The 144,179-nt window shown below is 41.0% G+C and overlaps 4 protein-coding genes across 12 annotated transcripts in view; 2 read left to right on the top strand and 2 right to left on the bottom strand.

The window, feature by feature from the left end:
* The window catches only part of PHYH (phytanoyl-CoA 2-hydroxylase), an 11,969-nt gene extending 6,377 nt beyond the window's left edge, over positions 1-5,592 (top strand). The window contains exons 5-7 of the mRNA XM_065919574.1: positions 618-767; positions 2,822-2,953; positions 5,267-5,592. Coding sequence (XP_065775646.1) covers positions 618-767; positions 2,822-2,953; positions 5,267-5,320 — 336 coding nt within the window. The 3' untranslated portion in view covers positions 5,321-5,592. The remainder of the gene's footprint in view (positions 1-617; positions 768-2,821; positions 2,954-5,266) is intronic.
* A 20,359-nt stretch (positions 5,593-25,951) lies between these two features.
* Positions 25,952-32,884, top strand: UCMA (upper zone of growth plate and cartilage matrix associated). Its single transcript, XM_065919573.1, has 5 exons — positions 25,952-26,086; positions 26,382-26,447; positions 26,546-26,638; positions 29,088-29,186; positions 32,462-32,884. Exons 1-5 carry the CDS (start codon positions 26,032-26,034, stop codon positions 32,557-32,559), a joined length of 411 nt encoding a protein of 136 aa, XP_065775645.1. The 5' UTR covers positions 25,952-26,031; the 3' UTR covers positions 32,560-32,884.
* Positions 32,885-36,294: 3,410 nt separating this feature from the next.
* On the bottom strand, positions 36,295-75,475 carry MCM10 (minichromosome maintenance 10 replication initiation factor). Of its 5 annotated transcripts, none has more exons than XM_065921116.1 (21): positions 75,129-75,231; positions 72,902-72,986; positions 69,555-69,896; positions 68,134-68,238; positions 67,858-67,998; positions 66,079-66,250; positions 63,892-64,057; positions 62,042-62,209; positions 60,683-60,799; positions 57,680-57,879; positions 56,079-56,179; positions 55,373-55,483; positions 55,168-55,285; positions 53,135-53,363; positions 52,030-52,171; positions 50,976-51,094; positions 49,628-49,741; positions 47,285-47,430; positions 45,305-45,347; positions 45,119-45,218; positions 36,295-39,549 (listed from the first exon to the last, which is right to left on the bottom strand). In XM_065921116.1, the coding sequence occupies exons 1-20, from the start codon at positions 75,180-75,182 to the stop codon at positions 45,135-45,137; spliced, it is 2,757 nt and encodes a 918-aa protein (XP_065777188.1). In that variant the 5' UTR covers positions 75,183-75,231; the 3' UTR covers positions 36,295-39,549; positions 45,119-45,134. The 5 variants fall into 5 exon arrangements, with proteins under 5 accessions (XP_065777188.1, XP_065777187.1, XP_065777189.1 ...); XM_065921115.1 differs by having other exon boundaries at positions 36,301-39,534; positions 75,129-75,229; XM_065921117.1 differs by having other exon boundaries at positions 36,304-39,534; positions 67,858-67,995; positions 75,129-75,225.
* Positions 75,476-85,691: 10,216 nt separating this feature from the next.
* On the bottom strand, positions 85,692-125,936 carry OPTN (optineurin). Of its 5 annotated transcripts, none has more exons than XM_065921113.1 (15): positions 125,748-125,935; positions 119,120-119,296; positions 118,043-118,245; positions 113,882-114,064; positions 111,560-111,633; positions 109,611-109,745; positions 100,444-100,546; positions 98,873-98,988; positions 97,569-97,718; positions 96,967-97,060; positions 95,998-96,156; positions 92,402-92,532; positions 91,062-91,144; positions 86,771-86,926; positions 85,692-86,272 (listed from the first exon to the last, which is right to left on the bottom strand). In XM_065921113.1, the coding sequence occupies exons 2-14, from the start codon at positions 119,283-119,285 to the stop codon at positions 86,802-86,804; spliced, it is 1,722 nt and encodes a 573-aa protein (XP_065777185.1). In that variant the 5' UTR covers positions 119,286-119,296; positions 125,748-125,935; the 3' UTR covers positions 85,692-86,272; positions 86,771-86,801. The 5 variants fall into 5 exon arrangements, 3 of the variants coding, with proteins under 3 accessions (XP_065777185.1, XP_065777186.1, XP_065777184.1); XR_010661425.1 differs by lacking the exon at positions 85,692-86,272 and adding an exon at positions 89,781-89,863 and having other exon boundaries at positions 86,744-86,926; positions 91,062-91,141; positions 125,748-125,936; XR_010661424.1 differs by lacking the exon at positions 85,692-86,272 and adding an exon at positions 89,781-89,863 and having other exon boundaries at positions 86,744-86,926.
* Positions 125,937-144,179: the final 18,243 nt, after the last annotated feature.

The following is a 144,179-nucleotide window of genomic DNA, read 5'->3' as shown; positions in this document are numbered from 1 at the left end:
CAATAATTAACTTTGAAAATAGTTTGAAAACAAAGTTGTGGGTTTTTTTTTTTTCTTTGTGTGCAGTGAAAACAGGGGTTGAAATAATTTAAAATGTAACATTTTAATTTATTTTCTTTACTCTGGATGTAACATGAGTGGGTTTTGAGCTCAGAAATACTGAGTACTTTCTCTCTCTTACTTGGGGAGAGGAGCCTCTCTCTGAGTTAGCTTCTCAAGAGATACTTCTGAGCAATAGAGGAATGGCTGATGCAAGTTCCAGGTGAGGAGAAGAGTATGCTGGGAAAGAATGAATATGGGCTTACCAGGGAAGGTGATCTCCTACATTTCCACAAAATGCAAAGCTGATCTGGGTCTTCAGTTATCATTCAGTAATGAACAGTAGGTAGAAATTCCAATTTTTCATCCAGTCTAAAATAATCTCTGATTTTAACAACTCATGGCTTTCTAAAACCAGTAAACTGAGAAACTTTGGTGTAAATAATTTTTTAAAAATCTAATTTGTCTCTTTCTCTTGTAAGAACTTAGAGGAGCTTTGTTTTCCGTGATGAATCATTGATAAGAATTTTAATTCCTGGCTTCGTCACTTTTGGACTTAGCTTCTCTCGTGTTTTTAGGGAGGAGTCAACATCATGTTCCACGGGATCCAGGACTATGACAAAAACAACGCCCGGGTGCACTTGGTGATGGAGAAGGGAGACACCGTTTTCTTTCACCCTTTGCTCATCCATGGATCCGGTCGGAACAAAAGTCAAGGATTCCGGAAGGTACACGTTCACATCATAGCACTGTTTGAAGATGAATGCATGAGGAAGAAATGTATCCCAATACATGAAAAGTTACAGGATTTGTAACTTTTAACTCAGCTGCCCTTTAGTCTGGTGCATTTTCCAGGAAATATTTTTGTCTCCCTCGTCCTTTGTTGCTTACAGCAGTAAGAAGCCAGATGACCTTAGGATGCCATCACTAGTGGACATTCTTGGAACTGCTCCAGACAGAGAGCTTAGTAACTTGGCAACTGACAGCATGTTTTCAGAGGAAAAGACAAAGGCAGACATACATACCAAATAATAACATTTGGAAAATATACAGCTCATAGATGGGGAACGTCCGTAATATTATTGCTATTGGTTAAAATATTATTGATTGGAAAGGAAGGTGTGAATTGGCCACCAGGAAATCAGATATGGCCATATTTTTCAGTCCTTAGCCTCAGAGTGTTTTCAGCTTTATGAGATCAGTGCTTACATTAAAAACTGACAGAATTTCTCATAAATTCCCAGATTTCTTGCTTCTCTAAAATTCATCAGCTTGATGATGCACTGGGCTCACATTTCCCTAGGATGACATGGCTGTTGATACTAAATATTAGTGTCTTCTTTGCGGCTGAGTGAAGCTTTCCAGTTTATCGCAACAGCCCTCTTGTCTCCCTGTGGCTGAGGGTTAGTTGTCAGATTTCATCCTCCATTCATTCAGATATCCACCAGGCTCAACAGGACTGACATGAGCGTGAGGCAAGAAGGCAGTTCTCTTGGAGGCTAACAGAAACTCAGAGATCCAATTAAATAATATCTTAATGTCTTATTTAAAATAAAGCAACATTAGTTCCAAAAAGTCCATGGTGAGGCACTTACCTGGTGATCCAGTGGTTACAAATTCACCTTGCAATTTGGGGGAAGTTGGTTCAGTCCCTAGTTGGGGACCTAAGATCTGACATGCCTAAGAACAACTAACCCCTTGTGCTACAACTAGAGAGGCTGGGCACTGCGATGAAGATCCCACGTGCTGCAAATAAGACTCAATGCAGAAAACAAAAAATTTCACAACGAGCATGATCTCAAAATAAACAAGATTAGAACTTCCACTACCATGACACTCAGAACAGTGCAAATGGGGAGGTACAGGCACTATGCTGGAAATAGTGTGTTTTAATATATTAACTTTGTAATTTTTCAATATTTTTAACTGCTTTAAGGTTTGGGAAAATGCTAAGCATTAAAAAATACATAAAAGCCTGCAGGTAGGAGTGTACATTTCTTCCCTTTTGCTTCAGGCTACAAAACAGCTTAGCATAGCACGAGGGTTTCCATAGGAAATAAAGGTCATGACTCAACTGTCTAGAAATTTGTAGGAAGATCTTCTGATGGGTGCAGTCACCCTAAGATAACTAACTTGTGACAAGGAAGGTGAGTTTTAACTATCACCTTGCAAGTTAGATCTGTTTATAAGTCCTTCGAGACTGGGGAGAACCAAATAACTTCCATCTTACCTTCAAAAGGAAACGAGATGAGTATTTTATGTGAATGCTATCAGACTGGAACTGTGCTTTGGACTGGAGAGGGGTGTCTACGTGTTATTTTCCCTTGCAGGGTCTTTTCAGTTTTTCTTGCTCCATTATCTGTGGCCATGGAAATACCTCATTACAACTCATTACAAACTTCACTAACTTCTGTAACTGAGATGGTGAGAAATCCTGCAATACACTCCTTAGTAGCACGTGGCAATATTCACTCATTACAAAAATCAAATGCTAAAAAGTTAGACTTCTTCCTTACATAATTCTGTTCCCTGCCCCGTATATACCTTTGGATAATAAATTACACAGTTAAAAATGTCTTACAATTTCTCAGTTAGCCTTTAGCTGGGGAAAAAAAGCAGCTGAGTTATTGAGAGACTGATTTAAGACACAAGGGAACAGCATTCAATCTAGAAATCAAATGCTCAGTGACAGAACTTTCTGAAAGATGCCTCATTGCTTGACTGATGGTGTTAATGAGGTGTTTTTTTTTTTTTTCTAACATGAGTCATTCACTTTCCACAGATAATTTCATGCCATTTTGCTGATGCCAACTGTCACTACATTGATCTGAAAGGCACCAATCAGGAAAATGTTGGAAAGGAAATGGAAGAGGTAGTCTGTAAAGTCTATGGACAGAAAACCACCAGCCTGAAGGTATGTCTGTATGAAATGACAAGGTAAAGATCTCGTTTTTTTCTTTTCTTCAGATGTTTAATACTTTTCCTACCTGGTTCAGTTTGAAAATATAAAGTGCTTGGGTTTATAGCTTGTTTCAGAAACATCGCTGAGACATCCTGAAACGACAGTGGGGCTTGTTTGTACTACTTGTTTCCTTAGTGTGGGGGACCTGGATTCTGTAAGTCTAAGGGCTGTCCTGTTGTATGCAGGCCATCATGCTCCAAAACAGATAGGTATGAGATGAAATAGCACAATCACAGGTGAGGAAACGGAGGACAAACTGACCTTCTGAATGCACAGATGTTAAAGGTTTGGGTTGCAAATCATTCAGTTCAGTTCAGTTCAGTCGCTCAGTCATGTCTGACTCTTTGCGAACCCATGAATCACAGCACGCCAGGCCTCCCTGTCCATCACAAACTCCCGGAGTTTACTCAAACTCATGCCCATCGAGTCAGTGATGCCATCCAGCCATCTCATCCTCTGTCATCCCCTTCTCCTCCTGCCCCCAATCCCTCCCAGCATCAGGGTCTTTTCCAATGAGTCAACTCTTCGGATGAGGTGGCCAAAGTACTGGAGTTTCAGCTTCAGCAACAGTCCTTCCAATGAACACCCAGGACTGATCTCCTTTAGGATGGACTGGTTGGATCTCCTTGCAGTCCAAGGGACTCTCAAGAGTCTTCTCTAACACCACAGTTCAAAAGCATCAATTTTTCGGCACTCAGCTTTCTTCACAGTCCAACTCTCACATCTATACATGACCACTGGAAAAACCATAGCCTTGACCAGATGGACCTTTGTTGGCAAAGTAATGTCTCTGCTTTTTAATATTTTTTTGTGAAGAAGAGAATATGTATGTGTGTGGAATTCCAGTAAGACTCAAAGAAAGCAATTCTCAAGCAAGTGTTTGGGTCAGTTTGCATTGGGAGTTGAAGGAAAGCCTGCATGTAGTAGAGATGGGAGATCACTGATGGTTCTCATAGTGGTGTAAGAGAGCATTTCATATGCCTGCCTAATTAATACACCTCACTGTAGATTATTTGTTTTTAACTAGTGAACATTCCATGCTGTTGCTGATCAATAACAAGTTAGTAGTCAAGGCAAATAAAACTTATTTGCACTGTAGATGATTATATTTTAGGCCATGAAGCAAGAAGCTGACCCTATTTGGTAAGCGTGCCTTAGATAATCATAAATGCATCATCTATTTTGGGGGTGACATGACGCCCAAGTAGACTGAGTGTAATAATAACTCAGGGCCTCTTAGTACTTTGAAGAGACTCGCACACCAGTGGCAAGGTGTTATCTTCTGAAACAACTTTCCAGCTCAACAGTCTCCATCTTAACCCCTTTACTTTCTAGAATCTCTGAATGTATCCCTGTATCTGAAGATGCTCTGACCTGACATTTGCACCTTCTGGAAGGTCTTGCCTTCTTCCATTGTCCAGCACTTAAATGTCCTACAAAGGCAAGGTATTACGCCAGTTGGGGCTTCCACCCAGCACATAGAATTTTAAGGCAGGAAAAAAAAATGTATAGATTCTGTTTGAGGTCTGTCAGAGTTGTACTAAATCAGTAAGTTCATGACTCTCCTAGCTATGGTTTATGGAGTTTGCTTAGAAGAACAACACTAACTTCTGCTACAGAGTTCTTTGCAGGCACAAAGCGCATTCCTACCCCTTTTCTTCACGAGACTCAATGGAGCCGTCGAGACGGCACCACGCTCTTAATGAGAAAAGGGAAAGTTTAAGAGATAGGCTTCAGTTATGTATGTGACAGGGATTTCCGAGGTCCAATTCTGAAACTGTTCTTCCCATCATACCTTGCTGTTTGCTAAAAAATAAGCAAAAATGTCTGAATTGTCTTATTAGGAACAAAGAAGAAAAAACCAATTCAATAGCCTAGGACATCATTTTCAGGAGAAGATCACCCAGAATGGGGCAGGCAAACATCACCAACGACAGCAGGAGCTTGGGTACTAAACTGTATTGTGACCAAACATAACAGCCATTTCCAACACCTGTAATCAACACAAACACCAAGAAAAGAAAAACTGACAGAGCGAGCACTCACTGTTCCACTGTCCTGGCTTATGAAACATAATTTTAGATGCTGGCAAGTAAATTAATTGGAGTCTCAGAATGTGGTTTTTATTTACTACCTTATGACTACTGTGGAGGGCTCTTTTTCCCCCCCCTATTTAACCATTTGTAGATGCCAGAAATGTTTGTCTTACGGTGAGTAGGTAAATCCAAGTTCCCACAAACTCATTGTGTTTGGTATTATTTGCAGGATGTGTGGGCATTTCGAGGTCGCGTTGTGAAAGGAAAAAGAATCAACCTTTGAAATAGTCCTTCACTCAAACTCTTGTCAAGAAAACCAAGGTGCAACAAGATGTCAGAGGAAAATCTTTTCTCAATGAGATGATCTAATAGTTTCTATCCATGTTAACAAAATCCAAGTGTACAGATGCAGTACTTAATTGAATATGGGTAATAATGCAGTATGGTGGGATGTCTTCGATGGATATAAAGTAGAAAAAGTGAAATATTACTGTTTTAAGGAAAACTTGGGGTTGCAACTAATAAAGGTGATGCATAAAGAAGTGAGTTAGTTCAGTTTCTTTAAATTAGTTAGCTTTTTACCCAAGCAGGGATTAATGCTCTCAAACACAAAACCCATCACCTCCCAATTTTGTGTTGTGTGAGATTTCTTTTCAAATCTGGAACAATGAATATTAGAGGTGCAGTTAGTGAAGGGCCTAAGAATGGCATCAGGGTGTAAAATAAGGGTGGAAACTCACATTCTGACAGGATTCCTTCCATGGCCTCTCTAGACCAACCACTCTCCTTAAAAAAACACACTGGATCTTTCCAAGTCTTTTTCTCTAAAGAAAGAAGACCAGGGTAACTTTCTATGCCAATTCATATTTGGCACAGCAGCTGAAAAAATTCAGCATTTATGAATGAAACCTAACCTCTTTCCAGATCCAGGAAAATTTTTAGATAACTTTTGATTTGGATTTCAAGTGGTATAGACGGGAAATTTAATTAGGACTATTTCTCCACCAGTGGAGAGCAGCAAGGAGACACAGTTCTTATTTTTTAAAAATTCTAGTTGAAGCTTTAATAAGAAAAAAAATAGTAAGCAAAGTCTTTTTTTTTTTTTTTTGTCATTCTGCTAAGCATATGTTTATCTAAATCTAGTGTCACCATTTTTGTCTGTTTCTCTTTAAGGACACCCAATTTAAGTTCAGGTCTACCTTGAAACTGGGAACTTCAACACAGGAAAACCATACAGCAGAATTTTTCATTTCTCTGGTGTATTTTTGAGTGAACTGCAATTAGTCAAACGTTTCCCACCTTATCTCTGTTCCTTTTGTGTACTAGTTCATCTAACAAATATCCAAACATCTGTTACTGAACCAGGTTCGTTCCTGCACACAGCTCAGCACTGATTCCAGGGGTTTTGTGACTAGGCCCTGTGGTCTGGCCACTGGCTCACCTCTGAGGAAACACAGTTTTCTCCTCCAGGTACCTTGGAGCATCTCCTCCTGGTCTCAAACCTACATTTCCTGGTCTGCGGGCATTTCCCGGACTAATGTGAGAGCTGAAGAAACAAAACTAAAAGCAAAATGGTCCCCAGCTCTCCTCAGAGACTCCCCGTGTGGCCCTCTCTCTGACAGGCTGGAGGTGAAATCCCAGCTCTGTTATTCCCCACTGTGACAGTCACTTAACATCTCTAGACCCCAGTTTCTTTATTTGTAGGATGGGACTTCATGGGGTGGTCTTGAAGAATAAAGAGGAGTGCTGGGTTTGCTTCTTTTCTGCTCTTATTCAGACTTCACTTGGTACATAAGTTCTGAAAAATGAGGTCCATGTTACCCATAAAAACAAAAAAACTACCCCCAGAATGGAAGAGGGGTTCCCCAGACCAGCTTCAGTGAGGGTGATCCCTTGGGTCCCTAATCTGTGTTGGTCCCTTGTTGCTCTGATGGGACCAAGCATCTTCCTCCAAGACAAAACCAACAAAAGCAAAAGCACCCACAATTTAAAATCATCATCTTAGATCACCTGATCTTAAATCATCCAGTGGTTGGAGGTCCTCAAGATGGGTCCCATTCACTCCTCATACATTTTTTTAAGCACTGGGGTTATACCTATAATAAGTGATAATCTGCTTGCTATTAAGAATATTTTTCCCCATTAAATTCAGGTTCCTTGAAAAGGATGTGGAAAACTTGGTCAGGGTGAGTGGAAATGAAAAAATTAGAGGGCTGGAAACTAGGACTTAACAGATGGCAAAGACAGCTGGGGGAAAAGATCTGAGCCTGACCAAAATTTTGAGTGATCTGAAAAATTTACATATGTTCCTTCCATACTTCTGATTCAGCTCTCAGAATTCCACTCCAAAGAGTCTCACAGACTGCTCAGTCACACAGACAAACTCCCTTTCCCCTTACACAGAAGACTTCACTCACACAAGCCCACCTGTTTACACTTGTACCTTCACACAGATACCTTTTCATGGGATCCCTCAACAGAGAAACCCAGACAGCAGCCAGTATGTGTGCATGCACACACACTCACACCGCACACCACCATTCCAGTCTCTAGCCTCTCAGATTTGCCTGGATATCGTTCCTGCTTCTCTCAGCTTTCATCCAAGTTACCTCACATAAATCACTTTCAACGGGTATTTATTGACTATGATGTGCCAGGCACTGTCATGAACTCCTGTGAGCAAGAGAACTGAATAAGATGTGGTCTTTGCTCTCAAGGAGCTCAGAGCTAACTAGAGAAGGCGGCTGAGGAGGGAGGGAAACCATGTAAAAATCTCAGTGCATGGGGTGAGACTGGTCCTGAAACTGAGGTGAGGCATAAGGAAAAGCAGGCAAAGGGGAGAGAAAGAGAGGAGGGGTCATGAGGAAGAGAAGGTCTGTCCTACCTGGAGAGGGAGGCATGGAAAAGAAGGGGAGCTTGAGAATAATCTTGAAGAATTAGAAAGACTTTGCCAGGTGGACAAGGAGACGCTTGTCCACCAGAGAGAATGTGAAGAAATGGAGCATCTGCGCAGCATGGCAAGGGTGTGACACGCCAGACAAAGGGAGAGGGGGTTGGACAGGTAAACAGGGACAGATGAAGAAAATCCTTTTATGTTATGCAAAGTAATTTGAAATTTATTCACTATTCAGTGTGAGTCACTCAAGATGCTTTTGGTGGCAAGTGACAGAAAAAGTCGCTTCTGGAGGTTTAACCACTAAACAAAATGCATTAACTCATACAACTGGAAGCCCAGAGAAAGGGCACAACATAGTGTCATCAGAGGCTCAGTTATTCTCACCTGTTTCCTGTCCTATCCTCATCATATTGCTCACTCTTCTCATGATTAAAACATGGCTGCAGTGGCCTTGGGCACTGCATCCTCACTTGGCAATATCCAGAGGCAGAAAAGAACTGTATCTCTTTTATGTGTCTCCTTTTCAGGATCCCTTCTTTGTGCTTCTTTTTAAAAATGAAGAATCCTTTCCTAAAATCTCCCCCATTCCAATAGGCTTGCTCTCATCCCTCAAGTACTTATGCCCTTTCGTAAGTCAAGGATTAGCAAGATGATTACTTGATTGGCTTGACTGGTTCTGGAGCTGGAGTCCAGGGATTCTGGAAGCCAATGGCTGATGAAGAACTGGACAAAAACCATGACTCTTGACAAAGAAGGGGGTGGCAGTCATCAACACAGTGCTGCGCATCCCTGGAGGGTTCTGGGTAGTGGTGCAATATGATCAGATAAGCATTGTGAAAAGATGAAACTGACAACAGTTTGCAGGATAGATAAGAGAGAGAAGAATGAGATGAGAGGCAGGAAAACCAGTGTTAGAGGGTTTGAAATGACAGCCTCTATCAGAGCATATTCATTCAGAGAAAAATGGACAAAAGCAGATGGTAAATAGCAGACATTGAAGTGATGGATGAGGAAGGAGGAGCCCAGGTGATCCCTGGTCCCTTAAGGGACTCCCACTGCCCCCTGCCAAATTTACCTGAGAGGTTTCAGCAAAGTACACTGGAACTCTCCAAAAGAAGGGCTTTCCAAACTTTTATAGATTCTGCTGAGAGCCAGATGTACATGGTTCCTTCTGCCAGATATATGTGGTTGACCAAAAGTATGTAGTTCCTTCTACCATCAACCCATCTTCCTCTTTCAAATCTTTTAACTGATCAGCGACTCCTTACCAATCTCTTTTGCTGGTTTCTCTTTACATCACTGACTTCTATATCTGTGCCTGTCTGAAGTGCTCAGACTCTCTTCTCTTCTCTCTCTCTCCCCTCATTCCTGAGCTAGGAGAACTTCCGATGGAGGTTCCTAAGGTCACCGAGGTGTATGGGCCACAGGGAGTTTTAAAGGGTCAAGACCCAGCTCCTCTGTTTGCACATGTCTTCTTTCCTAAAACCGCCTGGCCTAAGAACATTGCCAGGTGGAGATGTGGGTTCCCTTTTTCCCTGCTCACTTTTTCACAAGAGATCAGCACCTGTTCCTACAACCTTTCTGAATCTTATTGAGGTTCATTGTTCCAGGGGGTAAAAAAAATTCCCGGGATATCTGCTCCTGAGTAAAGTCTGGTGAGAATAAGGCAAACAGACTGTCAAAGAGAAAAGGTGTAGGAACAGGTATGATTTCCTTGCAGAGACAAACTCATGGCGAGGCTCTGTGTCTCACCTAGAAGCAGAACTCTGAAGGAAGATGTTTGTTCTAGAAAGGAAGTGTATTAGCAGATTTATTTAATCTGGAAAATAAAGTCACACTTTTGATGTCAGAAAGTGTGTGTGGGCTGGTCTGACTTTCTGATGAGGGAATACAATGTACTTTGCAATTTAATGAGGTGTCAGGCTTTCCCCTAAAGTAATGAGCAGAATATGCAGTGCCAGTATTTGATAAAAACACGTATGTAAGGCAAAAATTATTATATATGTGATATACATATGCAGGAGGAGAAGGGGACGACAGAGGATGAGATGACTGGATGGCATCACCGATTCGATGGACGTGAGTGTGAGCAGGCTCTGGGAGCTGGTGATGGACAGGGCAGCCTGGCCTGCTGCAGTCCAGGGGGTTGCAAAGAGTCAGACCATCTGAGCAGCTGAACTGACTGAACATGTGCATATTTATAGATGCACACACATATCGCATAAAGCATGCTTGTGATGAAAGTTTTGTTAAAATATTTTACCAGCAAATGCTTAGTAATAAATCATTTTAGGAGTTTTGATAAAATCCTTATTCTATTTTCCAGAATCCAGGGAAGCAAAAGACTTTAATGATATAACAAATCCTTTTCTGATTCTGGTGGTTTCCAATTCTTTGGTTTCATGAAAATTGAAAGAAGATGTAATAGATCTGTCACCTGATAGGTCCTTACCAATAATATTCAGCGATAGATCACCTATGTGATTTTTGGCATATAACTCAGAACACATTTGAAGAATTTCAAAGAGTGACATTATTTAAATAAAAAAACTCTTTGCCTCATCTATTTACTAATGGGGAAAAGCTTCATTGGCTTTTCTGTCCATAAAAATGAAAAAGTAAGAAGAAATTGCTGAATCCTGTCTCAATCTAGCAAAAAGAATCTCTCTCTCTCTCACACACACATATATAATCTGCAAAGAACTATGCTGAATTCATAAGGAAATATTTAATGATTAACATCAATAAGTGACCATTTGTTTACCATGTAAGACATAACAATTATGTTATTTGATCGGTTAAGCACTAATATTAACTGTAATAACAAATCAATCCAGAAAAAGAAATTAACACTATGGACTACGGTTTCAGAAAAAAATATACCAGCAGAAAGGTATGAGAGAGTGACAAATGAAAGACTTACAAGTTAAAAGATATACTTAACGCATTAGCAAAATATTTTGCGAGGAAGCAAATGAAAAGACCCTAGGGCCTTAGCATGTGCTATTTCCTAGTGGACTGGGAAAAAGAATTCAAAATGCAAAAGGAAACTGCCAAATTTCTAGTTGTTAGCGAAGAATATACAACCCTGAATATTCATTGGAAATAAACCCTGAATATTCATTGGAAGGACTGATGCTAAAGCTGAAGCTCTAATTCTTTGACCACCTGATGTGAAGAACTGACTCACTGGAAAAGACCCTGATGCTGGGAAAGACTGAAGGCAGGAGAAGGGGAAGATGGAGGATGAGATGGCTGGATGGCATCATCAATTCAATGGATAGGAGTTTGACCAAACTCCAGGAGATGGTGAAGGACAGAGAAGCTTGGTGTGCTGCAGTCCATGGGGTCACAAACAGTTGGACACAACTGAGTGACTGAAACAAGAAGAGAAGAGTATTCATGTATTTTTTAAAATGAATGACAGTGGCTATAAAATCACTATTGTATTGAGAGTCTCTTGAATATGTTTAAAAGAGAGCAATGTAGCAACTTTACTTAAAAATGTTAATGACTAAAAAATGTTTATAACTATACATCTCTAAAATGATTTGTAATTATTTAAATTTATAACAAAACTGTAGAAAACTTCTTAAAATGTGTGAGGAGAATCACAGTGTTTTCAAGTTCTTTCAGAGGCTAACTGACATTTATAGAACATTACACTTGACAACTGCCGAAATCACTTTTTCTTTGCGTGTGAACCCAAACTTTTATCAAGATACACCATAAGCTGGTCATAAAACAAGTGTCAATCAATTTCAAAGGAGTGAAATCACGTGAAGTATATTCTCTGACCATAAAATGTTTCAGGAGATAACCTAGAAAATCTCCAATGACTTGGAAATTAAATAACACACTATTAAGCAATGCATAAGTTAAAGAAATCACAGGGGAAATTAGAAAACATTTAGAAATGAATGACTAAAAACACAACATATCAAAATCTGCAGTATGCAATTAAAGCAGTGCTGAGAGGGAAATCTATGATTTTAAGTGCTTATATTAGAAAAGAAGAGAGAAGAAAAAAAATAAGAAGCTTAGATCAGTGGTTTAAGCTTCCTTTTTAAAAGAAGCTAGGAAAAAGAAGAAAAATTAAACAAAAACATTAAAAAAAAGAAATAGTAGTGGAAGTCAGTTAAATACAAAATGGGCAAACTATTGAGGAAAAATCAATGAAAACAAAAGTTGGTTCTTTTAAAGAATTACCAAAGTCAAGAAACACTTAGCAAGACCGATAAAGATAAAAGAAAATTCGAATTTCCAATATTAGGAATGAAAGAAGAGACATCAAAACTTGTCACAGAAACACAGAAAAGTTAATAATAAGAAATTATGTACAGTGTTTTGTCAATAAATTTGACAGCTTAGATGAAATGGAAAAATTCTTTGAAAGATACAAGTTTCCAAAGCTGACATAAGCATAAATAGGAAATCTGAATAGTCCTATATCTGTTAACAACATGGAAACTGTCATTTTAATCTTCCCACAAAACTACAGGCTCAGAGAAAATACCAAGCTCAAATGATTCCACTGGTGAATTTATCATCCATTAAAGAAGAAACAATATGAATCTTATGTATACTCTTTGAGAAAATAGAGGAGCAGAGAGAATATTTCCTAACTCATTTTAGAAGACCAGCATTACCTTGATACTAAAACCAGTAAAAGATATTACAAGCAAAGTACTGACAAATACCTTGAACATAGATGAAAAATCCTAAACAAAATATGATTTTGTATTTTGTATCCAGCAATAAATAATAAGGATAATTCAGTATAACTAACTAGGATTTACCCCCAGGAATACAAGATTGGTTTAACATTTGAAAGTCAATATAATTCATCACAATAACAGAATAAAAGAAAAATCATATGATTATCTCAATAGATGTAGTAAAAGCACTTCACAAAATTTAACAAGCTTCTTTTACAAAAGAAAACAAGCTTCTTAACAAGCTTCAAACAAGCTTCTCAAAAGAGAAGCCCATGCACTGCAATGAGAGAAAGCCCACATGCAGTAACAAAGACCCACGGGGCAAACATAATTTTTTTAAAAAGTTAAAAAAGACATAAAATATTTGGGGATAAATCTACAACAGATGTGTATGGCCTCTACATTGAAAACGTAAAAAACATTGCTGAGACAAATTAAGGAAGATCGAAATAAATGGAGAGAGAGGTCATGCCTAAAGACCTAATATTGTTAAAATCGCAGTTCTCCCCAAATTAACCTCCTTTAAGTGTTTCTATAATGTATACTGAAATTCAGAAGAACCTAGAACAGCAGATGGAAGACCAAACTTGGAGAACTTACACTATGTAAATTTAAGACACTGTAAAAGCTACAGAAATCAAGGCACTGTGGTGCCATAACTGACGTAAGGGGAAACAAACAGATCAATGGAACAGAATAATCCCACAGGCATATGTTAACTGAGTTTTGACAAAAGCATCAAAGCAATCCTATGGGGAAAGAAAATATTTTCATCAAATGGTGTTGGAACAATTGGGTGTTTGTAAGGAAAAGAAATGAATGTTGACTTCTATCTCATACTACACACTAAAATAAGTCAGACGAATATAAATATCATGTGATATCACTTGCATGTGAAATTTAAAAAAAATCACACAAATAAACTTATTTACAAAACCGAAATAGACTCACAAACTTCAAAAACAAACTTATGGTTACCAGAGAGGAAAGACTGTTGTTGTTTAGTCACTCCGTGGCATCTGACTCTTTTGCAACCCTATGGACTGCAGTCCGCCAGAAAGGAGGAGGGGATAAATTGGGAATTTGGGGTTATCAGATACACACTACTATATATAAAATAGATAAACAACAAGGACCTACTGTATAGCACAGGCAACTATTTCAATATCTTGTAATATCTTATAATGGAAAAGAATCTGAAAAAAATATATATATACATATAACTGAATCGCTATGTTATACATCTGAAACACTATGTTATGAATCTGAAAAAAAATACATATATACATAGAACTGAATCACTATGTTATACATCTGAAACACTGTAAATCAACTATACTTCAATAAAATAAATAAAAATAAAGCAACTAAAATTTAAAAATTCAAGATGGATCATAGATATAAACATAAACCTTGTATAAGAAAATTGAGAAGACCTTTGAAATGGTGAAGTAGGCAAAGAGCTGTTGGAACACAGAAAGCAGAAACAATGGAAAAAACCACTAGTCATACTTTATTAAAATTAAAAACTACTGCTCATTGAAACACACAATTAGGAAAATGAGCAGGGAAGCCACAGATCTGGAGAAAATATTTAATGACAAAGTATCTTTAAAATTTGATTAAAATTTATATCTGACATAATAGTATGTTGAGAATATAGAAAATCTGTAATAAGAAGATAAACCAATAAAAAATGGGCAAAAGACTTAAACAAAAACTTTACAAAGGATAGCCATTAAGAACATGAAAAAGTGCTCAATATCATTAGTTATCAGGGAAATGCAAACTAAAACTACAATGTAGTAGGATTTCATTAAAGCCCGTTTGACTGGCTAAATTAAAAACACTACCACCATTAGACGTTGAGAAGGTGTAGAACAACTGGAACTCTATACACTGCTGGTTCCTCACACTCTAGGTTTTGAGCCATAAAGGTGACATTTAAACTTCACCTCCCACTCTGTTCTATTCTTTAACTTGTCCAGGACCCCAGTAAGAAGAAGGGGCCCCCAACAACTCTCTCATCCCTCAACTGGTGACAATTCTCACACTGCTGCCTTGGGTGACACTGAGAATTAAGTGTGGCATTGCAGGTCCTGGGACATAATAGACAATCAATCATACATAATCTCCCTTCTCACTTTCCCGCTGTCTATGCTTAGAAAGTTCTATCCCCACTTCTTTTATGCCACACAACAGCCCGTCTCTGCATGTCTTAGTCCCCAGCGATTTCCAGAATTACGAGAGCTTCGAAGATCAGCATCCTTCCAGCCTAGCTCTCTGGGGGCTGCTTTTCTCTCTGCTTTTCTCCTTGCTTTGATAAGACCAATAACCCCAGTTTAGAGTTCCTCCCCTGCCCTCTGTTGAAGGCATCTCTGTGTTCATCCTTCAAAATACCACATCTTTCTTTATACCAGGGCTTTCTTAGAAGCTTCTCAGCCTACACTGACTGCTCTCTTTTCTAGACAATTTGATCTGTACCAATGCCTTTGGTGCTCACAGTTTATTGTCATTAAAAAAAAACCCAAAACCAAAACCAAAACCTGTTTCTGGGGAATTCCCTGGTGGTATAGGAGTTAGGACTCTGTGCTTCCACTGCAGGAGGCATGGGTTTGATCCCTAGTTGGGAAACTAAGATCCCGAAAGCTGATTTACAATATTGTGTCAGTTTTAGGTGGGCAGCAAAGTGGTTCAGTTATACACATATCCATTCTTTTTCAGATTCTTTTCCCATTTAGGTTATCATAAAATATAGAGTAGAGTTACCTATGTTATACAGTAGGTCCTTGTTGATTATTTTATATGCAGTAGTGTATATATACTAATCCCAAATTATTCCTAATTTATTCTTAATCCTAATTTATCCCTCCCCCTGACCTTTCCCCTTTGGTAACCATAAATTTGTTTTAGAAGCCTGTGAGTCCATTTTGTAAATAAATTATTTGTATTCATTTGTATTGCCTTTTTTGGACTGTATATTATTTGAGTGCAGTACCTTGTAATTATTATGTAATACTTATTATATCACCTTGGAATTAGATTCTTGACAAATGACATTCTACCTATAGACTCTCTTGTTATTCAATAACCATGTCAGACCCTCCCGAAATAGGACATGGGATGTTAAAGGGTGCTCCATGAATAAAGATGGCATGGTCAATTAAATCGGGAATGCTAAACAAAAACAGACTTTCCAGCTGCAGGACTCATCAGAACCTTTAACATACTCCTGTGTTTTGTGAATATGGTGTGAAAGATGAGGATAGAATCTACATGCATGTGTGCATGCTAAGTCACTTCAGTTCTTGACTCTTTGTGACCCTGTGACCTATAGCCCATCAGGCTCCTCTGCCCATGAGATTCTCTAGGCAAGAATACTGGCACAGGTAGTCATTCCCTTTTTCAGGGGATCTTGTCGACCCAGGGATTGGACCTGCATCCCTATGTCTCCTGCATTGGCAGGCGGGTTCTTTACCATTAGTGCCACCAGAGTCTACACAGTACTTTCCAAATTTATTTGATCCTGGAAGACTTTCATCTTGGAGCATCGTGTAGTACAGGGTGTCCAAACTTTGGGGCTTCTCTGGTGGCTCAGACAACAACGACTCTGCCTGCAATATGGAAGACCCAGTTTCAAACCGTGGGTGGGACAGATCCTCTGGAGAAGGGAATGGTTGGAATGGTTACCCACTCCAGTATTCCTGCCTGGAGAATTCCATGAACAAAGGAATCTGGCGAGCTACGGTTCGTGTGGTCGCAAAGAGTCAGACACGACTGAGGCACTAAAGCCCTGACTTTGGGAAACCTACACCCTACTTTATCCTCAGTGCTGGGCTGTCCCTGGAAGTGAACAGGATTATGCTCTCTCCCTCCAGTGAGACGCATTTTGGCACCTTGTAAGAGGAAGAGGGTCAGGGATCGTGCCTGCCATTTTCCAGTCCTTTTGGTCCCCCAGGCCTACTATGTAGGACTTTGCCTAGCAGAGTCCCCACTCCCACCCCAACAGGCTTGCCTGCAAAGTCGTCCCCACATGCTGGGCAAGATGGGCCCTGTGTGCCTGTTTTCCTTTAACAAGGCTCAGCCCTGGCCCAGGTTTCCTGAGGTGACTTAGTTTCTCTGCCTTGCTGTGCTGTCCATACTGTGGAGAAGTCAGAATATAAGTCATATTCACAGGATTCCTGGACGGCCAGGGACCCCAGCCAGCTTGGCCCACACTTCTTATCCCACAGACCTCATTTATATACTCTTCCATGGGCCTTGCCAATGCATCGTTTCCTTTCCATTGCCCCAAAGAGCCAATCCTGAAACCAGAAAGCAGTTTTGTATTTCATCTCCAGAGAGAGCACCTTTGTTCAGAGAAATGGACAAGTTTCCAGGCATCAGGACAGGCCCAGGTTATCAATAATACCTCTGCCCTGGCAAAGGTATGCTAGACCCTGCCTTCCAGGCACTCCTTAGCTACCAAAGAGGCCTGATACAGCATGGCACAAAGAGCAAGCATCTGCTAATCTCCACAAAGTGCTCAGTCAGTTCAGTTGCTCAGTCAAGTCTGACTCTTTGAGACCCCATGGACTGCAGCATGCCAGGCTTCCCTGTCTTTCACCATCTCCCGGAGCTTGCTCAAACTCATGTCTATCGAGTCGGTGATGCCTTCCAACCATCTTATCTTCTGTCATCCCCTTTTCCTCTTGCCTTCAATCTTTCCCAGCATCAGGGTCTTTTCCAGTGAGTCACTTCTTCACATCAGGTAGTCAAAGTATTGGAGCTTCAGCTTCAGCATCAGTCCTTCCAATGAATAGTCAGGACTGATTTCCTTTAGGATGGACTGGTTGGCTCTCCTTGCAGTCCAAGGGACTCTCAAGAGTCTTCTCCAGCACCACAGTTCAAAAGCATCAATTGTTCAGTGCTTGACACACTGGAATAATCACAGCCTGAGAAGATTTTGGAGGACAGCCAGCCAGGGGTTGGGGTGGCTGAAGAACGGCTCATAGAGCAGAGCTGGATGTAGAAGCACTGCTAGTTTTTTTACTTTTTTACCTGAGAAGGAGTCCAGAAGTTCAGAGGGGAGTCCAGAAGGTCAGTTTCTCTCCCTCTCTACATCACAGGTCATGTGGTCAGTAGTACAACCTGCCCTGGTTCCATGTTGGAGGTTAGTCTTGGGACTATGACCTGGTAAGATTAGGGTCTGTGCTGGAACCTGGCCCCGGGGAGTTGGGTGCAAGTCAGGAGGTGGAGGTAAGTCTTCAGGCCCTAAAGTAGTAGTAATCGCTAAGCTGTTGTCATCATGTAGAGTCAAAAACCCTTGGAGGTGAGCTTCTCACCGTCTGGGGTCATCTTCAGGACAGGGTCGTCAAGTCACCCTGACTGGGAGGATTTTAAAATCCCTGATGGGTCAACTTCTGAGCAGTGAAGGTTAGGGGTGTGGTGTGCCACTAACCCAGGCAGGAAGATGCCACTCTCAAAGCCTGAAAGTGGGCAGTGGTTCAATCTCATGGGTCAAAAGGCAAGCAGCCGCAGAGGAAGGTAGGAGCCAGTGAGTCTGGGTCCAAAGGTTCAGGCTCACGGGGTTAGGGCTGAGGTGATCAGTGACACAGCACCCTCTGGAGGTGAAGCTCCATGCTCTGCTCTAGTTGCTGCCATGGGTGGTAAAGCAAAGGTCCTTCACTCTGTGAAGGGGACAGATGAGCCCTGGGTGACTCTGTCTGGGGTCTAAGCTATGACAAATCTTAGCGATCCGATGTTGCTGGTTCCATGGACAAGAAGCCCAAGGGATGCTGGGTCGGGATCTGCCCAAGACCCCCCCTCACGGACCTGAAATACTCCCCCCTCCCCTGCCCCCTCTCACAAGAACTGCCAAAGTGACTAATTTTCATAACAGCGAAGATCTACCCATTCAAGGTGACTGATCTTTTTCTAGAAAAAGAGGGCTGACTCACCCTTTATATCACTAACTTATTTCAAGTTAGTGATGAAGAGTAGCAAACTAGGAGAATCTGTTATGGTGAAACAACTTACTGGTAGAGCATCTGGCTTCCTACAATGTGTGGCTTCTTGTCAACAACTCTGCTATCACCATGTTCTCCCATCTTTCATAACATTTCCAATAGGTATATACTCTTCTCTCATACGTACACCACGATATATGCCCTGTTGTTTTTATTTAGACTGTTTCCAGATTTGCAATACGTGAACCATGAACTTCCAGATGTTCAAGCTGGTTTTAGAAAAGGCACAGGAACCAGAGATCAAATTGTCAACATCCGATGGATCATCGAAAAAGCAAGAGAGTTCCAGAAAAACATCTATTTCCACTTTATTGACTATGCCAAAGCCTTTGACTGTGTGGATCACAATAAACTGTGGAAAATTCTGAAAGAGATGGGAATACCGGACCACCTGACCTGCCTCTTGAGAAACCTGTATGCAGGTCAGGAAGCAACAGTTAGAACTGGACATGGAACAACAGACTGGTTCCAAATAGGAAAAGGAGTACGTCAAGGCTGTACATTGTCACCTTGCTTATTAACTAATATGCAGAGTACATCATGAGAAACACTGGGCTGGAAGAAGCACAAGCTGGAATCAAGATTGCTGGCAGAAATATCAATAACCTCAGTTATGCAGATGACACCACCCTTATGGCACAAAGTGAAGAGGAACTAAAAAGCCTCTTGATGAAAGTGAAAGAGGAGAGAGAAAAAGTTGGCTTAAAGCTCAATATTCAGAAAACTAAGATCATGGCATCTGGTCCCATCACTTCATGGGAAATAGATGGGGAAGCAGTGGAAACAGTGTCAGACTTTATTTTTTGGGGCTCCAAAATCACTGCAGATCATGATTGCAGTCATGAAATTAAAAGACGCTTACTCCTTGGAAGGAAAGTTATGACCAACCTAGATAGCATATTAAAAAGCAGAGACATTACTTTGCCAACAAAAGTCCATCTAGTCAAGGCTATGGTTTTTCCAGTGGTCATGTATGGATGTGAGAGTTGGACTGTGAAGAAAGCTGAGTGCTGAAAAATTGATGCTTTTGAACTGTGGTGTTGGAGAAGACTCTTGAGAGTCCCTTGGACTGCAAGGAGATCCAACCAGTCCATCCTAAAGGAGGTCAGTCCTGGGTGTTCATTGGAAGGACTGATGCTGAAGCTGAAACTCCAATACTTTGGCCACCTCATGCGAAAAGATGACTCATTGGAAAAGACCCTGCCTGATGCTGGGAGGGATTGGGGGCAGGAGGAGAAGGGGATGACAGAGGATGAGATGGCTGGATGGCATCACTGACTCGATGGGCATGAGTTTGAGTAAACTCGGGAGTTTGTAATGGACAGGGAGGCCTGGCGTACTGCGATTCATAGGGTTGCAAAGAGTCGGACACGACTGAGTGACTGAACTGAACTGAACTGAACTGAAACAGAGATACTTTAAATCTCCGTGCACATGAGTCTTTGTAATAAGTATGAGATTTTTGGTGGGATACAGTGACAGATTTTATTTTCTTGGGCTCCAAAATCATTGCAGACGGTGACTACAGCCATGAAATTAAAAGATGCTTGCTCCTTGGAAAGAAAGCTATGACAAACCTAGACAGCATATTGAAAAGCAAAGACATCACTTTATTGACTAAGGGCCATATAGTCAAAGCTATGGTTTTTCCAGGAGTCATATATGGATATGAGAGTTGGATCATAAAGAAGGCTGAGTGCCAAAGAATTGATGTCTTTGGATTGTGGTTCTGGAGAAGACTCGAGAGTCCCCTGGACTGGAAGGAGATCAAACCAGTCAATCCTAAAGGAAATCAGCCCTGAAAATTCATTGGAAGGACTGATGCTTAAGTTGAAGCTCCCATACTTTGGCCACCTGATATGAAGATTTGACTCACTGGAAAAGACCCTGATGTTGGGAAAGACTGAAGACAAAAGGAGAAGAGGGCAGCAGAGGATGAATGGCTAGAAAGCATCACCGATTCAATGGACATGAATCTGAGCAAACTCCGGGAGATAGTAAAGGACAGGGAATCCTGGTGTGCTACAGTCCATGGGGTTGCAAAGAGTTGAACATGACTTAGCAACTGAACAACAACAAGGATAGATAGTACTCTGGTATGTGAAACACAAGAGAGGTGGCAGGAGGAAAGGTGGAAAAAAGTATAAGGTAATTTTGGAGGATTCCTGAGTAACAAGAAATCCCTGAATTTGGAGGGATATTAAATATGTTTAGCTGGCACAGGAGAGACACTGACCAATCAGAATCAAGGCCAGCAGTGGGAACAGAGCAGGATTCCCTCTGGGGCCAAGCATCAGCCTTTTGAATAATGGATTATAGAAAGTGGGGGTCCTGGGAGAAAGCCTGGGGTACCTGAGGCAACAGAGGGTGGTAGATGGCTGAGGAAAGTGGCTACTGAATTGATAAGGAAGTATTTGGATATTTTGGTAACTTGGTTTAGCCATAACAGTGTTTGCTGCTGAATATCAACTCAGATATTCATGGCAGTACTTCATGTAGCTGTAGAATACCTCATGCCCTTTCAAAGCTTTTCTCAGCTCATGTATCATGTATGCTGGTGGTGACGGTGGAAGATAAATGTTTCTCAGCTTCCTTGTATTGTGTGTGGGGAAAGTAAGACACAGAGATGGATTTATAACTTCCTCTACAGCCTCAGGGAAGTTGTTCCTCACACTGGGAATATGCCATGAGCCTAGTGATGCTGACTGCTCTGAATAGAGACATATCCTGAAGACTTAATTTCACCAACAGACTTCTAGACACCGTTTTCAGAGTGACTGATAATATTTCTATGGCACATGAGAGAAAAGCACTATAAGGAAACTCTGTGACACTCCAGCCAGGGGCTTACAGAACTGAATGTCTTTCACAGGAAAATAAGAAGCCTGAAATGTTATAGAAATGTTGTCCTGACTCACAAAGTCCTCATTTTCCAAACCCACATATGTCAACACAGTCAGATCCAGAGGGACTCCAAATGAGCTGAAACGTCTTTTTTTTTCCCCCAAGTGGTCAGTCTCATACCCAACAAGAAGCCTTCACTTTCACATCTATGGTGTCTCCTTCTCACTGAGCGGGTAGCAGGAAAGGTGTCCATTTAAACACTCTGTGGGGCTCCTAAAGGAGACGAGCTCTGAGATCTCTTGGTCCCAAGGGTCATGAGTCCCCTTTATGGTACAGTCCTTAACCCACCTTTGCCACATGGAGGGGAGGTGCTCAGGGGCATAATCAGTCCATTGACAATGACGTGCAATGAAATAACATAATATATTCTTAATATTCGGTATAGACTTTTATATATTCAGTTCAGGGTAACACTTACAGTTGGACCATGGCATCTAGTGACCTTATCCTCATGGACCCACACCCTGAGGATCATTTCCACTTATATGAATGATGCCCTCATTCCCTGGTGGATCAAGTGACATGTGGAGTCAGTGCCCTTGTCAAAGTTAAAACTGGTACCTTCTTATGAAGAGCCCATTGAAATGAGCTCAGAAATGTTTCCTTTTAAGGCCTTCACCCCAGAGCACTTTACTGATTGTTTATTGAGACATTTATGAAGCATCAATTTGGAGCCAGAGACTATCTCAGGTATGAACAAGGTAGAAACTTCTCCAGAAGACCTTATAGCACTGAACGAGATAGACTAGTAAATGAACATTTTAGCTAAGTGAGTTTCTCAGAAGTTAAACATGGAGCTACTCCATGATCCCCAAATTCTACACCTAGGTATTCACCCAACAGAAATGAAAACATCCCCACACAAAAACGTGCACAAGAATGTTCACAGCAGCATTACTTATAACAGCCAAAAGGGAGAAATAACTCACATGTCCATCAACTGATGAGTGGATAAATAAAATGTGGTATATCTATACAACAGGATTAAGGATTCAGCAGTAAGAAGGAATGAAGTACTAATGCATGTTACAACCTAAATGAGCCTTGAACACAGTATTTAAAGTGAAAGAAGTCAGTCAGAAAAGGCCATGTAGGGTATGATTCCTTTTAGATGAAATATCCAGAATAGGCAAATCCAGAGTCAGAAAGCAGATTAGTGGTCGACCTAGAGGGGATGGAGAAAGTAAATGGGGATTGACTGCTAATGGGTATAGAATTTATATTAGAGGGTGATGAAAGTGTTCTAAAATTGACTTAGAATATATTAAATCTTTATTCATAAAATTATGATTTTAGTTTAGTATATTCACAAAATTAGGATTTTGGGGGAAATGGGAAGAACAATGGATTCAGCATCAGAAGACCTGGTTTGGATCCACAAATCACTGGACTTGCTTTGTCCAATGACACATTCTTCAAACTTTTTCTGTTTTCTCCATCTTACCTAATGATTCTTAGCATCCTTTCACCCAGTTAGTCAAACTAAAAACTCACAAGCCACCTGAAAAGCACACTTCCCAATCTGTCACTTCCTGAGCTAATCAGTCGTCCAGTCTTACTGATTCTATTCCTTTGATCTCTTAAAATATCTGTCCTCTCCATTGCTGAGCCTTCTGCCACTTGCTGACATCATCTCTCACCTGGACTACTGCAACAGCCTTCTCTAAGTCTCTCCACTTTAATCCTTCTCACCCTCCATATCATGGGTGTGATCTTCCTAAAACAAAATGCTCGTGTCCCTTCCCTGCTCAAAACCATTCAATGGTCCACTATTGAGTCATGAGAACAAACACATATATGATCTGTGTGTGCCAGGCACTGTCCTAAGAACTGTGGATGCGTTATTGCCAACTCTCACATCAATCTATGTCTCAGAGCAGGGAATCAGGCAGAGAGAGGTAAAATCACCTGCCCAAGGCCATGCTGGGAATGAATTGGGGGACTGACCTTGAGACCTGTGTTTACAGATGTCATGCTAGTCTCCCAAAGATGGAGGCCAGACCTCTTCCACCATGACCTAGGCCCTGGCTGTCCCTAGCTGTTCATGTGCTCTCCTGCTCTCCTATTACTCGCTGACTGAAGTTTCTCAAAAGGGCTTTACTTCTCTGGGCCCTTTGTCAGTACCTTCCATCTAAGTGGGCTCTGGAAGTCTTTCAAGTCTCATCTTAGTCATCATTGCCTTTCTAGTCTTCCTGACTCTCTCTACCCACCCCCACCCCATGATCCTTAAACATGAGGTCCTGAAGCTGTTTTCATATTGGGTAACATATGTACATATGTAAATGTCTTTTTCTGTGCCAGGTCTTCACTGAGGCGTGCGGGGGTTTCTTGAGTTGCAGTGTATGGGTTCAGTAATTGCAGCATGTAGGCTTAGTTGCCCCACTGCATGTGAGATCTTGGTTCCCCCATCAGATACTGAACCAGCATCCCCTACACTGAAAGGCAGATTCTCAACTACTGGACCACCAGGGAAGTTCTTATACATAAGTTTTTTCTAACAGTTTTTTTGAGATATTACTCACATACTATGCAATTCATCCATGTAAAGAGTACAACTCAATGGGTTTTCGCATATTCATAAAATTATAGTTGCACTAAGAACCATGCTTTTGCCTTGAGGTGGGTTGCCTGTTATACTCCTGGGGTATGATGTCACGAGGTCACCTCCGCAGCACAGCCAGGCGCAGTGAGCAGCCCCGGAGGCAGGGGAGCTGAAGGCAGAAAATGAAAGAGCATGGCAAGCATAGATGCCTGCAGCTCTAGAGCGAGAGAACGCTCTGGAGCAACTGAGAGGTAATACTTGGAGGCTAGCTGTGACTAGACCATTCCGTACAGCACAGCAGCGTAGCCGGCAAGAATCTCAGGCCACCAGCCTAGGTATGTAGGAAATGTAATTTTCTTCTTCCAGAGCTGAGCTTACATCCCACTCCAAGCCTCCATTCTCCATTCTGTGAATTTTAGACCTCCTGCCCTTTTCTCCCAGGATGGTCTAGAGAGGACTTCCTAGGGCTTGAGATTTCTCCCTAAGCCCTTCTGCGTGGCCAGTGAACGCACAGCATCTGATCTTGGGTGGAAGGTACTTAGGACACGTAGGGCAGATTTACTAAAAGCTGGTGAGTGTGTGACTAGCACAGGTGCCTGGCTTAGAGTAGGTGTTTGGTAAACGTTCGTGCTTGACATGAATGGAGCTAAAAAAGCAGCAAGAAGAACTAGGGTATCAAGGATGTCAATCGTATTTCACACACCCATTTTCTCACCTACGAGGCCCAACAACATTGCTGTCTTGTGGCTCTTCCCTCCTTGAAGTGACAACCATTTAACCTGGCAGACAAATCCTTGCAGATATGTTTTCATGGGCATTACCCCTCTTGGAGTGACCGTGCAGAGCCCACCTGTGCCTGGTTAAGCAGGCCAGCCAGTGTCGAAGGGGAGCCCTCTGTGTGCTCCCAGACACCAAGAAAACAATTCATTTGTTTTGTTTGCTCTGCCTTGGCTATTTTTGTTGTTGTTGTTGTTGCTATTAACGTTCTTTTCCTGCCAATGGTCCAAGTGGGATGTTACTACACATGTCTAATGAAATGGGAGCTTTGTGTGGGTGGGTCTAGTGATGGTCACCATTAGGACAATTCTAACCAATACCCAAAGGTGATTCTTTGGACAGTTCAGAATAAATGACAGTGTTAAGAACAGTGCTCCTCAGGGACTGGAGGCTGACGGTCTCAGAGGGCTTGGATTCCATCAGCATTCCCAATTCTGGGAATGTACTTTCTCCCCTACACAGGGCGTGCCTTTGAGAAGTCCACCCACATTGTGCTCCCCCACTCCTCCTCAGAAGGCTGACTGTCTCTTTTCCTTGAAGTCTTGAAAGGGGTCTGTGCTTCTCTTAAAAGTCAGCATCAGCTGGGGACATGTTAAGCTGGGGGCCATCAGGACAGCCCACATGTCCATGTGAGCATCACTCTGAGGCGGGGTCTTCCAGCTTTTACGGTTCTTCTAGCCTGACAGCTGAATCAAATCCACCCACTGAGCCTCCCTCCCTCCCTCCCTCCTGGATACTTCAGCCTCCAGGACTAGAGTCCCCACCTCCTCTGAAGCAGATGCCAGGGGCCTCTGAAACTTGTTCTTGATCTTTGGAATCCTGTCTCAGAGGCTGGGTGTTCCAGCAGCAACTGCTAGGGTTCAGATCTTGGAAAGGCCACTTCAGAACTGTCCCGGCTTGGGCCCCAATGACAAGCTCTGCTTCTGTGAGGTTTGCAAGGTGCCAAAAACATCTCCAGTGCTCTGGTAGGAGCAGCCAATGGAAGTCACGGCTGGGATCCCTCCCACACCCCCTCAGTGGCATCCCTGCCTCCTGCCTCTCTCTCTCCCTCCCTGCTGGCCTGCCTGACACAGAAGTGAGGACCTGGCAACCTCAGGGTCTGCAGAATCCTCTCTTTGGTCCCTAGACAGAGCTTCAGCCTTTCCAAAGATGGCCTGGAGACAGCCGTTTCTGATCTGTCTCGCAGCCATTGCAGTCCTGTCCAGTGAGTATGGGGAGGTTACAGGAGGGACCTGTTGTCAGGTGAGGAGACTTGGGCGGCCCAGGTGAAGAGGGTGTCTGTTGTTAAGAAGGCTGTACTTGTGTGTGCATGTGTAACATAATGCAGCACAGGGAAAAAGCTTGTCTGACAGTTTCCCGGGGAGACTGACGGCGGCTGGTACTTGTATTCAGGGCTCCAGGGCAAGTCACAGGGCCTGGGAAGGACCGCCCTGGCCTGCCTGGGGGTGAGGACTTCCCTTGGGGTGCTGCAGCCCTCACGCTGTGCTCTCGTCCCACAGTGCTGCAGGAGGGGGCCGCTGTGTCAGTGGGCATGAGGCAGGTGGTAGGACAAGAGGCACAGGAAGGTGAGTACCGGGGCTGCCCGAGGGTGCGGGGTGGATGGGTTGGCTCCTGAGGTAGCCTTGGTGAACCCGTGTGACCGGCCTCTCTCCTCGGGTTTCAGACGTGGAAGAGATTTTCATGCAGGAATCAGATGCCTTGAATTTCCTCAAGAAGCGCAGCAAGCGGTCCCCTAGATCCCAAGACGAGGTCAATGGTAAGATGCTGTGGCCTGCCTTCTGCTCTTGCTCCTTCCTGCTCCTTCCCTCTCCCCGCTGGGCTGCGGGGATGGCCAGGGACCGAGGACTCAACTCAGGCCAGGGTCCTCGGGTGTCAAAGTAACTGTAGCTCTGAATCAGAAGTTACACCATGTTTCTTTGACTGTAGGTCAGTATTGATTGGCTATGCTGTCGGGGTAAGGAACAAAGAGGGACAGGGCCACATGAATGCACTGAAGCTGATGAACTGCATCTCAATTTCTGAAGGTCACAAATGTTAAGAGGGAGAACTTCCCTGGTGGTTCAGTGGTTAAGACTTTGCACTTTCACTGAGAGGACACGGGTCAATCTGCAGTTGGGGAACTAAGATCCCACATGCACGTGGAGCAGCCAAAAAACAAAAAAAGTTGTGGGGGAAATCTGTTCTGGGGAGTGCGGACACAGCAGCTCAGCGTGTGCTTTGTGGATAATCTGTGGTGTACCTTTATAGGCAAGAAAGCAGCACTGCGGGCAGGAAGAGGCACGTGCGACAGGAAACTGGAAACGTGGGTTTGGGGACAGCTTTGCTGCTAAGTGGCCTTGACCACTTCCTCTCCCCGGGCCCAAGTTTCCTTATTTATAAGCCCCTTATTTAAAGAGTGGTGTTCAGCCAGCACTGTTTTTAAGTCTTCACTTCCAATGCAGTTGGGAGACTTTTGAGCTTGGAAGGATGTTTCCTCAGCCTAAAGTTGGCCTTGGTGTCCCCTGCCTGGCAACGACCCTCGTTTCCATGACCTGCCGACCCTTGAAAGCATTTGAGTTTTCTGTCCTTGAACTAGATTCTTCCAAGGACTCAGCTCTGACAGTCGCTGAGTCCAAGGCTTGATTCGTCACTTCTGTGTGTCTGAATAAACTCTTTGTGCCTCTCAGCACACTCAGCAAGGTAACTCGCTCAGTGAAAATAATAGAGGACTGTTTTCAAATGATGGGCAAGAAGTGAGATGAAAATGCTTGGAGATAAAATTAGCTTTTATTTATTTATTTATTTATTTATTTTTTAATTGGAGAAGTACAACCCACACTGGGAGTATCTCCAGGCCTCACACAATTTGGGATTTAAAGGTTAGCAAATGTCAAGAAACCCTGAAAAGACTGTGATGGAGCTTGGGCAGTTCTTAATGGAAATGAGAGAAGCAACCTTCTGGCAGGCTCCCAGTGGGGAATGGGCGTGAATTTAGGAGGCGAATAGTTTCCATCCTTTAAGGGGATTCAGAACGAGGTGCGTGATTAAGCCAGAGATCTGTCACCCAGGTTGGAAGCTCAGGGTTTCAGGCATGGGTGTCCAGGACAACCTGGTGAACACCTCGGATGCACCTGAGTTCATCTGCTGTCACCCCGTCAGCTCTGGCGCTGGGCAGAACAATGCCCACTTATGTCTCAGGTTCAGTAAAGAAGGCAACACTTTGATAAACAAACTTGGAAGCAAAAAACAGGCATCTCCTATCTCTAAGCTTCTGGGTAAAGATGCAAGTTACTTTACGGTGAAAGGAACTAATTGGAGGAAAGGCACGCTCCTGAGGAGGGATGTATCCTGGGTACACGGTGAATGGTATAAAAACAGCATCCAGCATGTTGTCTTATTTACTGCAGAGTCAGAGATGCAATTTGTGGCTCTCTGAGTTTCAAGATACTTCTTTTGATGAGGCTTTCACTGGAAAGCTCCATAGGCAGGAAGGCCACAAGTGGGGCAGGAGAGCTAGTCCCTCAGAGTGCCTCACACAAGTATGGTGTGATTTCCTCATGTCACAGTGGGGAGACTGAGGTGCTGTTGAAATAATTTCCTCCAGACAATCACAGTTCTCACACTGAAGAGGTCAATGTAAAGATGACAACACCATCTACCTTCAGGCCCTGTGGTGATTTCCATCATAGCAGCCATAATGTTGGGTGCAATTTATTTTCCTATCTTTTTCCTTAAGCGGACTACAGACTTCTTAGGCAGAGGGACAGGATCTTTCTTGCTTGATTTTTTAATCCCAGTGCTTAGCATATATTCTGGCCATGAGAGGTGTTCAAAGTTACAGAATGGATATGCAAGTGTTAGTGTGAAGTTGGATTATTCCCTCATGGAATTCATTTCTATCGTCTGAGAGAACTCCTAGTTTCTGGGAGGGCCAGCAAGCCTGGCCACACCACTCATTTTATGACTAGAGCTAAATGGCTTCACCTTTTGGGGTCTCGGTCCTCTAAAGTCACAAAATGAGGTGGTTGGCTGGGATGCTCTCCCGGGTCCCTCAGGTTTTAAAGTCTATGTGAGGGGGTGAACCACTGCAGTGAGGCCCTGCACTTACCCCTCACAAACAGCCTCATCAGCACCTGAGTTTCTTATGCAGAATGATTGGTGCCCCCCCCTCAAAGCATGTGGCTGCCCCTATTCTTGGGGGCAACTCTCGCCTTCCCCTCCCCCAGTGGAGAACAGGCAGAAGCTGCGGGCAGACGAGCTGCGGAGAGAGTATCATGAAGAGCAAAGGAACGAGTTTGAGAACTTCGTGGAGGAGCAAAACGACGGTAAGAGCTCATCAGCCGGTGACTTTAGGGAATTGGAAGCTTGTGGGAAAACCATGTGATCTGCCTATACTTTTCCTCAAATTTTATTTATGTCCCAAGTTTTAATTAGAGGAGGGAGATAAGAGCAGCTCTACTTTCAATTCATATCTATGGGAGTCTCAGAAAAAAATAAAAAGGGGAGAAAGTCACAAAAGTAACTACAGAACCTGAGAAGGCATGGAAGAGGCCAGAACACAGAGCCTACCCACTGGTTGGGGACTGTGGGGCTGGGGAGTTTTTGGGTGATGGTGTTTTCTCCTCCTACTTGGGAGTGCTCTGTCTCAGTACCTACACTTGTGCCATCGTTCCCAGGGTTGGGTTGGAGGGATTTCAAACTCATTTTCAAGTGGCTTGGACTTACATCAACATCATGACTCTAGAACTGCCCATCCTGGAAAACCTAGGACTTCACTTCCCTAGTCACTATTATCAGTGTTTTCTGACTGGTGGAAGCAAACCTGACAAATGAACTCAGTTCTGTACCCTCTCCACTCCAACTTGAACACCTACAGCCCCCCGGATGGCTCCCCTCACTCATAGCATTGGGCCCCTGCAAGTTCCCATGTGGTTTGCAAACCCATCCAGTCACTGTGAGTGTCTTGTTTGGAAAGCCTTGGCCTTTGCCTGTGTGTCTCTCACCAGGCAGTCTGCACACCTCATCCCCACCCTCTGCTCCTGGGAGATGGCTCCAGTCTCCCCTTGGGAATGCTGGTTTCAGCAGGGCTTCTGGGTGTGGGCATGGGTGGATGGACACTCTACCTTCGAACCACAGCCTTCCACACTGAGGGGATTTGACTTCGTATTCATTGACTACTCTCATGTGTCACTCATGGCCAGAAATCCACAGAACATGTACAGGGTTCAGACCAGGCAGGCCAACGTGTGTGTTTATGACTTTTTTGGTCTTTCTTGAAACTTCAAGATTGAAATGCTTCTGAGTAAGTTCTTTGATGCAGGTGAGCGTAGGCATTAAGACCCCAGTTAAGGTGACCTTTGTTAGAGAAAGTGTGATTTCATTTCTGAAGTCACCAACCTCCTCACTTGCTTGCTCTGGTGCATTTGAGAGGTGAGGTGCCCTGAGGGCATCTCTTAGTGGAAAGGACACCATCACTAGGTCCCAGAGGGCTGCAGGCCACACCTACTGTCTTGCAGGTGACACCTGCCTGAGCTCTGCAGACAGGTGTTGGGCAGGATCCTGGCAAATTGATCGTCCCAGAAAAAGCTAAGACTGTTGTAACTCGGAGACAAATATTTCTGTTACAGATTTGTTTAACTTGGTAGACAGCTTGGGGTAAGGCATTTAAAAAATGAGAATGTGGCCTCTAAAATTCTTTCAGTGTTTTTTTTTAAACTCATAGTATCAATAACAGCATTTTCTTTTGTGCATTTTTAAATGTTTCAGGTCGAAATCCCTGGCCCCTGGATGGAAAATGTTCACTGTTTTCCTTCCACAATGAATCAGGATGAGGGGTGAGGCATCTGAGGGATGCTAGGTCCTCCAGCAAAGCTAGAGGAGACTGAAGCTTAGGCCTCGGGTGCTGCCCACAGATGAAAAGGCTGCAGGACACAGGCCTTTGGGGGATGCGGTGACAGCAGCTGTTATCATCGGTTGAGCACTTGTCCTGCCAGACTCTGTACTGAACTACATAATCCTATAGCCAGTTTTCCGGTCTTACAATTTCCAGTTTACAGTTTCAAAAACCCAGTCTTTGAAAGAATATGTGAATGTCCAAGGTGACATATGTAGTAAGGAATTTAAACGCAGGCGTGTTTGACAGCAAAGCCCATGTTTCTGTAAACGAAGGATGATCAAATGCATCATAGAGCTTGCTATTATCTTCTATTAACTTTCTATCCAACATTCTCCCCAAATACTAAAAAAAAAAAAATTGTGGTAAAATATACAGAATATTAAATTTGTCACCTTTGCTTATTTTAAGTGTACAATTCAGTGGTGTTTAGTACATTCACAACCACCACCATTATTTATTTCCAAAACACTTTCATCACCTCAAACTTTGCACCCATCGTGCATTAATTCCTATCTCCACAGCCTCTGGAAACTTCTAATATATTCTCTGTCCATACAGATTTGCCTATACTACATACTTCACAGAAGACAAATCACACAATATCTTTCTTTTTGTGTCTGGTGTGTTTCACCTAGCACGTTCCAAGGTTCATTCATGTTATAGCAGATGTTAAAACCACATTCCTTTTCATGGCTGAATACACACAGACATATCTAGACATTACAGTCTGTCTTCCCACATTTCATCTTTTTCATCTATTCCCACATGGTAATTCTGTTTAACGTTTTGAGGATGCTTTTTAAACACTGATGGCCTTGGGATGTCTGCTCATGGTTCAGTGGTACCTAACACTGGCTAACAAGGACAGGGCAGTCCGTGCAGTCTCAAAGAGTCGGACACAACTTACTAACTGAGCAACAACAGTGGCTAACAGGCAGTCCTGAACTGGCATCGGGAGCCTAATTCCATAGCTTCACAAATGTGTTATTTGGATTCTTACCAGTTGAGCCACAACGGAAGCCCTATTCAGAAACACATCTCATCAAGGACAGAAAATTGAGATTTCTTACTCATTAAAAACTCCCTTCTGTTCTTTCTAGTTTTTTATGATGAAACATTTCAAAGATATGTTAAAATATGTATTATAACAAACCCTCATATAACCATCATCCAGAATCAGCAGTTATCAAGTTCCCTGCACTTGCTTGGTCCAGCCCTTTTCCCAATTAGTTGTAACAATGTAACTTTACTTTTAAAGCTAAGAAACAGAAAACCTCACTCACAATCCCATCACTTGAAATTGACAGCGACTTCCTTTCATGAGTTTTTCAACAGTATGCTTTTGCAATCTATTTTTCTGCCACTGTGATTTTGTATTCTGTCTTAGTTGGTGAGTCTCTGGGCCAGTTTTTGTATGCGGCTATCCCGAATTTGCTGGCTGAGCAGGAACGTGCAATGAACGGAATGTAGGATCCTGGTTTCTGCTCTCCTGGCATCTAGCACTAGGCCAGATCTGTAAAAGGGAGGCTTTAGATTCAGCATCCTTTTAGGCCCTTCCAGCTGAGACATTCTATCTGTCACCCATGTACACAGGCACAATGGTTCATGTCACGGGGGTACAGTGTATACTTTTGGGGGACTTGATGGCTGTGCCCAGATCCGAGCCCTCCATCCTCACATGAGGACTTCATCTCTTGTCCCCAGAACAGGAAGAGAGAAGCCGGGAGACCATCGAGCAGTGGCGTCAATGGCATTACGACGGCCTATACCCATCCTATCTCTACAACCGCCACCACATCTGACCTCGGTTTGAGGGACACAGAAGATGGAGACTGAGACACCTGCCCACCCCCGGTTTTCGGGTACCTCTCCCGCACACAAACAGGCCCCTTCACAGGGCCTCAGTCGCCTAGGGCCTTCTATTCTCACGGAAGGAAATGTCCAGGCTTGCGCTTCTTGGCAGATGATTTTCTGAGGTGAGCAAAGGCCTGTGGGGCCTCCTGGTGTCACTAGAGGTTCCCTGTTGCTTCCCCATTGCTCCCACACTGAGACTGCTGGTCCACAGAAAGATGAGAAAGCATAGTAGAGAAAAGATCATGTATCTGCTTACAGCTTATGAATAAAAACGCTGAGTCCACACTGTATTGTCTTCTTGAATCTCATGCTGAGTGGTGCCAACATGTCCCTCCCAAATGACAGTGGGGCTCACAGACTTTGGTGTCAGGAAGCTTGGACTCGGGAGCATGTCTCACTATTTCATCAGCCTGTCTCAGTAGTTATGTGACTGAAAGGGACCTGTAAATGCAACTGTTTGGGTAAAAACCATTCTCTGAGCCCAGGTGCTTCTCACGTCTCTGAAAAGTCTTAAGGTTCAATGGTGGTTTCTTAATGGCATTAATCAAAAGCCAGGGTTACAGTGAGGCCAGCTGTAACCAAAAGTAGCCAGCAGATAAGGTTCAGTTTTAGTATTATCTCCTTTTTCTTCATAGTTTGCTACAGCTTCCGTTAACAATGTGCCAGAAACTGGGAGACTTAAAAACAATGAACATTTCTTCTCTCACAGTTGGGGAGGCTGGAAGTCTGAAATCAAGGTGTTGGCAGGGCCACTCCCTCCAAAGGCTCCAGGGGAGGTCCTCCCTTGCCTCTTCTAATTTCTGGGGGCTCAGCTGTCCCCTGGCTTGTGGCAGCATCGCTCCAGTCACTCCTTGCACCATCACGTGGTCTTTAGTCCCCATGTCTCTACACACTCCTCCCGGTGTCTATTCTAAGGACACCAGTCATTAAGGGTGTCTACTACCTCAATAACTTAATTACAACTGTAAAGACCCTATTTCTAAATAAGGTCAATATTCACAGGTCTCAGGGGTTAGGTTTCCGTATATCTTTTCCTGGGAAACAACTCAGCCCATAGCAGGGCCCTCTCTTGTTCTAAGGGCTCTGCCTTCCTGCCACAGACTAAGCACTAGGTTGCTTCCAGCCTTGCTCCCAACTGTCTTCAAGGATTCCATACTAAGAATGCAGAAAACTCAAGAACAACGTTAAGTGGGCACCTCTGTGGGATCAGAGGATCATCTTTCTTCTCAAAGATGAAGTAAAAGCACCCACTCCTGGCCATCCCCCAGTCCCCTCCCCTGGGTCTTCTGCTTCCCCCTTGACTTGGGTCACCAGCTGGTTAGTCCAGCCTACTTTGGAAGTGGGTTTCCAGGGCAGTATAGAGCTTTTTTTTTTTTTTTTTTTTTTGAGGAAAAGCTGTGGAGGTGGAGCAGTTAGTTAGATCTAGACACTTTGCAATGAATACAAGGTAACTTTTTTAAAGACTAGGATAAGTCTTAAAAATACTCTAGTGATCAAGCATAATATGCACATTCCAAACTGTCTCATGTCATCATTGTATTTCCTCACACAAACTCCAAGCAGGAGCTGAACTAGCCTTGAGAAGGTAGGAACGGGATTGGGCAAACTCTACCTCTAAATGGTATTACCTGGGCAGGTGGAAGAGGGGAGCCACTCTCTTCTTAGGAGTCCTGCAATTCATCATTTTTGGGGCACAAGTGAAGACCCAACACAACAGAAGTCAAAGCTATGCCCAATTTTTTGAGACATGACACAATTGTGTTTACCTATCCACAGCTGAGGCTTACAGTATTTTGATTATGCTCTTTTGGGGATCACTGAGATGTCTGCTCTAATGTTATGCAAGCCAAGTCTTAGATGTCTGTGTGTATGTAAACTGAACCTAAACTGAACCAAAAGGAAATCGGTGAAACCCAACCTACTCAATCCACATATTCCCAATGGCCACCCACCTGCCTCTGGGCATGTTTTCAACAGACAGGCTCTTTAGAAAACCCCCTGCTTCCCACAGTGCTCACTGCAAGTACCAGGTACTTCAAATTAGAAGGTGAAGGCAGAGGAAAAAACTGGCAAGAAACAAAAATTGCAGATGCTTCAGTACTTCATTAGTTTTTTTTTTATTATCTTTTGAGACTGAAATTATTTGAAAAGAATGAGTATTTCTAAGTTTTGGAACATAAAGCTAAACAGACCAAAATGGAATTCTGCTGTCTGTCCTCCACCTCTGCAGGCTCTGGTTTACACTGGAGAATCAGTCAGCCTGAGGGGGGCAAGGGTCAGAGATGGTCCTGTCTGAACTACAGGAGAGACTCACATGTGCACCCCACCTACTTCCTATTCCACCCTGCAAAGTAGCACAACAGGGAGGCTTGGCAAATAGGCAAGGTAGACCCCCTGTGCTCTCCACGGCAAGGCACTCATGCACTCAGAACCACACACAGATCAGAAATTCTTGCTAACAGGCATGCAGGAGCCACAATGCCTCTCCTCAGCTTGGTTACCCAGGAAAGGTGGGTTACCTGAGAAACGAGGTTGTCATGGCGCAGGTGCAAGCTCTGCTGACAGCCAGCTCAGGTCCTGAGCCAGGGTTGCTGGCTGCTGGGCCTATGCTCTACCCACACAAAATGTCCTCTCGGTTGGCCATAAGTCAGATACCATGCCAGCAGATTCAGTCCCTGACCTTTAGGTTGGTAACCCCAAGTTACGAGGGTGTGTGTTTTCACATGCCCACATGTGCTACAGAGAAAAGGCAAAGCACTGCTCTCTCAGCTCAGCCAGGGAACAAGAGGAGCCACAGACTGGCTTATATGGTGACACTCACTCAGCCATTGCCTTCTGGCAGGAGAGCCAGCAATCCGGTGCATGGCAGCCAGTGAGGTCTGACTCAAGGCCATACCCTGGCAGCCACCTGGCTCAAAAACTCTGGTGCATAGGAGGGAATGCTGGAGTCATATAGATGTCAAATACCAAGAACAGTCTGGGTGAGTGGCCAGATCAAAATAACAAAATGGCCAGTCCTTGCCTCTTCAATGACTACGTTTGGCACGTTAACGCGAGATAAAGACCTCTGGCAGAAAAAATTCTATTACCTAGTTCTACCCCCATCCTTAACAAGGGCCCCATTGTATCTCAGGGTTTTAAAATTTCTTCACTCAAAGCCAATTGCAGCCATTTCTCGGGCAGGGAGAAGGATTGCCAAAGCAAACAAGACTGGAATCTGGGCAGCAGAATTTCATAGGAATTACACTAATGGAGAATCCATATTTTCAGCAACTGGTCTCATCAAAAGGGTGGCCTGTGGGACACTCTTCTAACTCACTCTTCTCTGTTCTTTCCTTACTATTCCCTAGTCCTTCAGCGGTTCCAGGAGAGAGACTGAAACACTTTGTTAAAGGATGAACTGGTGAAAACTCATTGTCTTTTCACACAGTTTTGTATGTTGTCATTTTCTTCATCATCTTCTCTCTTCTTTTAGAGTGCATGTGCTCCAAGGAGATTTTGCAACTCATTATCTTGTGCCTTTGTTTATTTAGATTTTTGGAAGGAAGTGGTAATTTTCCTGAGACCCAGAATGATTTTAAAAATTAAAAAACAAAACAAAACAAAACACACAACCCCCCCCACCCCCGACAAAACTTGACATGTGCTTTTTATTAGTTTGATTTCATTGGGAAAATTCATTTCTAATTTCTTTTCAACCAATCCTTTGGCAAGATTTTCATTATTTAAAAGTTAAGGGATCTGTCCAAAAGCAAACTGGTTACGTATTAATAGTCTAGTTCACAACTGGATCTTCAGTATACTCTGTAATCTTACAATGTACAGGGCACTTTAAAAAAAGTTCTGTCCACTTTCCATATTATTTTGATTTTTCAAATAGGAACCTATTTACAAAGTTGCTATATTAGCATGCAAGTTTCACATGGTCCCAGGATACAAGGCCAATAGACAGATATGCATTGTATTTCTGTATACTAGCATGTATGCAAAATAACTGGAATTTAAAATGGAAAAAACGTCATTTATGACACCATAAAACTATTTAAAAATAGATACATATACTGAAACCAGTAAACACTGCTGAGAAAATTAAAGAAGACTCAGAAAAATGAAGAGACATATTCACACATGAAAAATCTTAAAATTATAGATTATACACAATCCTAATAAAATTTTTAGCAGGGTTTTTGGGGTAGAAATTGATAAGCTGATTCACAAATTCACATCAAAATGCAAAGGACCTAGAATTGCCAAAACATATTTTAAAAAGAACAAGTTGGGGGACTAATACTACCTGATTCCAACACTTACACAACTACAGTAACTAAGACAGTGGTACTAGCATAAGGAATGACATGAAAATTAATTTAACAGAAATAAGTCCAGAAGTAGACCCTAATGGTCAACTGATTTTCTGACAAAGAAGTGAAAATAATACAATGAAAAAATTATAGCATCTTCACTGAGTGGTACTGTAACAATTGAATGTTCATTTGGAAAACAATATCCCATAATCCTTAACTCACAGCTTAAACAGAAATTAATGTGAAACGGATCATAGACCTAATGAAAAGTGAAAGTGAAAGTTGCTCAGTTGTGTCCAACTCTTTGGGACCCCATGGACTATACAGTCCATGGAATTCTCCAGGCCAGGATACTGGAGTGGGTAGCCTTTCCCTTCTCCAGGGGATCTTCCCAACCCGGGGATCGAACTTAGGTATCCCGCATTGGGGGTAGATTCTTTACCAGCTTAACCAGAAGGGAAGCCCAAGAATACTGGAGTGGGTAGCCTATCCCTTTCTCCAGTAGATCTTCCTGACCCAGGAATTGAACCGGGGTCTCCTGCATTGCAGGCAGATTCTTTACAAACTGAGCTATGAGAGAAGACCTTATAGTAAAGCTAAAACTAGGTAACACATATCTGCAAAAAGCACTTGCATTTAGAACACAGAAAGAATTCTTTCATCTTGACCTATTAAGAAAGTAAACAGATACGTCACCAAAAAGATATACAAATGGCCAACTGCACAGGAAAAGATGTCATGAGGGAAATGCAAATTAAAACCACAATAAGATACACCCATCAGAATGGCTAAAATTGAAAAGGCTGACAATACCAAGTACTGGTGAGGATGTGGAGCAAATGGGACCCTCATGCATCATTAACAGGCATGTAAAATCATACTGCTTTGGAAAATATTTTAGTGGTTTCTTACAGAGGTAAATATACACTTTCCAGAAATCCCACTCCTATTTACTGATACCTAAGAGAAACAAAAATATATCCACAGAAAGACTTGTATCTGAATATTGTTATTTATTCATAACAGCCCCAAATTAGAAACAATTCAACCCAAATTATCTATCAATAGGTGAATAATGACATATAGTAACATAATAAATGACATATCCATACTATGAAATATTAAACAATAAAAAATGAACTATGGACACAGGCAACAACATGGCTTTATTTCAAAATATGCGACGTATGAGTATGTTGTTTTGATTCCATTTATATGAAACTCGTGGAAACAGATCTAAATAGCTCAGTGATGGATGTGACTAGGGCATGTGGCCTGACTGGGAAGTGGCAAAGGCAACATTTTGGGGTAATGACAATGCCCTCTATCATGCCTTTGGTAGTGGTTATGTGGGTGAATAAATTTGCCAAAATTTACCAAACAATATACTTAATATGTGTGCTCTTTGCTGTGTGAAATTTAGCCCTTAATAAAGTTGATTTAAAAAAACACCAATAGTGAAGTCTCTGCTTAAGCAACATTATCACAGACTTAGTTGCAATCCATGTTTCAAATCACTTAATTTTCTAATCTGCAAAATGAGAACAATTCTGGTCTGGCCCTGTTTTGGGAAGTATTACACAGTTGTTCCTCATTATTTGTGGATTCTGTGTTTTTCCAAAATCACCTAATAACTAAATTTCACTTCTAATTCCAAAAACAGTACCTGTGGTGTTTTTTGTGTGGTCACTACGGACACGCACATGTGCAGACTAACAAGAAACTTGAGCTGCTCCTAGCTGAGGTCAAAGCAACATTTTTGCTAATTTCAGCTCTGATACTGTAAAAAAATGTCCTTTTCATGCCACGTCTGTCACACTCTTGTGCTTTTTGAGGTGCTTTTGATGTTGAAAATGGCTCCCAAGTGGAGTGCTGAAGTATGATCTAGTGTTCCTGAGGGCAAGAAGGATGGGATGCATGGATCATCCAGAGAAAATGCATGTGCTGAGATCAGTTTCATTTGGTCAGGAGTCACAGGGCTGTTGACTGCGAGTTCCATGTTAATGAATCAACAATATATATTAAATAAGGTGTCTTTAAACAAACATGTATACTATAAAGTTGTTTATTGGGCCAGTGAACAAAACGTGACTAGAGGCTCACGGAAACCTAACCTGTATTTCCTCTAGGAGCAGTGATTGTGTATTTGCTAGCTCAGTTGGTAGCTTCATGAAACAATTACTATGAATAACAAAAACTCACTGTATATATATTTCTAGTCTTTCTTTCCTTTTTCAGTGAAAAGGCTTTGAGTTTTCACCACCTCAATTACCGCTGTCTGGCTTTTCTCCAAAAGGCAAGTCAACTTTATTGGTTATGTGGCCGACTGTGTAGGAAAAGGCAGGTCTCGTCTCCATTTGATCTAGAGAGTTCAGCTGTGTGGCGATATTCTTGGCTCTCTTTAACTTTCGAAATTTCCACAGCTTTTCCACAAACTACTGTCAAGCTATGCCCACGGATTTCTTCCACCTTTTGTACCTGTTATTTTCTTTAGATACATCGTTCTTTCTTTCCTCAATACTGACAAATACAGAATTTTACTTTTGGAGCCCATCATCCTTCTTGTGAGTGGCGCTGTTTCCAAATCTCTCCCCGTGGCATCCGAAGTGTCTGCTTTACCTGTAAGAGCAGAGGCTGAGATGGGCTGCTATCAGTGACAACTCGGGCAAACAGATTTACACTCCTGAATTTAAAAAATTAAATGTTGTCAGACACATTTAGTCTCTTATAAACATCTAGCTCTACTTCTATCATCAACTTTTACACAAAAACTCAACTCACGCAATCACTCCCTGTCAACTTTGCTATACATCCATTTGTAATGTTTTTAAAAGTTGAAAACTATCGCTTCTTGGCCTTTTGGCTAAGATCAAGTGTAAAAGTTGAAAACTAGAAAATTTTAAAAGCTGAAAATTCAATGTTTTCAGTTCTCTTTGGAGACAATTCCACAGTCCTCATTCAGAAGCTTCTTATTTGCTATTCTGGATCATCGTTACCTAAATTAGTTCAGTTTTCCTTCTGTTGTTCAGAAAGGGAAAGTAGTTAAAAAAAACTCAAGAGAAAGATAATTTTCTTTAAAAAGCCACTTCCTTCCTCTAAACAAAAAAAGGCACAGGGAGTTCTCTGTGGCCTACTGTTAGGATTCTGGACTTTCATTGTTGTGGCTTGGATTCAATCCCTGGTCAGAGCACTAAGATCTTGCAAACTGTGCATGCTCAAAACAAACAAACAAAATAAACCCCCCTCCCAAAAAAAGGCATAGAAAAAAATCTATTGTGAAGATCAGAATATTGTGATCAGCCATGGAGGACATGACCATTTTTGTGTGCTTAGACCACCATGTGCTTACCCTGTTCTGATTACACAATAAGCCCTACACTGCTATTTTTTTCCCTGCACTGCTATTAACACACGTTGGTAAAGAGGGTAGGAGGATTAAAGAATGGACTTGTGATGAACCATACTTTTAATGTAAATGAGTATGCAGCCCCTCCAGCCCACCTACCCCTCTCATCCCTGAATATTCTAACAAAACACACACAAACAGCATCCCCAGTGGAAACCCCCCAAAACCTAGAGTAACTGAGAAGTAACTCGGTTATATTTTTAATTATTCAAAATTTAAAAGTCAAATTTAAAAACAGGGGCATCTACATTCAGCGCACCCATCCACCTTTATAAGAATGTTACTGCACAACATATACAGAAGTGAATCTGAACTCTCAAAACACCCTTGGTTCAAACAAGAACATGTTTCTTATATAGGGAGGGGTCTTCAAAGAGCAACCTGCAGCTCAGTGTCCAGGTGGCTGCTCAGGTGTGACCTACTTCAGACCCATACCTGTTTTAAGTTTATGGGACAAACATATCCACTTGAAATGAGCCTTCAAAAATATGAGAATTTCAAGTGCTTTTGGTTATTTTTGAGATTTAAACATTTTGTCTGTTTAAAAAACAAAACAAAACAAAAATACATTCCTCCTGGAAAGTGAAATATTCCTAAAAGTGTGTGATCATAAGGGAACACAAGCCTCAGACAGAGAAACTTCTACACACAGAGCAGACTCTGATGGAATCTAAGGCATGTGAAATTTATTCCTGGCTCTTGAAAACCTGAATCAACTATCTCGCACAACCACGTTCTTTAAAGAGTTATGTTCCTACTATAATACCATTCTGGGAGAAATATGTATTATTTCTAGCTAGAGTTTAAATCTCAAAATAATAATCCTACCAACTGACTCAGTCATTTCACGGTATTCACTTGGGTCAAATGGTATTTGGAAACTCAGGTTGCCCAAGCAGAGGACTCTCCTAAATGGAGTAGCCCACATGCTTGACCTATCAGTCCAGTTCAGTGGCTCAGTAGTCTGACTCTTTGTGACCCCATGCCAGGCTTCCCTGTCTATCACCAACTTCCAGAGCCTACTCAAACTCATGTCCATCGTGTCAGTGATGCTGCCCAACCATCTCATCCTCTGTCGTCCCCTTCTCCTCCCGCCTTCAATCTTTCCCAGCATCAAGGTCTTTCCCAATGAGTTGCTTCATTGTATCAGGTGACGAAAGTATTGGAGCTTCAGCATCAGTCCTTCCAATGAATATTCAGGACTGCTTTCCTTTAGGATAGACTGGTTGGCTCTCCTTGCTGTCCAAGGGACTCTCAAGAGTCTTCTCCAACACCACAGTTCAAAAGCACCAATTCTTCGGCGCTCAGCTTTCTTTATAGTCCAACTCTCACATCCATACATGACTACTGGAAAAAACCATAGCCCTGACTAGACGGAACTATGTAACGTTTCTACTTTTTAATCCACTATCTAGGGTGGTCATAGCTTTTCTTCCAAGGAGCAGGCGTCTTTTAATTCATGGCTGCAGTCACCATCTGCAGTGATTTTGGAGCCCTCCAAAAATAAAGTCTGTCAATATTTCCATTGTTTCCCCATCTACTTGCCATGAAGTGATGGGACTGGATGCCATGATCTTAGTTTTCTGAATGCTGAGCTTTAAGCCAACTTTTTCACTCTGCCCTTTCACTTTCATCAAGAGGCTCTTTAGTTCTTCACTTTCTGCCATAAGGGCAGTATCATTTGTGTATCTGAATTTATTGATATTTCTCCTGGCAATCTTGAGTCCAGCTTGTGCTTCATCCAGCCCAGCATTTTGCATGATGTACTCTGCATATAAGTTAAATAATCAGGTAACAATATAGAGCCTTGATGTACTCCTTTCCCTATTTGGAAACAGTTTGTTGTTCCACATCCAGTTCTGACTGTTGCTTCTTGACCTGCATACAGATTTCTCAGGAGGCAGGTCAGGTGGCCTGGTATTCCTATCTCTTTAATTTCCCACAGTTTTCTGTGATCCACACAGTCAAAGGGTTTGGCATAGTCAATAAAGCAAAAGTAGATGTTTTTCTGGAACTCTCTCGCTTTTTCGATGATCCAGCAGATGTTGGCAATTTGATTTCTGGTTCCTCTGCCTTTTCTAAATCCAGCTTGAACATCTGGAAGTTCGTGGTTCATGTACTGTTGAAGCCTGGCTTCAGAATTTTGAGCATTACTTTACTAGCGTGTGAGATGAGTGCAATTGTGCGATAGTTTGAGCATACTTTGGAATTGTCTTTCTTTGGGACTGGAACGAAAACTGACCTTTTCTAGTCCTGTGGCCACTGCTTAAGTTTTCCAGATTTGTTGGCATATTGAGTGTAGCACTTTTACAGCATTGAACAATTCAGAAAACATTTATTAACTTCCTTGTATTCACAATTTTTAAAATCTCTCCATCCACCCAACATTCAATGAACACCAGTAGGGTAGCACTGGGCTTGGCACCTGGAAATTGAACCACACTAAAATATACAAGCTAGCAGCTTGTATATTTGTAGATAAATATATGATATTTATATCATATGATATAATATATTGTGGATAAACAAATCCACTATAATAAGTTTTCTGTCACAGCAACGCTCAAAATATAGCACTAGACTGGAGGAAGGAACAATAACTGCCCCCAGGGATAATGGGTAGGTATCACAGAAAAGAAAACCTGGGGTTGCTTGGTTTTACCTTTCATCATATCTTACAACACATATGACAATACAGACACGAGCACCAGTCTCCATGTACCCATGACCTGGCTTAAATGATTAGGACCTCAGCCGCTTTTGGTTCACGGAAACCCTCACGTGCTGCCACTCAACCCTTTGTTTTGCTCTGAAAGCCAGTCCTCAACATTTTTATCTGTGTTTGAAGACCAAGCTGGAAAGGATCTTCGATGAGTAACACTCACCTCCTCATCTATTTTTCTGCTTGCGACCCTGCCAGAGTCATATACCCTAATTCCTGCTGGTGACACCAAAACCTGGGCTGGTTCAGGGCAGAGACCTAAGACGTTACGGTCCCCTCTGAGCTGGGTGCAGGGCAAGACGGAACTGACCCAATGAAACCCCATCCTGCTCACCGGGAGTGCTGACCGCATTGCATTCTTCCAGCCCTCGGTGCTCTTAAAACTGCTGTTTCTTTAGAAGCTTACTGAGCACCTAATGTTTGTATACAATGTGTTACAGTGCACCTTGGACTTCCCTCATAGCTCAGTTGGTAAAGAATCTGCCTGCAATGCAGGAAACCCCGGTTTGATTCCTGGGTCGGGAAGATCTGCTGGAGAAGGGATAGGCTACCCACTCCAGTATTCTTGGGTTTCCCTTGTGGCTCAGTTGGTAAAGAATCTGCCTGCAATGCAGGAGACCTGGGTTTGATCCCTGGGTTGGGAAGATCCCCTGGAGAAGGGAAATGCTACCCACTCCAGTATTCTGGCCTGGAGAACGCCATGGACTGTATAGTCCATGGGGTCACAGAGACTCGGACACGACTGAGTGACCTTCACTTCACAGTCCCCAGTCCCATGTGCCCTATGCAACCTCAGACTGTATAGGTCTTGCCCTGGGGGCTAAGCTGCCCCAGAGTTGCGTCCTGTCACCACCTTGATCTTCCCTGGGTGGGCATCCTGGTGCATCTGAATGTCTGGGCTATCTACCTCCCATCCCTCCAGAGTTTCCTCTCAACATGCATGCAGTTAGTTACCTAACCCAGAGCATGACCCTGGACTCCCTCTCCAGCACATTCTCTGTTCCTTTGAGGCCATCCACCACTGTCTACCTCCATCATCACCCTTCTGTCCAGGTACCCACAACATCTCAGGTCTCTGTGCTCTTACCTGGGAAGCTCCATTTCTCATTGATGATGAAAGTCACACCTACTGCGCTCTGGCACACATGCACTATCTCACAAGAGTCCATGCCACCAAGACATCATCACCTTCATTCTGCTGATGGGGAAACTGAGGATGGGCACCTCAGCCACAGGCCCAGAACTATTGAGCTGAAGGGCCCAGACTTGAGCAAAACCACAAGTCCCAGCAATCCCTGATCTAAAATTCTTAGTGTGTCTAATAAACAATATCTGCAAACGGGAAACTCCACAGAATTTTCCTTGTGGGATGTTTGTGTTTTCCAAATGGGCTTCATGGTTTCTCTAGTTTTACAGTTGTTTTGGTTAGAGGTTTCAGTTTCTTTATGCCATATTTAAACACAATCATATTTTAAAATGATGAAATTTTAGGTATTTTCATTACAGAGCTCCACAATAATGTAAGGGCACAAAGAGCCCTGAAATGCCACGTGGGTCAGTGACTTGATTTCCAAGAACAAAGTGGAGGTAACAGCAGAATCAACAGAAGGAACCTGGGTTTTAATATTAATATAGTGAGACTATATCAAGGGTGATGGTCATAATTTTCTAAATGGCAAAATCTTATATTTAGAGTTTTGAGAGCACATTTCAAGATCATTTAGTCCAACCTTCCTCATTTTACAGACGAGGAAACTGAAGCACAGAAGTTAGGCAGGTTACCTGAGCCAAATTCATTCTTTTGCCTCTGGCTGTCCACATAAATACCAGAACCTTTCTGTGATTAAGAAGTGACATCACATACTCTATAACCCAAGAGACAGAGGAACACAACTCTTTATCTACCTTTTGATATCTTGATTTTCCAGTTAAAGGTCATGTTAAATTTGATGTTAAACCAACGCAAAATTGTAGGCTTAACAGTATTCGACTGTGTCAATTAGGAACATGGGCAATTCAGAGCCAAAACTTTATGCTTTTCCAGAACCATAAGATGCAATGTAAGCTGCAGGTACCTGTTTGAAGTCAGGGCTATTTAAGGCTATTCAGAAATTTGGCATGTTCTTCTCCTCTTGGTAACAAGGTTTCTCCTCCTATCCTTGGACCTGTCTTTTCCTAGAAAAACAGAAACAGTTTAATAAGAAACGGGTCAACAGTATTTGCATGGGTCACTAAAATCTATCACCTTACAGATGACATACCTTTAACATTCCGTCCCGTTCCCATTTGAAGAGGCCACAGTTACTAAAACAGAAAAGATGGGATTGACTCAGTGATGAGGTTACAGGTCCACACACATGAAGATAACAGTGCTCCTTGACTTTTGAGATCCACCTCATTTAAGCCAAAGCTCACTGAGGTTCATATTCCAGTTTACGTTCTACTGCTACTGAAAATACACACACCAGTGATCTGAGCAACGGTTTGAAGTCTGTCAAAAGCCAGATACTTCAGAAAAGGAATTTCAAATGGTAGGGCTGCATAGGGCTAGGCACTCTACAGGTGAGCAGAGTGAGCTTGGTTTCCAGTGAAGGTCACTGGGATGACCCTCAGATTGAGAAAGCCAGCCTACAGCAACAAGAAGCCCATGGCTTGTTCCTTTCTCCTTTTCTGGAACTCAACGGTTGTGGTAAGAGAGGATTACTCTTCCTTCGGGTTTGAACAATGCTTCCCAGTTTTCAGTAGTGAGGAGAGGGAAGACAGTGACATCTTGACTTTTCCACTGACAGGTCACTGTTTAGTTTGGGACCAAAGCAACACAACAGGAAGAAAATCTTTTCCTGGTCCAGAGATTTTTCACTTTCTTTAGTCAAAGGGCCTAGAGATTCATTCTCATTGTTTAACATGGTAGTTGAGTCCAACCCTGAGAAGGCAGGGGGATACTATGGGGATAGCTTATTTTCTAGCAATTTTGCACTGAGGAGAGAGAAACAAATGAAATATAGTGAAGTCATGGGACTGTGGCTCCCAGTTGCCTTGGATCTGAGAGGGTCTTGGGCACAGGGCCACCCCATCAGGCTCATCCTTTCTCCCCATCTTCCTTAGACACCACTCTGAACATCAGCTGCAAAGGACTTAGCCCGGAGCCTCTCCATCATCTTCCCCAGCTACAGACCTGTTCAGTATCTATTGAGAGAACTTTCACAGCCTACTACCAGATCAATGATGATACTACACACAACTCACTGTCAGACAATTATAACATGTGGGCCAACTCCAGCCTGCCACAGTTTTCATGAATTTTTTTTGAACACAGCCATGTCTATTTGAGTATTACTTATGACTGGCACAACAACATGTTTGAGTAGTGGTGAAACAGACCACAGGGCTGGCAAAGCCTAATATAATTACCATTTAGCCTTTTACGGAAAAAGTTTGCCCATTTCTGCTCTAGATCAACAAGAGAGAGACCAGAGAAAGCACAAATTCTTAACAAAGTAACAGTGCCACCTGGGGGCTGAAAAGCATCATATTCTTTCATTTGAGTTGCACTTACTGCTTATCCTTAATGATCACATTTCTCTGATACTCTATTGTTTTACACAAGCTCTTGCTGTTACAATATTTTGGAGAGAAGTCAAGTATCAATATATGAATAAGTACTTTAAACAATTCTAATCTCAATTGTTAAAAAAAAAAAAAAATGCACAAACCAGCTCTGATAAGGGGATGAACCAGCATGGGGTTTGGGTTCCTCCACCCCCACCCTCATTCCAAATCAGCTGTGGAGAAACTTGATATGAGAGTGAAGTTTGGGCTCCAGGAAATAAACAACAACCCAAATGAAATAAGTGAACAACAACAAAAAGTAGTGAGGATATGCTGGTGAAACATTCTAGGGAAGACTAAAAGTGACAGCCTCAAATTCCTCAAATTGCCTCAAATTCCAAAGAATCAACATCATACAACCCACACCACCCAGGTTCCATTTAGTCAACAAACATTTCTGATAACCTAGTGTCAAGCACTATATTTAGTATTGGGGGTACAGTTGTGAAAGGGGAAGGATCCCTTCCCTCCAGGAGCAGCTGGGGAGACCCAGGAGCTGTAAGAAGGCACAGAACAAGGCTGACTCTCTCGAGGTCAAGGACCGTCTGAAGTTTCTAGGGAACAGCATTACCCGGGAATTGCAAAAAGGTTCAGGAAGCCTATGGGACCAAGAACCCCAGGAATTCTTATACCTGCAGTGCTTCTGGGGGAGTCTGTCAAGGGAGATGGTTCTGCTTCCACAGGGACACTTGAAAAACCTCTTCACACCGTCATGCCAGTGGTAGTCATGCTGCTCGCTGACGCAGGTCTCCAGAGGCTTGAAGTGGGTGTAGGCACACTGCACAGAACCAGCACAAAGATCTAGTCAAGAGGTCTGAAGGAGAGAGGAGCCAAATGCCATGAACGCGGCCTGTTCCTCAGAACTTCCGTTCTCTTGTCACTACCAGGCAGTGACTAGTGGAGTTACCATCTTTCAGGTGCAGTGATCCCTGTATACCATTTTTTCTCATGCTTGCCCCAACTTCAGATGTAAAATTCACAGTAATCTTCTGTGACAATCAAGACAATAGCTAGGGAGAAGAAAAGGACTGGAAATTTCTAAGTAGCTTTAGTTCGGCTTCCCTGGTGGCTCAGAGGTTAAAGTGTCTGCCTGCAATGCGGGAGACCTGGGTTCAACCCCTGGTTTGGGAAGATCCCCTGGAGAAGGAAATGGCAACCCACTCCAGTATTCTTGCCTGGAGAATCCCATGGATGGAGGAGCCTGGTGGGCTACAGGCAACAGGGTCGCAATGAGTCGGACACGACTGAGCGACTTCACTTTAGTTGGTCTACCCTGTATTCACTCTAGTCCCTGATTATAAGACTACAGGTTATAGGCATGAGGCCTATTTGGGAAGGATGATAAGCTGCTTTTTCACTTTCTCTTACAAGGCCTCTGAAAAGGATTATAAGCTTATTACTACTCCTATTTCATAAGCAGTAAAACCAAGAAAGAGCTTAAGTAATTTAATTTTGATCCTTAAAAGGACTGAACATAACAAGAAATGGTAGGTGAAGGTTGAAACAGTCAGGACAGTGCTATGTAATTTCTGATAATCACACTGAGTCTAGATGAACAACTTTTGGCCTTGGCAGCCTCAAAGAGGGCAGAGTACAGTGGTATGCCAATTGTGTTAGGCAAAATAATCCTCTCATGATACTCACACCCTATTCCCTGGAACTCACAAGTATGTTATGTTACTGGCAAAGGGGAATTCAGGTTGCAGATGGAATGAAGGTTGCTAATCAGTTAAGACTGGGAAGTTATCCTGGATTGTCCAGGTGAGCCCAAAGGATTCACAAGAGTCCTCAAGAGTGGGAGAGAGGAAAGGAGCCATGTGCTGAGAGGACCCCACCTCCTACTGTTGGTTCTCATGATGGAGGAAGGGGCTATGAGTCAAGGTATGTAGGCAAGCTATAGAAGCTGGAAAAAGCAAGGACATGGATTCTCCCCTAGAGCTCTAGAAAGGAACGCACCCTACTGACACCTTGATTTCACCCCAGCAAAACCCATGTAAAATTCTGACCTATAGAACTGTTAGACAATATATCTGTGCTGTTCTGAGCCCCCACTTGGTGGTCATTTGTGAAGCAGCAACAGGAAAGGAATACACCAGCTCTGTCCTAATATGGCCATCTTGTCAGAGGAAAAGCTGTCATCTAAGGGAAAGGCTTTACTGATTCCCAAGGGTCTGCACTTTCTCAAAGGAGTAGTTGGTTCAGTGCTGCCCCCCAAATATAAAGGAGAATCTAAGGTTTTAAAAATAAAGTCAGAGAAAGTTGTAAGCTAAGCCTTTTCTTCCTCTTACACATGCTCACAATGCTGATTAGTCATGCAGGCATATTCAAAAGGAATGGTAATGCCAGGAAACATGTACAGAAAGAACTTTTCTGGGCGACATTTACCTTAGGCCCTGAGCAGAGGGAACAAAAGTGGTTGATCACATCTGATGCCAAGTCAAATTTTTCAATTAAGGCCCCAGGGACTGGGAACTAAGGATTGAGGACATGTTAAAACTTGAGAAGGGTGGCTTCCCTGGTGGCTCAGTGGTAAAGAATCTACCTGCAAGAGATGGGTACAATCCCTGGGCCAGGAAGATCCCACATGCCACAGAGCCACTAAGTCCATGTGCCACAACTATTGAGCCTGTGCTCTAGAGCCCACAAACTGCAGTTACTGAATCCCATGCTCCCTAGAGCCTGTGTTCTGCAACAAGAGAAGCCAAAGCTGTAACTAGAGAGCAGTACTCCCAATGGCTGCAACTACAGAAAAGCCCACACAGCAACGAAGACCCAGCACAGCCAAAAACAAACAAACAAACAAACCTGAGGAGGAGAGATAACACTGGGGTCCTGCCTGATTAAATGACCCCAAACCCAGGTAGAGTGTAGGCCTTGGTCACCAAACATGGCCCCACACCCCACCGAGTCTCCACACCCTGCAAGGTTACAGAGCCCACAGACAGGCCATAGGGAGAGCTGTCTCCTGCACTCACCGTCTTGCATGTCACAACTCGACATTTTACTTCCCGGGTGTTTCTCATCTTTTCTTCCATTTGTTCTTTTTTCACCAGAGGCTCAAAATAGCGTTCCTGCAGCTCAGCTTCGGCCTGGAGTGACATGACACCCAGAAGACCTTGAACCAAATCTGATATAGACTCAGGCAGTTGTTTAATAATCAAATCAGACCTGAAGAAACAAGCTAACTGTACGAACACATGGCTCAATGAACTGCAACCCAAAAGATGGTAAGGAGAAATAAGCCCTTAATAGACAAATAGAAGGCATGAAAGCATTTGGTGATGTGTAAGATGCTAAATACAAATTTAAACTACTGACATGATTAGCAGTGTCACGAGCTCAAGTGTGCCCCAGAAGGGAATTGTTTCCATTGTTCCAACACAGACTAGTTTATGGGAGGTGCTGGATGCCTCCCCAGTGATGGCACCCCATCTGTTTGATTCTATCCTTCAGACCAAGCACTTGGCAGGAGCAATCCCTGCTGGTCTGGAACAATGTGTAGAAGGTATGAGGGCAGAGAGCTATTCATGACAGAATGTGGTCACACTTCAAGTCAGCACAGCTGAACAAGGCATAAGTGCCAGGGAACTTGGTATTTCAGGGTCTGCTTGAGCTCTTCTCCTAAGTCTCGATCCAGTAGAAAAATATTTAATTGTCTCCTTAGTCCTTTATTAACCAAAAGAAAGGTAGATCATTTGGCATATTGGCAGTAAACAAGGGACATTTAAAAAATCTGCTGTTAACACTTTTTTTGTTATCTCAGTGACCACTACCCTGGCTACTGACAGGGACCACAAACGCTACACCTTCTGCAGTGCACGCCAACAGTACCTCATACATCAAAGGATGTTCTGAATGTTCTACAGGGCATCCACGTTGATGGAAAACCTACTGGAACTTTTGAACCTAATAGCTTTATTTATATACAACCCTACAATACGCTGTGCATGGTTTTAATATACACTGACTATTCCTAAAGTACAACTGGACAAATCCTATGGTTATGGAGGGACAACTCTGCTTTGACATCTTATACAACACAGTAACTTGATATTTTTATACAATATAAAGTTATTATAAAATATGGACTGAAACACTTTAATACCAAAGTCAATTTAAATAATGTTGAATGATACTCTTCAAAGTAACAAAGGCAAAGCTAAAATCTATTAGCAATATTCCTGTTCTTCAAAATAAATTGAAACAAACAAACATACAACTAATGTCTCAGCTGAGGTTACAGGAACAAATTCTGAGTTCCATGACAGAACACCCGAGTCAGAGGATAGCTCTGTTGCCTGTGACCTCTGGGCTCTTTCTTACCTCTTTTAAAATCCCTGTGTGCTTCGATTTTGCTTTTAGAATTGTCTGAAATTCCTCAGATTCCAGGTAGGCAAGTTGTTCTCTCCTTTTTTTCTTGGCAGGCTCCAATTCATCCTCAGCTAGAGCAGAATGAAAGTGTGAGCTGTCACAGGAACTGCAGAGAGTCAGTATGCCTCACCAACTCAGCTTCCCCCAGCTCTGTGTTCCCCGCCATAAGACCCTTCAAACTGAATTTACCTCCCTTGGAGGCTCTTAGAAGAAGTGAATTGAGAAGTACAAGCTAGAATGGAGGGAGGGGATGGCAGGTTTGATCACTAAATTATAATCTCTTTTTCACCTTAAAATAAGGGCCAATTATGAAAAGAGATTAACAACAACAAAATTCCTATCTACAAATTGAGGTTAAAGTGACAACTGTCAGCTTCAGTTTTAAAAATTAAAACAGGGCAATTTAAAACAAGGTCTGCTCCTTTAAAGCAAAGTAAATCTTTATACTAACATATAGGTGCAAAGATCCAATGAGTAATCTCAAGATTTTAAATTGTACATAATTTCAATTCAATGTGATTATAAAAAACAATCAGTTCCAGGTGCAGAAATTCTACTGAGGTACTCTCCATAGAGGAAAAGTGGAAAAAAAATAATGACTTTTGATGTCGAGGGCTTCCCTGATAGCTCAGTTGGTAAAGAATCTGCCTGCAATGTGGGAGACCCCAATTCGATTCCTGGGTCGGGAAGATCCACTGGAGAAGCGATAGGCTACCCACTCTCAGTATTGGGCTTCCCTTGTGGCTCAGCCGGTGGAGAATCTGCCTGCAGTGTGGGAGACCTGGGTTCGATCCCTGGGTTGGGAAGATCCCTTAGAGAAGGGAAAGGCTACCCACTCCAGTATTCTGGCCTAGAGAATTCCCTGGACTGTATAGTCCAAGGGGGCACAGAGAGTAGGACATGACTGAGCAACTTTCACTTTCAGTCTTTAGGATGATTGTGTTTTGGAACGTATCCTCTATAAGTAGTGTCTCTTTCCCACTGGACAGCTTCCCATTTGCAGTACCTTGAGGAGAAAATGTGCTGTTCTTTTCTACACGTTCCTTCACTTCCAGGACATCCTGGGGTTCCTTTAGCTTCTTAATGCTATTTGGGTCTGTTTTTGTAAGAATCTGGCCTTTTGTTCTTAATTTGGTTATAGCAGCTAACTAGGAAAACAGAAAAGAGAGGGAGATAAAAATCTAAATAAGATAGGTGTCTGTAGCTCTGTATCCCTTTCCAGTGATTAACCAGTGAATTCTGGCAGTTCTCAAACATACATTAGCAAAATCTATCTTCATTTTACTTAGCATTATTAACATAATCATTAAAACTTCAAAGAAGGAAAGACAGGTCTCTAAGTTAGCAAACCAAATCTCAGTTTATTTTTTAACTTCAGATAGTCTGTAAACTTTTAGATCCATAAAGGAACCACATGAACATTTTAGAAGTTTGTTTCAGGACAGAAAAAAGATAGAACTCCAAGTCTGTCACTTACTAGTTTATAACCTGACTTAATTGTTCAGCTTCAGTTTCTACATTTGTAAAATGAAGATGACAGATGACAACCCTATCTTTTAGGGCTGCAGTTGTAAGGATAAGACGAGATAATGCAAGCCAAGCATGTACTTGTACATAGTAAATAGTATGTATGCACAAATCACAGACACAGAATAATAGTAACATAGGTGTGTAACTGCTATTATTATTACTGAAGGTGGCTTGCCTTGCAGCTAGCCTTTGCTCTTCATGTGATTCTAGCTGCTAACTAGGACAGAGAAGACAGGTTCAGGTCGGGGGCTCAGTGACTCAGGAAGAGGAGAGGTTCTGACCACCCCCAACTGCCACTTCAATCAGAGCAGCAGCTTTTAGCTGTCTACATACGATTTCTTCCATGTTATCTCCTGCAGCCTGACAAGAAATAATGTGGAGACAGTGGCTAGTTTTCTTGGATTAAATTAATGGCACTGTTGGTACAAATTATCATTTAAAATTCCTTTTACTCTAATTATCATGATCAATAAACAGGTATGAGGTAACTCTTTTCTGGTCACGGGTATATTAAGTTTGAAGCACCAGCTATGTCTCACAGAATATAAATCCAAGTGGTGAAGAAAACAGATGCCAGTTACCTTTTTGGCTTCTGCTAAGGCACTCAGTTTTGGTCTTGGTGGTGGTGACTCATCAAAAAAGAGGACATCATCTCCTTCTGAGATGCCTCTTCCAAGCTTGGGCATCTGTGCAGTTGGGGTTCCTTTCATCTTGGGGAATTCAGCTCCCGTTGGTGGAGATCGACAAGGGGGCTGCTGAGAAGAGGATGGCACAGCTGGGCTCTTGATTTCACTGGAGCTTTGCAAAAAGCTTTATAAAGAAAAAGGCAGTCACAAACTACGCACACAAGCACAAAACACACAGGCTGGGAGACCGCAGGCAGGCTACCAGCTGATAAGTAGTCGTCAGTAAGATAATTTTCCATCCTTGGTTATTTAGATTAGTGCATAATAAAAACAAAACTAGCCTCACTAATTCTTCAGTTAGCTGATTTTTCACTGAATAAATGCAAATTGTTTCACCAATTTAGAACTGATTACTAATTTTATCAATTGGCTTTCTAAGTGGGGTCGGTATATGGAGCATCTTCAGCCCTGAAGGTGAGCTGTGGACTATATTCTGAGCCCTCTGGTTAGCTGAGATGCTTCAGGAACTCACTGAATCTGTATATTTTGTTTACTCTACTAGGATGAGGTAACACACCCGATATATTTGGAAGTCATAAAAGAAAGGCGCTATTAATATAATTCACACTGATTATTTTATATATGGGTTTTTAGTTTTAAGATGATATTTTATTTTTCTAGTATAGTTGTTTTACAATGCTGTGTTAGTTTTTGCTGTATAATATATCTCCTCCTTCTTGAATCTCCCTCCCATCCCTTCTTATGTGGCTTCAAAGGCTATGTAAAAACAACAAAGGTCAGAAATCATTTGTCCAAACCTCTCATTGAAGAGATGAAGAAACTGAGGCCCAAGACCCCACTGCCCATTAAGTTACAGGCTGAGGACCAGTACCAGGTAATCCTGAGCCAGTCTTCTTTTCACTACCATATTATCCCCACTCCTGTAAGTTCCAGGCTGAGTTTGCAAACTGCCTACCAGATGCTGCCCAAATATAAGTTATGTCTGGCCAGGAAAACTTTGAAAAACTTTAAACCATAGTGCCTTTAAACTGACAGGTACTTTCCACTCCCCACAAGGTCCACATATGTCCATGTATCTACATATACATTCATGTCATCTGTAGGCCCCTGACGAATACCGTTATAGATAGCCTACCAACTAACCTGCCTGAGGCCAAATCTGTTCCCCTGTATTTCCAAAGCATCTCTTCTTGACTCGTAATAGACCTTTCCCCTCCATGGAACCACATACTCTGCAAGAGCCCAAGTCTGGGACAGCAATGGTTCGACACTGGAGTAGGTGTGAGTTTAAACTTGGCTCCACCATCTACTAGCTCTCTGGTCTTCAATTACATTAGTCACAAAACAAGGATAATAACATTTCACTGATTATGGTAAGGATCAATGTGATGTTTGTACAGTGTAAAGCATGGTGGTCAGCGTACACTGGGTGCCTGTAGACAGTAGCTTTTACTACCATTCAGATAACTTGAGTTCAAGAGTCTTTGATTCATTTACTTTCCATACCCATTTCCACTTGATTGTGCCTCTCAAATGACTCTCCATTCTCAGTGTCTCAATTTTATCACTGACCTGAACAAATGCAGAAGCCATGCACTGGCTGAGACTGTAATTAAAAAATCTAACTGGCAAAACTGAGAAATGGGTGGCAAACTGGCCAAAGTCTACTTCCCTTTTTAACAAAACTGTCTTTGTATGTCATTACTTTCTCTTTCCTACAGTGACATTAATTACTACAGCCTGCAGTATCTGGTCTCAGGATTCACTAGCATCAGTCAGAAATACTTACCTTTAAATGCTTTATAACTTTCAAAGTTATGCTAAAATTATTTTTTAAAAACTTTTAAAGTTGAAAAGGTGGCCAACCACCTAAAATCCAAAGTCACATTTATGAAACCTATTAGGACAGCCCCAGAATTCATGAGATGAGCAATCTAAACAGGGAATATTAAACGTGTGACTCCTACCGTTTCTGTATTTCTTCTGATTTCTTTTTCCGCATCTCTAACATACGCTGCTTCTGTTGCTTCAAGAGGGCTGATGCTGAGATAGACTGGAAAGCAGGTTTCTGGCTCCCCACGACCCCTAAAACACAAGCCACAGGTTGAGGAAGTTCTGAGAGGGGGCAGGGTCTCAGGTGTGGACACTAGAGCAGATGCAGGCTGACTCTACCTGATGACTTGGCTTTGGCTAAATGATGTTTCAAGTTTCTGGCTCCAGATGTAGGCAAGTCCATCAATTCCCTGAATTCCTCAGAACAAGACAAGCTCTTCTGGGGCATTCCTGAAATATATATCAGGTTTAGAGGATTCAAAATTCAGTCTATTTTCTGTCATGTGTCTTTTTCCTTTTTAAACTCTGATTTCATAATTTTTTCATTTGTAAATGAAGTAGATGGAATATCAAGAGAAAAGAGAAACCTTAACCTCTAATATCAGACCAGTAGGACTGCAAAGGTAAGACAAATATCTTACTTTTAAAGCATGATTAAAATACTATTATCTGAGGGGTCATTTCACACACTATTTCTGGATTATGCACTGCAGGAAAGGGTCCATGCTAGACTTTGACCGCTGTTATAAACAGAGCCCCAAGGACAGAGTGGAGGTGGCATTCTCTGACCTAGATCTGTTTTAGTGAAAGACAGGAAGTTGACAATAACTGATTATAGTGCTAGACACTATTAGATCCAGATACATTAAGATGTTTTAAAAACCTAAGACACAGCTAAGATTAATATGCTGTTGCTTAAGATGCTGCCAACGAAGCTTGGTTCTTTTAGTTTAGGCCACAACACTCAGTATAATTTAGAGTTAGGAACTAACTGTTTTCAATCCTGAAGACTACAAATTTAAGATGAAGAAAGAAACAAACTTACCTAGTTTTTGTTGAGTTTCCTGAAGAATCAAGTCTGTGCCCTTAACCACCAGATTAGTCAGAGTGGTTTGAATCTTCTTTTTAGGTGCAACAGCGGCTGCACTGAAAAGGAAAATGAAAATCACTGCAAGTCAATGCTCTATAAGGTAAAGAAGGCAGAAAAGTAGTTGTAACAAAATGTCAATGTTTCTCAAAGCTCCTTTTAAGTAGACTGTAGTTAATACCATGGTCTTACCCATAACTGGTGTGTGCATTATGTCACAGACCTAAGACAGGCAACCTACAAACTTGCTTGAAGGCTATTCTGGAAAAGTAAATTGGCAAAAGAAATAAAAATATGCCAACACTTTGATCAACACTAGGACTTATCAAGAAGTCTAGGATTTATGTAAGACTTATGCAAAAATTTAGGATATTAATGGAAGCTTTGTATTGTTAAAAGTTAGAAACACTAAAAATGTTTATCCATAGGGAATTATTTAAATTATCAGAGCCATGTAAAAGAATACTATGTAGCCACTAAAAATAATGCCGTTAAGTGAATATTCCACAAAGAAAAATTCATTATTTTTATGGGAAAGAACATTGCAAAGTATAGGCATACTATGACTTCATTTTATACTCTTAAAAATTTATACTTATGGGAAATGTCCCCCCCAAACCACATATACCAAAACTAAGTTATCTAGATGGTGGGATTATAAATGGTTTTTATTGTCTCCTTTTGGCTAAATTGTACATACGTTTTAAAAAAATGTTATGTGTATTGCCTTTTGCAATTTGCTAAAATAGACATTATTTTAAATCTTAAAAATGTTCTTCATATTACAAAATAAGACAGGAAGTGAGAGTCCTCTAGCCCAGTGTCTCTTGGATTGAAGACAAAATCTGTTTTATTCTTGGACCAACTGTAGCTCCCTTGAGCCAAATCCCTGCCTCAATGTATTTTAGAGAGTCAGGTGACAGGCCATCAATCACCTACTCAGGGACTCTAGGGACAGGCTGAGATCCCTAGGAGTGCCGGCTTCAGCAGTATCCCCCTCCCCTGTGAGGTTTCTCTGCATATTCATTCACTAAGTTCACTGTGGGTTCTCTGAGATCTACAACTTCACACTCACAGTCACGATGGAAATGATTTCAAGGATGTCAACACTATGATGAACACTTTCAGTGGCCAATCAGTCCTGACAAAGTTGGACTATTCACATTAGAAGCCAAAGAGGAAGTGTGAGATCCCCGTTAAAGACCAGGATAGCCCGACTCAGTTTCTCCTTCTTCTAAGTGTTTTCTTCTCTTCCCAGGAATGAAGTAACTTTCTTTTGGGTCTCCTCTCCTCTGCTACATTGTTTTAGGTAGCATGTTATAAAAGATAAAACCTGTACAAATCTTCGAGGACTGGGACAAAAATGTACAACCACTGTGTTTATTTTTTTTTCCTTTTTGGCCACACAGCACAGCATGCAGAACTTCCCCAATCAGGAATGCAACTCATGCCCTCTGCAGTGGAAGCATGGAGTCCTAACTACTGAACCACCAGAGAAGTCCTGGGTTTACTCTTAAATGAAGACCCCAGCCCTCAAAGAAGCTCTAAGAATGTCTTACATTGAGGCTGCATATGAGGCTGAAGAAACGCCTCCGTAGTAAAAACCATCCTGACACAGCCGTTCTTTCAGGCTGATGCCTTTGCGAGCAAACTTCTTTGGAATGCGGCCTCCAGAGAAGGTGGACTGCAAGTCAGCTCGCCTGGCACTAAGCCTCTTGTACTGGGCCTGGATGTGATACTGACAGTACTCACAGTCGTTCTGTGAAGAGAAAGAGCAGCTTTATCAACATTAGGGCAACAGACCGGGGACAATGTTAATGGACACAACTCCTTTCTCCCAGCCTCAAAGAGCTATTCTGTGGGCAAAACCCTCCTGGCTAACTTCTGAGATCATTCTCTATCCACAGCTAAGAAGCAACTTAGAAGTTCATCCTCTAGGTAAGGGGGTGGGGAGGGGGGGTGATAAATTGGAAGATTGGGATTCATACACACACACTATGATATATAAAATATATAACTAGTAAGGACCTACTCTATAGTACAGGGAACTCTATTCAGTACTCTGTAATGGCCTATATGGGAAAGGAATCTAAGAAAGAGTGGGTGTAAATATGTATATAACTAATTCACTTTGTTGTATACTAACATATGAAACTAACACAACATTATAAATCAACCACACTCAATAAAAATTAAGAAAAAAAAGTTAAGGGGACTAAATTCTGAACACACTATTCGGGTACAAGAAAAAGTGGTACTTTTCACTGCCTTTGTCCTCTTTCTACAATGGAAATAAAGTCCGTTTCTAGGATGAACCTTGAAAATGTCATGCCAAATGAAAGAAGTCAGATACCAAGGTCCCATGTTGTATGATTCCTTTTATGGCATATATCCACAGAGATAGAAAACAGATTACAGGTCATCAGGGAAATGGTTACTTAATTGCTAGGGGGTGTTTTTCAATGGGGTGATGAAAAGATTTTGAAACCTAAAGCTGGGGGTTGCACAATAAAGTGAATACACTAAATATTACTCATGTAAATGGTTAACTATACATAATATGAATTTTATCTCAACAGAATCAGTTTCCTTTCTGTCTCTCTGGTTGACTCTCAGATAAATGCTACTCTTACAGTGAAAGGAGCAAAGAGAAACTGTGAAGTATTGTTGAACTGGGTGAAATTTAAGAGATACTAACAATGGAGGTTTAATGGTCCAGCTCTTGTGATCTGCCAGGTACACTTCCCCTGAGACCTCTTTCCAACTGTCTCCTTCCTCCCTATTTCCTGCTCACTAGTTCATCTGTTAGACAGATGAGCGAAATAAAAAGAGATGAAACCAGAACCTATTATCCAGTCCTTTCAAAGAGCTCTAAGTACCACTTCACATCCACTTGGATGGTTGTACTCAAAGACAGACAGTAACAAAGTGTTAGAGAAACTAGAACCCTCACATACTGCTAGGGAGATTGTAAAAGCCACCTGGGAAACCAGTTTGGTGGCTCCTCAAAAACCTAAATACAGATCCAGCAATTCCATTCCAGGTATATAGTTGAGGGAACTGAAATGGACATCCACATAAAAACCTGTATATGCATGTTGGCAGCAGCATTATCCATAACAGTCAGATATGAAAACCACCTAAGTGTCTATCAACCAATGGATAAACTGAGTGTAGTCTATCCATACAATGGAGTATTATTCAAATACCAAAAGGAATGAAGTGCTGATAAAAGGCTTTGTAGCATGAGCATAGCACAGATGAATCTTAAACATTATTTTAAGTCCAAAGAAGCTAGATACAAAAGGCTGTACATTATACAATTCCACTGTATGAAATGTCTAGAACAGGCAAATCTATAGACAGAAAGTAGATGAGTAGTTGCCAGGACTGGAGAAGGGGAATGGAGAACTACTGTTAGTGGGTATGGGTTTTAGAAGTGGACTGAAAATGTTCTGAAATTACCTGGTGGAAATGATTGCACAACCCTGTGAATACATTAAAAATCACTAGCTTGTGCACTTCAAAACTGAATGGTCTGGTATGTGCATTCTATCTCAGTACAATGTTTATTTACTTTTCAAAAAAGAGAGTTCTAATAAAAGGTAGAATACAGTTATGTACTGGCTAAAATAAGGTTGCAGTGTATTTCATCATTAGTGCTTGATCTTCAGCACTAGAAAGAATTGAGGGCAAATTAAAATTCTGTCTTTCTTATACTTCCCAATCAGCTGGTAATAAAAGATCAGTTTCCTAAGAAGTTAAATCCTCCCCCGCCCTCAGCTTTTTAAACTGACCATTATTAGCCAGGACATGGAAGCAACCTAGATGCCCATCAGCAGACGAATGGATAAGGAAGCTATGGTACATATACACCATGGAATATTACTTAGCCATTAAAAAGAATTCATTTGAATCAGTTCTAATGAGATGGATGAAACTGGAGCCCATTATACAGAGTGAAGTAAGCCAGAAAGATAACCAATACAGTATACTAATGCATGTATATGGAATTTAGAAAGATGGTAACGATAACCCTATATGCAAAACAGATAGAGAGACATAGATGTACAGAACAGAATTTTGGACTCTGTGGGAGAAGGCGAGGATGGGATGTTTAGAGAGAACAGCATCGAAACATGTATATTATCTAGGGTGAAACAGATCACCAGCCCAGGTGGGATGCATGAGACAAGTGCTCGGGCCTGGTGCACTGGGAAGACCCAGAGGAATCAGGTGGAGAGGGAGGTGGGAGGGGGGATCGGGATGGGGAATACATGTAACTCCATGGCTGATTCATGTCAATGTATGACAAAAACCACTATAATACTGTAGAGTAATTAGCATCCAACTAATAAAAATAAATGAAAAAAAAAGAAACTAAAAAACAAACAAACAAAAAACTGGCCATTATTAACCACACATTCTACTTTCTCACTTTGATGCTTCCTATTATGTAGGAAACTCAGTTCCAAATAGGTCATTACCGGTAAAGTGTCTAAAATTTACTCCTATTAGTTTCTTTCTTTAGCAAAAACCACCCCAACAAAGCTGGAACCTACCAAATTCACAATCTGTGTACATGGTTCTCCATTTTTTTTCTTTGCTTTACAGGTTCCCAGGTCAAGAGCTTCCCCCATAATTAAGATCTTTTGAGGATGATCAATAGATAAGCATATCTGTAGAAAAAGAGGTAGTGGGAATTAAAAGCAAACAAAAGTATGGCCCCTCACCAGCCAAGAACGGATATAATAACGGTTGGCATGAGTTAGGCTTTTTATCCTTTTCATAAGTGCCCTGGGATCTGAAGCCAGTGCTCTGTAAAACAGTGGTAGAAATGGGAGAGAGAAGACATTTAGTTCTCTGTTCCCTCCTGTGTCTTTACTATCAGAATCCTAATGATCAGCCTCGAGTGATGGAGTGGGTTCCCAGTTTTCCCAGCATTCTTTGCAGCTAGTGATTGTCATGTGACTCCACTCTGGCCAATGAGATTGAAGTAGGAGTCTGTAGGGAAGGTAGCCAGGAAATCTGCTTTTCTATAAAAGCAGAGTGAAGAGGCTGGCTGACTTCCTGGCTTCAATGGAGATGTGATGCTAGGGTTTCAAAGCAATCTTGTGACCAAGAGGGAAATCTGAGAGACTCATGGACACCAGCCCTGGTATCAGGGAATTACTATACTGCCTATGTCTGGATTTTTTATTATCCAAGAAAAACAAAAACCTCAGTGTCTACCGTTACAAAGAACTGTAGCGAAGCTTTTCTGTTACTTGTGGTCAAACACCTTCCAAACCAATAAATGAAGATTTGTTGCTATTCTCTCAAGAAAGCAATGAATGAAAACAACTTTGTTGCTCACTCCTCCTGATATAATAATGTGTCTATAACAGCAGCAATAGCTGCTTGTTAACTCCTGTGGAGAAACTGTTAGTGTTCACACTGTACCTAGGTTTGCAATTTACTAGAGAAGCAGCAGGTAGTAACCCAAACTCTAATGCTGCTTAAGACAGTGAAAAGTCATTTTAAAAATGAAAATTCGTAAGTTGCAGCTATGATTGTACTGACAAACGGAACAAACCCTACTCAACTATAAACCCTTCCTTCCTGATGCTATCAAGGATATTTAAAGGAGATGGAAGGGAACCTGAGCCCAAGAACTGAAAAATAAATTCCAGGGAGCTTGGAACAAATTTGAAAAAATATAATGAAATAAATTGTCATAAAATACTCTAGCGTAGTCTGAAATTCAGAATACTGGAAGATAAGAAATGAATGACAAACAAAAAGCCAGTAAAATGGAGTCAAAATAATACAAAAACTTGACTTATTACCTGGAGGTAGACTAGCATAAAGGTTTTTGATAGAAATCAGCTAAGTTATAAAGACCACAAAAAAACCAAACCAACCCATGGAAACAGTCTTACCTCCTCCGAACCATCCTTGGGCTTCATGGGGTTTGCATTGAGCAGCCCTATGACGGAACCCTGCTCAGTCTTCCAGAGTTCTCTGTGAACCTCTCCAAACAGGAACAGTGACACGCATCGTGTCAGGTCACGAAGATCATTCAGTCGCCAGATGCTAAATGTTTTCCCCTGGAGCAAATCATTTATGCTTATCTTTAATAAATCTTGAACAATGGGTTACAATGTCTTCATTTACAGTCCAACTATTCTACTGTGGAAAATATCTAAGCATGACCCACTCTGAATAGGTTATCATCAGAATGTCTGTTAATTATAAATTAATTCTTTCTCAAGGCTTTGGTATGCCTCTTCTCATTTTAGAAATGAAGGTGAAGAAAGGCAAGCCTCAGAAAGAAACAGCTTTCTTGTTAACTGTGTTTCTTCAAACTTGTTATTAGCAGACGCAAACTATTACATAAAATCTTTAGACAATAAGGACTAGTACTGTAAAGCATAGGGAACTATATTCAATATTCTGTAATAAATCATAATGGAAAAGAACATGAAACATATCTACATAGGTATAACTGAATCACTTTGCTGTACACCTAAAACACTGTAAATCAACTATACTTCAATAAAAAATTTACTGATGTATATTTAATAAATATTATCATAGTTATTTTAATATTAATAAGGAAGTTTCAATTCAGTGCTTCTAAATCTTTCCTTAGCTTAGAAGAAAAACAGTGTCATTTAAAGAAAACTGGTTGTATTTAACTCTAAAATTGTGGAAATACTATGACATATCAAGAAACTCAAAATGCTAGCCACATATAATAGGAACAACTTCCATGTTTATAGATTTTTTAAAAAAAGCAATTCACACAATACTGAATCAAGCTATTTCACAGAGGCAGCTCAGAGTGGGTATGGCTACAGGTTATAGTGAATTATTGCCTAAACTCCAGTATTATAATTATTCTTCCAAGGATTTATACAATGCCATTCTTAGAGAAGTTCAGATAAATTTCACACCGATTATTTCAATGTCATTATAGCCAGTGGTGATGCAATTATGAACTTAATCACATGAAAATCAGCCTTATTCACATTTACTGAGACAGAACAGGGATAGAGCAGAACTCAGAATCTTAAACTCAATCCCTGGTGTCAGAGCTCATAAAAAAATTTAAGGTTAGCCAAGATCAAAACTGGAGGATGAAATTAGTTTTGAACAAGATAATCTGCAGTATTTTAGGGACAGCCTTTCAGAAAATCAAAAGACAATTCCTTCATTTTACAGATAAGGAAATGAAGGTCCTCAAAGAAAGAGTAAGGGCCACCTAATGCCACAAGGATCCTGATAAATGGAGATTGAGGTTTAGAATCCAGCTTTTCTGACTTGGCCACTGAATAATTTTTGTTATACTTCAGTCAACTGTGATTTTAAAACTTATCAGACCTCTTGTAGTATTTGTCAAATGAAATGTACCATCCTGTACTGGCACAGGTCAGCAATATCAGGACTCCTGTGACCGACATCTTACATCTAGTAAGGCTCTCCAAATTGTCTTTGAGGACGTGCTCCCCTTCCACAAGGGGGATTAGGCATCACCAAACAACAAGTGAAATGAGTAAGAATGATGTGTACAATAAAAAGCTCAAGAAACCTGTCCAACTAGACCTTATTTAGGTAGGGCCTTCCTTACATATCTCCCCCCTCTGGTACCAACCAGGTGATGGTGTGGCAACTTGAGAACTTACTGCAATGACTACAAAATGAAACACAGATGGGCTCTGGGTAACAAATCAAGAACATGAATCTCTGCCAATCTGTGATGAAGCAGTTGATTAATAAAATAGCTTACACTGTTAGAACTCTGTGGAGTGATTTTCTTCAATATAACCCCAAACGTCACCCAGTCTATTTCTTCCAGCTTCTCAATTGCCATCTTTTCCTTGAGCTGAGACAGTCTGATAAGTTTTCGGCCGATCATTTTCTTGTTCATTTCTGTGGAGGATACTCGAGGCTTTCTGGGTCAAGACACCAGCAATTGGTAGATTATTACTCTAAGAGATAACCTGGCACTGTAGCAAATTGGTTAGAAGAGATATTATGGATAGAAATCTCTAAAGCACCTGTTCTCAGGGAGGCTTAGTACAAAGCACATATTTTTTCAGCAGGTAAAATTTCCCTGGTGGTTCAGTGGTTAAGACTTTGCGCTTCCACTGCAGGAGGCACGAGTTTCATTCTTATTGGGGAACTAAGATCCCATGCTACACAGTACGGCCCCCTCCCCAAAAGGAGATAATTTTAAAGACTAGGTTTGCTTTTCCACGGATATAGAACTGGGACTTATGTAGAAAGTAAAGATCACAAATTATTTAAGTTCTTATGAATGCTAATATAATATTCTTTTAAAAAATAATCTCTTGATTTTAATACAAAATCATAAATTGCTTAAGTAAATTAAGATATTTCAATTCCATCAATTCTGTGAGAATTTTGTAAGTTCTATTTCTAATTAGATTTTTTAAAAAGCCAACCTTTTCACATAATTAAAAAAACTGACTCAAGCTTCAATTAATATACTCTTGTTTCTAATGACTGGTTAAAACTCATAAAATTTGCAAATTGTTTTTCTCTAGTTGAATATTAAAATCTGTTTCATGTTGGATCATATAACATATTCTAGGACGAGAGAAAGCAGTCAGGAGAAAACAAGCTTTTTGACTCTTTCAGAAGTTTTCTAGAACAGAAACTCCAAGGGCTAACTCAACAACAAAGAACATTCAGGAGGGAAACACTGACATAAGTGGAAAATCCTTTCCTTGTTTGATTTCTGAGTTAACAGGTTACTATAGAGCATCTTCAGGTTCTGAGGTTCAGGTAGAACAATCATGAGAGAGACTCAAACAACTCTGCAACCCCCTAAATTTGTAGGCTCCACAGAAGCTTTGGCTGACTAGTTTCAACTTCATCTACTTCCATTTAATTCAAATGTATAGCAATACTTGTATCAACAACACCTTTATTATCTCTAGGGTGTTTCCACTGGGAAAGGCAGTATTATCTCAGGAGGGCCACATTTACGTTGAAAAAGAAGCCTAAAGTTCCCTCAGTGAGTTTTTTACTATATTCTATTCCTCTGACTGTGTCTCAAATGTAATTAAAATATTGATTCCCCCCCAAATTTTGAAGAGCATGGAGTTATTACAATAAACGTCTACTGCATGTCAGCAGTCACTTGTTCTTCCCTTGCTCAATAAAATACAATTTAAAAGCTTAGCAGTTTCAGTTTAGGTTGACAAGGTTCAGGTGTTCTAGAGGGGTTGCACTTGGCTACTCAGACAGTATTAAAGGCAATCTGGTTTCAGTAAGGATGTTCTCTCTGCCCAGGGCTTCAAGAGCAGTAATAACAGAGGTGCAAAGCAGTAGACACAGAAGACTTAGAAGTCCAGGTTTTCCCTGAACTGATCCTGGGATGTATTTCTATTTTTAGTTTTTACAAATTGGAGGATAATTGCTTTACAATGTTGTGTTAGTTTTCGCTATACAATGTGAATCAGCTGTAAGTGTATGTACATCCTCTCTCGAGCCTCTCTCCCACTCCCCATTTATATTTTGCCTGAATACCTTAATTTCTCCACATAACAATACAAAAGAGCAGAGTTATTTCTAGTAACATTAATTATAAGATACTACTATCCTAGTTAAACTGTATATTCCTTTAGGTATTTAAGAATAGTCTCTACCACTATTCCTCCTAGTTTCTGGTTAAATACAGCACTTATTATTTATTGATTTCACTTTTAAGAACATGTATCTTTTATTCTCTACACAAACAACAGAAAACTTTCTTTATTCATATGTAAACACACTGAGTCAAACAGTGCCAAAGGCCTCGTACGGTCAAGTACAAGAGCTATACGTTTCATGTGACTCGGCGGTACAAACACACTAACTCTGGGAGGCTCAGTCCCTAGGAAGGAGGAAGAGGCATCTTGTGGGGCCTATGAGCAGAGTGAAAGAGAGGGCTGTTAAAATTACTGACCTGAGCCTCAGGCCGGAGAAGGCTTCCACGGAGACTTCCTGAGCCATTTCCCCTGAGCCCCTGGGTGTCCCTGCACTCTGATCCCTAGTCATCCCACCAGGCTTGTTCCCAGGAGTTGTTCGGAGTGGTTGGGAGAGTACACTTGTCATCTTCAAAGATGAACATTGGGGCTCTAGAAAATATAAAAATTAAAAAGAAAAACCACACTGATAATGAAACATTTTTTATTAGAACTGTTTCTTTTTTAATCAACACGTCAAATCTTGAGAGAGTAATGGAAGCCCACAGGATCATTTCTGTACTACCCCCAAACCTCTGCGGTGTAGTTCAGAACTTCCTGTGTATGGAAATGTTTTATAGCACTGTTGTCCATGTAGTGGCCACCGGCAGACACTGACCACCTGAAACTGACCAGTGTGTCTAAGGAAATGAATGCTAATCTGTAACCTAATTAGCTACCAGTGGCTAGTGGCTGCATCAGTTCTACTCTAAAACACTTTTTCTGTGCAGTTACTTGAATATTCACCATATACAGAGCACTGTGGTAGATTTCATAAGGGACCAAGAGCCCTCCTTCTGAAATCAGTAATTAGTGGAGATTTGTGCACAGGTCAAACTCTACCTGAAAGACATCCAAAGTTAGCTTCCCTTTGTTTTCTTGTTTCATTTCAATTCATTTCATTTTACTTGTGTGTGTGGGGGGGGTGGTGGGGATGGGGTGGCAGGAGTGTTAAGCGACCCAGGATATTCAGATCTGGTTCTTCTCATATTTTATAAGCGTTTGATAATGTTCCTGAGGGTCAGAAAGCTTGGGTATTCTCCTTAATAAGTATAACTCTCTCTCAAATAAGATTGGTATTTACTTTCAAAGTGACTTTGGATCACTGCTCCCAAGGCAGGGGCCAGGGTAACCCTAGAACTTTTAGAATCACCAGAAACCATGCCCTTATCTCAACACCTCAAAATTCAACTTTGGACACTGCCTAATAAAATACCTTAGTAATATCAGAGGTCCTAACGGAATAAACACCATTAGTAAGAGGATACATGGACTATATCATCTGTTGTCAAATAAATATGAACACACAGATGCTACAGCCATTCTGTATTGCTGTGTCATATGCCAATGATAGCCAAAAAGGGCCTTTTTGAACATGTGTGATCAATAAAACGCTGCTTACTCTAAGCCAAGTTATCTCCAGGTCATTTTCTCTTAGATCTTCTGAAGAGTAATTACTTTGGGCAAAAAATAGTACAACAAAACCAATACACAGAGCTTATAAATCCTTTACATTTTATTTTGTGTGTATGTATGTATGTACTGAAATAGGATTTTATTTGAGTACCACTCTATCTTCCTGGCAAAGATGACTTTTCATAAGAATGAACCCTCTGGCTTCAAATAAAACTTGACCATTTTATTAAAGAGATCACTGTGCCTCAGTCTCACAGCCTGAAGAGTAAATCTTTAGCTTTTAGCATAATAACTCAACCCAGTGGTTATATTTCACTATAATTCAACTTCAGGACTATAGAACCAAAAAAAATAATAAATCCACTAAGCATTTAAATACTTATTCTCTACCCCAGTATTTTCTAAGCACTTTGAGATGTACACAAAGATTATGAAATATAGAATGTGGTTCCCGTTTCCAGGAAACTTACTTTTCTCAATGGGCAGGTAAGATGGACCAACACACACACCCATACATAACAATGCCAAAATACATGGTAAACAGAGCCCAGGCAGTGAGAAGCTAGGGGCCATGAGTACTATACCTGCAGATGAGACCTTTGGTGTCCGAGCCACTCGCTTGGGTTTTGGTAGAGTAGGGATGTCAAGCTCCGCAGCAAAGCACAATGACTCCTGAATTTTCTGAACTTTCTTCTCCTTAAGAGGGGGACGTGGAGACTTATCTACTTGATTAAAAGAAATTAGTAAAGAAAATTTAGAAAGGGGTTCAAAAACTGTTTTACCAGGAGTAGGATACAGAAGTGATGTTATGATTTCTTTGTAACAGAAATGCATACTATCCCTAGAATTAGTTTGATTACCTGGGGTTTTACGTGAAAGGGTTGGACTTGCAGGCTGTTTAATTGTCGCTAGTTTCAGCTGTTCTTGTAAGGACTTCATTTGCTCTTGCAACTTCCTTAATTCATCTAGGGGAAAAAATATATTGATTTAAAAACCAGACCAGATGAAATATCATACATAATGAAAGTGCTGAAATGATTTTTGATGTCTATCCATCACCTCCAAAACTTGAGACCCACAACAGAATCACACACTGAGAACTCACAGTTAACTTTTGCACTTTAAATAGTTTCCTTTAGAGAAGTAAACATGGCATTTCCAGTAAACAGATCTCTAATACCAAAGATGATTATGAATTTGTACTGCTGACAGTTAGATCCATGGCCATGGTTGACAAGTTCTTAAGAGTCAAGACATGATTATGGCCCCTAAGCAAGGATGACATGCAAATTTGTGAAGCTTTCCATATTTAAAACAAAACAAATAAGATACAGGGATATAATGTACAGCACAGAGAATAAGCCACTATTCAGTAATAACTTTAAATGGAATATAATCTATAAAAATATCAAATCATTATGCTATATACCTCAAACTAATAACACTGTAAATAAACTATATTTCAATTAAAAATATATATGTAAGTTAAAAAAATACGTATCAGAGAGATGTCAGGAATAAGAAAATGGCAACCTACTCCAATATTCCTGCCTAGGAAATCCCATGGACACAGGAGCCTGGTGGGCTATAGTCCATGGGGTCTCAAAAGAGTTGGACACTATAGCGAATAAACAACTACTTCATAAAACTTACTAATACATATAAACGTTTTATAGTTGATGTTTATAAGTATCTGGATCTTCTGTTGGGATTAAAATAGAAATTCTGTAGCCAAAATCTACCTGGAATCCTAATCACACAGATTAGCATGAATGACCTGGAAGAAGTCACTTACATGCTCCAATGCTCCTGAAACAATGAACTAAAAAACTTGCCATACTGCTTTTTTGTGAGATGATAAAAACAGGAAAAAAAATCTGTAACACTAAAAAAAAAAAAAAAAAGGAAAGAAAGAAAAAGCCACTCCTAGATGGATCTGTTCAGAAATGGTCTTCTGCTCAGAGTATGAGGTGGCTTTGCAGTCTTGTCCCTTGGCTCCCTTTGCTAAACCCCAAAGTATTATTTTTCTATAATAAGTGTGAGAAATGTTACAACCATTTTGCAAAGGCTCAATTATAGCTGGCTGACCCTGATATCAGGGGGACCGCTGCGCTCTCAAACGCTGGCTTTAAATGCTTGCTCCACTAACTTCTACAATTTTCTTTGCAAAGTCATTTATCTCGATCTCTGACTCAGCAGCTGTTGTGGAGAAAGCTGTCAGATGGGTAGTCTTCATCTGGTCTATCATAAAGAAATTAGAGAAAGCAAGTGGTTAGGGCACCTTGCAACTCCTGATTAGTTTTCCCTTGACTGGGAGCAGGAGCCGGGACGACCCTCTCTTTAGTTGACTGTGATGTAGGAGCTTCTTCCTCATCTGTTAAATCTCCCATGTCTCCAAAGAGAGTGGCCAAATTCTCCTTTTGGTTTTCAGCCCTTTCCACTTCTCCCTCATCAGTCTCCTCTGTGTAAGATTCACCATCACCATCAGCGTCAAAGAGCTCATCAAATGAGTCAGGTTCACCATCTTCCTGGGTCAAGGGCTGACTCTCTTCTGAATTACAATCCAAGGCCGACTCATTCTCCTCCAGCAATGCAGTCAGCAGAGACAAATCATCTTCCTCTCCTATGGGAAAAAGAAGAAAAAGGAAAGAAAGGAAGCCTATCTGTGAAAAACAGCCATTGACAAGCAGAGTTAAAACAGTCAACATTCATAATGCAGTTAAAATGACTGCAGATTCACTATTTTGCCTGGTACATGTAACTATTGTTCTTGTTTCTACCTTTCTTCTCCCCAAGTGCTTCTTGGAACTAGGCTAAGAAAGTAGGGGCCAGTATCTACTTAGTTATCTCAGTGGGCCAGCCACTTGGCTAGATCTCTTTATCTACACTACTTAAGTTAATCAGATGACTTCCTGCATATGAAATTCAATCCACAATGGAATAATTGAAAATCTTGCCAAGTATACATTTAGTTCCTAGGTGTATATATTCCCCCACTTTTAATTGTTTGAGCAATTTTTAAAAACTACAGAAAGTTACAAAGCATTACATTAAATGTACTCATATCCCATCAACCAGAATTAGCTATTAACTTTTTATTACAGAAGGAAAGGGCAACCACGCCAGTATTCTTGCCTGGAGAATCCCATGGACAGAGGAGCCTGGTGGGCAACAGTCCATAGGGTCGCAAAGAGTCAGACATGACTGAAGTAACTTAACACATACACAACCTTTTATCAAGTTTGCTGTTGGCTTTTATGTTAGTAGTTTATTATGTCACATCTTATCCCAACTCCTTACCATAGCCACCAGGCCCCAGTATAATCACTGTCATAATTTTGATGTATCACTCAAGGCCATTCTCCATACTTTTTACATAAATACATATTCATTAACATATCTGGCAACTATTCACATAGCATTTACACTGCACTGGGTATTATAAGTCATCTAGAGATTATTTAAAGTGTACAGGATATGTGTAGCTTGTATGCAAAAAATATATGCCATTTTATTAACATATCAGGGACTGGAGCATCTGGATTTTGGTATCCATGCAGGTACCTGGAATATGTGCCCTGTGGATACCAGAGACGACTGTATTAATTGATTTTAATCCTTAGAGCAAAATAGATAGGAAGACAGATGTTTGATGACTTGTCACAGGTGAAACTGTCAAGAGCAGGAATTTGAACCCAGGCAGCCTCACTTCAGAGTTCAACTTTGACACTGAAATACGTTGAAGTAGTTTTAGTCTAGCTCTGACAAATTCTTATACTACTTCTAAATTTTGTTCATTTTGCAGGGATATGTGCAAAATATTTACCTAGTAAACAGTGAAGAGGGATCAGCCCTGGTTCTCTCATGAAAAGATGGATTCAAGTCCAAGAGTGTGGAGCCACTAGGCAGCCTTTCTCATCCAAGGTTCCCAGTGGTGTGGGCACAGGCCTCTTCCAGGGTGTGCTCTCTGTAACAGCTTGGAATGGGGGAGAGAGGAGGGCCTTTTGGCTCCATTTTGGGTATGCAGTTATCTCACTTTGAGCCTGGGTAGCCAAGTAGCCTCTTCTCTCCTGCTACACCCTGAAGTCTTCGAGTCATTGCTAACTAAGCAATTCAGATTAATTATTATGTAATCTCTGACTTTAAGCTTTAGGTTCTTTCATCAGATTCTAGACCCTGAGTTGGCCACTAGCTCATTTCCTTCTGAGGTCAAGGAGCGTAGAGTGGTAAAAAGGGTATTGGTTTGCTGATCTAGAGGTCTCGATCCTAACCCAGGCTCCTGTGCTGACCTGTTTCATCATGTGATCCTGAACAGACCCTTAATTTCTCTAGATTTCAGCCCCCATCTTTTCAGTGAGGGAATGTATCATGTATCCTTAATGCTTATGCTTTAAATGCCTCTGATTTTATAAAGGAACCATGCCCAAATTGTGGGGAGGTAAAAACGAGCAAATAAAAGAAGCAGATAAATCAAGAATGAAGAAATCCAACTGGCCAATAAACAAACCAACAGTTCTCTACCTCTAGTAATCCTGGAAATGCAATTAAAATAGTGAGCTACCTTTTAAAATCATCCATCAGATTAGTTAAAAAATCTTGGATGATGCCTCAGATGTTGGTGAGGTGGTAGGGAGAAACGCTCACACATGTGCCAAAACAAAACAAAACAACATAATTGCAGCATAGTTTATAGTGGGAAAAGATTGGAACTAACCCATATGCCTTTTACTGGAAAATGGATTATTAAAATGCGATTCAATCTTACTATGCATTGTAATTGAAAGAAATACAGAAATTGAAAGAAATAAACTATATTTTGATTTGGATCAATCTTACATACAATGTTGAATGAAACCAGGAGAGGAGTAACACGTACAGTGTGAAATAATTTATATAAATATTTTAAGGTAACATGGATACCAAAATCTACAGATGTTCAAATCCCTGATATATTAATAAAATGGCATATATATTTTTTGCATACAAGCTATGCATATCCTCCTGTACACTTTAAATAACCTTTAGATGACTTATAATACCCAGTGCAATGTAAATGCTATGTAAATAGTTGCCAGAGCTTAGCAGACTCAAGTTTAGCTTTTTGGAACTTTCTGGAATTTTTTTCCCCTCAAATATTCTCTATATGTGAGCAGTTGGTTGAATCTGCAGATGGGCAACCGTCAGATATGGAAGGCCAACTGTATGCATAAGATCTTGGAGCAGTGCATGGCACATAGTAAGTATATGCCAACCATCTTTACTATAAAAGACAACCAATGTTATTAGGAACAGAAACTGCACCTGGTTAAAACAAATAACATTCACTGACTGAAGTGAGATTTCTATTGAACTACTCAGACAATGGTGAGGGTAAGGTAACTATTTTCACTATTTTATAAGTGATATAAGTAACAACTAAAGAAGGAAATGGCAACCCACTCCAGTATTCTTGCCTCAGAAATCCCATGGAAAGAAGAGCTTGGCAGGCTACAGTCTACAGGGCAGCAAAAAGAGCTGAACACGACTTAGTGACTAAGAGAGAGAGATAGATAAGAAACAACAAGCCCATGGACAAAAGATTGATTTTTCATGAAACAAAGGGCAATTGAGAAAACTGCCAGGACTCACCATCCATGCTGTCAAGTGAACAGTGATGATGGAAAACTGAGGGAGTATCAAGTGACCAGGAGATGGCAGCAATGCAGAACCTTGGCTGTGTGGAATCAACATAGGAAAAATCACTCTCAATTGTTCTCTCTCACATTACATATCCAACAAATCCAGCATCCTACAAATTGTAGGAGCTTAAGCTCAGAATTAATCCAGGACCTGGCCATTTCTAACCCCAGCCAACCAACTTTCTCTCCCTCCTTGTGTGGATACAGTCCCTGTGTCTTGTCTGCAAGCTACTGTTAGGCAAATTTCGTTGAGGTACAGAGTTGTTTTGTAGATTAGACAGTAGATTACACAGATGAGACAAACTGTGAACATGCATTATGAAGCTCAGAGGAATAGCTGGCATAGCTAAGTAGGATAACTTTATATTATCCTGTGCACTTTCCTTTTTTCATTTAAAATGATTTTTAAAACTACAAAAGTGTAAATTTTCTAGGCTACTGTTTAACTTCTAAGTGCTCTATAATATATATGATCTTGGTAAGTTCGATGTCAAGGATTAATTACGGTGCTTTCTTTTCATTTATTCACCAGACATTCCCACAATCCATCATGTATCTGGCACTGTGCTGTCAACTGGGGAACCTGAAAGACTGTAAGGTTCCTGAGGGTTGGATATGGGCAAACTGTCTTGGTCATTTCTATAACCAACCCACCTCTGACCTACCCACCGCCCCCCCAATCATCTAGGACCATCTGACAGATGCTAAGGGTTCTTTCTTCAATATACTGCTAATATCTTCTGTGCTGTGCTCAGTCCTGTCTGACTTCTTGCGACCCCATGGACTGCAGCCCACCAGGCTCCTCTATCCATGGGGTTCTCCAGGCAAGAATACTGGAATGGGTTGCCATGACCTTCTCCAGGGGATCTTACCCACCCCGGGATCAAACCCACGTCTCCAGCACGGGCAGGTGGATTCTGTTACCAGTGAGCCATCTGGGAAGACTCTAACCTAAGGAGTCAGGTGGGAAAATCATGAGAGTACTGATATCTTAAGGAGCGCTGGTCCTGGCGGAAGATGGAATGGAGGGAGTGAAGGTTGAAAGGAGTGCGAGGACGTGGGAGAAACCTCAGAGGCATAGGATCACATCCCGTGGGAGCCTTGTTCAGTATCTGGAACTCAGTGTATACCTCAGAGTACCCTACTGGGGAAAGATTAATTTCAACACCGTTCCCTGATTGCCAGTACAGACCTCCTGCTCAGTCACTCAGTGGTTTTCAACTCTTTCAGTCGAAAATCTTCGACTTCTCTCCAAAAACCTAGTCCAAGTCACTATCAATCTTTTGCCTGGAATACTGTATTAGATTCTCTGTCCCTCTGAAATTTATCCTCTGTTCCGCTGAAATTTATCTTCTGTGAAAACACTACAGTAATCTTTTCTTTCCTCAGCAATAACTGCAATCTCTTAAGAACATAAGCCAGATTACAATATTTCCTTAATAAAATTCTAATTAGTTTTCCATTGCCCTTAGAACAAAATTTACAAAGCCTACTTGCTCTCCTGCCTACTTTCACTTCCCCATTTTTTCTACAACCACTCCACCCAACCCCAACCCCGCAATAATGCTTCATCCAGACTAGCCTGCTTTGAACTTCTTGAACACACAAGTACTTTCAGGCCTCTTTGGAAAGCTCTCCCCTATCTCCTCCTCTTTCCTCAGTCTCTGCTTAACTACCAGTTTTTCTAAGCCTTTCCAGACCACTCTATCTGACCAGGCCCCTGGAACTCTCTCACCTCATCGCTTTCACAACTTGATCGCACATTCCACTATGGTGTACCTGTTTGTTATCTGTTTCCTGGTGGCTCAGACGGTAATGCGCCCGCCTACAATGCGGAAAACCAGGGTTCAATCCCTGGGTCGGGATGATCTCCTGGAGAAGAAAATGGCAACCCACTCCAGTACTCTTGCCTGGAAAATCCCATGGATGGAGGAACCTGGTAGGCTACAGTCCATGGGGTCGCAAAGAATCGGACACGACTGAGCGACTTCACTTTCACTTTTTCACCCACTTTAAACTGGATAACACGAAAGTAGATGTGATGGGAGCCTTGCACCCCTATTAGCAAATCATAAACTTAAGCATAAATTTATAAAAGAGAAAGTCCAAAGGGCATGTATTTAGCAAACGTTTTAAACGGTTACCTTTAAAGAGAAAAAAAATGGACCCTTACACACCTTGGACGGCCGAACGCCTGGCACCTCTCGGCGCCTTTCGGAACTACCCGCCATTTCCCAGCTCCGAAACGGTCCACGGCTCCGCACCCAAGGCCCTCCCGGCCGCCCGGCCCCGCGTCAGCCCGGCAATCGGCCCAAGCCACCTCCGCGTTTGCCTAGTTCCAGTCTCACCCTCCTGAGGGCCCCCGAGCTCCGCGCCTCTCGCCCTCGGAGCTCATTAAACCCTCACACAGACGCCTTCGGAAGCCCCTCAACCTACCCCACAACACCCGCAGACTCGCTTCTTACCCGGCTCCTCACCCCTTTACTCTGCACAGCCGGACCCGCCAAAATTCCAACTCTTCTCCGCCCCAGCTTCTGACGTCAGACGCACGCCTTCTCGGGCCTGTACTGATTGGCTACTTCAGAACTCTGGGCGGAAACGACCTCAAGGAGGCGGGGAGAAGGTGACCCTTGCGTTTAGCAATCAGATCGGCTCACGTGACCGGCGCCCTCTTTGTTGGGGGCAGGGGAACTCCCGGTCGGTGAAGTCCTAGGCTCCTCCGGTTAAGTGTTCCAGCGTCGGGAAGTAGATGTGTCTTTTTGTGGTCAGTTCCTGACACTTTCCGGGACTGACTGTCATTCGATTCTGAGCCTCGTTTTCTCTTCCTGTGAGGTGGAGGGTAACTCTTGATGCCGACAAGCCTACACATTGAGGCTCAGACCGCGGAACTCATTGGAAACTTTCCCCCTGCCCTCACAGATTGCCGGTGTTGCCTGTATACAGATGTTGTTGATTATTTCATTTAGTTGATTATTTTACAATCTTGTGTTCAGTTGAGATAATTGGACTAAAAGAAAAGTCTGGTCCACTTTTACCTCTGTCTTATCTTGGGGAAGTAATATCATCATCATCTGTAAAATGAGAAGGAAATACTAGGTGATATTCTTTAACATAGTAGAAACCACTGTTTCTAGAGGAGTCCGTGGTCCTTAGACTGGGAATTGCGTCAGAGTTGGGAATAACTGTTTTCTGCTTCTTCCCATCAAAATGTCAGCATCTGAAGACAAGGGACTGTATCTTCGTGGTCCTATCTCTTCCTCTCTCTCCTCTTGCTTGTACCTGGCACACACGAGATGTTTACAGAGAGAAAATGTCGAGAGCATTGCCTTCTTAGCAAATCACTTAGCTTTGGAGGGCTCATTTTTTTTTTCCCCCCCCCATCTCTAGAGTGCTGATGAAAGCAATACCTGGGTTAGAGGGTTTCAGGAAGGATCAAATGAGAATTTCCAGTACATTTTTACACTCTGGTTATCAGTCATAGTCACTTAGTGCCTTTGATGTGCAAGGGTGGGCAAAGACGTCTAATTTGGGAGATGTGATGTATGCATAAAAGACAAATTACATAACATGACAGGGGGCACCAATTTTGCTGAAGAGGAGGTGAAAGAGAAGGTGAGGTGAAAACACTTTTTTTTTTTAAGTTGATAAATCAAACTGTGTGGCAGATGATGAATACCAAGTCAAGAACTTTATTCTGTAAGTGTTAAAAAGACCATGTTTGAGCAGGTGGGGGAGGAAGGAACAAGAGCTAGATAGAGGAAGGTGTGTCTAAGTGCTTAGGCTCTGGAGTTAAGAGGGTGTGATTTTTAACTGCCACATACTAACTATGCAACCTTGGCTAAATTAGTGAACCTCTCTGAGCCCTAACTTACCCACCTGCAAAACAGGGACAGTCATAGTTATTTCACAGGGAATTCATGAGAAAAACTTAAAAATATGCAGAGTGTGCCCAGCACATGTAAGTAAGCATTAAATGTGTATTTTTTATTCTTACTACTTTATCAGGCAATGCTTAGGATGATTAAGCTAACAAAGATAGGTGCTCAGGAATTGGATATACCAGAAACTGGAGGCAAAGAAGCTCTATAGGAGATCGTGAGAGTCTCAGACTGTGAGAGCTGAAGGGAAGAGATGAATGGGAAACATGTTATGAAGGAAACTTACCTGCTTTGATAACTGACCAAAGGAAAGTTATCTTTGGCAGGAAGAAGAGGATGATCGCCACATTGGTAATAGGTGGGAGACCAGCAGAATTATAGAGGCAGAACTTGCTTTGCACAGCGTAGACATGGTGAGTTCAGCCTGTGGTGATGGCGTGGAGATTTTAGGACTACCTTTAGGTTTGTGACCCAAGCCAAGAGGACATATCAGGGCTTCAAGTGTAGGTTTAGTGAGTACAGTTGAATTCTCTAAGGTAGAGATTTTAGAAGCAGAGTATCTTAGAGTATGTTTCTGGGGGTTAACACGCCAGACGACAGGCTCAGTAGAAAGCAATGCTATTCAAAATCAGATCTTCTAGGAATAATGGCCAGTTTCTATAGCATCCCTATCACCTGCCTGTAGGCGTCTGCCTTCATGTCTCATGCTTAATGGTACAGAATTCTCTAGAGTCTTATCCCAAATTTGAATTTGTCCAGCTATCTGGACAAAACTCTTTACTGAGAAAAATGTCCTTCCATAGAGGCAACACTCTACTGAGAGATGAACGACCCCTCTGAGAAAGAGGAAAACCCAACCTCTAGTTTTCCTAATAGAATATTGTCTCTGTTGCCCAAATAAATGTCTGTTACTTTTCAAACAATCTAGAGGTTACTTTAAGCAACAGGGTATGTTCTCCATCTCTACTGATGTTTTACAAGAGAACTAATAAACTCTAGCTTTGCTGGCTTTAATTAATTCATAAGAACATTCAACACATTTCTTCCTTGGTTTTTGCTGAGTTAAATACAATATATACTTTATGTATGTGGAATAAATGTTATCCATGATTATGGATCCATATATTTAAAGGACAAAATTGCTCCATAAACAGTGAGAGTTCCTGGACCAGTATTTTTTTTTTTTTGTATTATACTTCATATCTTTGTAATTACTTAGCTAGAAAAAAAGAACACCTACGGTATTCAGTGATGACTAGCATTTTCACAATGAGAATATAATGTTCCTTCAATAATTTTTAAAATGAAAAACTCTGGAAGTCAAAAGATACCAAAGAAGATAGAACATTATTTCTACTTTTTGCCTTTCATAGCAAAGCAGTTTTGGTACCTTTCCTTCTTTCATGGAAACATTTGAATATTGGTTCATATGCTTGATTCCTGTTACATTTAAACGCTGCAACTGGCTGTTATGTCAGCTTTCTTCCATTGAATTAATGATAGCATAATGAATCTGATATCTTATTAAAACCAATTCCAACTGAGTCCTTTCATTATGGGTCAGATGAAACTGTTAGCCAGTTTTTACCAGAATCTTGAGTGTATGATGTACACAATATATTTTATGTGTATTCATATTAAATAATCATATATAGTTCAAAGGTTTTTTCATTTTTAAGAAAATAATATTTTTTAGAGTTACTTTAGGATTACAGAAAAATTGACTGGAGAGAATAGAGTTCCCACATAGCCCCTTCCACAAACAATTTTATTATTAACACCCTGCCTTAGTATCAGACTTTTTGTTACAACTGATGAGCCAATATTGACACATTATTATTATTAACTAAAGTCTATAGTTACCCTGACAGAGAAGGCAATGGCACCCCACTCCAGTACTCTTGCCTGGAAAATCCCATGGATGGAGGAGCCTGGAGGCTGCAGTCCATGGGGTATAGTTACCCTGAATATTCATTGGAAGGACTGATGCTGAAGCTCCAAAACTTTGGCCACCTAATGTGAAGAGCTGACTCACTGGAAAAGACCCTGATGCTGGGAAAGATTGAAGGCAGAAAGAGGAGGGGGCAGCAGAGGATAAGATGGTTAGATACCATCACCAACTTGATGGACATGAATTTGAGCAAATGCCGGGAGATAATGGAGGACAGAGAAGCCTGGTGTGCTACAGTCCATGGGGTTGCAAAGAGCCAGACATGACTTAGCAAATGAACAATGATGACATAGTTTACATTAAGATTCCCTCTTTATGTTATACATTCAATAGGTTTTGACAGAAGTATCCACCATCAGTATTATCCAGAAAAGTTTTATTGCACTAAACATCATCTGTGCTCTTACTATTCATTCTTCCTTCCACCTAACCCCTGGTAACCACTGATTTTTTTTTGTTTGCTTGTTTACTATCCTTACAGTTTTGCTTTTTCAAGAGTGTTACACAGCTCAAAGCATACAGTATGTAGTCTTTTCAGATTAGTTTCTTTCACTGACAATATGCATTTAAAGTTCCTCCATGTCTTTTTTGTGGTTAGATACTAGCTTATTTCTTTTTATTAAAACCACTGAATAATATTCTATCATATGGATATACTCCACAGTTTGACTACCCATTTACCTTTTGAAGCACATCTTGGTTGCTTCCAAGTTTTGGCAGTTATGAGTAAAACTATTATGAACATTCAGGTGCAAGTTTTGTGTGGATATAAGTTTTCAGTTCATCTGGGTAAATAGCAAGGATTGTGTGCTTAGTTTTGCAACAAATTGCTGAACTGTCTTCCAAAGTACCATTCGGCAGTTCCACCAGCAATGAATTCCTGTTGTTCCACACACTCCCCAGGTGAATTTGGTGGTGTTATTGTTTTGAATTTGCAGCCATTCTAATAAGTATGTGATGGTATCTTGCTGGAATTTCCAATCCCCTAATGACATATGGGCTTCCCTAATGACATATGGGCTTCCTTGGTGTCTCAGTGGTAAAGAATCTGCTTGCAATGCAGGAGACCCGGGTTCAACCCCTGGGTCTGGAAGATCCTCTGGAGAAGGGCACAGCAACCCACTCCAGTATTCGTGCCTGGGAAATCCCATGGACAGAGAGATGCCTGGGGGGCTACAATCCAAGGGGTCTCAGAGTCGGATACAACTGAGCTACTAACACTTTCACTTTCAATGACATAAGATGTTTAGCATCCTTTCAGTATTTGCCAACTGTACATCTTTGGTGGTGTATGTATTATCTTTCTGCCCTTTAAAAAATTGGGCTGTTTCCTTAATGTTGCATTTTAAGAGTTCTTTGGATATTTCCATACCTGTCTTTTTTCGGATATATGTTTTGTAAAGATTTCTTCCTGGTCTGTGGCTTGAGTCAGTTTTTGTGAAAGGTGTAAGGTCTGTGTCTAGAATTTTTTTCTTGCATTTGGATATTGTGCCAGCATTTCAGTGTTTGTTGAAAATACTATCTTTTCTCCATGGAATTGTGTTTGCTTCTTTATCAAAGACTAGTGGACTCTCTGGGTCTATTTCTGGGCTCTCTATTCTGTTCCATTCATGTATTTATCTGCTCTTTCACCAGCACCACACTGGTTTTTACTGTAGTTTTACAGTAAGTCTTGAAGTTACTGTCATCCTCCAACTGTTCTCACTCAATGCTGTGTTGGCTATTCTGCATCTTTTTACTTTTAATGTGTGTGTATCTTTATATTCAAAGTGGGTTTCTTGTATGCACCATATAGGTGAGTCTTGTTTTTTATTCACTCTTAAAGCTTGTTTTTTAATTGGTGTATTTAGACCAACGATGTTTAAATTGATTCCTGGTAATTGGATTAATATCTATCTCATTTTTACTGTTTTCTATTCATTGCCCTTGTTCTTGGTTTCTTCTGTTATCTTTCAATCTATTTCTGACTTTTCTGGTTTTAATGCAGCATTTCAGTTACTCCATTTTCTCTCTTCTTTTCAGTTCAGGTCAGTTGCTCAGTTGCGTCTGACTCTTTGCGACCCCATGGACTGCAGCACACCAGGCTTCCCTGTCCTTCACTAACTCCCGGAGCTCACTCAAACTCATGTCCATCCAACCATCTCATCCTCTGTTGTCCCCTTCTTCTCTCACGTTCAATCTTTCCCAGCATCAGGGTCTTTTCCAATGAGTCAGCTCTTTGTATCAGGTGGCCAAAGTATTAGAATCTCAGCTTCAGCATCAGTCCTTCCAATGAATGTTCAGGACTGATTTCCTTTAGGATGGATTGGTTGCATCTCCTTGCAGTCCAAGGGACTCTCAAGAGTCTTCTCCAACACCACAGTTCAAAAGCATCAGTTCTTCGGTGCTCAGCTTTCTTTATATTCCAACTCTCACATCCATACATGACTACTAGAAAAACCATAGCCTTGACCAGACGGACCTTTGTTGACAAAGTAATGTCTCTGCTTTTTAATATGCTGTTTAGGTTGGCCATAACTTTTCTTCCAAGGAGCAAGCGTCTTTTAATTTCATGGCTGCAGCCACCATCTGCAGTGATTTTGGAGCCCCCAAAATAAAGTCTGTCAGTTTCCATTGTTTCCCCATCTATTTACCATTAAGTGATAGGACCAGATGCCATGATCTTAGTTTTCTGAATGTTGAGTTTTAAGCCAACTCTTTCACTCTCATTTTTCACTTTCTTCAAGAGGCTCTTTAGTTCCTCTTCACTTTCTGCCATAAGGGTGGTGTCATCTGCATATCTGAGGTTATTGATATTTCTCCTGGCAATCTTGATTCCAGCTTGTGCTTCATCCAGCCCAGCGTTTCTCATGATGTACTCTGCACAGAAGTTAAATAAGCAGGATGACAACATACAGCCTTGACGTACTCCTTTTCCTATTTGGAAACAGTCTGTTGTTCCATGTCCAGTTCTAATTGTTGCTTCCTGACCTTCATATAGGTTTCTCAAGAGGTGGGTCAGGTGGTCTGCTATTCCCATCTCTTTCAGAATTTTCCAGTTTGTTGCGATCCACACAGTCAAAGGCTTTGGTGTACTCAATAAAGCAGAAATTGATGTGTTTCCAGAACTCTCTTTCAGTGATCCAATGGATGTTGGCAATTTGGTCTCTGGTTCCTCTGCCTTTTCTGAATTCAGCTTGAAAATCTGGAAGTTCATGGTTCATGTACTGTTGAAGCATGGCTTCAGAATTTTAAGCATTACTCTGCGAGCGTGTGAGATAAGTGCAACTGTGTAGTAGTTTGAACATTCTTTGGCATTGCCTTTCTTTGGGATTGGAATGAAAACTGACCTTTTCTAGTCCTGTGGCCACTGCTGAGTTTTCCAAATTTGCTGGCAGATTGAGTGCAGCACTTTCACAGCATCATCTTTTAGGATTTGAAATAGCTCAACCGGAATTCCATCACCTCCACTAGCTTTGTTGGTAGTGATGCTTCCTAAGGCCCACTTGACTTCACTCTTTGGACCTCATACAACCCCATGGACAGTTCATGGTATTCTTCAGGCCAAAATACTGGAGTGGGTAGCCTTTCCCTTCTCCAGGGGATCTTCCCAACCCAGGGATTGAACCTAGGTGCCCTGCATTGCAGGCGAATTCTTTACCAGCTGAGCCACAAAGGAAGCCCTCTCTTCTCTTAGCATATTGATTATACTTCTTTTTTAAAACTTTTTTTTCTTTTTTTTTGCAAGGCGGAGGGTGCCCTAAAGTTTGCAATATATATTGACTACTAATCCAAGTTCACTTTCAAAAAATACTATACCACGTCATGGGTAGGGAAAATACCTTGTAACAGAGTATCCCCAATTCTTCATTCCCTCCCTTAAAATATTATTGTCATTTATTTCATTTATCCATTAAATAATCACCAAATACATGTAGCTGCTGTTACTCTGAAGAAACCATTGTCTGTTAATTAAGAATAAGAAAAATAAATGACTTTATCTTCATGCATTCTTTCTCTTGGGGCTTCCCAGGTGGTCAGTGGCAAAGAATCAACCTGCCAATGCAGGAGACATGGGTTCAATCTCTGGGTTGGGAAGATCCCTTGGATAAGGGAAGGGCAATCCACTCCAGTATTCTTGCCTGGGGAATGCCATGGACAGAGGAGCCTGGTGGGCTACAGTCCATAGGGTCACAAAGAGATGCAACTTAGCAACTAAAACAACATTGTCTAATGCTCTTTTTTTCTTTATGCAGATCTGAGTTTCTGATCTATATAATTTTCCTTTTCTCTGACAAACTCTTAACATTTCTTCCAAAGCTGGTCTACTGGCAACAGATGCCATCTGCCTACTTCTCCTTCACTTTTGAAAGATGATTTCCATACACACAGAATTCTAGATTGGTGGTTTTTTCACACTCAGCTTTCTTGTTGATTGTATGGTTGCTGAAGAGGTCTCACATATCTCTTATCCTTGCTCCTCTACAGGTAAGATTTTTTTCCCTTCTGGCTTCTTTCAAAAAAATTTTGTTTGCTTTTGAATTTCTGCCTTTTGCACATGATATACTTAAGTGAAGATTTCTGGGGCATTTATCTCAAGTCATGTTCTCCGAGTTTCTTATATCTGTGGTTTGTGCCTGTCATTAATTTTTGAAAATTCTCAGCCATTATTACTTCAGACATTCCTCTGTCCCCTTCCCTCCTACTTGGTATTCTCGTTGTAGATTTGTTATGCTTTTTATAACTATCTCACAGTTCTTGGATATTGTTTTTTTAAAATTTCTTTTTCTATTTGCTTTTCAGTTTTGGAAGTTTCTCATGACATTTCTTCAAGCTCAGTTGAGTCTTTCCTCAGCCATGGTCAGTCTTCTGATAAGCCCATCGTAGGCATTCTTCATTTCTGTTACAGGATTTTTCATTTCTAGTGTTTCCTTTTTACTTTTTCTTAAGCATTTCCATCTCTCTGCTTACATTACCCCTCTGTTCCTGCATACTGTCATTTTCTTCCATTAGAGCCTATAGGATGTTAATTGCAGTTGCTTTAAATTCCCATGCTTATATCATTATGTCTGAGTTTGGTTATGATGCCTTCTCTATCTTTACAAACTGTGTGGGTTTTTTTTGTCTTTTACTGTGCTTTATAATTTTTTGTTGAACACTGAACATGATGTACTAGGTAAGAAAGAACTACGGTACACAGGCCTTTAGTTTGAGCTTGTTTGTTTATATCGTGAGGAGTTGGGCCATGTTTATTGTTTGCTGCAGCTCTAAGTGTCATATGCTAAAATTTCCTCTGATGTCCTTGCTTTTGTCTCCATTGTTGTCTTTGGGTTTCCTTACAGACTTCTTCTTAGAGAAAGTTGAAGATTGTGCAATTCTTTCCGTTGTAACCCATTGTTGTTATACAGGAGTCCTGTTGATGTGACGGTGAGGTGTTGTGGGGAGGGGACGCATTCTATAGGTCTAAGATCACTCTTTTTGTGTGAGACTGTGCCTCTGGGCTGTGACCTTTACAAGTATTTTCCCTCCTCTGGTGAGAAGAATAAGGCTAGAGGGGGCAGAAGTTGGGTGTATCTGTTTCCCCAGGTTTCTTAGGCTCTGATAACTTCCCAGCAAGTTAGGCTCAGATGAAAGAGTTTCCCTTCTTAAGTTTGCCTTCTTAAGAAGAGCAGAATGTTCTGGTGTCTTTTTGAATGTCTACTTTTCCCCTCCCCCTGCTGCAATTATAGGGGAGTTTTTTTTTAATCTTTACTGTGAGAATCTGGTAGGGCTCATGGAAGTAAAATTCACAAAACTTACGGGGTCCCCCCCAAGACTCTGCTCCCTCTGGAGTTTTTAACTTTTGAGTTCATCCATGTGAGACTTTAGCAATTCTTCAATAATAGCTTTAAGTTTGTCCACTCAGGTACTTGCTCCTCCCATGGTTTCTGCTTCTGAGACCTTGGTCCTGTAATCAGTGACACTCTATGCCTGTCTGTCTCTCCAATTTGGGAACAGAGGTTTGCCCTCTGACTTCACATCTCTGAAGGTGATCTAAGCATTGATGACTTTAAGTTTTAAAAAGCATAGATGACTTTAAGTTTGTTCAGTTTTCTTTCTTATTATAAGGATAGGAGTGATGATGTCCAAATTCCTTACATAGCAGACCAGATCAAAATTACTTTTACATGTAATGTCTGAAGACTGAATTCTGTAAAATTATTACATGTGACATTTTCATTTGCTCACTCATATTTCTTCACAGTTCCCATCTTTCTATTATTCCCATTAAGCCACACAAGGTAAAAGCATGGCCAAAATTCCAATGAAGTATAGTTAACTGATAATCTAGAACAAGGCCTTTGAAGATGAAATTAATGGAACAAGACATGTGTAGATTTTACAAGTTGTTTACCAAACTGTTTGAGTCCACCCAAACAATAGCCTTAATTTAACTTCACCATATGAACTTGCCTTCACCTGCAGTCCTAATTACCAAGGAAACAATTTGATCCCAGACTTAATAAGCACATTCACACTGTTACTTTACATTGGGATCAAATTAATATTTTTACTTGAACAAAGCATAAGCGTATTGCCAATAACTTAAGAGTGGAACCATTTGGTTTGTTTTCTATTTAGGATACTATAGAAATTTATCTACTCCAATATAAAGTAATAAGGAAAAAAATGTTAAACTAGAAACTATAAATAAGAAATTAAAATTTTAATAGTTATTTTAGAAATGTCTTAAACAAACATTCTCCGTGGGGTGAGGTAGGCAAATCTAAATTACTATTGAGTTTGTGCAATGTGTTCTATTGTAATGAAGCAGTAATTACCTGTTTTAATTCCTGTTTAAAAATATATATGTATATATACATATACACACACACACACACAAGTCAGGTTTGTCTAGGAGAGAGTCTTAGGACAAAGCCAAACAGAGGAGATTTTAAACTTTTCTCTTAAATGTTTTAGTATATAGATACACAAGGACATTAATAACTTCTAAGGGTGGCCCAATATTAGCTCATCTTGGTAAACTAGATTTATAAAGTATGGCAAAGCCCTATCTTTTCATCTTCCTAGAAAGAACAATTTCTAATTCAAACAACACTTATTGGTCTCTAATAAAGAGATTTTACTTATATTCATGGAATTAACAAGACAGACCTGAATAAGTATTAAATTTATGTGAAGCTGAATACAGAAAAAACATCCTGTGAAATTAGCTAACCACATATGAACAATGTGTAAGACTCATAAGGAAAATTTTATTTTGCAGTAACTATTTCTGTGATTATGAATATAGAGCCTGATCCAGGAAGAAAATTGATAGCCATTCTTTTTAGAAATTCATATACTGTGTACTGTATAGTAGATAACGTGTACCTGCATCACAAGGGAAGGAAAAGGGACCTTTATGCTGTGGATGGTCACACGAAATCCAGTGAACCTAATGTATCTGCTTCGTGTAGGCCAGCAGTTTTTCACTTGTCCTGATGATCAAGTAAAAGCTCACAGGGCTCATCTGCAAAGAGCCACATCGTAACTTTGGTGCTGTGCTTGAAATGAAACTTTAAGATATACACATATACACAACCCCAAATAGATCTGTCTTAAATGGATAAAGAAAGGTAACAATATAATTTATTTAAAAATACTTCAAAGACACTTTTCTCAATTCAATCTGTGACCACTTCATTTTTCCTGCCTCCCTAGAAGGTTCTAATCAGTGAGGCGTCTTCCATCTTATTACCACCTTTACTCCATCCATGATGTCATACGCTCATTACCTGCACGAACAGTTCAGTGCTCACATCAATTAAATATTAAAAACAACGAGCGTATTATCAGAAGAGTGGTACGCTAAAGATTCTATTTTGCGAGTTATGGAAATGTGCCCCAAAATGGCCTTTATAGAACGTGATTTTCTTTCTTCTAAAATAAAAATAATGAGCCAAAATAGTTGCATGAAACAAATGACACGAAAGTACAACTCTTGGAGGAAAAAAAAAATGAGATTTACCAACAGCTTGGGGGAGGTGAAAGGTCAACACTTAAATGATACAGTCCGTAACATGAATCAGTAGTGTATCTATGTCGGGCAGAACTTCTCCACATTTGGGGCAAGAATGAATTGGAATATTCTGTTGCTGCTGCAGCCAGTTTCTATCCTCGGCTCCTGGGAAGAAGCATTAAATGAAATGTTAATCCATTCCTTCCATAGTGCAAGCAGTTTTTAATAATAGACGGTCAATTTTAATGTTCAGGTAAACTTTGTAATCAATACCTCGTGGGAAATGAACACAGGTTTTTCAGTCTTTAACTGAAGTAATCTATACACACCAGAAAAAAAAAATCTCCAGAAGCAGTGCCTGCTTCCCTGTGATATTAGGATTTAGCCTCTATTCAAGGTTCTAGGTATATGGAAACATGGTTTCATGTTCCAGGTATAGGACAATACATGTTCTGGTAAAAACTAGGATATTTGAGAGAAGAAAAGAGATGAGGATGTAAGCGAAAGGGAAGGAGAGAATGTGGAAAGACAGCAAGCAGAACACTGAGAGGGATCTGGGAACAGTAGGTACCTTCTCAGAAGTGGAGACAACAATTAGGTTCATTCAGCAGTTGGGTTTGAGCACCTGGGGCGGGGGGGAGAGGGATATAGACATCATGGGGACATCAGGCAAGAAAAGTGAGTGACAGGGGTGGGGTGTGCGAGAAGCGCCACAGTTGGTTTCCTGGGAGGGCAGAGAAGGGCTCAGACTGCTTGGTGCAGACAGGCTCCCCTGTTGAGATCAATTCCACATGTGAGAGGAGTTTTAAGAATGAAGAGTTATCCAGGCAAAGAACTGTGAAGGGACTGAAGAAAGAGTCCAGTCATTTCCCTCAATGTTAGAGTTGGACTGAGGTTCAAGTCTAAATCAAAGAATGCTTGATGTATACCAGAAATCAAAACAATACTGTAAAACAAACATCAACAATTAAAAATAAATATATAAAAAAGAATGCTCAAAACAAGCCTTGACTGTTGGCAGGTCCCACGTGTGCGAACCATACTCCGTGCAGGAAATGATTTCTGGCTCCCAGGACACCTCTTTGATTTGACCTTGCTGCACTGATGCAAACCATTTTTAGGTTTTTAGCATCTCCACCCAGGTCGCTAGACTTGTTCAGGTCCCCCCAAATGTTTGTTTTTGCAGATGATAGTGGAGGTAATGTTTAAAATTACTATATACTTCTGAACATATTATTTGAATTGAATAACACTGGAGACTATTATGGACAGTTTGTGTCCAGCAAGCTATAGAAGCAACTTTGAATAGAAATAGTGATCACAAGACATGATTTCTGAAGCAGTGGGCTTGCTAATGGTCTCATTGTTTTAGATTAGGGGCAGTAAACTTTTCCTGTAAAGGGCCAGAGAATAAGTATTCCAGGCTTTACAGGTCATAAATTTCTGGCATAACTACTCAACTCTGCCATTGTTGCAAGAAAGGAGCCAGACAGTATGCCAACAAGAGGGCATGACTATGTTGCAATAAAACTTTACTTATTCAAACAGCTGACAGATCAATTTTGGCCTGTAGGCTGCAGTTTGTCAAAATCTGCTCTAGATGACAACCAGCCACTTATCAGGGACTGTTAATTCATCCCTTTAAACTTTATGGCATCCGTTGGCACCTTTCTTTTTGTCCTGAAACCTTGTTTAGGTTTCAAGATGCAGACTTGGGCTGTTGTATTACTCAGCTAATGGTTCCCTCCACCTCCTGGCTCTTCACTGTAAAATAAGCTTAGTCAGTTTTCCTTATTTACGCACCACACTCATTTCTGCCTTTGCCCTTTTATTCTTATACAGAAGTTATGGCTTCCAGGTGAAGCTTACAGTCACATCTTTCCAAGGCCTTTCTCAAGCCTCCCGGCCCTTTGGTGTCATCCTTTCCTCTTATCCCCAGCACTATTGTTTCTGTCCCTTGCTTGTCATCTTGTTATATTATGAATTCATCTTGTTACATGCATATCCTGTCCAACTAGACCACAGGTCTTCACGGATCTGACCGTGCTTTATGCTCGCCTGTTCCCTCATGCTCAGCTAAGTGCCCTAGGCCAGAGAAGACACTTACATGGCTGCAGAGGACAACCACAATGAAATAACACTGAGAGGAGTTATACTGTTTAAGGCTGCTTTGTTAGGAAACAAACAAAAAATTTTAGGACAATCTCTGTTTGGAATATTGTTACTTATACGACCAAAAACTTATTAGGATAATTATGAATACATTTGTATTTTGTGGCGAGTTTTAGATTATAAATATAAGCCAAAGAGTGTTTGATCAGTTTTTCTTTTTTTTTCCCCTAAATGTAAATAGATATTTCCCTTATGTAGTTATGAGAAAGAAAAAATTTCCTGAGAAATCTAGGTGTAAGAATTGTCCTTTTTTTGAACCAAGACAATCTTGGAGGTACTTATAGATAGGAGACATATGGGTATTCCTAGGATATTTAAATTCAGCTTAGAGAAAAGGCCTGGCAGTGCACGAGTGGGTAGATGCCGCTTTCTCTTCTGATCCTAAAAAATGCCCAAGGCTAATATTTAGACCAGTGCGTCTGCTCCTGCTGGGTACCCCCACCACCGCCAGGTGGTGCTAGTGGTAAAGAACCTGCCTGCCAATGTTCAGTCCCTGGGTTGGGAAGATCCCCTGGAGGAGGACATGGCAACCCACTCCAGTATTCTTGCCTGGAGTATCCCATGGATTGAGGAGCCTGGTGGGCTACAGTCCTTAGGGTTGCAAAGAGTCGGACACAATTGAAGTGACTTAGCATGCACTGTGCTCCTGCCTATGGCCCATGAATACTATATGTATCTTTTTGGAATTTTTTTTAATGTGGATTTTTAACCTGAATCACTACCTCTAATATTTACTTTAATCTATTTTTTCCTGTAGAAGGACTTTGACAGGGGCATTGGCAGAGACAGGCGGTAGAAGGGATGCTCAGAAAACTTTTGCTACAATTTAACAGTGAACTATACATACTATATTGCTTCCTTGCTGTTGATAATCACACTGATAGTTCCATTTCAATGGTCAGTTGGTATGTGGAAGGGATTCAGACTGATCTAGCAATAAAAAATTAAGAATCAGTTTTATGTAAAATTTAGATAACATCTTTTTTTTGATAACATCTAATCAAATCAGATAACATCTGATTCTATTCTAAGTGGCATTGCTATTAACCTTTCATCTAGCTATGTCAGTCTTTGATCCTTTGACTATTATGTTTTTTCCTATCTAGACTCAAGGATAATACTTCCCTTTCAGTGACATAATTTACTGTAAGTGACAGAACATTATTCTTGGAGTATTAAAACCATGTAATAAACACAGCACTATATTTTGTATAAATATTATGATCAGTTTCACTCAGGGAATTAAAATCTGGATATAGAACATAGTGACAGGCTTATTACATGTAGTACTGTGTAGTGGCGAAGAGTTAGATAACCTTGGGCTCCATGTTCGGTTCTGCCCCTTAGAAGCCTTGTGATCCTGGGTTATTGAACCTTGTCTTCTGGAAGATGGTGATACAATATACCTGATGGAATTTTGTGAGGATCAGATGAAGTAATTTGCATGAAGTGATCAGCATAGCACCAGCACATAGTAAACTCTCAATAAATAACCTTACTATGTATGTAACACCAGGCATTGGGTGAGGATATCAGCTCTGCAGGGGCTTATTTAATAGAGTACTTAAATGCATATTTAGAACACATAAGTAACTATAAAATAGCAGATAAGTACTGGAACAGAAATAAAGTACTTTGGAAATTGAGGAGGGAAAGGTCACATCCTGTTGGATTCATGGGGATGGTATTTGAAATGGGTTTTAAAGATGGGTAAGAGTTCACTGGAAAGAGACTGCAGGAGTAAGGAAGGGCCTCTATATGAAGGATACCACATAAGCAAGTGCACTAGGGGTATAAGCTTAGGACAAGTTCAAGGAACAGAGAGTGATTCTGTTGGCTAATATCCACAGGGGAACAGCGTGAGAGAAGGCTTAGAATTTTGGCTATGCCAGGTGCTAACTGCCAGTGTGAAGAGTCTGGTCTGGATTCAGGAGGGAATGGATGGAGTTTGGGGTACTCTGGAAATAAGACTGATTTTTGCTGTATTTTTGGTAACTTGACCTAGAATATATAGAATGTAGTGTGATTTTAGTGTATATAGAATGTAGTGAAATTTTCCTTCAAGCATCTTCTTCACAGGATAGCAAACCCATGGAACCTCTACCACTTGGCATCACACGTGACTCACCCCTTTGAACGAGATAAGCCTGCTGGTCAGCGTCACTTGCTCTCGCCCCGTGACGGCTCTGCATTTCCATCAAGGTCTGCCTGCTGGGATAAAAAGCAATGCTATCTGCGAAACCTTGACATAGGACAACTTAAGCAGGCATTCAACACAGGTGTGAGAAAAAAGAGGTAAACTACAAAGCCAAGGTTCACAGAAACCAGAACTTATGAGTAATTTGAGTTTTAAATATCATTGGCACTAGGACACAATGTAGTAAATATGATTTTTTAAAAATCAGGAAATAGAATGTCAATCAATGGGGAATAGGTTGGAAAAAAGTGGCATATTTCTAAAGCAGGACACAACAAAGCAAATAATGAATTAAATCTGCATATACATACAGATTTATATATATATATATATATATGGTTCAAAATCAGTTATATATATAAAACAAGTTGCAGAATAATACCTTTAGTGATCATTCTGTAACCTATGCACCTTGCTCTAAGAAATTAATATTACCTTGTTTTAAGATATTATATAGGTGTGTGTATATATGCAAAAATACAAAACAGCTGGAGATGCTACACATGAGTTCCAGGCACTGTGGGAGAGGGAGAGAGGATGATACTGAGGGATAGGGAGAAAGGAGACTGCAACTTCATCTACAGTTCTTTCTTCTTTTTATAAAAATATACTTGAAGCAAATAAAAGAAGTATTAGTAACTGTCAATCCTCGATGGGTACATATTGGCTTCCTTGGTGGCTCAAATGGTAAAGAATCCACCTGCAATGCAGGAGACCTGGGTTTGATCCCTGGGTCAGGAAGACCCCCTCAAGAAGGAAATGGCAAGCCACTCCAGTATTCCTGCCTGGAGAATTCCATGAACAGGGGAGCCTGGTGGGCTATAGTCCATGGGGTTGCAAAGGGTCAGACATGACTGAGCAACTAACATACACACACTGGTGTGTGTTATTTTATTCTCTGTATTTTTCTGTTTCTTACTCCTCTATATTTTGTTCTCAAAAGGAAATTTTTAAAGATAGAAGTAATTTTAGCAGTATTTTCTTGTAAAACATATTACAGAATTACTTAAAGTATTAGGAATATTTCATCCATGACAATGGCAGGATATGACTGGAACCCATATTATCATGCTTTTACAATTTATCTAGAAGCAGAAACTCAGTCAGATTCCCACAAGATACTGCCAACCCTTTTAAAGCAAACCAAGTATCAGGAACACTGTCAGGCCAGGAGTACTCACAGTGAGTCTTGTAGCTCAAACAGCTAAAATACTGTGGGTCCCTCTCCCACAACCTGGGTGATCTGTGCTCCAAGTCTTCCCCTCATTTACCTGCCTCCATCTTCGAAATCATTGTTTTCTTTCAGCAGAACTGCCAGCTGCAATGCCAGCTGCTCCTTTTCTTCATGAATCTTCTCTCTTGCTGCTCTTTCAGCATGAAAATCAGAACAATAAACCTCCATCTTTTAGAGGGGAAAAAAAAGAGAAGTTACTACCCAGACAAATGTGGATTCTCTACAGCCTATCTGCTGATAAGTGGAAGAGGCTGTGCTACATCCTGTGACACGTCTTACAAATATTAATAACAGGTACATGCTCCTGCTAGAAACCAGCATAATGACCGTGACCATGTGAGTGAGCCATCCTGAAAATAGATCTTCAAGTTCATCCTCAGTGCAGCCTCATGAGAGACCCTGAGTCAGAATCACCCAGCTAAGCTGCTCCTGGATTCCAGATCCATAGCAACTGAGACAATAAATGCTTGTTGCTTTAGCAGCTTCATTAGGAGAATAATCTGTTACTGCTAAATAAATAAATATTATGCTATAATACATAATTTCTTCACTGTTATAAAATTATAAAGTAAAAATGAATGCCTTAATAGTGAACTGAGCATTATTTTAATACCAGTTTTTAACTTTCTATATTTTCAATTAGGTTTTCCTTTTCAGATTTAGTGCTTCTAGGATATATTTTTTTTATCTATTATTTTAAAAAGTTAATAAACATTTGAATATTCTAATCACAATTTTAGTTGCCAAAAAAGTATGAAATAGATCATTTTAAGGGACTTCCTGCCATTTGTGAGTGCTCTAATATTTTATGGTTTTCACTGGTAGATCATGGGCTTTTTTTCTTGAGTCAGACATAAATCTGAGTTAGGATCTCATTTCCATCACATCATTAGGTTTGAGCCAGTAAGAACTAGGCCTTTGTTTTGTCCATCTCTATATCCCCAACAATGAGAACTGTGTCTGACATTAATTATAAGTGCTCAAAAAAGAGTATCCATCAAAACAAAGCAAACATCTCCGTACAGACTGTGACAAAAGTACATGGCTCCAGGGTCAGGCTCAATCAAATGAAATGCCTGAAAAAGCTCAAAGTGAAATTTTATTCCTGTAGAAATAAAACCAAAGCCGTGAAAAGTGAAAGTTGCTAGTCATGTCCGACTCTTTGAGACCCTGGGAGATATACAGTCCATGGAGTTCTCCAGGCCAGAATACTGGAGTGGGTAGCCCTTCCCTTCTCCAGGGGATCATCCTAACCCAGGGATTGAACCCAGGTCTCCCACATCACAGGCATATTCTTTACCAGGTAAGACACCAGGGAAACCCCAGAATACTGGAGTGGATAGCCTATCCCTTCTCCAGCAGATCTTCCTGACCCAGGAAATGAACCAGGGTCTCTTGCATTGCAGGTGGATTCTTTCCCAGCTGCGCTATCACGGAAGCCTATAACTACAGTATCAGGCCCAATCAAAGAAAATATCTAAAAGAGCTCAGGTTGAAATTCTATTCCTATAGAAATAAATAAAACTAAAGCTGTAAGTCCATTCAACCACTCTTATATTTCACTAGGCCAGCAACTATGGGCAGCAGGTAATGAGTATGTGTATAGGGAATAGTAAACTTCTGGTATTGTTACATTGAAAATAATCTGTTTATCAGTTTGGCAAATGTTTAAAAGAGTAATGCAAGGATGTAGGGAAATAGGGGCTTTCAGCTACTTTTGGTGAGTAAAAAATTTTGATTATGCACTTCTGGAAGACAACTTGGAAATAGTTATTTAACTTAAAAACAATCTAACCCAATGACCCAACCATTCCATTTCTGTATCTTACTAGAGATTCCACAAAAGCACAAAGATATACATACAAGAATATTCAGTTCAACATTGTTGATAAAAAGCAAAAATATTGGTACAACCTACATGTCCATTAATAGAGGGCTGGTTAAATATATCAGGGTAATGCACACTTTGGACATCATACAACTATTTTAAAAAGTACATATGGCTGTGAGTAATAGCATGGAGAGATATCCAATATAGATCAGGAATGAAAAAGTAGTACAATATGTATGCCATGATCCTGGTTTTAATTACACAAGCAATGAGGTGGTAGGAAGACTAACTCTACCAGACATCAAAACATTTGATTATTTGTGAGACAGTATGAACCAGACCAACAATGTACAAACAGACCAATGGAACAGTGCAGAATCCAGAAATAGACCTGTGGGTGCACTGACATAATATGTGACAAAGAAGGCAACAGAGTCCTTAAGAAAAGACAACCCTTTAAATAAATGGTGCTAAATGAATAGGATATTCATGTAGGAAAAAAATATGAATCTTTACCCTTACTTCACCGCATATAGAAAAGCTAATTTCAGATATTTTTGTATCTTAATGTAAAAGACAAAACCATAAATCTTTTAGAAGTCAACACAGGAGAATATATTCATAGCCTTGAGGTAATGAAAGCATTTAAAACAGGACACAGAAGTACTATCATCATAAATGAAGAGACTGATAAACTAGACTACATTAAAATTAAGAATTCCGTTCATCAAAAGACATGCTCATGAGAGTAGAAAGGCAAATCAGAGAGTGAAGAAATCTGCCAAAAACACTGGCAAGGGTTTATATCTGGAATATATAAAGAACTCCTATAAAATTAAGAAAAAGCCAGCAAACCAGAAGAAAACTGGGCAAAGACTTGATCAGGCACTTCACAAAAGGAGATCCTTAAAAGGCCAGTAAACATTTCAAAAAGTACACGTTCAAACCAGCAGGGAAATGCAAATTAAATGAGATACCATTATAAATTCATCAGAATGTTTAAAAATTAAAATACTGATAATACAACTATGGGTCAAGGTGGATATAGAGCAATAGGAACTCTCTGCTGATGGGAGTGAAAACTGGGAGGTATGTCCACTCTGGAAACCTCTTTGGCGTTATCAGTGAACACTGAGTAACCTGCCTACTCTAGGAACAAGCAGTTGTGCTCCTAGGTGTGCACCCAACAGAAATGAATGCACAGGTGAATAAAGAGACTTGCATAAGAATGTCAGAGCAAAAGTCTGTTCTGTACCTCTGGAGAAGGTGAGGGTGGGATGTTTCGAAAGAACAGCATGTATATTATCTGTGGTGAAACAGACCACCAGCCCAGGTGGGAGGCATGAGTCAAGTGCTTGGGCCTGGTGGGCTGGGAAGACCCAGAGGAATCGGGTGGAGAGGGAGGTGGGATGGGGGACCGGGATGGGGAATACGTGTAACTCTATGGCTGATTCATATCAATGTAGGACAAAACCCACTGAAAAAAAAAATAAATAAACAAATACATGTTCAACAACAACAACAACAACAAAAAAGAATGTCAGAGCAACATTAAACATCATTCCCAAGCTGGGAATGATCCAGCTGTCCATCAACTGTAGAATGGATGAAATTAATGAGCAGTACACTTAGAAGTATGGTATGCTTTCCACATGTGATAAACTTCAGTAAAAAGGTTTTTAAAAAATATATTAGTGGAAATAGTGTAATATCAAAAATATGTATCTTCAGCACCACCACTCTCCTGTTTGAGGATATAGTCAAGGTTGGCCCCCCTCGGCTCCCACTTGGGAACAGGCTACCTGAGCCCTGAGGACGGCCATGGTCTCCAGGTCCTTCTCCTGCTTGGCGATGGTCTGCTTCATCCCATCCATTTGGAGCTGCTTGGAAGCCAGGGCCTTCTCTGCCAGTTCCAGCTTCCCACTCAGTTCCTGCAGCACCACCTTATCCACTTTTTCTGACTGAAAAAGATAAGCTTATTCTGGACTTGGTTTTGAAATAATTCAACCTATTTTAGTAAAACGTAACATGAAGGCTTAAATTAAAAATTTACTAGGTCTTCAGAGAGGAACCATATTCTAGGAAAATTAAATGAAAAACAAAGTATATTTCTAAGAATATACTCAAAGTATATTGAGTATAATATACTCAATTCTTCTAATTCAAAGTTCCCCTGCTCTTTACTTATTGCCGCTTTACTGAGGTAAAACTGACAAAATTGTAAAATATTTGAAGTGTAAAACATGATGATTTGATATACAAATATAGTGTGAAAAGGTTCCCCCGATTGGGTTAATTAACTCATCTCTCATCTGACATATCTATCCATGGTGTTTAAACTATCACACCATGCTGGGGACATTATTACTAAGTTAAGTTGCAGCCCAGTAAGTCCAGGGTCTCAAGTTCACTGACAGAGGCAAGCTAGCCTTGAGAGAGCTCCCAGCAGAAGTCTCACTATACATCCATTACTCATGTAGGAGCCCATACTCAGCTCTCCTGCAAACTCACCCACCATTAGAAATGCTAACAGCTTGCTTCATGACCATAAGACGTGCACCCCATCTTTGACTACATGGCAAATTATACATATGTGGCAGGAGTTATGAACACTTAGACACAAGAAATCAATTACCGACATAAATGCAAAAAAACCTTTGAAACCAGACTTAGTTAAGGATTAACACAACTACCTCACATATTTACATAAAACGTTCAGTAGTTCCATTCACTACTAGGCTATGAAAGTAATTTTTTTTTTCTATGAGTACCTCTCTCCTTTTTAGTTCCTCAATTGTCTTCAGTGCATTATTGTATTCTTGAAGAAGCCTGTTGTGTGTCAACTGTAGAGTGCCTAATTTGGACCTATTTAAAAAGAAATTAAAAAGGAAATCTTAGAGGGAGGTGGGAGGGGGATCGGGATGGGGAATACGTGTAACTCTATGGCTGATTCATATCAATGTATGACAAAACCCACTGAAAAATTTTAAAAAAATAAAAATAAATAAAATGTAAAAAAAAAAAAAAAAGGAAATCTTGGGGAAAATACATAGAAACTTAGTCTTGCCTCCCAACTTTCTTCTGAACACTCAAGTAGCAAAATCCCTTCCACCTTTATAATCCTACCACCTACTAGCATATTCTTACTCTCAAAGAAAATGATTTTTCTTCAAATAATCAAGATAGACTACAAATTATTTTCATAACTGTTAAAATAAAACTTAAATTTTATCTCTTCAAAAAAGTCTACTGATTCTCCTTCAAATAAACAAAAGACAAAAAATAAATTTATTCTCAAATCCTGATTCCAATCGCATAAAACTGCTCTTCTATCTTCTTTCGGCAAGTAGCCATCCAGTCATTGCACACTCACTTTTCATCTTCTGTTTTAGCTTGTTCCATTTTGATTTCTGATCGCATGCTTTCTACTTGGAGCTCTAATTTTTTGTTTTTATAAAGCAGCTCTTGTTTTTCATTCAGCTCTGATGGGCTTGCAGAATTTTTCCTTTCAAGGGCCTGACATCTAAGAAAGAGCAAAATTTCATGAGGACAAACAATGCTCCTTCACATTTCTCAGTGGCTTTTAAACAGATTCTCAGATTATGTAGCAAATACAAAGAATTTCATGATGACATTCTTCAAAAATTTAACAGTACAAAATTAAATATTTTATCCTTCCTCCTTTTTTACTCGAAGTGTTTCTGAACTGTTATGACTGAATATAAAAATATACAGATTTTTATAAAAGAAATTTATAGGCTCAAGTACAAAAAATATGGTTTCTGATAAAGATTCAGTAGGAGAGAAGGAAGTGCTTTAAGTCCTGTTAAAGATCAGAATGAGAATTTCAATGTAACAAGAGCAAAATGAGCCAATGACTGCTGTGTGTAAGGCATTAATGCAAAAAGCATGTTAAACATTAGCTTACTTAATACAAAGTTTGAGTTATGACACACAGTTTACAGATGATAAAACTGAGGCACAGAGAGGTTAAATAAATAACTTGTCCAAGATATTACCACAAATAAGGGGTAATCTGTATTTCAACCTGGGTCTGCTTATCCAAAGTGCTTTGCATCAGCTGCTATGCTGTCCATAATACTGGATAGCCTTGGTCAGCGTAACTCCACAGAAACACACATTTGTATATTGTGCTGGAAATATGCTTGCCAATTAATCTAAGAGAACAACATCAACTTAGCTTTTCTAAATTTGGGGCAACTCCTTACATCAAGAGAAACAAGCAGATGCAAAATTCTCTCAATTTAGATATTAGCCTTCATAACTGATAGAAAATCAAGTTGTTTTTTTTTCCTCCCCAAATAAATCTCACTCAGGTTCTTCTTGCCCTTCGTAGCTTTCTTTATGTTTGTTCACATCAATTTTGTCAGCTTACATAAGTCACAGGAAGTCTGGCTTACTGTTTTTTCCAGGTCCTCATATATGCTTGAAAGGCTCCCGAAAAGCAGGATCAGAGTGCCCTGGGTCCATTCCCCCAAGGACTTCATGGTTACATATTAACCGGAACATTGGTGTTTTCTGAATACATATTTCAATTAGGTGTCTTTTCCTTTTACTCAGTAACAAAGTAACAAAATGATGTTTTTGTATATTAACATATTTTGTTAAACAGTACACTTTTTGAAGTGGGGGGTAAACATTATCTCTCATTCTTACTTTTCTTGAAGTCTCTTCTTCATTAGCTCAGCTTCACTGAGTTTCGTGTGAGCTTCCTGAAGCTCCTTAAACAGGGTTGTCACCTGAAGGTTCAGTGTTTCCACTTCACTTCCAATCTGTCATCCAGGAAATCCAAACATGCACTTATTAGAACTTAAATGAACCTCTTTGTGAGAAAACTGTGTGAACCACTGACGTCCAACTAAGACTGTGAACTGATTAAACTTTTGGCACTTAATGCCCCAAATATCTGGAGAAGGCAATGGCACCCCACTCCAGTACTCTTGCCTGGAAAATCCCATGGACAGAGGAGCCTGGTGGGCTGCAGTCCATGGGGTCGAAAACAGTCGGACACGACTGAGCGACTTCACTTTCACTTTTCACTTTCATGCACTGGCGAAGGAAATGACAACTCACTGGAGAATCTCAGGGAGATTCAACCCAAATGAAGAATCCCAGGGATGGGGGAGCCTGGTGGGCTGCCGTCTATGGGGCCGCACAGAGTCGGACACGACTGAAGCGACTCAGCACAGCAGCAGCACCAAATATCTTGTATGAAAAAAAAAAAAGCTTTGGATACAACTCTGTTTCCTCACAGAGCATTAACTGATCAATTTGGATACTCTTGTGATAATGCCTTTATCATAATCAAATGGACCCTGACCACACTTCAGGGGAGCATAGATCACAGTGCTGTCAAAGCACAATCTACTTCACCCAGCTAGCAGCTCACGCCCACATTCCCTCACTGTTTCATGTTTCTAGCTTACTCAGCTGTTCTCACTGTACTGGCTTCTTCCTGGCAGCTCTAGAAGTTTGGTCAATGAGTTTTACTGTGCCAGGGAAGTCTCAATACTTCTCTATCATTAGTTGTTGATTAGTTTTGGTCTCTTCATCTCAGTTTTTAACATATTCTCCATTCTCTTGAAGGCAGGGGACTCAGCTCAGAGCGTGGCATACAGCAGGCATCTGATACAGGCTTGCTGAGTAATTTAGCTAAAGTGAGTGTTTCACGTAAATGCCTTTCTTGTGGGCTACTGTGGGTCTTACAACTTCCTGCCCTCATCACCTTTCCCTAAGCTTCCGACCGTGTTCGCAGGTTACAAGGCGTGTTTCTGAGTTGTCACACAAGTGTATATAAATATGTATGTAAACAAATGTCTTTCCTGTTCAAACTATTATATTCAAATGAGTAGTGGGAGAGAACAAAGACCCTTCAATTCTACCTGAAGTTTCTGGATCATATACTCAAATGATTTCATTATATATTGGACAAAATTCCCTTCTCAATTTGTGGGCCTGTTTACTTAGAAATTCTGGAGAGGAAATCAGTCAAGAAGAGATAAAGGAGTGATTTCCTAGAATCACTGGGATAGGAATACATCTCACTGCAATTTACAGTGAGTGAAATTCAGATCAGGACAAGGAAACAAGAGAGAAATAGAAAATATTCAACATGAAAAACTGTTTCTCTATTTCTAAAGCCACACATCACACGACTTGGCTCCTGTGCCCTCACTACCCTCCATCCACTGAGAGTGTGGTAACAGTCCTGGACTCTGAGTACCCACAGTTTTGGTGTCTTTCTCCTCTTCTTTCTCTTGTTCTGTGTGCTCCTCTGTCTGGGTCTCAGTCTCAGAATGACCCTTGGCTTTCTTTTCAAAATCAGAAATTCTAAAAAAATTACAGAATATAGAAAAGTTACTTTTTCTTTGGCTTCCAGAGGAATAACAATTGCAGAAGCATTAAAAAGAACATTGTCTAAAATTTGGATAAAGGATGAATGTTTCCAAAATCTCTTCATATGCACTATATTAGCTCTGGTTTTGCTTTCAACCAGATACTGGCTGGAACCCATTTAAGGGATGAATGCACATGGAGGTATAAGATAGATATAATTTATCTTGAACACTGAAAAACACTGCCTTTTTCCACATCACTGAAATGCAGAGAACTGTTTTTTTAATTTGTATTTTTATGTGTGTATGCATGTGTGCTTACATGAGAGTGGGTGCCTCTTTATAAGGATTCAGCAGAGAGGGAATCCTTATACTTGTTATAAGAAGATGCATCTAAGTTTATGAGGTCCTAAAACAAATATAGCAACATTCTTATACTGAATCAAAATCATGTGAAAACCACCTCAATACAAATGGAATAAAAAGAAACTTGTGATTAAAGATGGTAGATTAAATACATGCATGTAATTTTTCTCTCACCCTCAATGCCACTAAAATGACTTTGGAAGAAGAACATTCAAAGGAAGTGCACCGCCCCTCCACCCCTGCCCAGCAAAAAACAGAAGATGAAAGTTGGTCAAATATATCAGAAAGCAGAAAACGACAGCAAGAGTGAAGGGTGAGGAGGCAGGGGGAGGAAGAAAGAGATACTGAAAGGGACAAACGGCAAAGAGGAACACCAAGTTAAGAAAATGAGAGGACTGGTTCAGGAGTTCAATTCAAAATAATAGTAGTTGCTAGAATGAGAGAACAGAGAAAACTGAGGGTAATTAAGTCAAGATCATTTTTCAAGAACTGAAGGATGAATGAGGCCAAGAGTGTCCAGAACAAATGGCTGAAAACAGGCCCCTCACCAAAGCACATATGAGATGTCAGAAAACTTGGGATGGAGCAAAGAACCTTTGGGGGAGAGGACAAACAAAAGTTTTATGCCAAAAGATCAAGAATCAAAATGGCAATGAATTTCTCAGCCTTAACACCAGAGGCCAGAAGACAATGAAGTACTAATGCTTTCAAAATTTGGCGGGAAAATTATATCCAATATATCAATAGAATTCTGTATCTAGCAAAACTATCTGTTAAGTAAAAAGTTAGAAAGAGAGATTTTCAGATATGCAGATTTCAGAAAATATCCTCCCCATATATTCTTTCTTCATAAGTTAGCGGAGATATTTAAAGATATTTAGTGAGTAAGAACACTGGATACAGAAAACAGGTGACCCAAAAGAGCAGAGCTGAAGGAATCCCACAAGTGGCCAAAGAGAGGTCCCAAGGGAACTGCAGTAGAACAGGACCTGGACAGCAACCAGGCCAACTCTCAAGAAGAGGAAACTGTTAGACTATTAGACTATTAAACTATTAGACTCTCAAGAAGAGGAAACTATTAGACTACTAACACGTTTGCATGTCACTGAGATTTCCTCACTGGGGAAGGGTATGGTGAAACTAAGCAAATTTTTAAATGTAATTTTGCATAGAGTTTTTTGGTTTTGTTTTTTAAAGTATTAGAAAGGAAAAGTGGTCAAGGCATAGAGCAGAGCTCAACAGAGAACTGTGCACGCATGCGTGCATATGTTTGCATAATAATAATAATAATAATAATAAAAAACACTGAGTAGTGATCTAACTAAATGTCAATACAATCAGTTTTGGAGTAGGGTGGTGTAGCATGGGATGGGAATCAGGGTCCAGAAGTGGGTGTGGTGACAATGGTGGGAGTCAAAAGCAGTTAAATTCTCATCCTTCATAGTTGGGAGGTCAATAGATTATGTCTAAGATTGGGGAAAATTTTTTTTGAGTAGTGATTTAATCTTGATCTATGGGAGTAAGTATCAAAAGAACCAGCTAAATAAGTTGTAAGCCAGGACTTCGCTGGTGGTCCAGTGGTTAAGACTCTGCCCTCCAATGCAGGGCGCATGGAATCAATCCCTAGTTGGGGAACCAAGGTCCCATGTGCTGTGGAGTGTAGCCAAAAGTTAAAAAAACGATCAAAAAATATGTTATAAGTCGTTGAGAAGCAGGAGAAGGAAGTGGTGGGGAGTGGGGGTGTGTGACTAGCCAAAGAACTACTACTATCTTTCCATAAAAAGCCTGTGAAGCAACCAATTCTTTAAACTATGTGAATGCAAAAATGATTTTTTAAAAAGAACTTAATGATAATACAAAATAAACAAACAAAATTGATATCTGTTGCAAACTGCCAAACCTAATTGGTGCACAGGCACCGTCTCTAGAGCTGGTTGGTGCAGGGTGGAAGGATGGGCCTTCATCATACCACTCACATATGATGCAGGCTTCCGACCCACATGTGAATTTCAACTTAAGTTTCTATGGCAAATTTTCATCTTGGGCCGACTTTTTCCTGCCCCCTCTCTTGTTATCTTGGGCCATACTTCATATACAATTTCCCTCTCCTTCCTGGCCATCAGTTTACGTTTGTTCAGAAGACACAAATTTCACAAGATATGAATCCTGGTAAACAGTGAAAGAAAAACAAGTCTACTATCCCCTCTCCCCACCTATCACCTAAAATTTTTCAATTTCTCTTATTTCTCATGACTAATGAAAACAGTTGAAGACTGACTTACGTATTTGAGAAAAAGACATGTTAGGTCTTGTAATGTCTTTTCATCATTTCCTGCACAGTAAATCAAGTCAGGTGATATATCAGTGATTTTATTGCTTGGTTTCAGTCTGACCTTAGCCAGGAGGTTGTCCTAACACAGACATGGAGAACACATGGAGATCGCTGACTTACCAGGTGTTAAAAACTGTAAGAAGTCTGACTCACAAAGTGGAAATTTAATGTTACTGAGAAAGGGTAAGAGAGGGAAACACCCATCTCAAAGGTAGGCCTGACTTCCTAGCCAGACAGAGTTACAACGCCAGACAGAGAGCTATCATTATTGTGAAAGCAGGAATTATATTTTAGATCATATGAAAGATCAGGATATATAATCAGCAAATTCCTAAGTTTACACTTTTATTATTAAAGTTAATCATGTTGTCTGAGGAAGGATGAATCAGCAGCTAAACTTGACTTCTTTGAATGCTGTACAGAACTCAGGAGGGTAAATGTGCCAATGAAACAGAAACGCACTGATTACTCATCAATATTAAAGGTCTTTTTCCAAAGCAAAACATCTTCTTTTTAAAAAATCAGCTGTACCTATAATAACTGAGGTGTAAAATGAATGCTTTTACTTATTTATTTTTCTGTGCATCACTACTCAGTTTGGAGACTTATCAAAAAGGCAGGACAAATGTTTTACTCAATTAGAATACATAGTATTAGTTGCCTGGAAATTGACCTCCAAACTTTTCTATTAAGACAGTGGTAGGATACGGGGTACAGAGAAAGCAATGGCACCCCACTCCAGTACTCTTGCCTGGAAAATCTCATGGATGGAGGAGAATGGTGGGCTGCAGTCCATGGGGGTCCCGAAGAATCGGATACGACTGAGCGACTTCACTTTCAGTTTTCACTTTCATGAACTGCAGAAGGAAATGGCAACCCACTCCAGTGTTCTTGCCTGGAGAATCCCAGGGACAGGGGAGCCTGGTGGGTTGCCACCTATGGGGTTGCACAGAGTCAGATTCGACTGAAGTGACTTAGCAGCAGCAGCAGGATGCAGGGTCAGTTCAGTCGCTCAGTTGTGTCTGACTTTTTGCGACCCCATGAATTGCAGCACGCCAGGCGTCCCTGTCCATCACCAACTCCTGGAGTTTACTCAAACTCATGTCCATTGAGTCGGTGATGCCATCCAGCCATCTCATCCTCTGTCATCACCTTCTCCTCCTGCCCCCAATCCCTCCCAGCATCAGGGTCATTTCCAATGAATCAGCTCTTCGCATGAGGTAGCCAAAGTATTGGAGTTTCAGCTTCAGCATCAGTCCTTCCAATGAACAACCCAGGACTGATCTCCTTTACGATGGACTGGTTGGATATTCTTGCAGTCCAAGGAACTCTCAAGAGTCTTCTCCAACACCACAGTTCAAAAGCATCAGTTCTTCGGCACTTAGCTTTCTTCACAGTCCAACTCTCACATCCATACACGACCACTGGAAAAACCACAGCCTTGACAAGATGGACCTTTGTTGGCAAAGAAATGTCTCTGCTTTTTAATATGCTATCTAGGTTGGTCATAACTTCCCTTCCAAGGAGTAAGCGTCTTTTAATTTCATGGCTACAATCACCATCTGCAGTGATTTTGGAGCCCAAAAAATAAAGTCTGACACTGTTTGCACTGTTTCCCATCTATTTCCCATGAGGTGATGGGACCAGATGCCATGATCTTAGTTTTCTGAATGTTGAGCTTTAAGCCAACTTTTTCACTCTCCTCTTTCACTTTCATCAAGAGAATTTTTAGTTCTTCTTCACTTTCTGCCACAATGGTGGTGTCATCTGCATATCTGAGGTTATTGCTATTTCTCCTGGCAATCTTGATTCCAGCTTGTGCTTCTTCCAGCCCAGCGTTTCTCATGATGTACTCTGCGTATAAGTTAAATAAGCAGGGTGACAATATACAGCCTTAACGTACTCCTTTTCTTATTTGGAACCAGTCTGTTGTTCCATGTCCAGTTCTAACTGTTGCTTCCTGACCTGCCTAACTACTGCACAATTGTACTCATCTCACACGCTAGTAAAGTAATGCTCAAAATTCTCCAAGCCAGACTTCAGCAATACGTGAACCGTGAACTTCCAGATGTTCAAGATGGTTTTAGAAAAGGCAGAGGAACCAGAGATCAAACTGCCAATATCATCAAAAAAGCAAGAAAGATCCAGAAAAACATCTACTTCTGGTTTATTGACTACGCCAAAGCCTTTGACTGTATGGATCACAATAAACTGTGGAAAATTCTGAAAGAGATGGGAATACCAGACTACCTGACCTGCCTCTTGAGAAACCTATATGCAGATCAGGATACGAGGTAAAGATCTACAATTCATAGCCGTCATTCCTTTTCACCTTTGAAAAGAACTGACTATCAAATAAGTCATTGGAAAAACACTGATTTCTTTTAGATAACCCTCATTCTGAATAAATAACTTTTGTTTCATATTTTAAGAATAGATTTTCTTATACTTAAATTTTTCAACTGCTTCAGTTAGAAGGTGCTATAGTTTTAAGATTAATGAAACATTTATAATGTCTGAGAGAATTATGCATGTATATTATATTTATGTATACTTTAGTATATGCTATATACAGTATATTTATGACTAAATGTTGCAATCATTATAACCCTAAAACTGTTCCATTATGCCCCCTGTCTTATGTGGTTTAGCACTCTGCATTCCTAAGAAGTTCATTCACACATAGAAATTCATTGACTTCACAACTCCATAAGGTAAATAAATTTTATCCCAAAGTGTGTGTGTGTATGTCACATTCTATGAGGTCAGTATTTCTCTCATACCAAAACCAGACAAAGACATTACAAGAAAACTACAGACCAACACCCCTTAGGAATACACATGCAAAAATCTTTACTAAGAAGACTAGCAATCCAAGCCAGCAACATACAGCAGATCATATATCATGACCAAGTGTGATTTATCCAGGAATGAAAAGTTAGTTTAACATCAGAAAATCAATCAATACATTAATAGAGGTTTAAAAAAAACACACAATCATCTTCATAGACTCAGTAGGAGCATTTAACAAAATGCAAAACCTTTTCATGATAAAGACTGCAACCAGAAATAGAAAAGAGCATCTCAACTTGACAAAAGCATCTATGAAAAACAAAGCTAATACCACCAATTTAGTGGTGAAAGACAGAAAGCATTCCCCCCAAGATCAGGAACAAGACAAGTATATCTACTTTCTCTACTTTTATTTAACATTGTACTGGAAGTTCTAGCCAGGGCAATCATGGAAGTAAAAAATAAATAAATAAATAAATAAAAGAAATAGTGGTTGATAAGGAAGAAGTAACACTACTTCTTTGCAAATGACATGGTCTTGTATAAAAAAAATACTAAGGAAGCCACTAAAAAAAAAAGACTATTGCTAATAAATGAATTCAGCAAGGTTGAAGGCTACAAGATCAATATACAAAAATCAGTTATATTTCTTTACACTAACAATGGACAGCAATGATATCAAACCAGTCAATCCTAAAGGAAATCAACCCTGAATATTCATTGGAAGGACTGATGCTGAGGCTTCAGTACTTGGGCCACCTGGTGTGAAAAGTTGACACTTTGGAAAAGACCCTGATGCTGGGAAAGTTTGAGGGCCAGAGGAGAAGCGGGTGACAGAAGATGAGATGGTTGGATGGCATCACTGACTCAATGGACATGAGTTTGTGCAATCTCAGGGAGATTAAATAAAGGACAGAGGTGCCTGGCATGCTGCAGTTCATGGGGTTGCAAAGAGTCAGACATGACTTAGCAACTGAACACCAACACTAACAATGAAAAATCCAAAAATGAAATAAAAAAAGACTGGAATACATAGGAATTAATTTTGAAAAAGAACTGCAAGACCTATACGCTGAAAACTATAACACATCATTGGAGAAGAAATTAAGAAGAAATTAAGGATGACCTAAGGAAATGGAAAGAAACCCATGTTCATGGATCAGAAGACTTCATATTGTTAAGATGGTAATGTTCCTCAAATTGATCTCCAGATTCAATGCAATCCCTAACAAAGTCCCAGCTTAAAAATAACAAACTTATTCTAAGAGTTTTATAAGAAAAACAAAGGACCCACCAAAACAATCTTTTTAAAAGAACAACAAAATTGGCGGACCTACATTTCAGAATTTCAAATTTTATTACAAAACTAATTAAGACAGTGTAGTATCACCACTAGGACAGACACTTAGATCAACTGAACAAAACTGGGCCTTTAGGAATTAATCTTTACATTTGTTTATGGTCAACTGATTTACGCCAGGGGTGTCAGTGAGAAAAAAATTATCTTTTCAACAAATGGTGTCAGGACAACCAGGTATCCACAGACACAAGAATGAAGTTGGACCTTCACCTTACACCATGCACAAAAATGCACTCTCAACATAGATCAGAGACTTAAATGTAAGAGCTAAAACTATAAAACAATTAGGAGAAAACACAGGAGTGAATCTTTGTGGGTTAGGCAGTGGTTTCTTAGCTATAACACCAAAAGCAGAAGTGACCCAAAAACCAAACAGATAAATTGGACTAGAGCAAAATAAAAAAGAATTTTGTGCTGCAAATGATACCATCAAAGAAATGAAAAGATAATTCACAGAATGGGAGAGAACATTTACAAATCATATACCTCACGTCATTCAATAATTAAAAGACAACCCAAACTTTTTAATGGGCAAAGAAGAAGATACACATATGGCCAACATGTGTATTCATCACTGAGGAAACAGAACCACAATCACAGTGAGATACCACTTCACATCCACAAGGATGGACATAATCAAAAAGACAAATAGCGAGTGTTGGTGTGGATGCTGGTGAGAATGTAAAATGGTGCAGCCACTGTGGAAAACAGTTTGGTTGTTTCTTAAAATATTAGACAGAGAGTAACCATGTGACCCAACAATTTAACTCCTAGGTATATACCCAGCGAATTAAAAAACTATGCCCACACAAAAACCTGTGCCTGAATGTAGAGAGCAAATATTATTCATAATAGGCAAAAAGTGGAAACAACCCAAATGTTCATTAAATGATGAACAGATAAACAAAATGCTGTCTAGTCACACCATAGAATATTATTCAGCAACAAAAATGAATGAGGATTGACAAATGCTATACCATGAATGAGCTTTGAAAACATTATGCTAAATAAAATAAGCCGGTCACAAAAGACCACATGTTGCATGATTCGACTTGTATGAAGAGTCCAGAAAAGGTATGTCTATGGAGACAGAAAAGTAGATTACCAGGAGGAAAGAGGAATGAGTGCTAACAAGTACTGGGTTTCTTATTGGGGGAAAAAAATGTTCTAAAATTATAATGTGGTAAAAGCTACATAACTCTGTGACTATTCTAAAAAAAAAATTAAAATGTACACTTTAAATGGATGAATTTTATGGCATCTTAATTACATTTCAATAAAGCTTATTTAACTTTTATGCAGAATACATCATGAGAAACGCTGGGCTGGAAGAAGCACAAGTTGGAATCAAGATTGCCAGGAGAAATAGCAATAACCTCAGATATGCAGATGACACCACCATTGTGGCAGAAAGTGAAGAGGAACCAAAGAGCCTCTTGATGAAAGTGAAAAAGGAGAGTGAAAAAGTTGGCTTAAAGCTCAACATTCAGCAAACTAAGATCATGGCATCTGGTCCCATCACTTCATGGGAAATAGATGGGGAAACAGTGGCCAACTTTATTTTTTTGGGCTCCAAAATCACTGCAGATGGTGATTGCAGCCATGAAATTAAAAGACGCTTACTCCTTGGAAGGAAAGTTATGACCAACCTAGACAGCATATTAAAAAGCAGACACATTACTTTGCCAACAAAGGTCTGTCTAGTCAAGGCTATGGTTTTTCCAGTGGTTGTGTATGGATGTGAGAGTTGGACCATAAGGAAAGCTGAGTGCCGAAGAATTGATGCTTTTGAACTGTGGTGTTGGAGAAGACTCTTGAGAGTCCCTTGGACTGCAAGGAGATCCAACCAGTCCATCGTAAAGGAGATCAGTCCTGGGTGTTTGTTGGAAGGACTGATGCTGAAGCTGAAACTCCAATACTCTGGCCACCTGATGCGAAGAGCTGACTCACTGGAAAAGACTCTGATGTTGGGAAAGATTGAGGGCCGGAAGAGAAGGGGACGACAGAGATGAGATGGTTGGATGGCATCACCGACTCAATGGACATGGGTGTGGGTAGACTCTAGCAGTTGGTGATGGACAGGGAGGCCTGGTGTGCTGCGGTTCATGGGGTCGCAAAGAGTTGGACATGACTGAGTGACTGAGCTGAACTGAACTGAAAGCCATTAAAAAAGCAATGTTTGCATTTTCCGCGTTGCTCATTTCATACCTTTCTTTGGCTTCCTTGAGGGCAATTTCAAGTCTCTCCACCTTCTGGTTTCCTTCCCTTAGACAATGCAGGAGCTGGCTCACAGTTAATTCCTCAAACTCCACATAATTCCTGGTACCTTCTGCAGATTTGCTCCTACATCAGGACAGCAGAAAGGTTTCTGAGAATATGAAATGTTGGGAGTCTAACAATATTACTGGAACTAGTTAAAAGGAACAGCTTTCCAGAATATTCTCCTGTTAATTCTCATTTACAGACCAAGCATAGTTGGCCTGGTGACAACCAGAGCCTGGGTCCTCCATGCTGTCCGGAAAAGGAGTGAGGCTGATGAGTCGGCTCCCCTTACTCTGCACACGCTCACTCCCTCCACGTGGTCACAGTGTCCACAGCACCAGACCCCAGGACGCACAGAGGCAGTGGAGGAGAGGGAGCCCCGGTTTTGGAGCCCTGCTTTCCTAGAGGACTCATCTCCAAGAGGACCACGGTCACACATGTGCTGCCTGTGGTGACAGGCAGTCCACTGGTCTTTCTTCAACTTGACAGAAAACACCACATTCTTAAGTCAGGAGAAGAAAAAGCATTTTTGTTTTTGGTTCTAATAACTAGAGTACAGAAATGTAGGCACTGTTGGTATGTTATTTCTTGACTTCAAACTCAGATTAAATGAAGAGGCAGTTCAATGATGAAGAAAACCACGGCCATCACTGCAGTAACTAAACATTCTGGAAAGCTATACTGATGCTAATAGCAGCTATGCCTTCAGTAACCTACCCAAGTTCACGCATCTAACAAAGAGCCAGGATTCAGGATTTAATCCCAGTTCCCAACACCAAAGCTCAGACTCCAACCACAGAGATCAATCTCTGACTCCTTAAAATACTTTCAAACAAGGTAAAGAAGCTGTTATTAAAACACAGCTGTGTGGTTTAAAAGAAGAAGTGGTATTTACACAGCTATACATGAAGAGGAAGTGGCTTAGAAATTTCGAACACGGCTTTCTTCCTTCCCACCACTTTCAGGAAAGTGTTCTGATATTAAAAAGGCACTATGGGGGGCAGGGGTAGTTATTTCTAATTAAAAAAGGGAGTAACTTTCATTTCTGTCAACTGCCCTGTTTGGTGAAAGAAATCTAATCCTGATTTTTGCCTCATATAAGGGCTTGGCAGCATAACTGAGGAAAAAAAAAACATTTTTATAAGTCCATTCATCAAGTTACAGAAAAGAGATATTAAAAGTCTCTGAAGGAAGAGATGCTTAGGGAAATTTCAGGTAAATCTTAAGCAGATTCATACAGTAGTAACCTGCTTACAGAGGATGAGCTAATAGCACATTCTGGGTCACAGCTACTTGTAAGAGACTCAGGTGCCCAGACCCCCTGCCATCGCCTCCTTAAGGTCCCCCTACTATTTAAGCTTGCTGTCTTCTAGGCACAAGTCTACTGAAGATTCCCCGGGTACAATATCTGGACACTCTGAAAAAACAGCCATAACCCAGAGCAACTACAGTCATTGTTATGGAAGACTATCCTATATTAGCCACTGTGCCTTGTACTCCGGAATGAACAGGGAAGAGAAAAAGGAAACATCGTCCTTATCAGCTGGGCAGCCTAGTCCGGGGCAGACTGCACTCGTAAACACATGAGGAAACATGGGTCTCTTAACTGAGAACCAGCTTGTTTTCACTTCTCACCTGATGGCGATGAAACACCTCTACACAGAGTGGTGAGGGGTTAGCTAGCCTACCAAGGCACCAAACATAGTTTTTATTCTCTACCAGTGGGCTGCAACAATAAATATGAATAGCATTCAAACTAAACATTCTGGAAAGGCCCCAGTGTAAATCAGTAAGTGACTTTTTCAGCCCACCATGTTTGGCCTCTCAGGGGTGAGGAGAAAGTGACAAGACTGCCCAGCGTGCCTGTCTGATAGCCTGACTCTGTCTTCACATACCTGTCAACAGAATGAGTTCTTGGGGGCCCAGGACTTGTCTTAATTTCTTTTGCTGCCACATCTGCTTCGCCCTCCTGTAAAAGCAGAAATGAGAGAGGTTTAACATAGCATGCCTGTAAGACAAATTCTCCAGCAAAAGAGAAAAAGGTGAAAGATCAAGAATTTGGATGACACATAACCCAAGGAATCTACCAAACACAGAAACATGAGATGCTTCAATTCAGTCACTCAAATGGAATGGAAGTTAATCCTTCCCTCAACCTGCAAGCCCCGTCAGGATTATAAATATCCAGATGAAGACGAGAAGGCCGGGCTCCTCTCATTCAGCACAGTCATCCTGACCCCACATACAGGAAAGCTTATCTCGTCTCTCTCTCTAGCTCGTTGGCAGTTCCCTTGTCTACAAGTTAAGGTCACACACAGCTAATGACAATTCCACATACTTTTCCCACACACTCCTTCAAAATGCAAAATGTGGGACTTCCCTGGTGGTCGAGTGGTTAAGAATCTACCTGCCAATGCAGGACACGGGTTCAATCCCTGGTCCAGAAAAATTCCACATGCTGCAGAGCAACTGGGCACATGTACCACAACTCCTGAGCTCACTCACCTACAGCTTGTGTTCCACAACAAGAGAAGCCACTGCAAAGAGAAGAATCGCTCCCACTCGCTGCAACTAGAGAAAGCCTGTGCACAACCACAAAGACCCAGAGCAGCCAGAAATAAATAAATAAATCAGAAAAAATAAAAAAATAAAATGCAAAATGCTAGAACTTGCTGAAGTCACTTGGAAAGAAGACTGTCTTCTGTGGGCAAGGCTCACAAAGTGAAAGGCTGGCTCCCATTGAATTGAAATTCATCTGCTTCTCGGGTCACTTAGGGAACAGGGGGCGCTAAGACCACTTCAATGATTTGAAAGACATTTCTAGTCCAGTGAGCTAGTGGAAAAATACAGAGGTGGTTCTAGATAATTTTGTATGCACACACTGTTCCTAAGTCTTGGGCAATGTTTTTCTGTTCATAGGAGCAAGGCAAGAAAAACATGTTTACACTAGAAATAACTGTCACTCATCAGTGAGGGAGAACATTATGGTAACCATGCACCCCAAAGAAAGAAGCCTCATTTGGAAACTTCTGATACGCTCCTTAGACTTCCTGAATTTTATCAGTTATTTGCAGAAGGTGAAAGTTCTTTGATCAATGTTTTCATAATCTTTGCTCGTGTGCAGAATGAGTGCTCTGACACAGGGTACCTCCTGATTAGGATTTTCTCTTGACTTCAGCCCCTATTGATCTAAAATTTCTGAGGGGTGTGGGTGGCAGGGTTATTAAGAGCCATTTTCCACTTCTGTTCATCTTTAGCACAGCAGATTAATGATAAAGTGAAGAGAGTCATGCTCTGGTGTTTCAGACATATCCAGTAGTTGAGACTTTTGTAAGGTGCACTTTCACCCCGCCTCACCCCCACTTGTCTACATGGAGGGTTTTCTCTTCCAGAGACGCAGTTAAGCTCTCTTCCTGTATCAGATGCGTGCTGTGACACAACTGGGCTGACTGTACAGTGGAGGACTGTACCCTCCTGTGCCTGTCTCCCTCAATCTGTATTCCATTTTTTTTTTTCTAGTAGCAAAGAAGGAGGTTTCCCTTCTAGCAGGACTGCCCACACACCAGCTACCCGCCGACACATGCTTCCCATCAGAACAGGCCAGCCTGTGCTGCCTTGCCCAGCTCGCTTCAATTGAGGCTGCACATAAAAGCCAGTAAGATAATGCTGGCTTCAGAATCTGCCCTCGGCACTTCCCTAGCAGCTGCTCTTGGAGCGGAGGGAGAAGCCCGGGTATTCCCTGGGGCTACACCCAGAGCACCTCTGCTCCTGCTTTTCTCCACTTTTTATTTTTAATATGCCTACGTTCCTCATAGGACTTTGTCTGAAAAGAGGATTCTATGATTAGTAAGTGGCGAGCCTTTTGATTTTACTGCATCTGATCATGATTCTGCTTACCTAAGTGAAATGCTGAACACAGCTTTGAAACCTGGGCTGAACAAGTTTATACTTTTTTTTTTTCCTTTTTAGGTCAGATAAATTATTCAGAATGTACTGGGGGAAAAAAAGGACTATCTCTCCAGTCATAAAAGGTAATCAGTATTTTCCATTTCAGCTGTGATAGCCACAAGCATGATGTTTTATATTTATGCTGACCACGCTGAAACTCCCCCACTGTTTGGCTTTCCCATGTTGAAAGGAAGCGGCGATATTTCTAGCAGTTGTCCAGGTGAGGTTTTATAACTTGCTTAAGACAAAACCAAAACTAACACACTTACAGCCATCCTGATTTCAACAAAGGAGTCTTCGGAGGAGCCGCTTGAATTCAGCTTGAGTTGCAATTCAGACACGATGCCCAGAAGATCTGCCTTTTCAGCCTGGAGGCGTGCCACCTGGGTCTTCAGCTGTTCCACTTCTTGTTCCACTTCTGCCTTGGGGATCTTGGGGTCCCCAGTGATGTCCTGGAAACAATGTGGAGCAAAGTGAACGAATGACTCAAGCCAAGAACTCTGCCATCAAACTCAAGTGCCTCTATACCTCCTGGTAAGAGAGCTGTGCTTCACAGTAGGCGATTCTAGCTTTTCCTCGGCAATTTATTTTGATATACCATTTAAAAAGGAAAAATTTACTTTGTCGTGTGCAAATAATATGAAGTTAAAATAAACTCATGACAAGCAAGGTTTTCTCAACATGCTGAAAGAAATAACCTGATTATCATGAAAATAACCAACCAGACTTTGGCAATGGTTGACTAGTAAACTACAGCCCCAAATCCCAGAAAATAAGGATAAGGAACTGCCACAACTCAACCTCTTCCTTTTTTTTTTTTTTCCCTCCTTCCACCCCCTCTCTTCTCATTCTTGTCATTTCTGCCTACAACCAAAGCATCAAGGGCATGACAGTATGGTGATGGCAAAACACAATGAAAGGTCCAAAATCCTCCCAGCCGTGTAGGTTGGTTGTGACAATATTCTATGCTGGTGTTTTAAGGTTGCTAAAGGTAAATCTGGTGAGAAATAAGAAAACTGAAAATTCAGAGGCTGGTACCAAGGGTGGAAAATTAATTTTGGCCTCTACAAACATTAACGGGCTTCCCTTGATAAACTAATAAACATTAATATTTTCCTAATGTCGAGTACCTGTTGTGTTCATCCTGTTGCAATTGCCACATATGACAAAGTCATAAAAGAAAGAGCTTGCTAACATGTGGTGTTTTTACTCGGGAGAAGGGAGAACAGACTCTAGTCCACACTCTGCTAATCAGAGCGTGTGTTGCCTTGAACAGATTCCCTTAACGTCTTGGTTTCAGTTTTCTCGGATCAGAAAGACTTGGTATCATGCTGTCTCTGTGGCCTCATCTAGCTGTAACCTTGGCCTCCTGATTTCTTCCCTCACGGCTCTTATAAACATGGTACCACCAGAAATATGTATACTAGAGGATTACCAGAGGACTGCAACATTGAAAATTCAACCCCTTCCCCTGCTCCCCGCTCCACAAACACCCTCTGACAGATTTTGTAAGAAATGGTAAACAGGCCCAAAGGCTCATAGTAGAACCAAAAAATAATCAGAAAGGCATGTGTATGGACCATAAACCAGCTGGTCTGTGAAGTGTTAAGAGAGTGAGAGGTAGGTAGTAACTGGCACATGGAAAAGCCCATCACACCAGTGGAATCATGCTCTGCCTTCTTCTGGACCATCCCCTTGCCAGGAAACTCTCATAGGCTTTAGGAAAAAGCAACTCATAAAACTGAAGAGTTAGGTCTGCAAGGAAAAGCTCAAAGTTTGTACAGTCTCTCCTGCTAATGATTCAGACCACAGAAATGTATATTTAAAGGCATAAAAATGAAAAAAAGGAAAGGTACCGCCTAGTTGGAACCAGAAAGCAAGCAGGCAAGGGGAAGACTATGCCCTGTGAGAAACCTTCACATCCACCCTCTTGACCGTCCTGAGGACACTGAGTGGAATGGAGAGAAGTCCATTCCTTCCACATCTTTCCACAAAGGAAGGAAATAGAGTTTTAAACAAGTGCCTGAGGACCAGGGATATAAGGCCATGACTCTTGAGTCTCAGAAGTCAGGTTAATTTTCTTTTTCGCAATTGTGTGGATCTCTTCTTTATCCTCGGGCTTCCCTGGTGGTCAGACAGTAAAAAATCTGCCTGCAATGCAGAAGATCCGTATTTGATTGATGGGTCAGGAAGATCCCCTGGAGAAGGGAATGGCAACCCACTCCAGTATTCTTGGGTGGAGAATCCCATGGAGCCTGGGCAGACAGAGCAGCTTACAGTGCATGGGGTTGCAAAGAGTCGGATACTACTGAATGACTAACACTTAATTATCCTTGGGAAATTATGGATCTGCAAAACACCTTGTGAGGTGACACTTAAAACTTCTCTTCATTTCACTGTTTAGGCTCTGTCCATCATCTTCCTGGATGAAACTACCAGGGTTTGTTCTCTGGGGTCTCAAGCCCAACTAAATTATTTCTATCTTTCATCACTTTTTGAGCACTTAGCATTGATTAGCCTTTGGGAAACAATTTCCCTTTTTCTGTGCTTCTATTGTCTTGGAAATGTGCCCAGGCTGATATGTCATTTTATAATACAAAACAAGTCTAATGACCTTTGCCTGGCAATTTGTAGTTAAAAGTCAAAAAGGATTCTTTAGACATATGTATACCTATGGTGGCTTCCAAGGTGGCACTAGTGATAAAGAACCTGGCTGTCAATGCAGGAGATGTAAAAGATGTGGGTTCAACCCCTGGGGAAGATCCTCTGGAGAGGGAAATAGCAACCCACTCCAGTACTCTTGCCTAAAGAATCCCATGGACAGAGGAGTCTGGCGAGCTACAGTCCATAGGGTCGCAAAGAGTCAGACAGAACTGAAGTGACTTCAGTTCAATTCAGTCACTCAGTCGTGTCCGACTCTTTGCGACCCCATGGACTGCAGCACGCCAGGCTTCCCTGTCCATCACCAAGTCCCTGAGCTTGCTCAAACTCATGGCCATCGAGTCGGTGACTTACCACCGCACAAACCTATGGCTGATTCATACTGATGTTATGTCAGAAACTAACACAAATTGTAAAGCAATTATCCTTTAATTAAAAATAAATAAAAGAAAAAAAAAAGGATTCTTTAGAGATCACCACGATGTCTGTGAAAAGTGAAGTTGATTAGTCATTTCCGACTCTTTGTGACCACAGGGACTATAGCCTACCAGGCTCCTCTGCCCATGGGATTCTCCAGGCAAGAATACTGGAGTGGGTTGCCATTTCCTTCTCCAGCGGATCTTCCCGACCCAGGGATAGAACCCGGGTCTCCCACATTGCAGGCAGGTGCTTTACCCTCTGAGCCACCAGGTCTGTAATTCAGTGAAATCAGGACAGAATCAGTCATACCTCAGCCTCACCCTGAAGGTTGGAGGGCAGGTCTCAGTGGAAACTCCTTGCTCCTTCCCTGTGCCTCACAGAACATGGGGGGCAACCCTGATGGCTGGAGGGGGTCGGGGGGGGGGTGCCTGCAGAAGCAGCAGCAAAGGCAGGTCAACATGAGTGAGTGAGAGGCCTTGAGAGCTTCAGTAAATCAGGAAGATGAGAGGCTAAATTAAAAACAGACAAACACACACCTCAAGTGGTCCATGAAACAAAAATTAAAAGAGGTGGGGGACAGGTGGGGGCTGGAAGGCACAGCTTGCGGAGAAAAAACTGATGACCAAGGGTTTTGAAAAATCCTCAGTGTCTCTTTTTCCCAAGGACTCATTTCTGAGTTCTGCCTATAGTTTGCTTCAACAGATCCTCTATACTGAAAGAAGCTGTCCAGAGCTCCAGCTTCCAATCTCAACTTCTTTCAATACTGGGGCCTTTCTGGAAAACCTACAGGACTTTTCATTCACATCTTCGATACCCGTTCTCAAGGGTATCAAAGCACATTTCTCAGGTTCTTTGAGTTAGTGGAAATGTGGCAACCTTACAGCCTCATATCACACGATATAATATCTGTCAAACCATTTTTCAAAAGTAAATGTAAAACACAAAGTGAGGAATCTACTGTAGATGGAGAGAAAGGATAAGGTCAATAAGTGAAAATTCTGAGAGATAGATTTTAAAAATGTAATTCTATATCAAGGACTAAAGACCAACATTTAAATGGTTCTAGGCAGAGGTCTTTCTGTACCATCTATAATGAATACAAAATATTGATTTATAACCATAACACTCTTTTGACTATAATCAATAAGGTCAAAGTTTGACCCATTTCTTTCCTTCACCAGAGATTACACATGACCCTTAAAATTGCAACCAATCTTCTCATCACTATTCTTCCAAGATAATGCAAGCATCTAGCTGGAACTGGGAAAGTTTTGATCTTGAAGTCTAGACAAGTAACATCCCACTACAAATATGAGCATAATAAAATTACAACTGATCAGTCCACTCACCTCAAATGCCCTTTCAGTTTTCCCTGTTAATTTTCCAAGTTCTTGCTTCAGTTTTTCATTTTCAAGGCTCAGTGCCGTTAAGCGCTCTTTGGCTTCTTTGCTCTGAGTCTCAAAATAAAGGCGTTCTTCCTTCTGCTTCTCTGTCCAAGCTGAAAGCTCCTCAAATCGCCCTTTCATAGCTTGATTGTTTAGCTTCATGGCTTCTGCATGGGATTCAGACAGAGAGGTCAAAACACCAGGGGACTGGACTTGGGATCATGAAGAGACCCTTCCCATAGATCACCTCACCACGTAGCTCTGAACATCAAAATGCCAGGCTTGGCCTGAGCTCCAGGGTCAGCTGGAAAGACTACATAGCAAAATGAGTAGTTTCTGCTTTCAAATAGGACTACAAGGTCTAATGTCACTGACTGCCCTCAAGACTCTCAAGAAAATAAAATTGATTTTATTGATTTAACAAAATGTCTATTAATAACTAGCTAGACTGAGGTCCATTACTCCTGGATTCCAATACTGGTTCTGCCAAAAGCCATGGCTAGAGATATTAGAATCCTTTCTCTTAAGGTAATATTTAGGACTAACTCTGTAATAATAGCAGGCTTTTTATTTTTCCTTTTAAACTTAGGGCTAAATGTCATTCTGCCATTTCCCAGGGATACATAATTTTATTCTTACCTGTATCCAAAAGTAAACAATGGGAACAGCTTTAGCCTTGCTGTTGTTTAGTCACTAAGTCGTGTCCAATTCTTTTGTGACTCCAAGGACTATAGCCCACCAGGCTTCTCTGTCCATGGGATTCTCCAGGCAAGAATACTGGAGTGGGTTGCTATTCCCTTCTCCAGGGGATCGTGCTGACCCAGGGATCAAACCCACATCTCCCGCGCTGGCAGGTGGATTCTTTACCACTGAGCCGCCCGGGAAGCAGTTTTAGTCTGACTAAGAGCTAGTCGTGTGCTCTCTCTCTCTCCCCAAGGAACCAAGTGCAAAGAAAGGGATTCACCTACAAGCTATTACCAAGGGATTGTGTTCCCAAAGGCCATGGGTGAATGGAGAAACATGGGGCTGGGTGTTGCTTACCTTTCAACTGATGGTTCTCGATTAGAAGCTCTCTCATCTGCTGCAGCAGCTCGTGTGGGGTGAACGTGTCCAGGTTTGGGTGAGCCAGATTGGGGGGTCCATTTCCTGTGGTTTCGTTGGGGCTGTCCCCCTTCTCAGTCAGGCAGTTAAGCGGTTGGTGGGACATGGCAGCTGTTCCTACGGAAAAGTCACAAACTGAAAATATAACCATCTCCCATCACACTGGGTCCCCAGGAGTTCACAAACCCATATGCAAGTCCTAAGAAGTATTCTAGAAGGGGCTGACTTTCTTTCCCATTACATTTTGAACAATCTTAATTCTTTCTTTCAAACAAGAAAGATACATCCTTGCTTCAGTCTGTAAGTAGGTGTCTGTGTATAAAGGGGTACAGTGAGGAGCTGGGGGTGGAGGAGGAAGAGATGGGAATGATATCAAGATGGTAAGAAATCCTAATGTGAGGCGTTCAAGAGGGTTTTTGTATGTATTTGTAGATGTGGACAAAGTATTATTAAATTGATTTTTTCCCAGAAAAATGTTTTAAGCTCAAATCTCCATATTTCGGGTGAACTATATGGTATGTGAATTATATCTCAATAATTAACTGTTAAAGAATCTCCATATTTTATTTCTTAAATTTTTGGCTAAGAGGAAGGGGAGAAGTAACATATTTCAGATAATTACTATGTGCTTAATCATCACACCAGAGTGTCAAGTTCTAATCCTCACTAAAACTCAACTAGATGGGTATTTCCTGGATGACAGAGCTGAATTCACAGAGCTCATCCAAGGTCACTTAATGAGAGGCATAATCGAGCATTAAGGATGATTCTAAAACCCAGCCCTGTCATACAATGAAGGTAGCACTGAGTGTCTAGGCTTTCATAGTTTACTTTTAGAAGCCCACTAAAAAGACTAAGAAAACCTTGCTTAGTTCTTGCATATTCTGAGACTATTTTAAGCATATAATTTGTAAAGGGGTCACTGTGGCCACAAATACAATGCAGGGTTAGTTGCTCAGTAGTGTCTGACTCTCTGTGACCCCAGGGACTGTAACCTGCCAGGCTCCTCTGTCCATGTGATTCTCCAGGCAAGACTAATGGAGTGTGTATGCCCTTCCCATAAATAAGATAGATGGTTTATCCCAACTGTATTTCTGTATGGCCTACCACCTCAGCAGGCACAGAAATCAAAGACTGTGGGCAAACACTTTCTTTTCCACATTTCACAAAGATGATTCGTCCTTTCATGAGGCACTGCAGGGTCACTGGAAGCTGACGGGAGAGAAGTACTCTCTCATCTAGCGCTGTATCATGACCTCTGGGTGTGGGCTCTAGATGAGCGTGGAAGGCTGCCCCATTCAACTTACCCAAAGTTCAGATTCTACTTCATCCCTCCATCTTGCACTACCAGCAATCCTAAACAAATAACTAAGGCTTCCAGAAGGCTTTTTTCCCCTACTTCTTAGCAATGAATTACTTACAAACAGGTTACTACTAACTTACATTTTCACTGTGTCCCAAGAACCACATCCCTATAAGTAGCTCCCACACGTGCCAAAGGAACCTGGCACTGCTGGCAGGCGGGTCAAGTATAAACGACTGTGTCTCTAAGAGACTACCAGGGACACTTTGGTTATGGTTTTTGTTAAGTTCCTCAATGTGTGAGGGGAGAAGCTGGGGAAAGTACCAGCTATGAGTGCTCGCACGTGAATGCAACAAACCCTCGGAGCGCAGAGCACTGCTTCTTCCCCACTCTGGCAGGATGCAACTCCTGGGCTCTCTGGAGCCTTCCCAGAACTGAGAGTCTGGTGACCTGCTCTTGGTCTAAAGGCACCTATAGGACTAGAGATCCCTGTAGGATTAGAGACGGTGCTGCTACTGAGGGGAGAGCGGCCCTGGCACTGGTGGCCTGCTGACTTCTCTAGAGCAGCCAGCACAGGAAAGGCATCCTTGGAATTCTTTAATGAAGATGGCGATTCTATGAAGTGTTAAACACGGATAAAGCATTCTGAGTCTTTTGAAAGCAGCTGTGTTTTCAAACGATATCCTGATTTATTTAGAAAGAGGTACACTGCCGAAGTGTGCTGTCTCTTGGCATGAGGTGACCAGAAGAGACTGCTTTTGTTTTCCCCAATAAAATTATTTGGGTTATTTTGCATAAAATAATTTGGATGATAATAATTTGGAAAAGGCCAGTTTCTGGCTTTCCATAAAACTCACTTTTTCACAGAACTATGCTGGAGCTGAAATTTCATAAAAATGGGTTTTTACTAAATAAAAAGTGCTCTTATCTATTTTGCAGAGAATTCTAAATACCTGACAAAGAAAAAATCCTTGTAACATGTTTTATTCACTTGTCAATATTAAATTTCCTCAAGTTTTCAAGGGTTAGACTATACTTTTCAAAAGTAAAAGGAAACATTTAACAGATTCTTTTTAAAAAGTATCTAAAGCAGAGGGAAAGATGAGGAGGGGAGGGGATGGATGAAGAGAAGGGAGGAGAAAGGAGGGAAGGGGAGGGGAAGAGGTACCATTCCTTTTCATCCTTGACTTTTTGTTTTATCTCCACCAAGACTTGAGGCACAACCATAACAGTCAAAACCAGTTCTACTTACCAACTTTCTGGTTGCCCAGGTTTTAATAGGGCATGGGGGGGAAAAAAAAGCAGGGTTATAATAAGGGAGACAATACAAAAATAAACTGGAAGACACTAAGCAGATGTGTGACCTTGAGAAGACCTCCTGTGATGATTTACTGACTTGTCTAGCAAACGATGATCATTATGGTTGCTTTTAGTTCAAAAGAGCTATAAAAAGTATTCTTAAGGTTCTATCAAGATCATGGTCTAGTTCCCACTATCCAACACATATATCCCAGTACCCTCATGGCCATGCCGCCCTCTCTCACTAACACAAATGCCTGTCCCAATTATAGTGAATTCTTTGTTATGTGGCATTGCTAGAAAAAAATTATTCACTGCATTGTCTCTAGCACCTAGAACATTCCCAGAAATATATCCATCATAGCAATAAGAAGTTAGCATAAATGCCAAAGATAAGCATATAAATACTGTAACCAAACTTTTGCTAAAAGCAATTTAATTGATTTTTGGTGACTCAAAGTGCATTTTATGATTTTAAATATTTGGGGGCCATCATTACAAGCTATCACAATATAGTGTATATACGAGATGTCTCCTGGTAAAATGTCAGTTAGAATGCCAGTTAGAAAAGCTGAATTCTCTAAATGTTTAGCATCCCCTTGAACTACTTTCAGTTGAGAAAATGCAATAGGTTATAAATCCTTGCACACATACATCCTCAAAGGTTATAGAAACTGGACCTAAGCCATTTACTGCAAGGTTCTGCCTGTTTAGTAACTGAATTTCTCATAAAAACCCAACCAGTCTGAATCAGAAATGCATCATTTCTAGGCAGAAGGGTGATTTAATAATTTAGCATGGATATGTCAAGATTTCACCAATGAGGAAGAATGGGAACTACCTGGAAGGTGGAAATCAAAAGCATAATCTCTAGATTTTATTGCCAGATTTGCTATCTGAATTCCTGATTATAATAATCCTTCTTAATTTCAGAGGTCAAGTAATTATAGCAGTGACTTGGCTTTGTAGGCATGAGCTTGAACTTCATTCCTGAGTTGGTCTTAAAAATGGCCCAGTCCAACTTATTTGATGCAAGAATGTCCTGCTGGTTTCCATGGCAGATGGGCATATAGACCAGGCTTGAATGACTTCAATGACAGAAAAAAATGGGCACATGACTTTAGCAGGCAACTGCCCATTCTATTCCCGGATGGCTGTGACTGCCAGAAAGTCATTTTGTTTCCAACAGAAATCTGCCTTATACTGACTTCCACCCACTGGACATCGGACCATCAAGAATAGCACAGAATAAACCCATGCCCTTACCCTGGTGTGGCTGATTCTCTGAATTTGCTAAATACTCACAGGTTCACCCCTCACATGCAAAAATTAGTTTTAAACAGTGAAAACCTATTTCCTGACCATAGAGAATAGTTGGCTATTGGAAAATTCTGGCTTGGCTTTTCAAGGGGATTGAGTAACATTCCAAGATTGCACCAATAAAATTCATCACAATCCTGGAAAAAGAACTCAAAGTACACATCCTATTAAGGGGCAAAAGAGGCCTTACCTTTTATGCAAGAAATAGTAGTCTGACTTTTGGACATACAGAAAATGGAAAAAGACTTAGCCTCATCTCCCAGGGCAGGAGCTATACTTGATGACTCCTATTTCCTCTTCCCGTGAGTCTAAAGGGTCACCCAGTCCTGTCACTTCCACTTCCTCTCTATCTCCACCAGCTTAGGTCAGGTCCTTCTTGTCTTATCTGGCCTACAGCAATGTTGTCCTCCACAGAGGAAAGGACTTTTGTCTGTTCTGTTCACTGCACTGTTTCTAGCACCTAGAACATTCCCAGAAATATATGGGGGTTCAACAAATAGATGCTGAATGAATTTGCATAGCATCCTCCATGGTCTGACTCATCTCTTTCCATTGCAGCCCCACTACCTCCATGGTTTCTTCCCTAACACAAGAGCATCCTCCTACTTCCACCCTTCCCATACAGACAGAGCTTCAGCTCCCGAGCAAAACAAACACGGCCTTTCAGACTCTGGCCCCCACTTACCCACCAGTACCATCTCCTGTCACCAACACCACTCATGCCTGCGGCACACTAACGAGTTCACAGTTCCATGCCTTTTCCTTTTCTATCCCTTCTCAAGATGCCTAGACTTGCTGTTACCCTGGCAAACGTCTACTGGACAGTTTAACATCTAGCTCAAATAGATATCTTATGTAAAAAGACCTGCGCTTTCCTCTGAGTACCCGGTAGTGCTTTACATATTTCAGTCACTTGGTTCTTTTATGCAAAGTACTGTATTATCCCATGCCAGTCAACTTTCCCATCAAACCGAAGTCGAGGTGTTTATTTTATTTTTCCTAGAGACTGGTACACTGACAGCAGACTCTCACTAAACATTTGTTGAAATCAAATGAAACTATCAAGTGTTACGAGGTAAAAGCCTTACACTTGTAAAACACTTTCTGCTCAGTAGGCAACAAATCCAACATAACTAGTATTACGAGTTTTTCTACAGTTTTACAATGGCACTCATTTCCAGATTCTTGAACTAAACTTATTTTGAAAATCAGTACTATTTAAAAAATATCACTACAAAGGTATCTGGGTGTCATTTCATAACACATATTTCATCACTCAACCCACATATACACATGTCAAAATGAAAAGAAAACTTATTTTCTGAGTGAAACAGATTTTATTTAAAACACAGTTTAATTTCCCTCTTTTCCTTTGAATTTACTATTCCATAAATCCCAAAGAACATACCAAACACTCCAAGACTTTATAAAATTCAGAAAGAGTGAGGCTTGGAGAAGAGAAGACTTCTGTGCCTCTACTTAAGGTGGGGGATCGCATGGGAAGGTAAAACATTGCCCAGTTCCTTTCAAAAATAAAGTCTGATTTTTTTTTTTTTTTTTTTTTTTGGTGTTCAGTCAGAGTACACAGCATACTATGCAACTTGTGGTCAGTTACCAAAAAATAAAAAAATACTACACCTGGCCAGTCCCCTCCCAAACTGGGCCTATCTTGGGGTGGGGGGAGGTGGCCAGGGTCTTCTTGCTCTTCTCTCCTGGCAAGGAGGAAGCATGAGAGGTTCTTCCGTTAATAATTGCTGTTGTTTAGGATTTCCCAGGCAAGGATACTGGAGTGGGTTGCCATTCCCTTCTCCAGAAACCTGCATCTCCTGCACTGCAGGAGATTCTTTACCAGGGAGCCACCAGGGAAACCCATTGTTAATAGCGCCGCTTGCTTAACCAGATTGATCCTAGGCTTTTGATGTTCAAAGTTTCGGTTTCCCACTTCACCCTTAAGCAGTTCTGTGGCACATAATTTCCAACAACAGTTTTTCTGGTGGAGGGAGGAGCCTAGCTGGAGCCTGAGTTACATTTTCTTTTAGTGATGCTTACTGCCTACAGCTTACACAACAGAAACAACCCCTCTGGGGTTCTCGCCTCAGCAAATATTCATATTCTCTACGTATGTATCTATACCTACCCACACAAACACACACACAAGCTCCCCCAGACACAACGGTTTATGAAGATTCCTTTCAGCTGTTCAGTAATCCCATCGCCTTAGAGAGCGGCCACTGGCTCTTTAGTGTACTGGGTCGTCTCGTGGAGCTAGTTTTTACGTCTTTCGAAGGTGTGTCCTTAACCCCTCCTCTTATAATGAGGAACTGGCTGTATAATCATCCCCAATCTGCGGAAGGATGTCACCCTTAAACCACCTTCATGACCTACAGAGGAAGTCACCTGCGGCCACTCTGGCGGGTAAAAAAGGGGGAAGGGCGCTTTGGGATGGACGCCCCTGCTGCCCTGTGGCACCAGGTCAGGATCGCCAGGGCCTGGAAACCCTCCTAGCGAGCGCCGCCGTCCAACTGGAGGAGACGCCCCACCCCTCGCCACCCACGTCCCTACCGGCTCCGGGTCGCAGGGAAGGGGGCTTCGGAACAGCTTCCAGGGCAGAAAGGGAGACCCTGCCCGCCCCCTGCCCTGGCTCACCGGCGCGCGGGCTCCGGCCTCCCTCGGGTCACTGCTTCCTGGGCATCATTCCCGCTGGGAGAGGGCTCCGGACCCAGACGCAAACGCCAAGCGGGGGACCGGCAGGGGCGGCGGCGGGAGTTGGCGAGCTTTAGGTTGATTTGCGGCCTCGCGACCCCGCCCAGCGCTGCTCAGCTGACCGCCGCGGCAGCCTCCTCACCTCCTCCCGGGAATTTCCCAGGCCCCGCCCCAGGCCCCGCCCCTCGGCAGGCCGCCCCCGTAGGCCCCGCCCCAGCTCTCCGCCCCTCCTTTTTCCTCCACCAGCCCACATCCTCCCAACCCCTAGGCTCGCTCACGGTCAGGGCCCCGACCCGCGTTAATGCGGACTGCGCCAAGGTGTTAGTGTGACGGCCGTGAAGGACGGGGTTAATTAAAGCAAACTGTTAAGTAAATGAAGTGTGAGCAATTGGTCATCGTCGAAGGAGGTCCTTTTAGAAGTCGAGCCACAGGGAGTCGCTGCATCCCACCGAAAGAGGGAGATGAGGCTCTTGTTAAAGGACTTCCATTTAGGTACAGTTAATTGAGCACGCACTGCTTTCCACCCAATTTTGCCCTTAAAACAGACTTTTAATTAAAAACACAGAGCCAGCAGGATGTTTCTGAGGCTTTTGTTGCCGGGGAACAGGCCAACCGTTGACATTGGCTTCAAATGCTCCAGACAGGTGGGATTACTGGATTAACCTGGATTGCATCTGAAAAGCAGTGGTACTGATTTACTGAACTAGAGGAGGGTGGATGCCTCTGGACTCGACAGAGTGAAATGGGAGGAAACAAGACACGGAAGGAGGGAGAGCCGCCCAGGTTTGCAAACTAAGCACTGCGAGAAGGGATTAGCAAGGGCGCAGACACAGGCGTCTGATCCCAAGGTCGGGGGCTCCAAGCCAGTGCGGCCGGTTCTCCCGGTAACAGGCCTCCCGTGCAAGATCAGAAAACAAAAATTAAGGGAGAGAGGGCCTGGGGGCAGGTTTGTCCCGAAGACCAAGGAGGACATCACAAGAGAGAACTTAATTTATGAATGAAAAGGCTGACGCCGCTTAAATCAGCGGGATACCAAGCACATTGTTCCACATCGAAGCTGCTCGCTGGTTAGAAACGGAAGCAAAACAAAACAGACAAAAAACCCCCCCCCACACAACCCTAATCCAAATAGGAAAAGGAGAAACGCGCCCTCTCCTGGCATCCTGAAGGATTCAACTCCTCTATTTAGACAGCCTGCTCCAGGCCAGCTCTTCTTACTCGGCTCTTAACATCACCCTGAGGTTTAACCCCCTGCTCAAGGTAGAAGGAAAGAAAGTCAAGTCTCAGTCCTGTCAGACTCTTTGAGACCCTGTGGGCTGTAGCATACCAGGCTCTTCCGCACATGGGATTCTCCAGAAAAGAATGCTAGAGAGGTTTGCCATTCCCTTCTCCAGGGGATCTTCCTGACTGAGGGATTGAACCCAGGTCTCCCACATTGCAGGCAAATGCTTTACCCTCTGAGCTACCAGGGAAACCCACTCAAGGTACAAGGGGCAAGCAAATCAGGGCCTGCCCCAGACCCAGTTGCAGACGGTCCCTCCTGGGCTTGTTAGGGGCGAGTCAGCTCTGCTGCCTTACTTCGGTTATTTTAAACAGAATCTGCCTGCAATGCAGGAATCCCAGGTTCGATCCCTGGGTGAGGAAGATTCCCTGGAGAAGGAAATGGCAACCCACTCCAGCATTCTTGCCAGGAAAATCCCATGGACAGAAGAGCCTGGTGGGCTACTGTCCATGGGTTCCCCAAGAGTCCACACAACTTGGCAACTAAACCACCAAGGAGAGAGAAAATGAGTATCAGATAATATAATACTCATTAAAGGGGCAGGGAGGGGATGGGATGGGGCAGGAGGATGGCAGTTGGGGGGGCGATGTCATACACTTGCCCCTAGCTGTGGAGTGCAAAGGTTGAGAGTGGATGAGTTTCTGGTAGAGAAACTGATCAGACCCACTTGTTCTGGAAACATTGAGCACTCCCACCACATCATAGTTGTGTGACCCTGGACAAGCTACCTAATCTTGCTGTGCTTCATTCTCTTTATCTGTAAAATGGGGCCTCTAATACAGGTCCAAAATTCCAAAGATCTGAGAATTCAATGCCTTCTTTAGTTCTTTTGGTGGCAAAACTGACCCAAACCAATGTAAAGTTGTCTTTATTTGCACCACTTGATATGATTGTTTCTTTGAAGGCACCTTGTTTAGTTTGTATGAGATCTGTTTTGGATCCTCTTGGGGAAATTATATTATGTAAATTACATGCACCTTATTACCTTGTAAAGTCCAAAAAATTCTGGATTCAGGAACAGCTTGCGCCAAGGGCTTTAAATAAAGGATTTGGATATACAGAGCTTACTGCCTAATGTCACTGTGAGGATTAAGGGATAATACATGTAAAACACTCAGAACCATGCCTGATGCACAATGTGAGTTGCTATTCTTACTGCTGGGGTTAGAACCAACTCTGTTTCTTAGCCTGAGTAGTCCAGAGGGGTGCCTTCTTCCTCTCTCACGCTTCCAAAGTAGATAGAGTCTAAGCGCAGCTAAGAAAACTGAAATTATGATATGCTTTCCACTGTTCACTGATGTGGTTTTGTGGTAGGTGAATGCAAAGCAGTGTGGTAGGCTATTTAGTGAGATACTCATTTGTTTCATGTTTTCGGTGCCCCTTCTGTTTGCTTGGAGAAGGCAGCTAATCACTTTGTGTTTCCTGTCACGGGGGTGTTTGCAAGATTCTTGGAAGATCAACCTTTCTCTTGTCTTTAGAGAAAGCCCAATCCCAGTAAATGCATCGTCTACCCCAGGTGTCCTGGAGGGAGACTGCAGAGAACCCAGGTGGGGTGGGAGGCTTTCATGGTGGTTGAGGGGAACAGCGAGTCCCCCAGAGTGGGAGTTGGGTGGAGGCTGGTGGTCTCCTGAGCATCAAAGAGTGAGGCCTCAACCTCTACAGTATTAGGACCATAGCCAGCTCTGGGAGTGACACAGCTATATGAGGCATCTGTTGGACCCTGGAAACTGATCTCACAGATTCAGCGGGTTCTGGAATCCAGGCTTGTCACTGGAAATAACCAGTGTTATTTAGTTACTATTAGTTATTGTGAGTTAGTTATTTAGTTACTTAGCAGAGCGACCTGCCTTCTCCTTAGTAGAAGCTTTATGATAGATGGCAAGGGTACCAGCCTCAATGGGCTGATCAAGTTAACGTGGGCTGAAGAATAACAGGCCCGAACTCTAGTGGATACCAAAAGCCCTCTTGGATTGTTTCATGACCCCACGAAAGGAGAGCCTCCACTCAAGGCCTCCAAGATGTTCAAGAGTGGATTTTCCTACACTCCTACAGGGCCAGGGCTGGCTGGAGAGAAAGTAAAGATATAATACATTTTAATGCACATCTGAGCTAGTGGTAGAAAAATGTACACACTTGGGAACCAGATCCAAAGACTATCTAAATTATGATCTCCCTATACCGTGATTCCATATATGTGAAATGTCTAGAAAGGGGCAGCATAGACACAAAGCAGATGTGTGGTTGCCTGGGGCTGGGAGTAGCTTTGACTGCAAAGGAGCTTGCAGAAATTTTGAGGAGTTGATGGAAATATTCTAAAACTGGGTTGGTGAATGCAAAGATTGATAATGAGGATTGCACAGCTCTATTAGAATAGACATGATTGAATTGTGCACTTACAATGGGTGAATTTTAAGTCATGTAATCCTAAAAGAAATCAACCCTGTACTCATTGGAAGGACTGATGCAGAAGCTGAAACTCCAATGCTTTGGGCAATACTTGATGCAAAAAACCAACTCATTGAAAGGATCCTGATGCTTGGAAAGATTGAAGGAAGGAGGAGAAGGGGTGACAGAGAATGAGGTGGTTGGATGGCATCACTGACTCAATGAACATGAGTTTGAGCAGACTCTGTGAGATAGTGAAGGACAGGGAAGCCTGCTGTGCTGCAGTCCATGGAGTCGCAGAGTTGGACACAACTGAGCAACTGAACAATAACAAGCTATATCTTAACACAGCTGCAAAAATAGCACTAAGGGAGTTCTTTGGTGGTCCAGTGATTAGTACTCTGATTTCACTGCTGAGGGCTTGAGTTGGGTCCCTGGTTGGGGGAACTAAGATCCCACAAGCCGTGTGGTGTGGCCAAAAACAAACAAAAAACAACCTACTGAAAATAATGCCATAAGTAAATCATCATGCTGTCTGGTAAAGTGTATACCCCTTCTGCTCTTGGGCCAGCATTGTAATGGCCATGTCAGTCATCTACTGTGTAACTGAGCTGAGTCTGGGTTTTGTTTGAGCTTTAGTTAGATTCAGTTCACCATTGGCTCCAAATATTCTCAGAATGAGTTCCTCAAAAAGTTCAACAGAATTACCATGTGACCCAGCAATTCCACTCCTAGGTAACACCCCTAAAGAACTGGAAACAGGGACTCAAATAAATGCATGTAAATGCCTCTAATAGGTTGCTTTCCTCTTACTGATACCTGGCATTCCGGTGTCTCCCAGGATGAGAAGTGAGGCTTCTGTTCATCAGAGCAGCCTCAGAAAAGCATCTGGAGTCCCAGGGCCATGGCTCTGCTTTTGAAGAGCCAGAGCAAATGTGTGTGTGGGGTCTTCACTTCCTTCCTCTCCTTCATAGCTTCACAGCTCTAAACTTTGAAACAGTCAACTCCGTGGGAAGAAGCTGAGCATTTATCTTTTAGGTGATCTTCAGGCCTCTGTGAACACTGAATAAGAAGACCATAGTTCAGTTCAGTTCAGTTGCTCAGTCATGTCTGACTCTTTGTGACCCCATGGACTGCAGCATGCCAGGCTTCCCTGTCCATCACCAACTCCCGGAGCTTGCTCAAACTCGTGTCCATCGAGTCAGTGATGCCATCCAACCATATTGTCCTCTGTTGTCCCCTTTTCCTCCTGTCTTCAATCTTTCCCAGCATCAGGGTCTTTTCCAATGAGTCAGTTCTTTGCATCAGGTGGCCAAAGTATTGGAGTTTCAGCTTCAGCATCAGTCTTTCCAATGAATATTCAGGACTTATTTCCTTTAGGATTGACTGGTTTGATCTCCTTGCAGTCCAAGGGCCTTCAAGCATCTTTTTCAACACTGATGAAGAAGAACATTGATTTTCAAAATGTTCGCCATTGAACATTTTGAACTATGTTCATCAACACGATGAATCTTGAAGTTCAAAAGCATCAATTCTTTGGCACTCACCTATCTTTATAGTCCAACTCTCACATCCATACATGGGTACTGGAAAAACCATAGCTTTGACTAGATGGACCTTTGCTGGCAAAGTAATGTCTGTGCTTTTTAATATGCTGTCCTTGTCTAACTCAGTGAAACTATGAGCCATGCTGTGTGGGGCCTCCCAAGACAGACAGGTCATAGTGGAGAGTTCTGACAAAACGTGGTCCACTGGAGAAGGGAATGGCAAACCACTTCAGTATTCTTGCTTTGAGAACCCCATGGATAATATGAAAAGACAGAAAGATATGACACTGAAAGATGAACTCCCCAGGTCAGTAGGTGCCCAATATGCTACTGGAGAAGAGTGGAGAAATAGCTCCAGAAAGAATGAAGAGACGGAGTCAAAGAGAAAACAGCGCCCAGTTGTGGATGTGACTGGTGATGGTCTGATCCTACAAAGAGCAATATTGCATAGGCACCTGGAATGTTAGGTCCATGATCATTGTAATACTACTTATTAATTACTTCCTACTTCTCCTCGTTGTATAAACACAGAAGCTGTCATAGTCCCTGCCGTTTGATTTTCCAGCAAATCAAAGCAGAGCATGGAGGAACATTAAGTTCTTATTTCTTCATTTTGCTGGAAAGCTGCTAAGAATTCCTGGTGCAAACTTTTTTGTTAAAGTATTAATTACCCATCACAGTTGATGGGGACTTCCTTCATAGCTCAGTCAGTAAAGAATTGGCCTGCAATGCAGGAGTCTGCCTGCAGAATCTACCTACAATGCAGGAGACCCTGGTTCAATTCCTGGGTCAGGAGGACCCCCTGGAGAAGGAAATGGCAACCCACTCCAGTATTCTTGCCTGGGAAATCCCGTGGACAGAGAAGCCTGGTAGACTACAGTTTATGGGGTCACAAGAGTTGTACACAACTTAGCGGCTAAACCATTACAGTTGATTTGGGAAAATAATCATTGTGAGATGCCACAATTCTTCATCACGGTCTGAAAAGCATCCCTGTTTTCTTTGTGTGCCTCAGTGAGAAATGGGCCTGGTATCTCACTTTCTAGAGAGTTTTTTTGCTTTTGATTAAGTAAGTCATCTGTCAGTATTGAAGGGCATGATTTTTCTTGTTCTTATCTCCCTTATTTTTTTCAAAACAAGATGTCTTACTTCTCAGAAGAATTGTATGGTGGAATAAGGGACACAGACCTGGGTGTCAGACTACATATTTTATATTATGTTGTATATTATTGTTATATTCTATATTTATATTATACATTATATATTATACTATATTATATTAATATAATTATGCTATACATTATATAATATTATGCTTATGTTTATAGCATATACTTATATATTACACATATATAAGTATATAGCATATATTACATATTACATATATATTATATTATATATATATATATATACACATATATATATTACAGAGGATGAGATAGTTGGATGGCGTCACTGACTCAATGGACATGAGTGTGAGCAAGCTCTGAGAGATGGTGAAGGACAGGGAAGCCTGGTGTGTTGCATCCATGGGGTTGGGCATGACTGAGTGACTGAACAACATTATCGTTATAGTATACATTATATTTATGGTATATACTTATATATTACATATATATGTCATTTTGATTTTATGGTTTGAAATACACACATATATATAGAGAGAGAGAGAAAGAGAGGGAGAAATACTGACTTATTTTGAATAATTGGCTTATACAATTATGGAGGCTGCTGTTGGTAAGCTGAGACATGCAGGCTTGGGTGTGATGGAGAGCTGATACTGTGATTCCAGGCCAAAAACTGGCAGGTTTGAGACCCATGAAGTTGATATTTCAACTTAAACCTGAAGGAAGGAATAAAACTGGTGCCCTAGCTCAAGGCAGGCAAACAGGAAGAATTCCTTCTTATTAGGGGCAGAGTCAGCCTCCAGTTCTAGTCAGGCCTTGAACAGATTGGATGGGGCCCACCCACTTTAGAGAGGGCAATATGCTTTTTTTTTCAGATTAATTTAAATTTTAAATTGATCCCAAAACTCCTTTAAGAAAATACCTAGAATAATGTTTTTTCAAATATCTGACTGAAGAAGGGAAAGGAAGTGGGAGATGGTAGAGCTGAAAGATCATTAGGAAGAGGAGACAGAGGGCAAGCTACAGTTTCATTCACACTTGGCATTGATGGCGCAGCTACCCTCTTGAAAAAATGAGCCAGGGATGTCTGGATGATAGCTCTTTTTTTCCTCATCATAGATGACAGTGTAGCCCTGGATTGCATGCAGAACACCTGCTGCAACCTTCATGTACCATTCTATATTTGTATCCTCTGCCTCAAAAACACAACTTATTTCTTGTTTTTGGGATTGCTTGGGATTCTTTTTGTTAATCATGAGATAGCAGGAAGGAGCATATTTCCAATGCAAGTTCAACAACAGTTTAACTGTGGTAAAAGAAAAAAAGATGAGTAGGCAACTTCAGGGAGAAAAGGTTAATTATTATTCTATAATCTTGTCCCTATAAATGTATGGACTATCAAAAAAATAAAAATGTATGGACTATCACCGCGGCTGCCTTTTTATCCCTGTTCTTCAGCACTTTTGGTTATTCTCTCTATTTATATGGAACCCGTTTAATGAGATTTCAGGAATGAATTGTCCTGTATGTGGGAATGCTTAAAGAGTACTTACAAAAAAATTTTCTCCTGATTCTTTTCTCTGCACTATGAAAAATGATTTTAGGGCTGTCTAACAATACAGTGCAGTGATTTTTTTTTGGGTCACAATCCATTTCTAATAGAACAAACATAGTACTTTCACTTTTTCTTGCTTGTTCACATGGCATGCTATTGTTGTTCAGTCCCCAAGTCGTGTCAAACTCTTTGTGATCCCATGGACTGCAGTACACTAGGCTGCCCTGTCCCTCATCATCTCTCAGAGTTTGCCCAAGTTCATGTCCATTGAATTGGTGATGCCATCCAACCATCTCATCCTGTCACCCTCTTCTCTTTCCACCTTCAATCTTTCCCAGCATCTGGGTCTTTTCCAATGAGTTAGCTCTTCACATCAGGTGGCCAAAATACTGGAGCTTCAGCTTCAGCATCAGTCCTTCCAATGAATATTCAGGATAGAGTTCCTTTAGGATAGACTGGTTTGATTTCTTTGCTGTCCAGAGGACTCTCAAGAGTCTTCTCCAGCACCACAGTTTGAAAGCATCAAGATTTGGGCACTCAGCCTTCTTTATGGTCCAGCTCTCACATCTGTACATGACTACTGGAAAGACCATACATAGCCTTGACTATACAGACTGTTGTTGGCAAAGTGATGTCTTTACTTTTTAATATACTCTCTAGGTTTTTCATAGCTTTCCTTCCAAGAAGCAGTCTCTTTCTAATTTCAAGCCTGCAGTTACACTCTGCAGTGATTTTAGAGCCCAAGAAGAGGAAATTTGTCACTGCTTCCACCTTTTCTTCTTCTATTTGCCGTGAAGTGATGGGGCTGGATGCCATGATCTTAGATTTTTTTTTAATACTGAGTTTTAAGCTGGCTTTTTCACGCTCCTCTTTTTTACCCTCATCAAGAGGTTCTTTAGTTCCTCCTTGCTTTCTGCCATTAGAGTGGTTATCATCTGCATATCTGAGTTTGTTGATGTTTCTCCTCGAATGTTATTATTTTTATGTTAAGTCAAACAGGACACTTAAAATAAAGATTTCATGCATTCATTCTTAAGCCTCCCTTCCTTTGGAGCATGCTGACCCTTGGCTAGATTGTGGAAATGAATGTTGCATAAATGGTCATAGTATTTCCTTTGACCTGAATTTGGCCTTTTTATCTTTCTATTAAACAAATCAGTATACTTAGAGCACTGGTGAATGACCAAAACAAATTGAGTTTCCCATCCATAAAAATCTATGTGGTGGTTTTGTAAAGAGCTGCATGTTTCTCTACTTAATCTTATCTTCATTGACTCCCCAAATGCTATTTCTGAAAGATTATAAATCTCATTATCTTTTCAAAACCATTTTCTTTTCATACACTTAAAAAATCTCTGGCTTCTAAACAGTCTATCATATATTAGCTGATAAAGTAAAACAGCAGCTGCATAATTCACACACGTAAATCTGCCCTTGGAAATAAAAAAAGAGGTTTATTTTGGCCAAAGTGAAAGTGTTAGTCTCTCTGTCATGTCCAGCTCTTTGTGACTCCATGGACTGTAGCCCCCTAGTTTCCTCTGTGCATGGAACTCTCCAGGCAAGAATACTGGAGTGGGTAACTATTCCTTTCTCCAGAGGATCTTCCCAACCTAGGGATTGTCAACTAAAAAAAAAAAAATGTACAACTTGAGAGTTGTGAGTTAAGTTTTATTTGGGACAAAATGAGGACTGCAGCCCCCAGGAGACAGCTCTGAGAGACTGCTCCAAAGTGGCAACGGGGGAAAGTCAATATACAAGGTTTTGGTGAAGAGGGAGTTCAGTGCCATGAAGCACTCATTTTACAAAAGGTTTTTGTTAGTCATGAGGATCTGATGTCACCATGAAGGGATTTAATGCTTCTCTAGATATGAGGAGATGCAAGGATTGAGATCATAAAATCTGTTCCTAAAAGCATCCAACTATCTAAAGACCTATCCCACCTGATTCCCTGGAGCACAGAATGCCTCACACCACCCTGCACTCCCTCAGGGATTGCTGAAGGTCCACAGCTATAGCGGCATGGGGTTCAGTCTCCATACAGGCAGATGGCAAATACCTTTGTTGTTCAGTTGTTGGCACTGCTCTTGGTAAGTGCCAATCTGTAGTTGACAGGATCAAACCTGGGTCCCCAGCATTGCAGGCAGATTCTTCCTTTACTGTCTGAACCATCCACAAAGTCCTAAGATGACTTTAATTGGCAGTCTTCCTTGACAATTTTGCAGATGATATACCCCTTTACTGTGTTAGCAGGAAAAAAAAATGAAGAAAACCATTAGTATCAAGAAAGTCATTTCTTTGTAGAAACTGTTTTATCTAATGTATTTTGTTCTTAGGGTCTAAAAGGCAGTTCTTTTCTTGTCTTCTACTTAAACAGAAACACAACAGCATCATTCCCATGTTGACATTTAGCCTTCCAGTTGTTGCTTAGAGTCATTCTAAGTGCTTTGTTGTGATGTGTGCAAAAACTTAAACCTATCAAAATGGGCTTGGAATCATTGCTGCTAGCAGAGCAGATTTCATTTTTTTGTTTGTTTATTATCTGTTTGACACTTCTCGGGCTGCCAGCATTTCTGTTGTCTAGTTTGCAGGCAACCCTCACCTTCCTCACCTCCTAGCCTACTTTTTCTGTCTCCTGCATGTGTTTGTCTGCCCATTTGCCAGGGAACAAAGGCTGTGCTTCCTCTCCTTCTTGTCTCCCTAAACATCCGGATGATACAGTGAAATCATACTCTTTGCTCTGTTGTTTAGAAAGGAAATCTTGTTCCCAAGTCCAGGCTCTCCTGAGGGAACAGCACACAGGTAGAAGGAGTGGACTTGTAATATAGTCAAATCCCATACAGACTGGATAATAATTATATCACAGAGACTCTCCCACAGGAGTGAGAGTTCTGAGCCCCATGTCAGGCCCTCCAGTCTGTGGGTCTAGGACTGGGAAAAGCCCCTGGAACATGCAGCTTTGAAGGCTTGCAGAACTTGACTGCAGGAGTTCCACAAGATGGGGGAAATAGGGGCACACATTCTCGTGTGCACCAGGACCCAAGGAAAAACAGTCATTTTATAGGCGCATTGACTGGACCTACCTGCTGGTCTTGGAGGGTCCCCTGAGGAGATGGGGGATAGCTGTGGCCCACCTTGGGTTCATAGACACTTGTGGTGGACATGTCAGGGAGCATTTATCTGCTTGAGCTCTCCTGGAGGCTGACTTTTTGACATCAAGACCTGGCCCCTACCAACAGCCTATAGGCTCCAGTGCTGGGATGTTTCAGACCACACAGAAATCTGGGCAGGGGCAGCCCAGCGCATCAGCAGACAGGCTGCTTAAAGGCTTCCTGAGCCTACAGTTCCTTCTAGATGTATTCCTTGACATGGCCTTGTCCACCAGAGGGTCAAGACCCAGCTCCACCAGTGGGCAGGCACCAGTCACTTCCACCAGGAAGCCTTCTCTTCTGAAGCTATTCCAAAAATTGCACAGGAAGGAACACTTCTAAACTCATTCTATGAGGTCATCACTATCCTCATACCAAAACCAGACAAGGATATCACAAAAAATAAAATTATAGGCCAATATTACTGAGGAACATAGATGCAAAAATCCTCAACAAAATACTAGCAAACTGACTCCAACAAAACATTAAACTATCATACACCATGATCAAGTGTGATTTATCCCAGTGATGCAAGGATTGTTCAATATTGGCAAATCAACTGACATGATGCACCACATTAACAAATTGAAGAATAAAAATTATATGATCATTTCAATAGATGAAGAAAAAGCTTTAGATAAAATTCAAGACAGATTTATGATAAAAAAAACCCGTTCACAATCAATGTGATACACCATATTAACATATTAAAGAATAAGAACCATCTCAATAGATACAGAAAAAGCATTCCACAAAATTCAACAACCATATATGATAAAACCTCTCCGGAAAGTGGGCACAGAGGGAATATACCTCAATATAATAAAGGTCATATTTGAAAAATCCACAACTAACATCATAGTCAATGGTGAAAAGCTGAAGGCATTTCCTCTAAGATTAGGACCAAGACAAGGATGTCCACTCTGGTCACTTTTATTCAACACAGTTTTGGAAGTCTTATCCACCACAATCAGAGAAGAAAAAGAAATAAAAGGAATCCACACTGGAAAGGAAAAGGTAAAACTGTCACTGTTTGTAGATGACATGATTCTATACATAAAAAATTCTAAAGCCACTACCGGAAAACTACTAGAGCTCATCAATGAATTAGATAAAGCTGCTAGATGCAAAATTAATACATAAAAATCTGTTTCATTTTTATATACTAACAATGAAATATCAGAAAGAGAAATTAAGGAAAAAAATCCCATTTATCAGTGCATCAAAAAGCATAAAATATCTATGAATAAGACTTAGCTGGCTATTATAAATAGTGTTGCAATGAACACTGGGGTACATGTGTCTTTTTGAATTATGATTTTCTTAAAGTATATTCCCAGTAATAGAATTGCTGGGTGATATGGTAATTTCATTCCTTGTTTTTAAAGGAGGTTCCATATTGTTCTCCATAGTGGCTGTATCAATTCACATTCCCAAAAATATTGCAAGAGGGTTCCCTTTTTTCCACATCACCTCCAGCATTTATTGTTTGTAGAATTTTTGTTGATGGTCATTCAACAAAATGACCATCTCATCTGGTATGAGATGGTATCTCATTGTAGTTTTGATTTGCATTTCTCTATAATGAATGATGTTGAGCATCTTTTCATGTGTTTATCTGCCATCTGTAATGTCTTCCTTGGAGAGATGTCTGTTTAGGTCTCTTACCCATTTTTTGATTAGGTTGCTTGTTTTTCTGAGATTGAGCTGCATGAGCTACTTGCATATTTTGGAGATTAGTTCTTTATCAGCTGCTTTGTTTGCAATTATTTTCTCCCATTCTGAGGGTCTTTTCATCTTATTAATAGTTTCCTTTGCTGTGTAAAAGCTTTTAAGTTTAATTAGGTCCCATTTGTTTATTTTTTATTTCCATTACTCTAGGAGGTAGGTCAGAAGTTGTGGTACATATATACAACGGAATATTACTCAGTCATAAAAAGGAACAAAGATGAGTCAGTTGAACTGAGGTGGATGAACCTAAAGCCTGTTATACAGAGTGAAGTAAGACAGAAACAGAAAAACAAAAATCATATATTAAACCATATATACGGAACTTAGAAAAATAGTACTGATGAACCTAATTGCAGGACAGGAATAGAGATGTGGATGTAGAGAATGCCCTTGTGGACACAGTGGAGGAAGGAGAGGGTGGGATGAACTGAGAGAGTAGCAGTGACATATATACACTACTATGTGTAAAATAGATAGCTAGTCGAAGCTGCTATATAACACAGAGAGCCCAGCCAGGCACCAACACAACTTTGTAAAGCAATTATCCTCCAACTAAAAAAAGAAAAAAACTACCCAAAGGAAGCAAGAGACTTGTTTTCTGAAAACTGTGAGATGCTGATGAAATAAATTGAAGATGAAAGAAACAGATCCAAAAATATACTGTGTCCTAGGATTGGAAGAATCAGTGTTGTTTAAATAACCATGTTATCCAAGGCAAACTACGGATTTGATGCAATCCTTATAAAGTTACCAATGACATTTTTCACCCAACTAGAACAAAAATTTTAAAATTTGTATGGAAATACAAAAGATCCTGAATAGTCAAAACAATCTTGAGAACGAAGAATTGAGCTGAGGAAATTGTACTCCCTGACTTCAGATTATAATGCAAGGCTACATTCATAAAAACAGTACGGTCCCAGCAGGAAAACTGACATATAGATCAATGGAACAGGATCAAAAGCCCAGAAATAAACCTACACCCTTATGGTCAATTAATCTATGGCAAAGAAGGCAAGAAAATACAATTGAGAAAAGACAGTCTCTTCAGTAAGTGGTGCTGGGAAAACTGAACAGGTACAAGTGAAAGGATGAAACTAGAACATTCTCTAATACCATGTGTGTGCTATGTGTGTTTCAGTCATGTCTGACTTTTTGTGACCCTATGGACTATAGCCCACCATTCAAAAATAAACTTAAAATGACTTAAAGACATATATGTAAGACTCAATATTATTAAACTCCTAATGGAAAACACAGGCATAATACTCTTTGACATAAATCACAGCAATAATGTTTTGGATGTCTCTGAGAGTAATGGAAATAAAAATAAAAATAAACAAATGAGACCTAATTAAACTTCAAAGCTCTTGCACAGCAAATGAAGTCATAAATAAAATGAAAAGACAACCTACAGACTGGGAGAAAATATTTGCAAATGATGCTACTGACAAAGGATTAATTTCCAAAATATACAAACAGCTCATACAGCTACTAATTAAAAAAAAGGTCCAATAAAAAATAGGCAGAAGACCTAAATAGACATTTCTCTGAAGAAGACATACAAACGGCCAACAAGCACATGAAAAGATGTTCAATATTGCTCATTATTAGAGAAATGCAAATCAAAACTACAATGAGATATCATCTCACACCAGTCAGAATGGCCATCATTAAAAGATCTATAAATCATAAATGCTTGAGCAGGTGTGGAGAAAAAGGAACTCTACTGTTGGTGGGAATGTAAACTGCTGCAGCCACTGTGAAGAATACTATGGTGTTTCCTTAAAATAATAGAGTTACCATATGATCCTGCAATCCCCCTCCTTGGCATATATCTGGACAAAATTATAATTCAAAAAGATACATGTACCTTAGCACTACATACAATCGCCAAGACATGGAAGCAACCTAAATATCCATTGACAATAAATGGATAAATAAGATCTGGTCTGTAAACACAATGGAATATTACTCAGTCATAAAAAGAATGAAATAATGCTATCTGCAGCAACATGGATGGACCTAGGGGTTATCACTAATCTCTAGTGATAGTGAAGTAAGTCAGACAGAGTGAAGTAAGTCACACAGAGAAAGACAAATATCATAGGCTGTCACTTACATGTGGAATCTAAAAATCTGATACAAATGAACTTATTTGCAAAAACAGACTCAGAGAAAATAAACTTCTGGGTTAGCAAAGGGGATAGCAGCAGAGGGGAGAGACAGAGTCTGGGGTTAACATTAATGTAGACACAGTGTGCTTGCTGGGCGTAGTTGTTCAGTTGTATCTGACTCTTTGTGAACCTTTGGACTGTAGCCCACCAGGCTCCTCTGTCCATGGGATTTTTCAGGCAAGAATACTGGAGTGGGTTGCCATTTTCCTCCTCCAGGGGATCTTCCTGACCCAGGGATCCAACCTGGATCTCCTGTGTCTCCTACACGACAGGTGGATTCTTCACCTGCTGAACCATCAGGGAAATCCAATATATACATACTACTATACATAAAATAGGTAAATAAGAAGGATCTAAGGTATAGCACAGAGAACTACACTTGCAATATCTTGTAATAACCTATAATGGAAAAATCTGGAAAAGAATATTTGTAAATCTATATCTATAGCTATATCTATATATCTAAATCACTTTTCTGTATACCTGAAACTACCACAAAGTTGCAAATTAATTACACTTCAGTAAAAAACCCACAGGGAACCAAAATGCACACTTTGTATACTTAATAATTAAAAGCATATGCATACATAAAAGAAGAATATGATCTCTGAGTCTGTATCCCTGAAAGAAAATGTAAACATGCCTGCTTACCCACATTTTTGCTAATATTTGTTATGATGCAGCTTTCTAAAATTTATTGTAAAGTGTTATTTTGTGTCACTAATCTGATCACATATTTTTTTAATCCATTAGTGTTGTCTCTACCTTCAAATACCTGTTCATACTCTCTGTTCTCTGTTCTCTTGGATTTTCCAGATTTTTTTTCTCATTAAAATAAAAGAACTCCTTAAACAGGAGTCATTTCTGGCATAGAAAGGATTTATGTGTGTCAAAGATTTCAAATTTATTTGCAAAAGTTAGTCTCTTTTTTTCGTAAAAATTGGAACAGTTTCTAGCTGACATTATCTTTCAAGTAAAGACTACACTCCATTGCCTCTCTTGCAGCTCAGTGTGGCCCTGGAACTTACATTTGGGAAGGTGAGATATGGGCTGAGTTGCTGTGAGTCTGTGATTTTCTGGAGCTGGTCGTTGTGTTTCCTTGCAGCCACATTCGGCCATGAGTAAATGAGCCATATTCTAACTGGAGTTGGAGGAGTATGACTCCAGGAAACTCATGAAGTGGGATTGCCATACCAAACCTGGATGGTCAACTTAATATTTCATTATATATGAGCAAGAAATATACTAATTTGTTGCATTCATTATTATCTTGAACATTTTCCATCACTTGTAAATGAATATAATTCTAAGGAACTGAGGTGGTTACACAACTGTAGTTTATAAGTAAAAGTTGTAGAGGAGTATCAGAAATTATATGTGGATTGTTACCTTGCCAGTCATGCATTAATCAAGGTTTTGTGTTGTCTAGTCGCTAAGTCGTGTCTGACTCTTTGGTGACCCCATGGACTGTGGCCTGCCAGGCTCCTCTGCCCATGAGATTTCCCATGGAAGAACACTGGAGTAGGTTTCCATTTCCCTCTCCAGGGGATCTTCCTTACCCAAGGATCTTTTTTAACTTTCACTTTTAGTACTTTGATTATAGTGTTTAACATGTCTTTCTACTTTTCTCTTTATTGGATTTGAGAGCAGCAAGTGGGCCTCTGAGATAAACAAGGAGAACTCTTTCCCTGAGTACGCAGTGCGTCCAGATTCACATCACATGCCACATCTGTGCCATCTGTGACGTGATCAGAGAAAATACAAGAGAAAAGCAAAATGAAGGTGTTGCTCTCAGTGCAGACATGAGTATTTCCTTAGATTGAAGTGAACAGGAAAATATAGGTATAAGTTAGAACAGGCAGTCCAAAAACAGTCTTTTAAATGAGGTCACATAAGCTATGTGGAAAGTTCATTTAAACTATTGAACTCTTTAAAACACTGTTGTGTGCGCCTCTGCGTAGCAGGTTTCCTTTCTTGAAGGGTGATGCCTTTCTTATGAATTTCTTCTTTCTCTTTTCTCAGAAGCCCCAGGTGCAAGCAGAAGACTCACAGGAAGGCTTCTGGGGACTGACCAGGTGCTTTTCTTCACCGCTGAGTCACCCAGGCACTGGACCAGAAACCACTGTGCCCATGGAGATGACTGGGTTCTCATCTCCCCGTTGAGGGAGGAAGGGGGAAGGCAGGCATGGTGCAAATCTTCTTCAAATCACTTGCTTAGGGAATACATTTAAGATTCAAATAAAAAATTAGAGATCTTACAGAAACATGTGGGACTGCATGTCAAGCTTATGTCACTTTTAAATATTTGAAGATGTGTACAGATCTATGAATCTACTTTTATCAAAACTTTTGCTTTGGCTGTCATGGTTGGCATTATTCTTAAGCCACTACCATGTTAGATTTTTAGCCTTCTTCACTTTTAACAGCTCAACACATCTTCCAAATAGTCCTTGGAATACTTTTTCTGGTTTGATTATTTAGATGACGTGTATGACCCCTTTCAACTCTGAAACTCTCTGATCTGGATCCATTGGGTTGCATCATGTCTGAGGAAGCCAAGGTCATCCAATAACTTTACCTAGACCAGGTCCTCTCCCCTTGTCTCTGGTTCTAAAACTGGCTGGTCATTTTGAAAATGCCAGTTAGACAAATGCCTTAGGATTCCTGCCCAGCTAATGCAGAGCCAGTCATTATTAATAAAAGAAATGACATTGTTTTGTTTTACTCAACAGTATTAACTTAGCAAACATTTATTGAACACCCATTCTGGGCAAGTCATTAAGGAACATACAAAATTATAATAAATGATCTCGACCTTAAGAACCTTAAGGAAAATATGACAGCTTAAGGAAAATATTCACAAATCATCACAAATTAAGACATAATATAGTAATACAGTAAGAGAAGAGAAGGAACTATTTTCACAAACATGTGCTAAGGAATTGAACATTTGAACATTTACAGGTGGCTCAAATTTCAAAAGTACCTGGTATCTCTGATTGACGTGCTTTAGCTGACAGATAAAGCCTTTCAGTCAGAGGTACCAGCAAAAAGTAGTTTTGAGGTAAGGATAAGAATTTTCAAAACATGTTTTTCTTCCGATTTTATAGAAATGCATTTATCCATTAACAGTGAAGTGCTTATCTAAGCAAACATTTCATGAAAGAATTAATCGGGATCAGCAAACTCATATCCTTCAATCTCAACACAGATCTGAATCATTGTAATTTAAATCATTTAAGTAACTCCTGTTACGAAGCACCCCTGAAGATAAAAAGGATAAAACTTCATAAACGGTTATTGGATGATCCTTGCAGTAATAAGTAAACGAAGTATATTCTATAAAGTCCTGTCCTCCACACACACACACACACACACACAGGCAATAATTAAGTAACAGTTCAGTTCAGTCAATCAGTCGTGTC

Source organism: Muntiacus reevesi, chromosome 2 (genome assembly GCF_963930625.1).
Source record: "Muntiacus reevesi chromosome 2, mMunRee1.1, whole genome shotgun sequence".
NCBI classification, from domain to species: domain Eukaryota; kingdom Metazoa; phylum Chordata; class Mammalia; order Artiodactyla; family Cervidae; genus Muntiacus; species Muntiacus reevesi.
The sequence above is the reverse complement of the archived record's forward strand: the minus strand, read 5'-3'. Positions and strand labels throughout refer to the sequence as shown.

Coding starts and splice junctions, on each gene's coding strand:
- UCMA (XM_065919573.1), top strand. CDS start 26,032: ATGGCCTGGAGACAGCCGTTTCTGATCTGTCTCGCAGCCATTGCAGTC. Junction 26,087..26,381: donor AGCCATTGCAGTCCTGTCCA/GTGAGTATGGGG, acceptor CTCGTCCCACAG/TGCTGCAGGAGGGGGCCGCT. Junction 26,639..29,087: donor ATCCCAAGACGAGGTCAATG/GTAAGATGCTGT, acceptor CCCCTCCCCCAG/TGGAGAACAGGCAGAAGCTG.
- MCM10 (XM_065921116.1), bottom strand. CDS start 75,182: ATGGCGGGTAGTTCCGAAAGGCGCCGAGAGGTGCCAGGCGTTCGGCCG. Junction 69,897..72,901: donor TTCACTTGACAGCATGGATG/GTGAGTCCTGGC, acceptor TTTTTCCCATAG/GAGAGGAAGATGATTTGTCT. Junction 49,742..50,975: donor ACACAGGGATTTTAAAAGAG/GTAAGAAAGAGC, acceptor ATGTCACTCCAG/GCCGAAGCTGAGCTGCAGGA.
- OPTN (XM_065921112.1), bottom strand. CDS start 119,285: ATGTCCCACCAACCGCTTAACTGCCTGACTGAGAAGGGGGACAGCCCC. Junction 97,061..97,568: donor GCTAAAACAGAAGATGAAAA/GTGAGTGTGCAA, acceptor CTTTTTAAATAG/GTCCAAATTAGGCACTCTAC. Junction 96,157..96,966: donor AGGAACTAAAAAGGAGAGAG/GTACTCATAGAA, acceptor TATCTTTTTCAG/TCAGAAAAAGTGGATAAGGT.